Source organism: Microcaecilia unicolor, chromosome 12 (assembly GCF_901765095.1).
Source record: "Microcaecilia unicolor chromosome 12, aMicUni1.1, whole genome shotgun sequence".
Lineage (NCBI taxonomy): Eukaryota > Metazoa > Chordata > Amphibia > Gymnophiona > Siphonopidae > Microcaecilia > Microcaecilia unicolor.
In genome coordinates, this window is record NC_044042.1 from 1,932,385 (window position 1) to 2,049,591 (window position 117,207).

The 117,207-nt window shown below is 43.4% G+C and overlaps 4 protein-coding genes across 6 annotated transcripts; 1 reads left to right on the plus strand and 3 right to left on the minus strand.

Moving 5' to 3' along the window:
* Positions 1-3,447: 3,447 nt before the first annotated feature.
* On the minus strand, positions 3,448-18,546 carry LOC115482013 (gastricsin-like). Its single transcript, XM_030221549.1, has 9 exons — positions 18,433-18,546; positions 18,147-18,303; positions 15,497-15,614; positions 13,004-13,122; positions 9,399-9,598; positions 8,471-8,578; positions 4,910-5,057; positions 4,548-4,646; positions 3,448-3,730 (listed from the first exon to the last, which is right to left on the minus strand). The coding sequence occupies exons 1-9, from the start codon at positions 18,486-18,488 to the stop codon at positions 3,578-3,580; spliced, it is 1,158 nt and encodes a 385-aa protein (XP_030077409.1). The 5' UTR covers positions 18,489-18,546; the 3' UTR covers positions 3,448-3,577.
* On the plus strand, positions 15,642-77,330 carry LOC115482011 (gastricsin-like). 3 transcript variants are annotated; one of them, XM_030221545.1, is made up of 10 exons: positions 15,642-15,700; positions 62,748-62,886; positions 67,059-67,176; positions 67,850-67,968; positions 70,409-70,608; positions 73,815-73,865; positions 73,949-74,071; positions 74,900-75,047; positions 75,232-75,330; positions 76,670-77,330. In XM_030221545.1, the coding sequence occupies exons 1-10, from the start codon at positions 15,645-15,647 to the stop codon at positions 76,820-76,822; spliced, it is 1,206 nt and encodes a 401-aa protein (XP_030077405.1). In that variant the 5' UTR covers positions 15,642-15,644; the 3' UTR covers positions 76,823-77,330. The 3 variants fall into 3 exon arrangements, with proteins under 3 accessions (XP_030077405.1, XP_030077406.1, XP_030077404.1); XM_030221546.1 differs by lacking the exon at positions 15,642-15,700 and adding an exon at positions 18,553-18,618; XM_030221544.1 differs by lacking the exon at positions 15,642-15,700 and adding an exon at positions 60,453-60,872.
* On the minus strand, positions 37,299-45,965 carry LOC115482012 (gastricsin-like). The gene is made up of 9 exons (XM_030221547.1): positions 45,851-45,965; positions 45,619-45,766; positions 45,228-45,345; positions 44,358-44,488; positions 42,242-42,441; positions 40,950-41,057; positions 40,292-40,439; positions 38,927-39,025; positions 37,299-37,597 (listed from the first exon to the last, which is right to left on the minus strand). Exons 1-9 carry the CDS (start codon positions 45,904-45,906, stop codon positions 37,445-37,447), a joined length of 1,161 nt encoding a protein of 386 aa, XP_030077407.1. The 5' UTR covers positions 45,907-45,965; the 3' UTR covers positions 37,299-37,444.
* An 11,497-nt stretch (positions 77,331-88,827) lies between the features above and the next one.
* On the minus strand, positions 88,828-98,538 carry LOC115482014 (gastricsin-like). Its single transcript, XM_030221550.1, has 9 exons — positions 98,395-98,538; positions 97,923-98,061; positions 95,055-95,172; positions 94,731-94,849; positions 92,939-93,138; positions 92,133-92,255; positions 90,896-91,043; positions 90,553-90,651; positions 88,828-89,187 (listed from the first exon to the last, which is right to left on the minus strand). The coding sequence occupies exons 1-9, from the start codon at positions 98,448-98,450 to the stop codon at positions 89,035-89,037; spliced, it is 1,155 nt and encodes a 384-aa protein (XP_030077410.1). The 5' UTR covers positions 98,451-98,538; the 3' UTR covers positions 88,828-89,034.
* Positions 98,539-117,207: the final 18,669 nt, after the last annotated feature.

Here is a 117,207-nt window from a genome sequence, read left to right on the forward strand (position 1 = left end):
CTGTGATTTATTTCCTTTATAACATGCCTGTTTCATATAATCCGCCTGCAAGCGTGGACGTGGTGTAGAGTCTGGGACCTGGGATTTATTTCACTTATTACATGCCTGTTTCATATAATCCATCTGCAAGCATGGACGTGGTGTAGAGTCTGGGACCTGTGATTTATTATTACATGCCTGTTTCATATAATCCGCCTGCAAGCGTGGACGTGGTGTAGAGTCTGGGACCTGGGATTTATTTCATTTATTACATGCCTGTTTCGTATAATCTGCCTGCAAGTGTGGACGTGTTGTACAGTCTGGGACCTGGGATTTATTTCATTTATAACATGCCTGTTTCGTATAATCTGCCTGCAAGTGTGGACGTGGTGTAGAGTCTGGGACCTGGGATTTGTTTAATTTATTACATGCCTGTTTCATATAATCTGCCTGCAAGCGTGGACGTGGTGTAGAGTCTGGGACCTGGGATTTATTTCATTTATTACATGCCTGTTTCATATAATCCACCTGCAAGCATGGACGTGGTGTAGAGTCTGGGACCTGTGATTTATTATTACATGCCTGTTTCGTATAATCTGCCTGCAAACGTGGACGTGGTGTAGAGTCTGGGACCTGGGATTTATTTCATTTATTACATACCTGTTTCATATAATCAGCCTGCAAGCATGGACGTGGTGTAGAGTCTGGGACCTGGGATTTATTTCATTTATTACATGCCTGTTTCATATAATCCGCCTGCAAGCATGGACGTGGTGTAGAGTCTGGGACCTGGGATTTATTTCATTTATTACATACCTGTTTCATATAATCCGCCTGCAAGCATGGACGTGGTGTAGAGTCTGGGACCTGGGATTTATTTCATTTATTACATGCCTGTTTCATATAATCTGCCTGCAAGCGTGGACGTGGTGTAGAGCCTGGGACCTGGGATTTATTTCATTTATAACATGCCTGTTTCGTATAATCTGCCTGCAAACGTGGACGTGGTGTAGAGTCTGGGACCTGGGATTTATTTCATTTATAACATGCCTGTTTCATATAATCCGCCTGCAAACATGGACGTGGTGTAGAGTCTGGGACCTGTGATTTATTATTACATGCCTGTTTCATATAATCCGCCTGCAAGCATGGTGTACAGTCTGAGACCTGTGATTTATTTCATTTATTACATGTCTGTTTCATATGGACGTGGTATAGAGTCTGGGACCTGGGATTTATTTCATTTATTACATGCCTGTTTCATATAACCCACCTGGGGGCTCATTTTCAAAGCACTTAGCCTCCCAAAGTTCCATAGAAACCTATGGAACTTAGCCTCCCAAAGTGCTTTGAAAATATGCCTCCTGGTGTACAGTCTGGGACTTTTGACTCTACCATTTTCTTGGACATTTGTGACACCTTCTTCATCCTCTCACTCATTCTTCTGCCTGCTGTTGGGGTTTCTACTCTTTGCTATTTTAAAATAAGTAAGAGCCAGGGCCAGGAAGGATTAAGATGGGGGCTCTAGGCAAACAAAAAGTGGTGTCTCTCTCCTAATATAAATATGTTTTAAAACCTTAACTCCTACAAACAGGGCTGCACACGAGTGTAGGAGGAGGAAGCCACAAGAAAGAAACTCTGCTGTCTGGTTACGCCTGCCAACTGGATGGGTTGAGGTAGGAGAAGATTTACCTGCTTATTTGGACTGAGCTCACACTTTTCTCAGAAGCAGCTCAAAGTTGGGCAGACTCAAGAAAAATGTCAGAAAGTATTTTTTCACAGAGAGAGTGGTGAATACTTGGAATGCCCTCCCGCTGGAGGTGGTGGAGATGAAAACGGTAACGGCATTCAAAAATGCCTGGGATAAACATAAAGGAATCCTATTCAGAAGGAAGGGATCCTCAGAAGCTTAGCTGAGATTGGGTGGCGGAGCCGGTGGTGGGAGGCGGGGCTAGTGTTTGGGAGGTGGGGCTAATACTGGACAGACGTCTACGGTCTGTAACCTGTAAATGGCAGATACAAATCAAGGTCAGGTATACATATAAAGTAGCACATATGAGTTTATCTTGTTGGGCAGACTGGATGGACCGTACAGGTCTTTCTCTGCCGTCATCTACTATGTTACCACGTTTACTATAAAGCTCATTGTGAACATCAATAATAATCCTATTGTTACTGTTATATTATATGATATTTTTCTTGCTATTTGATTTTCCTTAAATTATAATAGTAGCATGATCATTTTCCCTGTAGAAACAGATTTTCACTAACATTTTTAGCCAATGGGACAAAAGGGGAGGCAAGAGTAGCTACCCTCACTAGCATTCGTCACTCTTTAATTATCCTTAATTGATTTTGACAGGTTGCCATGCCCACTTCTGGTCACATCAGCCAATCGGAATCAAGGATCTGCCCAGGCCAAGCCCATTCTCTACCCACATCTCAACCATTCCCCACCCACATCCTGACTCTTTGGTGACATTGCCGCATATTATGTCATAGCCCTGTCCATGCCCCACCCCTTTTGCATAATCCCACCCTAACCCCCTTATTTACATAAACTCACCTCTTTTTGCATAATTCTGCCCCAAACCCTGGCCCTTTTGGTGACATCACTGGAAGTGAAGTCATAGCCATGCCCCTTTTCCAAGATGGTGGCAACTAGTGGACACATCACATCACTTCCTGTTTCATAGTACTTGCCGTCATCATGAATGTGTCACGTGATAGGAAATGACGTCAATTGCCTCCACCGCCAAGGCCCCCTTTTTACCGCAGCAGCCATTTATTTGCTGCATAGCTAGTTCCTGCAGGAAAGAGAGACTTCCCTTTTACTCGATGCGGTAAAAGGGGGCCTCGGCGAGCATGAAAAACACGCGCCGACGCCAGCGCAGGCCCCCTTTTCCCTCAGCTTAGTAAAAAGGGCCCCTTAGTGTTTCTGAAGTCTAGAACCTTCACTTTTGAATTAACCCTCTACACACCATCTTGTGATCACTGGATGCCAGGAGATGGTCACCTACTTATAACATCCAAAACGCTCTTATTAAGTCCAGTATGACCCCATCACACGATTAGAAGTTTTACTTCTGTTATACTCAGAAGCTCATCCTTCACAGTTTCAGGAATCAAATGAGAGACACAAAACATATTGATGTAACTAGTTTTATTTTCAGAAACAGCTTTAGAGAGAGGGGGGGGGGGGGTCAATGTTGCTAATTAAGTATGACAGTTTCAGAGTGGTGACGTTTGATCATGGCTTGTGGTTTACCTTGGCCAGTAATCATAGGAGGGAACTGTGCTGACTGTGTCAACCTTATCTTAAGGATAATTAGGAATTTGTTAAAAACCATTGGAGCCAAATTAGTACTGTGTGTCTTCCTGGCATCTCATGGAACTTGTAAAAATTGTAAAAATATACTGACTATAGAAACCATTTTCTTCAAAGAAAAGGTAACTCTCCAGGTGGGATCTCTTCATGGTTTTATTTTTATTTTTGGAGAAGACACTGTCGATGTAGAGCTTCACAAGGGTAATCGTTAAGTCTGGATGTCATGGTAAGTAGAAGAATGGTGAGGTAGAGCCAGGGCGATAATTCAGTTTATGCCGACTGAGCAAAACCAACCCTATTGTTGGACATGTCGAAGACAGAGTAATACTGCCTGAGGAAGACGTCTCCCAGGATCCAGAGGGGTTGTCCATTCTGGGAAGGCAGGTACGTTTCCTCCACCCCAACCGAGCAGTAGCCATTGTTCTGGAAAAGATGAAAGGAAAGGCACAGGGTCAAACGTCCCGTTATTAGTGCGATAATTAAGGCCTTTGTACCCCTACTTGCACGTCACGTATCCCCACAACCAGGCAGCTCCAGCTTCCATACACAATCTAGAAGCATCTGATGAGTTCCTGGACAGCATCCAACAAGATCGTTGGTGGTCAGTCATCTATAAATGGGAGGCACTGTGGGGGAAGGGTGAGCTAGTGATTGAAGAAGGACAAGAGCCAATGACTGCATCGATTCCAGAAAGAGCTCTGGAGCGCAATCCCTGGCTGAGGACTGGCCACTAAGGTGGAGAAACCCCTCCTGCCAGCTCCCAGCTTTGCTTCCAGTTCAACAGGAACCCACCCAGTGAAAGATAGGAGTCCTTGGAGAGAAATGGAATCTGAGCTGAAGAGTTAAGGCTGAACTGTGGGGTGCTGACAGCTTTCTTCAATTAAATATATTAAACTTTTGAAATAAATAGTTGTTTTCCTTTTTATCATGTATGTGAATATTCCTTAGAATTTGGATCAGAGCAGATCATACATTTTAAAAAGAAATGCATACGTTTTGGCTTTCAAAATATTGTGTAGCACCTGATTGCAGAAGAATACTTTCCAGAAAGATTTGCAACTGCTTAATTTGTGGAAAGAAGTGTGACAAATTCTTTAATGCTTTGAACATGCTTAGAAGTGAAAGTCCATAAGCAAAGCGAATGGTACATTGAGGAGGGGTGAGAGCCAGAAACCAGCAAGCCACTGTGCGTGAGACCTTTGCAGAAAAGACCAGGCAGGAAGAGTTGGTGATGGTTTACCTGGAGAATGTAAGCGGAAGGAGGGAGTGGGAAAGAGACTCCATTGATGACGAAGCTGATGGTTGGCAGGTTCTGGACGTTGTTGCAGTTCACCAGATACTGTGAGGGATAAGAGAAGAGTCAGTGCACGGCCAGCTCATGCTGTCTTATCAGACTGCTCATTTCATCTGCTTCCTGATCTGTGTGACTGCCATTTTCACCCAGCTTCTTTGCAGCAACTTTAAAAAAGTAATCTAAGAAGCTGCAGCTGATATGTCCCTTCCCAGAATTCTTATGTGGTCTATGACTGACCTCTGTTCCTTTCCCCACTTTGTCCTTTTGTTTTATCCTGCCAAGAACACTTTCTAAAGTTTTGTCCCTACCTCTCCATATTGATTCTGCTCAGCTCCAAGATACTGGAGCAGGTATCCCATGTACTGCTGTGGAACGGTGAGGGGAGAGGTTCCAGTGTCCACAATCGCCTGGCAGCCTTGACTGCACCAGCCGGTAGCCTTTCCGTTGATGGCAAATCTGTGGAGACACAAAGAATTCATTAGATGGTGAGGAATGTTCAAACAAGGAGGTTTCTAAATCAACAGATCTAAGTCTGACTTATATGTTCATGAGACCCCAGACATAGCCTTGATTTTAGTTTGAACAACTTTTGTGCTAAGTAGTAACATCACACTTTTTTTCTGGTGAGAATGCAATTTGAAGATCTTTGTTGAAGGGAGCGTGTCCATAAGAACATACAGTGGGGGAAATAAGTATTTGATCCCTTGCTGATTTTGTAAGTGTGCCCACTGACAAAGACATGAGCAGCCCATAATTGAAGGGTAGGTTATTGGTAACAGTGAGAGATAGCACATCACAAATTAAATCCGGAAAATCACATTGTGGAAAGTATATGAATTTATTTGCATTCTGCAGAGGGAAATAAGTATTTGATCCCCCACCAACCAGTAAGAGATCTGGCCCCTACAGACCAGGTAGATGCTCCAAATCAACTCGTTACCTGCATGACAGACAGCTGTCGGCAATGGTCACCTGTATGAAAGACACCTGTCCACAGACTCAGTGAATCAGTCAGACTCTAACCTCTACAAAATGGCCAAGAGCAAGGAGCTGTCTAAGGATGTCAGGGACAAGATCATACACCTGCACAAGGCTGGAATGGGCTACAAAACCATCAGTAAGACGCTGGGCGAGAAGGAGACAACTGTTGGTGCCATAGTAAGAAAATGGAAGAAGTACAAAATGACTGTCAATCGACAAAGATCTGGGGCTCCACGCAAAATCTCACCTCGTGGGGTATCCTTGATCATGAGGAAGGTTAGAAATCAGCCTACAACTACAAGGGGGGAACTTGTCAATGATCTCAAGGCAGCTGGGACCACTGTCACCACGAAAACCATTGGTAACACATTACGACATAACGGATTGCAATCCTGCAGTGCCCGCAAGGTCCCCCTGCTCCGGAAGGCACATGTGACGGCCCGTCTGAAGTTTGCCAGTGAACACCTGGATGATGCCGAGAGTGATTGGGAGAAGGTGCTGTGGTCAGATGAGACAAAAATTGAGCTCTTTGGCATGAACTCAACTCGCCGTGTTTGGAGGAAGAGAAATGCTGCCTATGACCCAAAGAACACCGTCCCCACTGTCAAGCATGGAGGTGGAAATGTTATGTTTTGGGGGTGTTTCTCTGCTAAGGGCACAGGACTACTTCACCGCATCAATGGGAGAATGGATGGGGCCATGTACCGTACAATTCTGAGTGACAACCTCCTTCCCTCCGCCAGGGCCTTAAAAATGGGTCGTGGCTGGGTCTTCCAGCACGACAATGACCCAAAACATACAGCCAAGGCAACAAAGGAGTGGCTCAGGAAGAAGCACATTAGGGTCATGGAGTGGCCTAGCCAGTCACCAGACCTTAATCCCATTGAAAACTTATGGAGGGAGCTGAAGCTGCGAGTTGCCAAGCGACAGCCCAGAACTCTTAATGATTTAGAGATGATCTGCAAAGAGGAGTGGACCAAAATTCCTCCTGACATGTGTGCAAACCTCATCATCAACTACAGAAGACGTCTGACCGCTGTGCTTGCCAACAAGGGTTTTGCCACCAAGTATTAGGTCTTGTTTGCCAGAGGGATCAAATACTTATTTCCCTCTGCAGAATGCAAATAAATTCATATACTTTCCACAATGTGATTTTCCGGATTTAATTTGTGATGTGCTATCTCTCACTGTTACCAATAACCTACCCTTCAATTATGGGCTGCTCATGTCTTTGTCAGTGGGCACACTTACAAAATCAGCAAGGGATCAAATACTTATTTCCCCCACTGTAAGTGTTGCCACACTGGGTCAGGCCGAAGGTCCATCAAGGCCAGTAGCCTGTTTCCACAAGTATCTGGCAAGATCCCAGAACAGTAAAATTGATTTTATGCATCTTATCCTAGAACATGTAGTGGATTTTCCCCAGTCCATCTTAATAATGGATTATGGGCTTAAGAAATGATCCCAAACCTTTTTTAAACCCTGCTAAGCTAACTGCTTTTACCATATTTTCTGGTAACAAATTCCAGAGTTTAATTACACGTTAGTTATAGAAATGGCCCTCCATACAGTGTTTCCCAACGACCGAGCCTTCAGACCCAATCAGACATGCCACTCCTGATACTCGTGTCTGGACTGGCACATGGAACTCTGCAGCTACAAGAGAGACCAGAAGTGGTGTTTAAACAAGGCCGAACTGGTTTCTGAATATGTCTTTTCTTTGATACAAACTTTCCAAAGAGAAGCTGAGTTAGACTGGTATAACATAATTAGCAGAGGCAAGTGGCAGCTTGTAGACTAAGCAATTTATTCAGCTTTTGAGGCCTAGAGTCCACTTTGTTAAATGCATGAAGTTCGGGACATGGGTACATGTCTATAAGGTGCCACCTGCCTCCGGGTACTCACACGTGCCTCTCTCCTTCCTAGATACAGCATGAGCCGCTGAATGTGGGAATTAACAGGCAGCATGCAAGGTGCAGATAATCGAGTGCATACACACACTGCACTGTTTGTTATGTTCTATATGTGAATAGACCCCTGACGCAGGCCCTAGAGGCGAAACACAGTATGTTTCAAGTCGCTGTGATTTTGAATAAAGGATCTTCTGCCATCCATTGTCCACTTCGCTGTTGCTTGCTTGTGTCTCGGTATATTGCAGAGTGAGTTTTTCTTAGTTTTGTGTTGTGCAAAAATAACCTATTTAGAAATGCCGCACGTAAAACAATCCTGGCACACTGGACGCTTGAAGAGCCCCCGGTTGTCAATCTTTGGCTAGCCAGAATGAAGCAGATGGCTCGCTGGGAGCAGGAGCGTTATAAGTCCTTGGGACAGAGAGGACGGGGATATGGATATGTCTGGAGCTCTTTGAGAAGTCGTATCTTGAGTCTCAGGTTTCTCCAGGAGCAGGGGAGGGAGGGGGGAAGGATGGGGGGGGGGGGGGGGGGAGGGACGGGGGGGGGGGGGGGGAAGAAAAATAAAAATGAGGTGGAAGGTTATACGTACTAATGGCTGATATGATACTTGCTCATGTGTATTGGGAACTGCAGCTCCCATGCATTTATTTACAAGTTGAGTATTTACAAGTTGAGAATTTGTTTGAAGTTTGCAGTTGCTGTTGCTCTGGTGTCACTAGAGAGACTTCACAGACATGTCATGTATGTTGCAACATACGAAAAATTTTGCCTGTTTTTGTTATATGCCTTTCATACTTTTAATAAAAATATATTCCAAAAAAAAAAAAAAGAAATGCTCCCCCCCCCCCCCCCCCACCCCCGGACCCTAGAAATAATTTTAGAATATTACCTCCAAAGATAAGACTAGAAGACAAGGGGAGGAAAGAAGATGGAAAAACAGGCTGCAAGTTCTTTGAGAATGCAGAAGAGACTCACTCATCTATGCCAATCTGCCAGTATACTTCCTGGGTGACTGGAGCCCAGTTGATCTGACCAGAGTAGAGGTTGTTATCGACTCCTCCGAAGATAACTTCACCGGATTGACTGGAAGGAAATGATAAACATGAAATAAGTCAGAGATCAGAAGCAGCTGATATCAACTTCATATTTCTCTTTAGCTAAGCTACCTCTGATTTGACTTCAGCTATGATTCCTCTCTGATCGAGCTCGTCTGCTTCTGTCGATTGTTTTGCCTTCACATTTTGCTGTGTCATTATGTGGGCAATGAGGAGATAAGCAAAACAAAGAAGGGAGGACCAACCCCTACGTAAGTGAACCCCCAAAACAACAGTGGAGTAAGGGTGGACCCTTGGCCTTCTCAACTCTAAGAAATTGCTGCCAGAGGATAAGGCTGGAATGACAGTGTTCATCAATATTATGATACAAAGACATTGTACCATGACTAAGATGATTACTGACCCACTCTAAATCTTTGCTAGAGACCTTCAAGATGTTATGATTCCTGATGCAGGCGTTTCTGCCAAAATATGAACCCACTATCATCATAAGCCTCTTGGTACAATGTTGTACTGTTTTATACTTCAGATATTTATATAATAAAATAATTTTGGCTTATTCTGTTGGGAAGGCCAAGAGTCGACCAGTACTCCAAGGAGGAGATACCCAGGACCAGCAGATCAGATCAAGTGCATACATTTCCTCCTGAATAAACTGGGGTAAACAGTTTACTACAGATAATGGAAAACTAGTGAATGCTTTGTAATAGCATAACCTCACTTACAATGGGCTTAACGCAGTTCTGATTTTCTGATTGTACAGACATTTCATGTTACAGCAATGAAAGCATCTTCTTCAGCCAGAAGCCCCTTAACCGGCACAGAGACCGAATGCTGGGCTGCATTACCTGCTCATATAAACACTGAAGATCGGATAGGTGAGCAGGTTCTGCTGAAGCATGCCCTGCATCACAGTGGTGGCGCCCCCTGCTGACATTGCAGGGTACGCCATTCCAAAAATCCCATCAAACTTGGAGTAGTAGAAGCTGCTGCCAGTTTCGGATGTTGTGAGACCAAATTCCTGATTTGTGATAGCGAGGTTCTGGACCTGGAGGTTTGGAAAGATGGAAAAGGAAGTTGATGCGGAATGTGTGAATGAACTCACTGTGCTTAGAATACAAATGATGTCTGTTTTGTCTTCTCCTAGAAGCTTCTGGTACTGAAGGGTTTTTGTCTTTCTAGATTTTAAACAGCTGTAAATACAGGTTGAATAATACATAGTAACATAGTAAATGACGGCAGAAAAAGACCTGCATGGTCCATCCAGTCTGCCCAACAAGACAAACTCATATGTGCTAATTTTTGTGTATACCCTACTTTGATTTGTACCTGTCCTCTTCAGGGCACAGACCGTATAAGTCTGTCCAGCACTATCCCCGCCTCCCAACCACCAGCCCCGCCTCCCACCACTGGCTCTGGTACAGACCGTTAAGTCTGCCCAGCACTATCCCTGCCTCCCACCACCGGCTCTGGCACAGTCCGTATAAGTCTGCCCAGCACTGTCCCTGCCTCCCACCACCAGCCCCGCCTCCCACCACTAGCTCTGGCACAGACCGTATAAGTCTGCCCAGCACTATCCTCGCCTCCCACCACCGGCTGGCTCTGCCACCCAATCTCGGCTAAGCTTCTGAGGATCCATTCCTTCTGAACAGGATTCCTTTATGTTTATCCCACGCGTGTTTGAATTCTGTTACCGTTTTCATTTCCACCACCTCCCGCGGGAGGGCATTCCAAGCATCCACTACTCTCTCCGTGAAAAAATACTTCCTGACATTTTTCTTGAGTCTGCCCCCCTTCAATCTCATTTCATGTCCTCTCGTTCTACCACCTTCCCATCTCCGGAAAAGGTTCGTTTGCGGATTAATACCTTTCAAATATTTGAACGTCTGTATCATATCACCCCTGTTTCTCCTTTCTTCCAGAGTATACATGTTCAGGTCATCAAGTCTCTCCTCATATGTCTTGTAACGCAAATCCCTTACCATTCTCGTAGCTTTTCTTTGCACCGCTTCAATTCTTTTTACATCCTTCGCAAGGTACGGCCTCCAAAACTGAACATAATACTCTAGGTGGGGCCTCACCAACGACTTATACAGGGGCAATATCACCTCTTTGTGTTAACTGGTCTTTATATAAAGGGTATTTCAATTTCTCAGTGGAACCCCTATGAAACTCGGTGCCGGCTTCTTTGGGAGGGGGGTGGGGACCGAAGGAAAGATTACAGCTGTTTTTTTGGGGCTATTTCTTGAAAGTAATTGAATTATGAATGTTTATGAATGAAAGCCTTGATAACTGGTACTAGTGCTAACAGGTTTCAGACTTCTGCTAATTCAGCCTCTCTGTGTGTAATGGTTCGCTACAGGCCCAATATTCAAAAAAAGCTCAGCTCCTACATTTCTGACCTATTTTCAGCCAGACTTAAACCATAAATTTTAAGTTGAAAATTCATCATAATTTAGGTGCTTATAAATTGAGAGCTATATTAGGCTTCAACGTTCATATTCTCGAAAAAGGGAGCCATTATCAAAGTTCACTGTCCCAAAATGGTTTCTTTTATAAATATCATCTTTTTTTTTTTAGTTTAAACTTTTTATTTTTACAGACAGAGGTGCCAAAAAACCAAATGCAATAGGAGTTTAGGGCCCATTGTCAAAGATTTATGCTGCTAACTGAGCGTTATGTTCATAAATTGGTCTCTTTGGAAATGTATCAGGGCTGTTGTGCAGAAATCTTTGCCCAGAATTTCACTAAGCTCTTAAATTTAGGAGCTTAAAAAGTAGGTGGTTACAGGTGGATTTGGGGCAGTGAAAAGAAGTTAGACGCTTGGCACCGATATTCAGTACCAGATACATACATTAGGCAACCAAAATGGCAGGTTTAAATTTATGTCAGTTCACTAAATGTGTAAAGAAGTTTGTACAATTTAGTTTGCGGGTGTCTCCCAATCATAAAGAATTAAACCAATAGGAACCTCAAATCTCCTGACAGGGCTAAATATCAATGTATTAAAGGTTTAAATTTATGAGCATAACTTTGAAGATCCTAAATTAAGAGGAATTTTCAGATGAAAAGTTGTGCTCCTAAATTTGGCTGAAAATAGAGCACAAATTTAGGTTAGCAAGGGCGTTAATCCCCTATACAACGCGCCTAGCGTTCCGTGCTGAAATCCAAGCATATTCTATAATAATGTGTCTAACTTAATTGGCTTAAGCTAATCAGCGTTAACAGCATGTAAGAAGCAATAATGAGCACTAATTGGCATTAATTAGAATTTACGCAAATAACTCTCTAAGCATATTCTGTAAAGCAGCGTGCCTAAATTCTAATGCGCGCAGGCAAAAAGGGGTGTGGTTATAGGCAGGGAAATGGACATTCTAAAATTTACGCATGTTATAGAATATGGCGCTCTGCGGCTAAATCTATGCGCCGGGATTTACGTCTTGTTTTCATTGGTGTAAAAGCAGATGTCTAGTTTTAGGTGCTGGGATATCAACTAAGCAGATTCTATATACCGTTCCCAAATCTAAACGCCGCTTATAGAATACGCTTAGGCGGAAATGTTTTCTGCGTGGATTTTTGAGACTCTACATATAGAATCTGGCCCTAAGCCTTTAACATGCACTAACAGGGATCCCGCATGATGGTGTTAAGGTGTTCTGCGACGCATGTTAGGGAACTTCTCTGGGAGAAGGCGCGGCATGGGTGTGAAAACTTTATCCTGTTAGCGCATTCTAGGTAATGTGTGTTTCCTGGATAACTGTCGGGTTAACGCTGGATCGCTCAGTGCCTCTTACATAGGACTTGCTGTGCCCTCGTGTTAAATCCTAGCAGTTACCACTCACCAATGATTACATTAGTACACGACCTGCATAACATCCACCCTCAAAAAGATTAACTCCGAATCCTAATGCCTTTTAGGATGGTAATGTAAGGGCATGAATTTGGCACTGAATGTTTAGCATGTTTTCTGAATATTGGGCCCTCTGAGTATTAAGTTATACCTGAGCCCTAGTAAATTTTCGCCGAGGCTAATTTATGAGCAAAGTTAGCAGGCATAAATCATTTGCAGATCAGCCCAGCAGCTAAATAAAATGGGCCATGCAAGAGACTGAAAGGTGGGTTATGCAGCGGTGGGAGGAAGCTGTGTGGCTTTGCACTGATTTTCACAGGACATGAAAGGCTGAGGAAAGAGGCAGAAGAATTAAATGCCTATTGGTTGCTTGTGGGGGGAGGCACCTCCTATTTGGGAATTTCTCGGAATGCCATACATGCATTCTGGAATTAATTGTCCGTGCCATTCGAACTTCATGCTGGTCCTTAGAGATCTGGAACTTACTGGTTTCTCACTGGTCAAACTATGAACAATTAAATAAACAAGGCTTTGAGGTGTGACTTTCTCGTTATTGTACTTGTCTGCTGATTTAGAAATAAAAGGTTTGCTGGAGTTATTTACCGTCACAGTATCGTAGCCGAAGATTCCAGTAACGCTGCCACTGCCGTACGACATGGAGAACTGCACTTGGTTGGACGTGTAGGTGGAAGACTGGCTGGGGTTGAATAACGGGTGGTTGGCTAAGAATAAAAGCACAAGAAATGTTCCACTTCCACATTTGCTGTCTCGGTGCAAACTTAGTTAAGCCTGGCTTTCTGTGATGAGCTAATCATGTTTTAACAGTGCAGTTTCATCCCATCATGAAACAAGCTACCTGAATTTTCAATGGGAGGCTATGTAGGCCTTTTCAAAGTTAGAATACCTATGTGCTCCCTCTGAAAATTTGGTAATGTTACTGTCCCCAGAATAACATGCCCAAAGGAAAGCTCCTTTTCAATACAGCTAAACATACACAACCAGCCAGACTGGATCATAGTACCCCAATGATCAGAGAAATACCCCTAGGATCAGAGCTAGTAGCACACATAAATTTGCATGTTATTAGCTTTGATCATAGGGTCGTTCTAGCCCCGTACTCTTCCGGCGCTGTTTGGAACAGCGTGCGGCTTCTGATCATCGGCCCATGAGCGAGGGAAGAAATGGCTTGTTCGGTACAGGCCTGACCCTACTTTTGGCTCTCCCTTTCAACAACCATGTGGCCCAGTGTGTCTCTGTGCTCCTGAAGGTTCTCCGGACCTGGACAACTGCTTTTCTGCAAATCTGCACATATCATCTTTCAAACTCAGTAATTGCAGTCTGGCTCTGGAGGGTGATGTGTGCACATTGCATTAGATGTTGGCTTGTAGGGGTGGATTTGGTTCTGGAGGATCCCTGGGGAAAGACGACCTGTCTTCATCTACTGCTGGGGCCAGGGAGGAAGGGATTTGAGACAGTGGGAGTGACTGCCAGGGACAAGGGAGATTGAGAGCACTGGGCTTGTGTTTGCCTGGGGGCTGAAGCAGGGACTCTGGTGGGGGCATCAAATGCTGAGGAGAGAGGTGATGGGGTCAGCTGGGGGAGGGGGGAAGTGAGTTACCAGAGACAGTGAATTTAATATGCATCTTTGCAAGAATGAGAGACATACAGTAGATAGAAGATTAGTATGTCTGAGAGGACACCAGAGAGCTCCTGGTATCTGTGGAATCGCTGTTTGCTTGTGAGAGTTCAAGATTTTAAGAGTAGGTATTGTGAGACAGGAAGGGTAAAGGTGCTTTTGCCACAGAAATGGGTTTTTACAAGTTACCCATCCTATTTGCAAGTAAAATTATCTGTGTAAAGGAAGTATGTGAACTAAGTGGAGCAATCATAATTAGGGGCGGGGTTTAGAAATACCCATGCACTTTTGAATATTCAAAAACATGTACATTATTTTAATTAGAAAAAGTGCCCACGGTCAAAGGGGCAAAGATGTCTGTGGATATTCTTTCCTTACACAATTTTCATAGTAAAAATACGTGGATCCTTTCCCTTTGTATCAGGGGCGTAGCCAGACAACAGATTTTGGGTGGGCCTAGTCAAGAATTGGGTGGGCACCAAGTGTTCTACCCATCCCCCCCCCCCCCCCCCCCCAAAAAAAAAAAAAAAAATTATCTCAGCTGGTGGGAAAACCCTTCTTTCTACCTTGGCAGCAGGCATGCACTGAAAACTGAGCATGCGCAGGTGCCGGTGTCATGGAGAGCAGCGTTTTCGTTACCATCAGGGGAAAATCTTCAGCTGGCGGAGCTTGGGATTCCCACCAGTTACCACTAAACATGTGCTACTGTTGGGTGGGCCTGAGCCATAAATGGGTGAGCTCTGGCCCACCCAAGCCCACCTGTGGCTACGCCACTGCTTTGTATTGGTTCAAAGTCTGGGGGTGATTTTGACCAATGGTCTTTGCAGATATGCAGAGAGTTTATTGGATTCCAACCTCATCCACTATCTAAACAGTAATTGTTATGAGAGAGGTTGGATAGAAATATAGAAAACAAGCAAGGAAGAGGCACTGGCTCATGTCCTTTTACGTCTGTGGCTCGTGCAGAGATGCCAAGTTACCCAGTTCCAGCCTGGAGATTTTGGCCAGTCCTGCTTTTGAACTTACATCCCAAAGCATTGTGGGATTTGTAGTGCCTGATCCTATAATCTCACTAAGTCACCTCACCAACCCACTCAATTATGAAAGCTCACCTTATACAACTATCCTAATTACTCCCTTCCTTCTTCCCTCCTCCCTACCTGATCGCTTCACATTACTAATTGTATCTGTTATCTTGTTATGACAATGTCAACAAACCTATGTAAGCCACATTGAGCCTGCAAATGGGTGGGGGAATGTGGGATACAAATGCAATAAATAAATAAATAAATAAATCCTGCCCATTGAAATCAGTGCTGCAAGTCTCATAATGCACTAGGATGGGGTGGTCAGAAGCCCAGGGCTGCCCAAAATCTCTAGCCTGGAACTGGGTAACTTGCCATCTCTGCTTTGGGCATTTCGGGTGGCACACATTGTAACATTTGTCTCACTGTACTCACTGCAGGCCTGGCTCTGGCAGTAGGTGGAGGCCACCCACAGGTTGGAGGAGCCGGTGTCAAAGAGAACCAGGAAGTTCTGGGGAGGAGTCCCAATGCTGATCTCTCCGAAGTAATATGTCTGGAGAAGAAGAAAAGTCCACTGAGCTGCATGTTTCAGTGCTTTTCAGGAGAACAAAAGGAGGGAGACAAAATCCTCACGGAACGGTAAGTATCAAACAAGAAAGTGAAGCGAATACCAGGAGGATATCCAATAAAGGGCCTGCTTCAGGGGTCAGCAAGCCTGGTGATGATAAAATAAAGTAGTATAAACACAAAAATATACATGCATAATCACTTACATAAATATAAATAAAATGCCAAACCGTAAGATTATCATACAAAAATAATATAAATAATAAAAACTTATACATCTACAAAAACATACATTAAAAAGCATAAGAGAGTATTGGCCTATGTTCTCATGGCAGTGGTGTGTAAAAACTAGTAATAGCTTAAAGTGTGATATCTATTTAAATGTATCTTGATTTCATGAAATAACCTTTAATATCTATTAAAATGTATCATGATCTAAAAAGTGTAACAATCTAAAAATATGGATGGATATGAAATTCTTTTAAACAAGGTAGTGTCCGTAGCAACAATGAATCAAAATACCTGTTTGGCTAATGTTGATAAAGAAGAAACGTGAATCCAAAAGTTTTACAGTCCTTTGCTTTGCAAATCACTGTTCCTTCTACATTTTTAGATTGTTACACTTTTTAGATCGTGGTACATACTTTCGATATGACGTCTAAGTCCGACTTTTGGCCGTTTTGCGAAAAACGTCCCAAATCCAAATAGGAAAGAAGGTAATTTTTGAAAGAGCAAAACGTCTATCTTTTGTTTTCAAAAATACGGGTTTTGTGATTTGGACGTTTTGTTTTTTGGTCTATTTTCGAAAACAAAAATGTCCAAGTGCAAAACGCACAAAATCAATCCATGGGGATGTAGGAGGAGCCACCATTTTTAGTAGACTGGTCCCCCTGACGTCCCAGGACAGCAATAGGGCACCCTAGGGGGCACTGCAGTGGACTTTATGAAATGCTCCCAGGTACACATCTGACCATTGCTCCCTTATCTTGTTTGCTGAGCCCCCCAAAACCCACCCAAAACCCACTACCCCCAACTATACACCACTACCATAGCCCTTATGTGTGAAGGGGGCACCTATATGTGGGTACAGTGGGTTTCTGGTGAGTTTTGAAGGGCTCACAGTTTCCTCCACAAGTGTAACAGGTAGGGGGAGGTAGGAACCTGGGTCCATCTGTCTGCAGTGCACTGCACCCACCACTAGACTACTCCAGAGACCTGCATTCTGTTCTAATGGACCCAAATATAACATCTGAGACTGGCAAGTAATGTTTTTCATCACATTTTGAGGGGATGGGAGGAGGTTAGTCACCACTGAGGGAATAAGGGGAGGTCATCCCTGATTCCCTCCAGTGGTCATCTGGTTATTTAGGGCACTTTTTTGTGCCTTAATCGTTATAAAAACAGGTCTAGCTCAAAACGTCTTAGTTTTAGTCCTGGACGGTTTTGTTTTCTTCCATTATGGCTGAAAAACATCGAAGTCTCAGGAAAGCCCAAGTCCTATCCTGAACATGCCCCTGATACACCCCCCTTGAGATTTGGATGTACTTCTGACAGACTTCAAAGAAAAACGTCTAAAAATAGGTTTTGAAAATACTGATTTGGATGTTTTTGTGAGAAAAATGTCCAAATGCTGCTTTATGCCACTTTTTAGACGTTTTTCTGTTTCGAAAATGAGCCCGATTATACGTTATGTCAACAAATCATGGCACATTTGAATGGATATCACATGTTAAGTTATTATTATTTTTTACACACTACTGCCATGAGAACATATGCCAATACTCTTATGCTATTTATATATTGCATTTCATGTATGTTTTAATTATGTATATTATTAATGTATGATATTCTTACAGTTTAGCATTTTATTTATATTATGTAAGCAATTATGCAAGTATATTTTTGTATTTATACTATTTTATTTTATCATCACCAGGCTTGCTGACCCTAAGGCAGGCCCATGTGCCAAAACATGGCCATGTCGTGACCTTTTATTTGATTGCTTCAATAAAGGTCCTTGCATATTGAGTATCTTCCTGGTATTTGCCTCACTTTCTTGTTTGTTATTCAGTGCTTTTCAGAGAAAAAACAGAAAGAATCAACAAAAACCCTTCCTAGAAAAACCAGACTTGGTGATCGGGTATTTCTGAGTGAGAAGAAGGTTCCAATTAGCTCCTATTAATTGATACGGTTGCTACTAACTGGGTTTCTGCCAGGTACTTGTGGCCTGGATTGGCCACTGTTGGAAGTAGAATACTGGGCTAGATGGACCATTGGTCTGACCCATTATGGCTACTCTTATGCTCTTATGATACAGTGCTTAGCACTAGACAGAGCGTTAATTCGTCAAGGGCCACCAGCATGGTCTATAAATGAGAAGAAAGAGATATGGTCAAGGAAAATGGTTTTGCCCTGTGCTGATTGAGGGAATACACCCCGCAGAAAAAGGCAGAAAAAGATAGACAGTGTTAGCTGGAGCGAGAGCGGGAAAAGGGAGAAAGGCAAATCCAACACTCACGTCCATGTACAGAGGTTCTGCTGCAATACTGAACTTGTTGGCATTGTAGAAATTGTACTTTGCAGCTGCATCTCTCTTGACTGTATTTAGATATTGTTCCAGGACCCCGTGTTCTTTCATGTTTTGTCTGATAGACTTATATTTGTTCAGAGGGACTCTGCCCAGGGGAGAAGAAAATATCACATTTGCTATATCAAAAAACAGCCTGTTTCCTTTATAGTGATTTGCGATTCTCTCTTGACAGCTTTACTATTAAAACCAAATGCAGGTTGTGACTGATACCTACCTCACCAGTGCCTCTGAGAGCTGCAGACACAGCAGTGCGAGGATCAACCACTTCATGGTGCTGAGCTGCAGAGAAGGCTTTGGTCAGAACCGGACCAGCTGGGTTCCTGAGGGACATCTCCACGTCCCCTTTTATATTTCAGAACCTGGGTTTTCCCCTCCTCTTCTGGCCTGATACAGTTACTCTGTGAGTATTTACTGTGTCAACAGCTCTTTAATTACTCTTCCATTTACAAGAAGATATTAAATTACGATTTTGATTAGGCTTTTCCCATAAAATCTGAAGCTATGAAGATAAGTGGCAGGTGTAGCACAGGGAGGCGAATCTGATGCTGGAAGTAAAGCCCTGTCATGTAAAAGTCAACAAACCATATGTTTTTTTAAAATTCATTTTGGTAACCTTCAAAGCTCAAAATTAACCACGATTTCACAGACAAAATTCGACGAATTTAATATCTGAAAATTGCTTGAGTTATGTAACCTTGTGTTATTACTTTTTTACATAGATTTTTAAAACGACATATAAAAAGCAGGGAACCCCTTGGAAGATGCAAAATGGGCAAAAGCTCAGTGAAGATTTTCAACCCGTGTTTTTCTTTTAATCGGTTGAGAAACCCTTTTTCACATTTTATTAAGTACAATGCAACAGAGTAAGGGGGTCTTTTACTAAAGATTAGCTCAATTTCTTTGCAGCAGGGCCCAGAGGGATAAAAAGGGACCTGCTGCAGATAACGCGAGCTAACCTTTACTAAAAGACTCCCTAAGACATCTTTGGATGTAATCCATGTTTCACTGTAATGAACTACATCAGGATCAAAATGCAGCTAGTTCAACGATTAAGAGGAAGTATTTTCTTTACCGATGATAAAGGACTCCGTTTCTGCCTGCGTTGTATTTTCTATGATATATGTATTTAATTCACCACTTTTCTACCATCTTTCCCTCAAAATAGAGCTACAAAATGTTTTGCAATAAAACACCAAGGGGCCCCTTTAAATAAGCTGTGCTAGAAAGTGACCTCTGCTATGACTAGTGCTGAGGACAATTTTAGCGCAGCAGTAAAAAGACCGCATTTCCTATTCCCCCTATTAATGGCTAGGCATTCAGGGGTCCTTTTACAAAGGTGCGCTGAAAAATGGCGTGCGGTAGTGTAGGCACGGGTTTTGGGCTTCCACCGATCCATTTTTTAGCACACTTACATTTTGGGTCTGAGTCCTTACCGCCAGTAAAGACTGACGCGGTAACCGGGTGGTAATGACCTACGTGCGACAAATGCCACTTGGCGCACATCCATTACGCATGCCTGAAAATAAAAAATATTTTTCAGACACGTGTATTGGATGCGCGCCATAAATGAAATTATCGCAAGGGCCACGCGGTAACCGGCGGTACATCCATTTTGGGGCGCATTGGGTGCATGTAGACACCTATGCGGCTTAGTAAAAGGGCCCCTCATTTTCCAATTAGCCTGTGGCCATTAGTGCGGAAGCTCTTACTGACACTTATGTGCTCTGCGTTAAGGGCTCCTGTGCTAATCCTGCACTAATTGATTAGTGTGTATTGATGTAGCTACGTTAACTAATTGGCACTGGGCACGCCTACTCTCTGCGCCAAACATGCACCAATCCAAAAACCAGCAGGAAAAACCTGAGCAGACCCCGCAGTATGGTTCATAGTTTATTCAAACTTTCTAGACCACTCAAGCTGCCGTGGCAGGGCTAAGCAGCGTACAGGCTAATAAAATAAGTGGGCGGAAAGATAAACGTTCTTACAAAGAAAAGAGTAGGAGGAAATCAAAGAGAGGTAGGGAAGAAAGGAAAAGTAGAGGATCTCCAGTTGGTCAGATTCCACTTAATCGGACACCATGCTTTTAGCTCGGCTGTGAAAATCTTAAGTGAGGATTCCGTACGGGTCTGGGGGAGGGGGGGCGGGGAACAATTGGGGAATATTGTTCCAAGTGTGGGGAGACAAAAAGGAAAAGATGCAATGCCTAGTAGATTCATAGTGGGTGAGCTTAGGGTCATCAATAGATCGGAGCATTCGAGCAGGGGAGTAAGGAATAGTGAAGCGAGTGAGATAGGGCTTTTTAGCCTGCACCAGCTTAATAAAAGGACTCATAAGTATAAGGAAATCTCATTATAATGAATCAGACACATTAACTAAAACCAGGTGTAAATATTCATAGAATGGTTGAAGTCTGGCAGTGAAATTGTGGTCATTTTTGTCAGGTCTGTTTTTTTTATTACTACTACTTAACATTTCTAGAGCGCTACTAGGGTTACGCAACGCTGTACAATTTAACAAAGAGAGACAGTCCCTGCTCAAAGAGCTTACAGTCTAATAGACAAGTGAACGGTCGGTCCGATAGGGGCAGTCAAATTGGGGCAGTCTGGATTCACTGAACGGTAAGGGTTAGGTGCCGAACGCAGCATTGAAGAGGTGGGCTTTAAGCAAAGACTATTATTAACCTTTAACTATTAACTATTATTAACCTTCAAAGTACCAAGCAATAGAGTCAAAGATCAACAAAATGAGTTGGAAAGATGGAGAAATCTTCCCTATTGTATCAGCTGCCACTGGCTTGATTAAAAGGGATTTTCATCACACCTTGGTAAGTTGCCTATACCTGTTACATCTTAGGAACTTGAGAGGGAAGTTCTTTTTGGCATGATGCACATTTTATGGTGAATTTGAGAGATTGAGATTATCCTGGTTTAGGAGTGAGGTTCGTTACTCTCATGGGATGCGCAAATCGAACCCATCTGGAGACGTTGTTCCTGAATGAAATTTCTTCCCAGAGGCTTTTGCATAAGGTTTGGAAATTCCATTAAGATTCTGAAAGGCAGGAGGGTCTTCTGGTTTTATCTTCATGGACCCAAAAGGTCCTTCTTTTGTCCAGCTTTGTCTGTGTTCTGATCTTCAGGGATGACTTTCTTTGATAAACAACCTAATATACAAATATATATCCATCAAATAATGCTTAAGTGCCTAAAACTGGCTCCAGAAATGGGAGCCAAGGATTAAAGATTGCTTTCATATCACTTTTCCTTGGATTGTGTATGATGTTTAGTCACATTTCATATCACTGCTGCCTTATTGAAGGGGTGGAGATAAGGATTATCTCTTTAGATATTGGGCCAGGGTAGATCAGGAACACTCGGTGCAAGCTTCGAACAAGTGAAATCAAATATTGGTGTTTTGGGGACACACGACAGAGGTTATAGAAGAGATTACATCTTGTAGCAAGGTGACATTATTTTTCCATCGTGGGGAAGAAAGTGTAGTTACAATTCAGTACTGCCCAATTGAAAGACAGACATTTGAGTGAAACTGGACACTGGACATGTGGAGCTGCTGTGTTTTATAGAAACAACCAAAGGTCCTTTGCTCGGGTTTCTAACATTTTATCATCTCTCTGACCTTATGTGCAACTTTCTTTAAATTAGTCACCTCATTTTCTAACTCTCTTACCTATCTATATGCTCCATCTTTACTCATACCCTACACTGTCAATTAAAATGTTCTATTACATATTACGTTGACATTGTAAGTAGTAACTATTCCATACTTTGTATTGTTATTTCAATGTTTTTGCTGCTGTAATTGTCTGTTGCTCATGTTTGATTTACATAAATAACTAACTATGAGGCCAATATACCAACCTGCAGCATTTCCTATATGTTTTAATCATTTGGAGCAAAATTGTATTATTACGCATATTACGCATCAACACACCTAAACTATGTCTACCAGTTTCGGATACCCTAAAAATTCTTGGAGTCACCATGGACCGACACCTAACACTTGAGAATCATGCAAAAAACATAACTAAAAAGATGTTCCATTCAATGTGAAAACTAAAAAGAGTCAAACCATTTTTTCCAAGGAATGTCTTCCGCAACCTGGTGCAATCATTGGTACTCACTACTACTACTACTACTACTATTTAGCATTTCTATAGCACTACAAGGCATACACAGCGCTGCACAAACATAGAAGAAAGACAGTCCCTGCTCAAAGAGCTTACAATCTAATAAGTCATCTGGACTATTGTAACTCACTGTACGCCGGCTGCAAAGAGCAAATACTTAAAAAACTCCAAACAGCCCAGAACACGGCAGCCAGACTAATATTCGGCAAATCAAAATACGAAAGCGCAAAACCCCTACGAGAAAAACTACACTGGCTCCCACTCAAAGAACGCATCACGTTCAAACTTTGTACCCTAGTCCATAAAATCATCCATGGTGACGCCCCAGCCTACATGTCAGACCTAATAGAACTACCACCCAGGAACGCAATAAAATCTTCTCGCACATTCCTCAATCTTCATCCTCCCAATTGTAAAGGTCTGAAATACAAATTAATGCACGCATCTACCTTTTCCTATATGAGCACGCAGCTCTGGAACGCGCTGCCACGCAACCTGAAATCGGCCCATGAATTGACTAATTTCCGCAAACTATTGAAAACCTATCTCTTCGACAAGATATATCACAAAGATCAACATGCGTAACTGTATAATCTTTAACATATCCAGAAATGTTCAATAATGTCTTTTGCTCTAACACTATCATGTATTTCACTACCATGTAACCCAAAACCCTCTGTAAAACCAAATGTATATTCTCTTCTATTTCCAGTATCCATGACGAATTGTAAGCCACATTGAGCCTGCAAAGAGGTGGGATAATGTGGGATACAAATGCAATAAATAATAATAATAAAATAATAATAATAATAAAGATAACTACATTTCTGGAGGTATAATTATCGTATTTGCAGAAAATAGCATGTGGCCATATTTCTTGTGTTGGTTGTTGAAAAGAAGGAGTTAGAGCAATGGGTTGAGAACCAGGGAAGCCAGGATTCAAAGCCCACTGCTGCTTCTTGGGATTTTGGGAAGTCGCTTAACCCTCCATTGCCTCAGGTACAAACTTTTCACCCAGAACTGTTGCTGTGATCACATTTCCCCTTTTCTCATGGTCAGACCTTCTTATGTAAACGATTTGGCTTTAAGGACAGTATATCCATAAATAATAAATGTGCTAGAAATAAACTTGGATTCTTAGTCCTCTAGGGACAGGGAAAGACCTGCAGTACCCGAATGTTAACTACCCTTGAGCTACTACTGAAAAGGTGTAAGGTGAAGACAATGAGTGTGTGTTGGTGGAAGTGGGGAGAGAGTTGTGTTGGAAGAAATGGTAATGTAGTAAGGACCATCCCAATATAAGGAAATGTTGGTGTTTGGGGGGGGATCAAGCATTTACAGAGGAGGCTATGAAGACATTTCATACTATGCATGGTTAAATGGCCATTTTTCTCAATGGAGGAGGGTGAACAGTGGAGAGTCACAGAAATCGGTAGTGGGACCAGTGCTATTTAACATATTTATAAATGATCTGGAAATCAGAACAACTAATGAGCTGATTAAATTTGCAGATGAAACAAACCTGTTCAAAGTTTTTAAGACACATGCAAACTGTGAATAATTGCTGGAAGACCTTAGGAAATTGGAAGACTGGGCATCCAATGGCAAATGCAAAGTGATACACATTGGGAAGAATAATCCAAATCATATTTATGATGCTAGAGTCCACATTGGGAGTCAGCATGCAAGAAAAAGACAATATGCTGAAATCTTCTGCCCAGTATGTGGCGGCCAAAAAAGCAAACAGGATACAGGGGATTATTAGGAAAGGGATGCAAAATAAGACCAAGAATATTATAATGCCTCTGTATCATTCTATACTGTGACCTCACCTTGGGTATTGCATTCAGTTCCGGTCACTGTATCTCAAAGATATAGCGGAATTAGAAAAGGTTCACAGAAGAGCAACCAAAATGATTAAGGGGATCTCATATGAGGAAAGACTAAGGAGGTTAGGGCTCTTCAGCTTGGAAAAGAGTTGGCTGGAGGAAGGGGGGGGGGGGGGATATGATTGAGGTCTACAAAATCCTGAGTTGTGTAGAACGAGTAGAAGTGAATCAATTTTTTACTAGTTCCAAAAGTACAAAGACCAGGGGACACTCAATGACATTACATGGAAATATTTTTTCCCTCAACGAATAGTGAAGCTCTGGAGCTCATTTCCGTAGGATGTGGTAACAGTGGTTAGTGTATATAGGTTTAAAAAAGGTTTGGAGAAGTTACTGGAGGAAAAGTCCATAGTCTGTTATTGAGACGGACATGGGGGAAGCCACTGCTTGTCCTGGGATTGGTAGCATGGAATGGTGCTACTAATTGGGTTTCTGCTAGATACTTGTAACCTGGATTGGCCACTGTTGGAAGCAGGATACTGGTCTGGATGGACCATTGGCCTGACTCAGTAGGGCTATTCTTATGTTTCCAAACAATCAGACTTTTCCACAGAACATAAGAATAATTATTGATCAGTAAAACTGTGGTATACACAAACCAATGCTAAACTTGTGAAAAATAAAATATGGAGGAAAAGGCCTCAAAATTCTGAAGTACTCAATGAAACTTCATGAAATTTAGTACGTCAAAAGACATTCACTTCATCATTGGCCAGAAAAATCTGCAAAAATCCAGACTTATTGATTATATTTTCTTTTCTTTTATGTTTTTGTCTTTCAGTTCATCAGCATGCAATAAAATGATGTCACAAACTGTAAAACATACATTGATGCATTGAAAATGTTTTTCAAGGCAATGGCACTTAACTCCCAATGGGATCCTGTTTCACCCTACAGTTTTATCAAGGGATAACGTACATTAACTTGTCATTTTCCACTTCTTATGCTGCATTAACATAAGATTTTAGAATCTTGCTACTCTTGGGGATTCTAGAAAACAAAAAATAAGGTATTTTTATAAAGCAAACATTTTTGAATACGCAAAAATCGCTGGGTGGTCACGCTTAAAAGTCTGTAACTTTGACGTGTTTAAAGATAGTCTCATTCCACTTGGAACATAAACATAGATGGCAACAACAATTTCAACGTTCAAATTCCAAGCAAAACTCTAGGGGGTTACTTTTTTTTTTTTTGCCTCACCCTGTATATCTGCCAGTGTGCAGTGAACATGCAAACCCCAAACTCCAGCCAACTCTGCCATTGGGAATTGTATATATAGAACATTATACATGGGATCACTCTCTGCATATACTTAGATACACGTATGTGGATGGTAACTTTTACATAACCATCTTTTTACACATGGAATATCTTTCTAAAATGTCTTTTCTAAATGTCTGCAAGGAGCTGATGTAAGTTTATCTTACATCAGCTCCTTGATGTCAGTTTATCTTACAGTATATGGTAAGATAAACTCATGTAAAATGAGTTTATCTTGTTGGGCAGACTGGATGGACCGCACAGGTCTTTATCTGCCGTCATTTACTATGTTACTCTTTGGGGTTCTACATGGAATGTTGCTACTAATTGGGATTCCAGAATCTTGTAATTCTTTAGGATTCCAGAATCTTCAGAACTTTTAGTACGTGAACAAGTAAAATGAGTTTATCTTGTTGGGCAGACTGGATGGACCGTTTAGGTCTTTATCTGCCATCATTTACTATGTTACTATGTTATATGTTATTATGAATCCTCTGAAACTCACACTTTTTGCATCGGGACGAGGCTTTGAACACCAGTGGAATGAGCATAATTCTCCCCCTGAAAACCCCAGGTCTAAAGAAGAAGCTAAGCAGTGGTTATACAGGACTCATGCCAATGGTTACATTTTCCGAGTTCTATATGTACTGTTCTAAATTTCAGAACACATATATGCTGTGAAGGAACATTCAAATCGTGGTTTCCTGAAAATCCCGAATACTATGGTATATACTGGTAAATGCCTTTTCTTTCTATTTGTGACCTGGATTGGTCACTGTTGGAAAAAGGATACCAGGTTAGGTGGATCATTGGTCTGATCCAGTATGGCATGTTCTTATGTTATGTTGACTTATATATGTGCAAACAGCACCTAACATGTCTACAATTTATTGCTAAAGGATTCCACCCACACTGAACCCTGGAGCATGGGGAATATTGACTTCAGGAACCTGCAAAGAGCTGGAGGCATTTAAATGCCCAAACCGAGCCTCAGAAGAGAAAGCGTTTCCGTCACTAAGAGTCTCGACTGATAACGGTACTTCCAGTTTCCACTACTTCATTGTACGTCATTGACCGTCAACCTTTTTCCAATACAGAATGGGCACAGGTTTTCCACTCATGAAATAATAGAGATAAGAACTTGTGTTATAACAGGAAACAAAGTTGGTGTTGGGGGGAGATTTAGTGTATGAACTGCTTATTAAAACACAGCTGTCTCGCAGGATTCGAATGAAGCACTGAAGAAGCTGGTTTGATTTGGTGTGAGCTTAAATTTCCTTTCTTTTCAGCAGTCACTTTACAGGTTTATGAGGTAGCTGGTTGTGTACCTATGTCCCTGTTTTCTAATACAAGGACTCCAAACCAGGGGTCAAACCCAGTGGTGGCTCCCAGAAGACTTGTAGGTGGTTCATACAAAAAGTCTAGGGTATAAGGCTTGTCTGCTGATATTAATAATCTTATAAGCCTTGATTCTCTGAAGGTAGTGCACATGATGTGTCTGTCATTATACAATGATGGAACCTAGTGGACACTGGCTTGAGACAGCAGTGCTCTGCTAGGTCCCTGATCTGTGGCTCCTGGCACAGGACTGTCAATGCAAACCTGCACTTTATCCTTTGTGTAACCTGTATTCACATTTTAAGGCTTGCATGATCTAGGAGAAGCTGAAATGGTGAGAATCCAAAGGCAAGCAGCTCTTTTGAATTGTACAGCAACCTCGCATGATCAAGCAAGTCTCTAAGGAGATGTAAAAGACTGGAGGCAAGAGACTGATAAGCACAGCTCGGGAGAGACCTTGGGGTGATGGTGTCTGAGTTCCCAAGGCAGCGAAACAACGTGACAAGGCGGTGGCCCTAGCCAGAAGGATGCTGAGCTGCATACAGAGAGCTGTAGCCAGCAGAAGAAAGGAAGTATTGATGCCCCTGTACAAGTCAGTGGTGAGGCCCCACTTGGAATATTTTATTCACTTTTGGAGGACGTCTGTCACTAAGAACATAAAAAGACATGAAGCAATTCAGAGAACAGCGACAAAATTGATATGGAGTTTGAGCCTCTCAGAAGAGACTTGAGCACCCGAATACGTGTACCCTAGAGGAAAGGGGGGATGGGGTGATATACAGATGTTTAAAGGTACCACTACTACTACTACTACTACTTATCATTTCTATAGCGCTGTCAAGTCTCTCGAGACTTGTATTGCTGTTTCTTAAGAGTTATTTAGCTATAAGTCTCAATATCTTGAAGTATAAACCCCTAGCACATCAACACACCTAAATCTCTTGTTCTTTTCTGAAGTTCCTTTATTGAATAACATAGATGATTACTCACAGTTAGATGTTCATAAGCACAAAGGAACCCTGTAGTTTTGTGAGCTGTATCAGTGGAGAGAAGGTAGAAGTTTAAGTGGGACCAGCTCATTGCAGAGATAAGAAAGGTAGTTCCACAGATAGAGGCAGCTCGGAGTTAGGTGTTTGGGAGTGCAGTACCCTCCTTCTAGGAAAGTATTTTCGGGGTGAAAAGACTAGTGCTTTTCCAGAGCTACAACAGGATCATTGCTTTGTCCTGGAGCAAAATGGATACTGTCCTCATGGACAGGGGGGGGGGGGGGGGGGGGGGCGGAGCCAGAAGCTCATACAGACTCAGAGAAGAAGGAGTAGAAAGGCCAATAGGGACAAAGCCTGTCCTCGAGTGGCAAGGGTGGCTCTAGGGGGCAGCCCCTGATTGGAGGAAAAGGTCATACCTGGCTGACCTCTCAGGACAGAGGTAGTAAGAATGGCCAGGAAGTGCTGGCACATAAACAGAGAAGCCAAGCTTGGCTGAGACAGAGGAGTGATCTAAGCAGCATCACAACCAGTAGTAACAGATCTTATACAGTCAGGCAAGTGGGGTTGCGTTGTCTGTGAACTACATTAAACACAATGCATTGCTCACACACATATCTTAGCAGTGAAGACTGCAGCAGTCAAGATCTTTAGGAGTAAGAATAGCAGTAAGGGCATTAACACATTTTAGGGTCACACTACAACTAGTGCCAGGCTGTCAGGGGACAGAACACTCCCCGTCTGGTATCGGAGATACCACTATTATTATTATCGCATGTTATCAACTACTAGCATGCAAAGTCCATTGTCTGTATTCAGGATGTCTGTCAGCTGTCACGACCCCAGGCTTTAAACAAACAGTCACGAACTCTGGAACAATGTGAGTCCTTGGCTTATTGTCATCAAACGGCAGCAGGAGGCAGGCCTCCCAAGCAGGACTGGACTAACAAGCTTGGCTTGGCTGGAACCAGATGCTGGGACAGACTTGGCTTAGGAGGAACAGGATTCAGGATGCTGGGATGCTGAAACCAGGTTCAGGATACTCGAACAAGCTGGATGGGAACTGGAGGCGCGGGACAAAGGGTGAGTCAGAGAGGGATCACGATGACAGTTGCGACACTGGCTGTAGGGTCATCTTCTTCATCACACAGGAGCTGAAACGAGAGACAGACAACAACAACTCTAGACAACACAAAAGAGAGAGAGAGAGAGAGTCTTTGAGTCTTTGGTCTTCATGGGAGGATGGCGACTCTCTGTGCTTGTGCCTCTTTGGGTGGTCCAGGAAGTGGAATCTTGGTGGTGGATCATACGGGCCATTCATTGTAGACAGGATGCTTTGTTGGGTGTGCTGTTGCAGCTGGGTGAATTCCCAGCTTAGGCCAAGGCGGCGTTGAAACAAGGGTGTGTCTGCACCCAAGTCTAGATCTTTCAGGTCTCTGGCATGGTCTACTGAAGGGAATGACTCATCTTTACCGAACTCTCTGTTCATCATGCTCAGGAACTCTATCTTTTGTGGAGAAGGCTGGTTCATCTCTATCTTTGGTGTTCTGGAACACTGAGCTTCCCAGGTGTTCTCCTAGGTCTACTTGAGAGACTGTTTTGTAGAGCGTTGGGACAATGCTCTGTTTCTTCTGGGCGGGAGCTTCTTTGGTGGTTAGATGGTTGGTACATGGCTCGAACAAGGAAGAGCACCCGCTGTCTAGGACATTGGTGTGAAGTACCTTGACATTTGACTTTCTCGTTCGCTTGAGGCAGGCATCGCCTACTGTTGTCCAACCTAAGTTGGGTGGGTGTGCATAGGGAGCACTGCGTGGGCTCTTGCACGATTCACAGATGTCCGGGGATTCTGGTACATCTCTGTCTGGCAAGAGCGAGATCTCAACATCTGGATTCAAGTAGGCAATCTGGTCGGTTGTGGGCCTCAGGTAAGGGTGATTCCGGGCAGCTTGTAGCGTGGGAATCTCACCCTTGTCACCTGGTATCTGTTCACGTTCAGCCCTTGTGGGTGACTTTGGCATGGTGTCGCCATTCATATCCTCTATCGCGTCACCGCTTGCTGCTTGCCTTGCCGTCTGTACGGCCTTTGCACAAGTTTTGATGCAGTCTGGGGAGTAGTTTTGGTGGATGTCAAACAGGTCATGGCGCTCTGATCTTGCGAGAGGCCTGTTGCACTGCTCATCTATAACGACATACGTTTTGGCTGCTCTGCCACGTAGTCCTTCAAGGTGCACTTCGGTCAAGCATGTCTTGGTGCGGCATCTCCCTTCGCGGTTTCCTTTACACACCTTCGTGCATCTCGGAGTGGCTTGGAATGTTGGTGCCTTTTCCTCCTCCGTCTCCCCGCCAAGATTCGACTCAGGTTCAGAGTTCGGTTCTGCATCATCTGTGTGTACTGCATGGACGCTCTGGTCGTTGCCATGTTCTGTATCCTTGATAGGTACTTCGCCGTTTTTGGCGGGATGATCTGGATTCAGTTCTTCTACACGTGCGGCTGTTTCCTTTCTCAGCCCGTGCAGCATTATGTACTTCTCTTGCTTCGGAGTAAGCTTCATACTTGTTATGGCCTTCTCGGAATTGGATTTCTCCGTCCTGTAGCGCTCATGGCGATCGCTGGACTGGGTAAGCTCCGTGCTCCCCAGATCTTTGCTGGTCAGATACTCTACTGGCTCATCTCTTGCTGTGGCTTCAAGTTGAGCAGCTGACGTCACTGCCGGTTGGTTGGCTTGCGCCTTTCCGACGCCTGATGCGGAGTGTGGCTGTCCGGCTCCCTCTGATTTAGACCAAGGGAGTTCAACCGATATCCTGCTTGAGAGCAACCGCTCCGGTATCTTTTGCCCACACCCTGTGTGAAGGCTCAGACTTTGCGGTGAATGTTCTTGCATGAAGGTTACGAAATGCTTTCTCATCTCTGGTTTCCTTCTCAAAGTTTTCTGCAGTGAAGCAAGTTGAGAAAGGGCGTAACTTCTGTTGTTCGGGAGCCGAGACCTGGGCTTACGAAATGGGAGGGGTGCCATCCAGCTGTTCACCTCGCCTTTCCTGAATTCTTTTTTCATGACGTTCAGGAACTCTTTATCTTCTATAGAGAAGGCCGGTTTGTCATCATCTTCAGTGGTGTGGAGCACCGAGCTTCCCAAGTGTTCACTCAAATCTGCTGAGGAGGTGGTTCGGTAGAGTGTTGAGTCACTGTTCCATTGCTTGTAAGTGGGGGTCCCTTTGGTCAGGTGCTTGGTGCATGGTTCAAATAAGGAAGCGTGCTCGTCTTCCAGGCCGTTGGTGGTGAGCACCTTGATGTTTGGCTTTGTTCGATCAAGACAGACGTTGCCTACTATTGTCCAACCCAAGTCGAGACGGTGCGCATAAGGAGCATCACGTGGGCCCCTGCGTGATTCATGGATGCACAAGAGTTCTGGTGCGTCCCGGCCCAGCAAGAGTAAGATCTCAGCATCTGGATCCACAGGCCTGAGCTGGTTGGCTATGGGTCTTAGATGGGGGTGGTTCCATGCCGCCTCTGGTGTTGGAATTTCATCCTTGTCATCTGGTATCTGGTCACATTCGATCAGTGTGGGCAACCGTGACTTGGCGCTTCCATCTATTGCCTCTATCACGTAACCGCTTGCCACTCTTCCCGACATTTGCATGGTTCCTGTACACGTCCTAATGCTGTAAGAGGAACAGGCTTGATGGAGCTTGAACAGGTCGAAAAACTCTGATCTTGCAAGAGACCGGTTGCTCTGTTCGTCTATGATAGCGTACATTTTTACTGCTTCCTCGGGTCGCCCTTCGGGATACACCTTGGCTAGGCATATCTTGGTGCAAGACCTCCCTTCGCGGGTCTTCCCATACACCCTCGTCCACTTTGGTGTGGCTTGGAGCGTCGTTGCCTCCCTTTCTTCCGTCTCCCCGCCATGATCTGTTTCGGGGTTGATACACGGCTTTGCTCCGCTGGGGTGTAGAGCACAGATATGTTGGTTACTGCCGCACTCCGCGCACCGGACAGGGGCTCTGCAGTCTCTGGCGAGATGGTCTGAGGAAGAACAGCACCTGTAGCAGAATCTGTACCTCGTAAGCAGCTTCATGCGCTCTTTCAAAGGCACCCTCAAGAACCACCGACACTCTCTGAGCGGATGGGGCGCCTTGTGTATCGGACACTGCTCGTTGGGGACCTCTGTATTCTCCATGTTGGGAAGAGTGTCAGGCGTTGAAGATGATACTTCCGTCTTATGCACAGAAATGGGTTTCCTGTAAGTTCTGGATGGATTCCCTTCCCAGGACGGTCCCGATTCAGATGGTTCTACCATGAACCAGGGGTCGTTTCTCCTTTTGGCTATGTCCCTTATGAAACTTGTGAAGATACTGAAAGGAGGATACGTCCCTTGGTTCTCTGCCTTGTATCGTGTGCCGACTACTGACCACTTCTCCCTTATGTCGTATGGTAACTTCCCTAAGATGCTCTTGGTGCCCCGAGGCGTGTCTAGCTGGCTGAGGTTTGGAAATCCGTCCTCTGCCTTGACTGCTTCCAGCTCGTGAAGGAGGTTTCCCAGTTCTTGCAACTTGTAGTGGTCTCTAACGGATATCGTTGGGAATCTATCCAACTTGTTGAACAACGAATTCTCTATGGCTTCCGGGCTCCCGTAGTACTCCTCAAGTCTTTCCCACATCTCTTCTAACCCTTTAGATGGGTCGCTCAGATAGGAGTGCTTCAATTCCTCTACGCGTACAGCTGTTTCCTTCCCCAGCCAGTGTAGCATCATGTTCATCTCTTGCTTGGGAGTGAGCCTCATGTTCGCGATGGCGTCCTTGAAGTCTGACTTCCATGCCCGGTAACGCTCGGGGCGGCCGTCGAACTGGGTCAGTCCCGAGCCTCCCAGATCCTTGCGCACCAGATATCTCACTAGCTCGTCTCCTATTGAGGTTTCGGGTTGAGCAGTGGTGGCTGCTGCTGGTGGATTGGTATGGCCCTCTGTAGGGATATACGTGGGATGCGACCGCTTTGCTGTTTCTTGATTGCGTACGGAGTGTTGAAATGATGCCCTTGGAGGCGGTGGTGGTGCATCAGAGCGTATATATAAATGCGCGTCGGTGCGCTGAGAGTCAGCTTCCGTGATGTGTCGCACCTCGGGCTTTCTTTCTTGGGTTCGCATTCCCAGTGCTGAGGGTAAGTTTGGTTCTTCAAGATCGGAGGGTTCCTCTGGCTCTGAACGTATCGCTGCTCTGCTGGGTGCTGGGGTGTGTGCTATCACATAAGCTTTAGTTCTTCGAGCAGGGTCTTCAGCGGAAAGGTGGCTGAGTCGCTCCGCCGCGTCACTCAATTCCACCGCTTCTCCGAAGGCATTGGCTTTCGCTTCCAACCTAACGATTTCTCTGTCTTGCTGGAGCACCTCCAGCCTAATGTTCAGCTTGGCCCTTCTTCTTGCGACCTCAGCCCTCCTGTGGGTATCTTCCGCCTCTAGGTCAACCAGTTCTAGCTTCAGGGCGATCTCTTGTTCAAGGTGGTGATGGCGAGACTTGGCCATCGCTGCTGCAACCCGTGCCTGATGAGCCGCTGAGCTAGCTGCCGACAGGTTGGTGCGGTTTGATGCACGTGACCTGGAGGATCTTGAGCTCATGGATGTGTGCTTCGAAGAGTGGGAGCACAGGGAGACGTTATCTCGTATATCTACGCTTGCATTCGCTGTTTCCTCTGTGGCTCTTGTTACTTCCTGTTGGGCCTGAGGAGGAAGGAGGTCTGCTGATTCTGCCTGCCTCTCTGACCGCCCTTGTGTGTCTGGCTCAAGGGCTGCCACCTGTGGGGTAGTCTGTGAAGCATTAAGATCTGCCATTATCTTCTTTGTGTAGAGAGGGGGGGCTAGATATGTGGGAGCTCACTCTGAGTGAAGATGTCCTGCTTGCTCCTTTAAACTTGCCTCCCTCTGTTCACTGACTCAAAAGAGGGAGATCTTTTTCTTGAGCTGTTCACACCAGCACTGTATCCAATTTCAGTTATAAGTTCATGAGCAGAGTTGCTGAGGGTGAGGGGGGGAGAGGAGTGGCTCAAGTCAGGGTATTGCTTTGATCTGTCTCTTAGCAACTAATTGCTTCCCACCCTTCTTGTCCTGAGAAACTTTAGGGCTCCAATTACTGGCTCTGGCTGGAAGCAGAGGGGAAGGGGAGCTTGCTCTTGAGATGGGGAAAGGTGCTTGACAAACAATAGGAGGGTACTTCTCACTTAATTGCTCCTTGCAAACGTGGTTGTACAGGGAAGGCAGACAGTCACTGGTTTTAAACCTCTATTATCTTATGCTTTCTTCCCAGAATCAGTGCTTCTAACAGATTCATTTAACAGATTCAAAGTTGCCTTTTTTTTTTTTTTCTTTTTTCAGCTAGTTTCCTCTGCATCCAGATTAGTGTCCATAGTACTACAGGCAGGTTTCCTTTTTCTGGCTAGCTTAGCTCACACATTTAGCCTCTCCACAAGCTTAACTTTCCTGTTTGATTAGATGCTGCACATTTTCATCCTGCTGGAACTCTGGCTATTATATTAGTCTTTTCACTGTCAAGTCTCTCGAGACTTGTATTGCTGTTTCTTAAGAGTTATTTAGCTATAAGTCTCAATATCTTGAAGTATAAACCCCTAGCACATCAACACACCTAAATCTCTTGTTCTTTTCTGAAGTTCCTTTATTGAATAACATAGATGATTACTCACAGTTAGATGTTCATAAGCACAAAGGAACCCTGTAGTTTTGTGAGCTGTATCAGTGGAGAGAAGGTAGAAGTTTAAGTGGGACCAGCTCATTGCAGAGATAAGAAAGGTAGTTCCACAGATAGAGGCAGCTCGGAGTTAGGTGTTTGGGAGTGCAGTACCTGGTTCCCCGTCGGGGAATCGAACCCCGGTCTCCCGCGTGACAGGCGGGGATACTCACCACTATACTAAGCTGTCAGGGGACAGAACAAGCGCTACTAGACGTATGCAGCGCTGTACACTTGAACATGAAGAGACAGTCCCTGCTCGACAGAGCTTACAATCTAATTAGGACAGACAAACAGGACAAACAAGAGATAAGGGGATATTAAAGTGAGGATGATAAGGGTTCTGAACAAGTGAATAAGGGTTAGGAGTTAAAAGCAGCATCAAAAAGGTAGGCTTTTAGCTTAGATTTGAAGACGGCCAGAGCTGGAGCTTGACGTACGGGCTCAGGAACTCTATTCCAGGCATATGGTGTAGCAAGATAAAAGGAACGGAGTCTGGAATTAGCAGTGGAGGAGAAGAGTGCAGATAAGAGAGATATACCCAGTGAACGGAGTTCCCGGGGAGGAATGTAGGGAGAGATGAGAGTGGAAAGGTACTGAGGAGCTGTAGAGTGAATGCACTTATAGGTCAATAAGAGGAGTGTGAACAAACCTTTTCCAGAGAAGGGTAAGTGGTAGAACTACAGGACATGAATTGAGATTACAGGGGCTCAACTTAGGAGTAATGTCAGGAAGTACTTTTTCATGGAGAGGGTGGTGGATGCCTGAAATGCCCTTCCGTGGGAAGTAGTGGAGACGAAAACTGAAATGGAATTCAAGAATGTGTGGGAAAAACACAAAGTTTTTCTATATGGAAAGATAATGGAATAAAAACAACTTAACTGTGCTTAAGCAGCAAATCCAGTAGTTAGAAAGTAAGACTAATGTCGGGCAGACTTGCTCCCAGGTGCATAGCTCCCTTACCTTAAGTGCTGAGCCCCCCAACCCCCCCCCCAAACCCACTCCCCACAACTGTATAACTCTACCATAGCCCTTAGGGATGATGTGGGTACAGTGGGTTTTGGGTGGGTTTTGGAGGGCTCCTATTTACCACCACAAGTGTAACAGGTGGGGGGGTGGGCCTGGATCCGCCTGCCTCCTGAAATGCACTGCACCCACTAAAAACTGCTCCAGGGACCTGCATACTGCTGTGATGGAGCTGGGTATGACATTTGAGGCTGGCATAGAGGCTGGGAAAAATGTTTTTTAATTTTTTTTTTAGGGTGGGAGGAGGTTGGTGACCACTGGGGGAGTAAAGGGAGGTCATCCCCGATTCCCTCCAGTGGTCATCTGGTCAGTTTAGGCACCTTTTCGAGGCTTGGTCGTGAAAAAAAAGGGACCAAGTAAAGTCGGCCAAATGCTCGTCAGGAATGCCCTTCTTTTTTCCATTATCGGCCGAGGATGCCCATTTCTTAACCACGCCCCCGTCCCACCTTCGGTACGCTGCCGATACGCCCCCAGGAACTTTGGTCGTCCCAGTGACGGAAAGCAGTTGAGGATGCCCAAAATCGGCTTTCGATTATGCCGATTTGGGCGACCCTGAGAGAAGGACGCCCATCTCCCGATTTGTGTCGAAAGATGGGCGCCCTTCTCTTTCGAAAATGCCCCTGCTTGTGTCTCAGACTGTCACCGAATGGGGAGTCATTGTCTTTTATTCGGCATTAGTAATTCTCAAATTCAATCCTTACCTTTTAGTGTCAGTGATTTTTACTTTCTGTGACGTTCATTGATTTGTATGTGCTGTCCACGGTGGATGGCTCTTATAAGAAATTTATATGAAAAGACTGTTATAAAATCCCTGTGTTTGGATTTTGAGCAGAAGTTCACATGCTCCGGAGTTAATGAGCCGCCAGGAAGTGTCGTAACCTTTCTAACAATCAATTAGATATACATGGCGGCAGGCTTGTCTCAGAACAGCATTAATAAGTTAGAAATGGAAAGGTGTTGAACGACATCCATCCGTGAACTTGATCATCTTTGGGCATTTCCCGAGAATTTCACGCCATTTTATAATGGTTGCAATAATATCAGAGATATTGTAGTGATGTAACTAAGCTGCCAGTTACAAGTGTGAATAGTGTCACTTTTTTCTATCCAGTGGAGGAAGTTTGCCTGGCCCTTCTTCTGTAACTTTTTATCATTTTAAAATTAAAAGAATTCCTCTAGTATGAAGGAATAGCTGACTGAGTGTTCCCTGAACATGGTCTTTTGTAATATCTGCTAGACCGTGGCTGAAGTGTATTTACAAAGTCCCTAAACCGTGAAGCAGCCTTAGGCCTTGAGTTTGCCCTCCTGTGAAAATGACCCCAAGCCTTGCATTTGCCCTCCTGTGAAAATGACCCCAAGCCTTGCATTTGCCCTCCTGTGAAAATGACCCCAAGCCTTGCATTTGCCCTCCTGTGAAAATGACCCCGGGTCTTGCATTTGCCCTCCTGTGCAGGAGCCTCAAGACTATTATGAGCCCACTAGGGATGGAGAAAGTACATGTGTGTAATATGTAAACCACCTTGGTTGTACCACGGAAAGGTGTGATATGAAGAATCTAATAAAAATAACCACCGTGAAGAGCAGGGTTTAGGTTTGCTCTCCAGTAAAGGGAAGAGCTTCATTTATCCACAACCCCTTGTTTGAACTTCTACCCCCAACTTCTTCCATCCCCCATGAATGAAGAAATATTATAAGAAAGACAAACCCTGTGTTGCTTGCAACATTTTAATTGCTAGAGTTATATCAGACAAGGATTCTTTTCACTGATTTAATGCAAGAATTGCCAATAGTCAGAAGGGTAGCCACTCTCCTCCGAGTAGACTGATGGTTTTGCACATGTACATGGGTGGGGTCAGTCTATGCCAACTGAGCAAAGCCAACCCTGTTATTGCCCACGTCGAAAACGGCATAGTACTCCTTGAGAAAGACATCACCCAGGATCCAGAGGGGCTGCCCATTCGGAGATTGCAGGTCCATAGAGAGAAATATCGCCGAGCAGTAGCCATTGTCCTGCAGAAAGAAAAGAAAAGTGAAAGTGAGCAGCAGACCAGAAGCAGGCCAAGTCCAGCTACAGAACATCAACTACTACAGACTTACAGGGCAGTTAACCACCACTTGCACGTCTGAACCTCCTGAAGCCCTGACACTTTTGCAAGTAAATGTGTTGATGTATGTAAGTACCCAGGTGCTGCTCTGTAATGTGACTAGGGGACAGTCAAGGAAGTTACATGGAAATACTTTTAAAACAAATAGGAGGAAATATTTTTTTCACTCAACGAATAGTTAAGCTCTGGAACTCGTTGCCGTAGTATGTTGTAACAGTGGTTAGTGTATCCGGGTTTAAAAATGGTTTGGACAAAGTCCTGGAGGAAAAGTCCAAGGTCTGCTATTGAGACAGACATGGGAGAAGCCACTGCTTGCCCTGGGATTGGTAGCAGGGAATCTTGTTAATCTTTGGGTTTCTGCCAGGTACTTGTGACCTGGATTGGCCACTGTTGGAAGCAGGATACTGGGCTTGATGAACCATTGGTCTGACCCAGTGTGGCTATTCTTATGTCCTTATGTAGAAAAAAAAAAACACTCCCCAGCACTTTCTGGTCCTTGGGTACACAATGGTTTTGGACAAGCAAATTAAGAAGTGGCCTAGTTTTGGTTGTTCTTATTAATGTAACTTTTGGATGAAAGTCAATAAAAATGCTGAGACAAAAACAGAGCAGCAGCCTGAGCACCAGGGAAGCCAGGGTTCAAATCTCGCCTCCGTCACTGACACCCTTTCTCATCTACAGTGTTACTTAACCCCCATGATCTGAAGTACAAACTTAGGCCCCTTTTACTACATGTGCCAAGCCATCGATATAAAAGGAGCTTCTTGGCATTTAGTAAAAGGGACCCCTTAGGTTGTAAGTCCTTCGGGGAGGGGACTTCCAACTTACCCATATGGAGGATAATTTTGCAGATAGAACAATGGACATTTAGGTTGCTGCATTCAACAACAACACAATATTTTCAAAAAAGGGTAAGCTTATGAACATCCTGTTCTAAACAATACATATAGCACCGTGAAAAAGCATCTGTATTTAGTGCCACATTCAACAGTAACAACCATTTTACAAAAACAAGTGGCCTCTGAAGGGAGGAGCATTCAGGAACCACCACCCTCTCCATAAAACTTGTCGTGAGCTTGGATTCGGATAGGTGAATTATCAAATGAAAAATCAAATCTGGTCTGATGAAATTATCTGTTACCTTTCTCGGTATACGATGATTAGAAATTACAAGAGGTGGAGAAATGACACGACTTATGTACGAGCTGATAAATATGAAAAGAAAGATATGTACCTGGCTGATGTAGGCGGAAGGCGGGATTGGAAAATTGACTCCATTAATGTTGAAAGTGAGGGTGGGCAGGCTCTGAATATTGTTGCAGTTCACTGGATACTGTGAAAGGAAAAGACAAAAAGAGGTTTGGAATCACAGCCTTCTTATCTCACACAAGGGGATTTGCCTGTTTCCACTTGCAGTGCTTACAGTCCGCTATTACTAACTGTAGAGGAACTAGACTACATGTGCAAAACACGAGCCGATGCCAGCTCCAGCCCCCTTTTGCAGCAGCTTGGTCAAAGGGGCCATAAGTTACTTAAAATGAACATAATTCAGGCCTCCACTGGGAGCCAATGAATCATTACATAGAATGGAGTAAAGTACTCAGAAACGTTCAGCGAGAAAGCCAAGCAGACGCAGTATTTTGTATAGTTTGCAAACATTTTTAAAGACGCTTAGCCATCCCCAAATGTACTATTTACAGTAATCCAATTTACTCAATATTAAAGATTGCACTATCAATCGAAACTACTCTCGATTCAGCTATTTTCTGATTCTCCTCAATTTCTTCATTACCCAAGAACAACTCTTCATCAGATGATTTATCTCTTCCGGCATGGTCAACTTGCAATCAATAAAAACACCCAAGATTTTAACTGATTTTTAAAATTATAAGCGTAGATTTATCATTGATTTCAACATCTTTACCAATCAGCACAAATGGGACCAGTCTCGCCTTTCACTTTCTTTGCACCTGAGCTGTGAGCTGGCAGAAAGGTGCTTATTTAGATCCTGGTTTTCCAACAGGCTGCATATGTGAGGAGTCCAAAAAGGAACAATGTTAAGCGTATTCTACAAGAACCAGCTCGATAGCGTATTAAAGTACGCAGCCCCTTCTCAAATTATCCCCTGAAATGTACATGTGCGTTGCTGCTCTGCTTTGCCCCCACACACGGATCCTGTACAAGGAGGTTCACCCTTTCCCTGCACATGTATGTCAAGCAATGTTAGAAAAACCCCTCTTCATGTGTAAGATGGGCTTTACATGTGGGAAAAGCCTTCTAAAAGAACAACCTACATTGAGCCTATTCACCTCTTACCCAAGATATCAATCTCCGTATCCACCTACAATCTGTAAACGCCTTGCATTTGAGTTTGGAATCTCACTCATCCACTTTTTGAGGAGATTCAGGGTTAAATCTTCACTTAGGAAAGCTCAGAAGATAAATTAAAGATGTCTTTCTTTAGGTAACGTGGAAGAAATTAACTTAGTGATGTCTTCAAGGCTCAGATTCATGCAAAGCTAGCATTTTTGTCCTTCCTCTTAGGTATATCTCCTCTTAGCTTTGGCTACGCTCCATTTCTCATGCTTTGCCAACTTACCCCTCCATTCGCATCCTGTTGGATTCCAAGGTACGGCAGCAGGTATGCCATGTACGTCGCTGGAATGTTCAGCTGGATGGTTCCAGTGTCCACAATCGCCTGGCAGCCTTGGCTACACCAGGTGGTAGCCTGTCCGTTGATGGACAACCTGTGGGTACATGCACAGAAACACAGGGTTACCTGAGATGCAGTGCGCCATCAGCAGGGTGGTTTATATGCTTCACTGCAGGGATGTCCAACCTAGGCCCTTGTCAGGTAGAGTTTCAGGATTTCCTCAGTGATTATGGATGAGATCTATTTGCATACAATGGAGGTAGTGCATGCAAATAGATCTCATGCATATTCATTGGGGAAATCCTGAAAACTCGACTGGATTGTGGCCTTTGAGGACTGAGGTTGTACAACCCTGCTTTACCGTCATCCCCTCCTGCATCAGAGTGGCACAGATTCAAGTCTTGCCCACCTACTGGAGCCTTTTGAGGGCCTCACATTTCAGAAAATGTTTCATGATATTTTGGTGAAATATTTAAGTACAGTTTAAATAACTTCCTGCAAGTTGCCGTGAGGCAAGACAGGATAATGAAACCTAGACAGAGGCACAGACAGGCCTACTCAGGACATTTAGAAAGAGAAAACAGAAGGGATAGAGGAACAGTACCCATCGATGGTGATCTGCCAGTACATCTGCTCAGTGACGGGAGCCCAGTAGATGGGACCAGTGTAGAGACTGCTGTCAACTCCTCCAAAGATAACTTCACCGGATTGGCTGAGAAAATAAGTGACAAAGCAATGTGATTGGCTGTCGATAATATTCCAAATTCTGCATTTACTCCACAGTGAGCTCTAGGCAAACATTGCTTTCCTGGGTCCCTTTCCTCCATTCATAGCTGTTCCTGCTTTCCCCCGGATCAACTCTGGGAAAACTGCAGGGGCTCATTTTGTGACTGCACATCCATGTAATCCTTGAGCCACCCACAAGGTGCTGCCAGACTTAGGACCCCCCCCCCCCTCCCCCCAGCAGCTTTCCTGGGCTGCTTTTTAAAGAACTAGAGAGACTGAGGAGGATGGAAAGGGATTGAAGCAGGCAGGTAATGAGGGAGGATATGAATACAGGGGTCTGGAGAGGGATAGAGAAGAGAAGCACGCCTGTCAGAGGGGGTGGGACAGGATGCAACAGTGCTTGAGCACAGGCCTGCTGTTAAGTACTGTCACATCCTGCCCCCTTCCATCACAGGACTTCCTGTCACAAGGGATGGGCCGGGATGCAACAGTGCTTGAGTGTGGCCTGTGCTTCAAGGTCCTACACCAGAGCTTAAAACTGTTTTCCTTTTCATCTCCAGAAAGGGGAAGGCGGTGGCTCAGAGAAAAGGGGGAGATAAGGTTCAGCGCTCCTGTCCTGCCATTGCTACACTCAACTGCTGCCACCCTAGGTAGACATCTAGTTTGGCTATGGCAGGGCTGCTCCTGATCTGGGTTTTAGAGGAGTGAGTGAGAGTCAATTGCGCTTATCCACCCTCTGGCCTTAAAAACCTCCTCAAAATGCCAAACATTTCAAGTTTAAAACCTGGCTCGTTAATCGATTCCTCTGGAATTTTCCAAAATCCAATATTCATACATATATCAGCAAATACGTTGCATCCCAAGTGAAGCTCTTCACATGCCATTAAATACGTCTGCATGTCCTCACCTATATTTTACATAAGGCTCTGCATTCATTGAACCTTTTGTAAAATACTCATGAAACCTTGAACACTCTGGCGTGGACATCCCTCTCTGACCTTGATGTCCTGTGCAAAATGGAGCTTCACATCCAGATGTGAATGGACTTCTTTCAGTGAACACCTCCTTTCTAAGAGGCTGTTGGGGTGATTTGAATGGGGAAAAGGCTTCTATACCATCTAGAACATTGGTGAGTGGGCAGTCTAGAAGTTTAGTTAATAAATAAATTACCTGCCCATGTAGACGCTAAAGATTGATTGAGTGAGAACGTTCTGTTGCAGCATGGTCTCCATAACTGTGGCAGCGCCTCCTACTGCGAGGCTAGGGTAAGCTAACCCGAAAATGCCATCAAATTTAGAGTAGATGAAGTTGCTGGTGGGCTCAGTGATGGTCAGGCCAAATTCTTGGTTTGTGACGACGATGTTCTGGATCTGAAAGAGATTTTGGAAACAAGTTGTAAGTGCTGTACAGATGCTCCTCTGCTTATAATGTGTGAAGGGCAAGAATATACTGGTAGATGCAAACCTGTTGGTTGTATTATTTCAAAAATAGTGGAGGAGTAGCGTGATGAACAAGACTCTTCCAAAAATCCCAGAGACGTAATGATGGTGTAAGACTCTTACACCATCATAGAAACATAGAAACATGACGGCAGATAAAGGCCAAATGACCCATCCAGTCTGCCCATCCTCTGTAACCCCCAATTCTACCTGTTCCTAAGCAATCCCACATGCTTATCCCATGCCTTTTTAAACTCTGGAACAGTCCTCGACTCCACCACCTCCACTGGGAGGACATTCCACGCCTCCACCACCCTTTCTGTGAAATAATACTTCCTTAGGTTACTCCTAAGCCTGTTCCCTCTTAACTTTGTCATATGCCCCCTAATTCCAGAGCTCTCCTTCATTATACCATCATTACGTCTCCTGGGATTTTTGGAAGAGTCTCATTGATCACGCTGCTCCTCCCCCTTTCCTGACTTTTGTCCTGTTCATAGCAGATCTTGTTTCTCCACCTTGGTGGCTGTTTGTGGTAGTATTATTTCAGCATTTACATTACAAGAGCACTTGTAGAGCTGCGGTAGATCCAGGAGCCTAGATCCAGGCGCGCCACATCCGCCTGCAGACTGTTCACTCGCAACGTAATGCTCAGGATTTGGGGATTTACACAATCCGCCTGATATTTAGAGCTATTTAACCGCTCAAAATGGATGCCAACTGGTTAAAAAGTGCTTAACCGGCTATCCTCCGCTGAATATCCGCAGTTGGCGGCTGGCAGAAAACAAGTTATATCACACAATATAACTGGCTATCCACTGATTTTTAAACAGGGCTTGGCGGCCATATTTGACGGTGTCAAACCCTGGTATATCTTTGCCGGTTTAAACATAACCAGCTATGTTTGCTTATCCAGTGTTCTTCAAAGCAGCTGAACAAACCGCAAATATTCAAAGCCAGTCTCCAGAAACAGGCTGACATTGAATATCCAGGTTCAGCCCAGTTATCTCCCGCGGGGCCAATATGTTCACCTTGACACATAAAGCTCTAGAAGGAGCAGCACTGATGTCTGTACAGTTCATAACCTCCCTTTGGGCAAACTTTCTAGATTTACCTCTCCAGTGCACAGTTCAATGAATAAGCCGAGAATATAACATTTAAAAGCAAAGACTACCTGTACCATAATCACCTACCAGACATTTACCTCAGCTCCGAAACAGCTGCCACTGGCCCTCTAGGATACTTGCGTAGACCTCGCCACTCGACCCCCCCCCCCCCCCCAGCTCCTCCCAGGCCATTTCAAGGCACTGACCACTGCAGGCCAATTCTGACCCAGGCACTGGCATTCAGTATCCGGGTTCTGGTCATTATTCGGAGCAGTGAATAAAGTGAGCAGAGCCTTTTTGCTTTCTTAACTTTATCTGGGCATTTGTCCAGTGAGAATCTCCCTGGACCACTTTGCTACTAGCTGGGATAGTGTATGTGCTCTGGGGCCGCTGCCAGGATTTAACCGGGAAGGAGACATCCTACCTAGTCAAATCCTTTCTGGAATGTATGTGCACTCACTCCTGGGCGATGTTACAAGTCCCTAATTCCTGCACAGAAAACCCCAATTAATGTGCAAGAGATTTACCAAATTACTCCCAAAGAGGAGAGTTGTCGATTACCCACAGGTCCTGCAACCTCTTTAGAGTGATACCCTTTGAACGGGGGGGAGGGGGGTGCTGTAGAAGTGATTTTATACAATTTAGGCAACGTTCATAGGGACGAAATCCTGCATGTGAAGAGACAGTTTCAACAACTTTCTGGCTCTGTTATTCTTCACATTAGTGAAAGGAAAAGTGACTCACTGTGACGGTATCATAACCGAAGAGGCCGGTCACGCTGCTGCTTTCACTACCGCCACCGTAACCCATGCTGAAGCGCTGTCCATTGGAGGTGTAGGTAGAGGACTTGCTGGGATTAAACTGGGGGTGATAAGCTAAACAGAAAAGGAAAGAACATTTCTTTGACCATTGCTTGTCCCAGAATAAACAAAAAAAAAGGCCTCAAATCCTGCTTGTGAAGTCTGAAAGTGTGGACGCTTTTATCCACACCAGAAAGGGAGAAGTGAGAAAAGGACAGATGATGCACAGGGATTTAATCTTGAAATCCCTATGCACGATGTACTAGGTGCTGACTTACCCCTGGAGCCAGTTCCTCCACATTTGAAAATGTGTTTGAAGGCCTGGGGTACAAGTACCCCAACACTGGCAAACTTCCTGCAGGGTTTTAAAGTTACTTTCTAAATTGTCAGTCTTCAGCAGTGGGAATGTAAATGCGGTTCTGACCTTTGACACAGTCCCTATAACAGAGACAATAAACGTGAGTATCCGAGAACATAAGAAATGCCACAAGGGTTCAGAACAGTAGTCCATTGAGCCCAGCACCCTGCCCCTAACAATACCCAATCACAGATCCTGAAAGTGGGGGGGGGGGGGGGTGAGGGGGGTCCATTCCATGTTGCTGACCCTCAGCAGTAGGGGTTAAGGTTTACAGTGTGACTGAGCCCTTGATATGTCACACCAAAGTGTCTTCTGCACTATGACATTGGTCAGGATTAGTCAGTCACTAGGAACAGAGGAAGAAATTGTATCTTGTCATATCAGATCCTTATGGAAGACAACATTTGCTGTAATCAAGACTTCAACTGATTCCAAATTCTGTGCCAGGGTACTCACTGCAGGCCTCGCTCGTGCAGTAGGTGGAGGGGACCCACAGGTTGGAGGAGCCGGTGTCAAAGAGAACCAGGAAGTTCTGGGGAGGAGTCCCAATGCCGATCTCTCCGAAGTAGTAAACCTAGGAAAGATTTGATTTTATTATGGATTTATTGTTAAATTTTTACTGTAAAAAGGTACAGTAGCTTTTCTAGAAAATATCTGAGAAAGTGTGACCTTTAACAACCCCTGACCTTCCTGAGGATGGAGGTCAACAGTGAACCGGTGAAAGTAAACATGAAGGTTGGACAGAAATAATAATTTCAGCGTAAAAGAAGCTAAGCTTCTTGCTGTGTATTTATGTGGCGAATGTAAAGATGGAAGACAGAGGGAGGGTACAGGCCCTGGTGCTCACATCAAAGTACATGGATTCATCAGCAACTGCAAAGTTATTGAAGCGATATTTGTTGGAAGGATTTATGTTGTGGTTTTTTAAATAATTCTCAAGCACACCCTTCTCTTTCATCTCCTCTCGAATGGACTTGTATTTCTTCAGGGGGACCCTACAGAGAAAAACAAGCAAGAAGTGACTCAGTCATGTGAAAAGGCCTTAGCTATGGCTGCTCTGTCTTCACATGGATACCCACCTCACCAGCCCCTCGGAGAGGTGAAGGCACACGAATGCAAGGATAAGCCACCTCATGGTTCTTCTTGTTTTGAGTCGTGACAGAGGAGAACTCACCAACCACCCAAGCAGAAACCTCAGTTCTCTCTTTTATACTAGTAACAATGCGCCCCCTCCCCTTTCTACTCTTCCACCCCTCTACCTTTCTCTCATCTTAATTCTGCTTCTAAAGGTCTTAATAGAGATTTTTTTTTTTTTTAGGATTATCAAGTTGTGTTATCTTTATCAGTCTTTTCCTAGTAAAACCTCTACACACTTGTCAGGATCCATTCAGTAACAAAGATAAGAGACTGGTTCGATAAGCAAAACAAACTCGGTACTGGAAGAGAAATTATGTTATGGAAAATGCATAACCTTCAAATGTTCAAAAGAGTCAAGTTAAAGGAAGATAAGCAGTCAATCATCTTGGATTAAACTGTGCCAGATCCTTAGCTGTGGTGATGGTGGAAGGCGGGGACGGGAGGAGGGGGGGACAGAAGGAAGTACTGTCATAACAGGTTTGTTCACCATGGAAAGAAATGTCTTCATGACCTAAAAAATGGTGTTTTCTTGGATCCACAACTATGACCTAGAGTCTAAGTCCATCTAGACACCAAATGATCTTCGCACTTTTCAGGAGCTCATCCACCAATTTCTTAAATATATCCATAGTGTATGGAGAACATCTTCCCCAGGGGCCATCTTCCATAATTTTATCCCTTCTGAGGGTAAAACCTCCTTCTTCTGGGGCCACTTTCCCCAGCTTGACCCCTCTCAGGGTAAAACCCCTCTTCTTACATAGTAATATAGTAAATGATGGCAAATAAAGCCATGCCCATGTAAGCCGCATTGAGCCTGCCATGAGTGGGAAAGCGCAGGGTACAAATGTAACAAAAAAAAAAAAAAGTATGGTCCATCTAGGCTGCCTAGTAAGGTAATTAGAGTTGTACCTTCTGCTCCATGAAGGTTACGTCCTTCTATTCCTTGTTTAGGTGTGAAGGTCATTTAAGTTTTGCTTTAATTCTCATCCTCTTCCTATGTAAGGATCCTCTGTGTCTATACCACACATTTTTTAATTCTGTCATTGTTTTTGTCTCAATCAACTCCACTGGAAGGGTATTCTGGGTATCCACCACTAGGTAGTAGCATGAGCCTACCTCTAGAACTCACGGCATCCATTTTATGGCCAGAGCCAACTTGGACAAGAGTAACTGGGGTTCACTGGTTAGCAGCCAGATCAGACCACATAAATAGAAGCCTTTAAGTCAGACCCCCCCCCCCCCCCAAAAAAAAAAAAAAAAGATATCAATGCCACTCACTGGAAATGGCCTGACATTGAATATCCAGGCTCAGCACCAATGGGGTATTAGCCAGCCTGCCTCCTGCAGACTGAATATTGGCCAACTTGTGTTGTTAAAAGTTGTTGTCATCCCTTAAATTAATTTCATATATAGGAAGAATGTCAGATAAAATTGATCTTGATCTTCACCTTCCTATGTGAGTAAAAGGAAAGGCAGGATCTGAGCTTTTTTCATCTTAAATTTCAATTGTGGAGCTTGTTGTCAAGCAGTTTGTTCCTTCTGTGCTATTCTCCACTAGTGGAGAAACCGCAGCCCTGATCCCCGAGGTATTAGAGGTGTCACTCAGCTCCTTTGCAGGATTCCCCTCCCTTCACACCCCTGCAATCACTGATGTGACTACACAGCAATCCTTGAGTCAAACTGACAAATTAAAAAGTAGTAAATCAACTGGACCAGATGGCATACATCCAAGGGTACTCAAAGAACTCAGAATGAAATTGCTGATCTGCTGTTAGTAATATGTAACCTGTTGTTAAAATCGTCTGTAGTACCTGAAGATTGGAAAGTGGCCAATGTGATGTCAATTTTTGAAAAGGGATCTAGGGCTGATCCAGGAAATTATTATAAAGAATAAAATTACAGAACACATAGACAAACATGGTTTAATGGGACAGAGTCGTCATGGATTCAGCCAAGGGAAGTCTTGCCTCACCAATTTGCTTCATTTCTTTGAAGGTGTGAATAAACCTGGATAAAGGTGAGCCAGTTGATGTAGTGTATCTAGATTTTCAGAAAGCTTTTGATAAAGTTTCTCATGAGAGACTCCTGAGAAAAATTAAAGAGTAATGGGATAGCAGGCAAGGTTCTGGTGTGAATTAGGAATTGGTTATTGGATGGAAAACAGAGGGTAGGGTTAAATGGTCATTTCTCTCAATGAAGGAGGATGAACAGTGGAGTGCTGCAGGGATCAGTACTGGGACTGGTGCTAGTTAACATATTTATAAATGATATGGAAATCGGAATGACGAGTAAGGTGATTAAATTTGCAGATGATACAAAATTGTTCAAGGTTGTGAAAACACTTGCAGACTGTGAAATATTGCAGGAAGACCTCAGGAAATTGGAAGACTGGGCATCCAAATGACAGATGAAATTTAATGTGGACAAATGCAAGGTGATGCGCATTGGAAAGAATAATCCGAATCATAGTTACCTGATACTAGGGTCCACATTGGGGTCAGCACTCAAGAAGAAGATCTAGGTGTCATTGTAGATAATACGCTGCAATCTTCTGCTCAGTGTGCGGTGGCGGCCAAAAAAGCAAACAGGATGCTAGAAATTATTAGGAAAGGGATAGTGAATAAGTCTGAAAATACTATAATGCCTTTGTATCATTCCATGGTGCGTCCGCACCTCGAGTATTGCATTCATTTCCGGTCGCCGTATTTCAAAAAAGATATAGCAGAATTAGAAAAGGTTCAAAGAAGAGTGACCAAAATGATAAATGAGATGGAACTCCTCTTGTATGAGGAAAGGCTAAAGAGGTTAGGGCTCTTCAGCTTGAAAAAGAGACGGATGAGGGGCGATATGATTGAGGTCTACAAAATCCTGAGTGGTGTAGAACGAGCAGAATAAATCAATTTTTTACTCGCTCCAGAAGTACAAAGACTAGGGGACACTCGAGGAAGTTACATGGAAATACTTTTAAAACAAATAGGAGGAAATATTCTTTCACTCAACAAATGGTTATAAGCTCTGGAACTCTTTGCCGGAGGAGGTGGTAACAGCAGTTAGCATATCTGGGTTTAAAAAAGGTTTGGACAAATTCCTGGAGGAAAAGTCCATAGTCTGCTATTCAGGCAGACATGGGAAGCAACTGCTTGCCATGGGATTTGTAGTATGGAATGTTATCACAATTTGGGTTTCTGCCAGGTACTTGAGACCTGGCTTGGCCACTATGTGGAAACAGGATACGGGGCTAGATGGACCATGGGTCTAACCCAGTATGGCTACTCTTATATTCTTATGCTCTAAGTACTGAGCAGTCCCTAGAGGTGTTAGTAGAGGAATGACAAGTTATCGTGTGGCAGGACTGTAAGGTGACAGAGGAGAACATAGAAACATGATGGCATATAAGAGCCAAATGGCCCATCCAGTCTGCTCTTCCTCAGTAACCACTAAGAGAACCCTGAAACTGGGAAGGTCCAGCATTGTGTGCCTCAGGGTTTGCTGTGGGACAGGTTGGTGTCCTATTCTAGCCAAAGCTTGGGTCCCCCTCCCAATAATACTTCCTGGCCCTGGTGTTGTGCCCTCTAAATTCCTGGGCTCTAAACTAGTGTGACTTCAGATCACTGGGAAACGATTGTGAGGACTGAAACAACTCCATGACTCTCTTATTTCCACTTCTGAATTTTCTGAGATAGGAAATCAGGAGGGAAAGTTGCAAGGGGTTGAGAAGCAGCTGGAGAATTTAACTCCACAGCCCATGAAAATGAAGATACTGGTATGGCATTTATTAGGACAGTTTGATGATCCTAAGTTGGAGAACATGGTTCGTGCTAAGAACTTGTGACTGTTGGATTTCACTCAAACTAGGTGTTTGATACCTAGTGAGTTGTGGATCACGTATTTGAAGGATAACGTAAAAAATTAGTAATCTAGATGGAATAGGAGTCTCTAAGATGTTTTATGTGCCAATGGAGAGATGGAAGAGCACATTGAAGAAAGAATCATATACATTAGATTCCAGACATTAGGGACACCGGTTAATCAGGGCAGATGCTTATTTGGTCCAAATCAGGGAGAACAAAAACAAAGCACATTTATAAAGGGGAAAGGTTTCGCTTATTTGGGACAGCGCACCACTTAATTGGGCTAGTAACATCCGTTAAACGTCATCAAAGCATGCTGCGGGGTGTGTCACGTTCCATCTGTGGTGTGTGCAGTAAAAATGCAAATGAAAGATTTAACACTCGCAAAATCGCCTTGCTTGAAAAATTGAAAAGACAACTGCCAAACACCAGTCAACAACCGACTGGCAGAGATTATCGGAGTGCCAAAATCCAAAATAGCACATGTTGTACAACAACAAGAGACATCGATAAACGAATTGATATTAATTGAGAGACAACAGGGAGTTTCTCAAAAATGGAAACGTGAATGTAAAGATCCTGATGTAGATGAGGGGCCCTGAATCGATGGTTCTCAACTGTAACAGGAAGAGGTGATCGTGTGAGTGGACCAATGTTAAAAAGCAAGTCAGAGTTCGCTAGAAAACTCGGTCACAACGATTTTAAGCAACAGATGGCTGGTTGTCATGGTGGAAATGCAGGTTCAGGATAAAGTTTAAGAGAACACATGGTGAGAAAGACAGTACTGATGCTGTAAGTACTGAACAATGGAAAGCCACAAAACTTCCTCGTTTGCTTTGTAGATTTTGTGCAAATGACATCTACAATGTCGACGAAACAGAGTTTTCTGTGCCACATTGGATGGTTCCCTGACCTATAAACACACAATATTGACGTGCTCAAAGAAAGCAATGGATCGTGTAACAGTGCTATACTGGTCCAACATGTCAGGAACTGATAAACGTAAGCTGCTGGTTATAGGAAAAAGTGCAAAGCCGCGGTGTTTCAAAGGGATCAGTATGGAAAGTTGACCTGTTCTGTATCATGCTAATAAAAAGTCATGGCTGACAAGACAGTTTTTAGGAACTGGTTAATGAGCTGGGACGTTGAATTACACAGGAGGTCTAGAAAGATTGTGCTAGTCCTTGATAATTGTGTAGGTCACCCACACATCGACTCTTTGAAAAACATCCAGGTGGAATTTCTGTCTCCCAACACCACATCTCTGGTGCAACCAATGGAGTGGGAATCATGAACAATTTGAACACCTTATACCATGCTAAACCGATAACTTACAACCTTGAAGCTATAGAAGAAATGTTGCTTACAACATCCTCAACAGCAAAAGAAGCCAGTGCAAAGATTGATCTTGTACAAGCAGCGCAGTTGATTGCTGATGGCTGGCGAAATGTTAGCAGCATAACCGTTCAGCATTGCATTGCTCACTGTGGGTTTAAACACCCAGAAATGGACACACAAGATATGGCTGAAAATGATGTTTTGAAGCCCACCACGTTGAAAGCTATGAAGAGTTTTCATCCATTGACAATAATCCTCAATGCTATGATGAAAAAGAGGGTTGTGAGGATGAACTAGTTGAGCAAATTTCAGCCAGGGCCGCCGAGAGACACAGCCGGGCCCAGGGCAGGACTGGACCCCCGTGCCTCCCAGCCCCCACAGGCCCCCACAGGCCCCCACCCCCGCACCTTTCTGTCTCAGAGTCACTACTGCGCTGCTCCCTCACTCTGTCCTCTCCTGCTCCAGCGCTCCTCTGTCCTGGGAGTCTGGACCCAGATAATTGCATTAATGCAATATCATGTTGATGTAATCATCCAGGTCCTGGGCAGCACATGGGAACAGGAGAGACCCAGAAGCAGGCAGGTAAAGTAGTAAATCTAAAATGAATCGGAGAAAATGATTCTTCACTCAACGTGTAATTGGGCTCTGGAGTTCGTTGCCAGGGAATGTGGTTTTAAAAAGTTTTGGACAGCTTCCTAAAGGAAAAGTCCATAGACCATTATTAAAATGGACGGGGAAAATCCACCGATTATTTCTGGGATATTTTTGGGTTCTTGCCAGGTATTTGTGGCCTGGATTGGCCACTGTTGGAAACAGGATGCTGGGCTTGATGGACCTTTGGTCTGTCCCAGTATGACAATACTTATGTACTTTTAAGAAGCTTGCCGGCGCCAAGGCCAGGCCTGGGGAATTTTGCCCCCTTTCCCCCCTCCCTCTCGGCGGCCCTGATTTCAGTCAGACATCTGAAGACATCATAAAATCAGAAACCGAAGAGGATGAATATGGTAGCTTTAAAACAAATAGGAGAAAGTTTTTCTTTACTCAGCGTGTAGTTGGGCTCTGGAACTCGTTGCCAGAGAATGTAGTGACAGCAGCTGGTCTTACAGAGTTTAAGGGGGGTTTGGACAGATTCCTGAAGGAAAAGTCCATTGAGCATTATTACATTTTTTTTTTTTTTGGGGGGGGGGGGGGGGTTGCCGGGTTCTTGAAACCTGGATTGGCTGCTGTCTGAGACAGGATGCTGGGCTTGATGGACCCTTGGTCTTTTCCCAGTATGGCGGTGCTTATGTGCTTATGATACAACTGAGCGTGAACAAGTGACAAACCAGGAAGCCAGGAGGATTAAACCTCTTTTTCATGCAGGAAGGCAATGAAGGCAGTCCTGTAAGCCCAAAGCGGGTTTACTGCTCGCTCTTCTGGGACTGACGCTGGCCCGACGTGGCTGCCAGTGGTAGTCCCGCCCCAAGTGTGTGCCATTTCCAGGGGAGAAAGAAAACCCCCAGAAATGGCTTGCTTGCTCGGTGATAAGCCGGTGGTAATCAGGCATCACTGCACTCTGCCCGATTACCGCCAGGTTAGCATAGGAGCCCTTATCGCCACCTCAATGGGTTGCGGTAAGGACTCCCTGTCGCATGGCCATGTGTGTCTGAGGGCTTTTCACCCGCTGCAATAAAAAGAGCTCTGGCCATAGGAGCCAACTTTTTTAAATGATCGGGGGACCTAAGCCCAGTGGAAATAACCCCTCCCTGGACACATACATGGAATTTTGTCGATAGTGGGGGTGCTCAAACACCCACAGAATCAGCTCCTATGGCCCTGGCACATGGGAAAACCAGCCCCCATTGCTAGCACATGGCCCTTATCCCGCTGCTTAGTGAACGGACCCCATAGTCAGTTTTACAGTGACATTAAAGTGTACAAAAGACATGTAATGCAGATTACTTTGAGTAGTTTCCTGTACTATATTTGCCTGATTTTATTATGATTACCACAGTTTATTAATGTATTTATATTTTAATATGCAGACCTATATGTGAGGTTTTTTTTTTACATATATTTATTTGACATTTTTACTTGTGTCCAGTATTATTATTCTTTGATGGTAATTCTTTTATAGATAGATATCTTTTAAATATCTTAATAATTATAGAATACTGATGTTTATTATATATGTTTTTATACAGTGTAATCCTTGACCCCTGGGGCAGGCGGGTCTTCCCGCTGAAACACGGCCCCTGTCGGGTCTCTGTTTGGTGCTAATAAAGTTTTTTGTTGAACACTACCTGCGTTGGAGCTCATGTTGCATTCTCTACTCTTCTGCCTATCTAAAGGTTATGGTAGTCATTTTACTGTTGGTGTCACAAAAGGCAGGAGCAACTGGGGATTGTTCCTGCCCCCAACAATCCCCTAGACCGCCAGAGATTTAAAGGTAGGCCCAGGAAACCTACAGAGGTTGGGGATGGCAGGTTCTAGTTCATGGAGCAATGCTGTTGGGGAGCAGGGATTGGCTTGGGGGGGGGGGCCCAAGTGTTTTGGGGTGGGGGGTTGAGAGGGAGGAGGGAACATCATGTGGAGCCCAAATGTTTTGTGGGGGGAGTCAGGAGGAAGGGGGATCGGCATGGAGAGATCCTGTATGTAGATTCTGGTCCTGTATGTCTCATCAGATCGTGTCTGAATATTGGCCAGAACCACATAAATCTCAGTGGCAAACGGCCAATCAAACCTAGATGTTCAATGCAGGTGGCTGGACATAAGCCTGGCGTTGCTTATCAGAGTCTAATTCTGCCCACAACAGTCATTATAACAGTTAGCTGAAAATTCACTGTTAGTTTCTTGATTTCAACTTTTTGCCGTTGCTCATCTTTTCTTGATTCTGGCTTTGAATCTTCATACTTTCAGTTTTAAAACTGTGGAAAGTCCTTAGGAAAATAGGATTTCCTGGGCATCTTATTACTCTAATGAGGAATCCTTTCCTCCAGACAAGGCAGAGCATAACAAAACAGATTGGTTTTCAACTGACAAAGAAGTAAGACAAAGTTGTGTCCTTTTACGATACAGAATGAAGCAGCCGGGATTATTCACGATGTGAAAAACTTGGATAGAATACCATCTATTCTTATCCACCTACATTGGTGCCTTGTAAGTGTTCAAATGCTTTTTAAGGTCAGCTGTCTAATCTTCAAAATTATCCATGGCTTAATTCCACAGTACATGGTACATGTGATCTCTGTTCCAATAGGGAAGGTCTAAGGTCTAGTAATCAAAATGCATTACATTTCCCTGATACAAGAAATGGACAAGTTCAAAAGATCATACATTTTTCTTTTTCATACCGCCAGCCAAGCTGTGGAACAAATTCCCACAATTCCTACTTGATCAGAAACATACTTGTTTGAAAAAAGTTTTCAAACTGTAGAATCTTGATACTGTGAACCTTTATTGTTGGCCTGTTATTACTATATTGGTGACTGTGGGTGCAAATCCCTGTAGTTCCTAATGAAAATTAAAGCTATTTTACACCTGAGGGATTTAGTGGAATATATAAACTGGATTAGGTTAGATTCGTTATCGGTTTAACTTGTGGGCCAAACATCAACAATCTCCGATATTCTTTATTCACATTTACTATACCGCACAGGTCTGGCTTTTTACAGACTAAAAGACTTAGGAAAAAAAAAGAATTACAAATTATGGATAGGAAAGAGGTACAGTCAAACAATCAGCAAACAGATCTAAAAAAAAAAACAATTTAGTGGCCCTCCATAGCTAAAAAAAATAACTGAAAGAATGGGATTGTAACTAAATGTAAAGAAGACAAAAGTTATGACAGAAGATACCGCGACCAGTTTCAGAACTAGTAATGAAGACCAAGGGTAGTGGAATGAAGACCAAGGGTAGTGGAACTCCTTTTGTTTGGATGGTCCAAGCTCTGCTCCCAACCGTAGCATCTCCCCTTCCCTACTATTCCATCATAGTCCAGCAACACTCTCCCTTCCCCATGGTATCCAGCATTTCTCTGCTTCCCTAACTTCCCCCTCCCCATGGTCTCTAGTATCGCTCTCCTTCCTTCCCTCGCCCCCCTCCCCTGCAAGGTGTCCAGCATCTTACCTTCCTCCTGGATCACTGGCTCTACAATCATCATTACAGAAGAGGCATCATGGCCAACTGTTTTGGAGGGACATCTTCTCTAATGCTGATTGTTGCATTGCCACCCCAAGAGAAGGGAGGTAAGAAGCTAAACACTTCACGGTGGAGGAAGGGAAGGAAGGTGTGGGAGGTGTCAAGGTACCTCTGGCTTCCCCCATTCTGACATCTATGACAAAGCCATAGAATTCATAGACGGTTTCTGCCTCCTGGGGTCAATTATCAATGAGAAGGTCTCCAGCAGTCAATAAATACAATAGTGACTGGCATTGAATGAAAGGGTTAGAGAAAATTTATGAATAAGGATGTATCCTTACAAAGATCCAAATTGTACATACCATAGTTTTTTTCTACTATACTCTATGGATGCAAGAGATGAACCACAAGAAACAGGACAGAAAAAGTATTGATGTGTTGAAGATGTCATGTTGGCAGTGATTTTCATGGACATCTAAGAAGAAACAGAAGAAACCAGTCTTCGCAAGGAAATCAACAAGAAACAAAACAGCAAAGATGACCAACAAAAGCAGAAAACAAAAAACAAAAAATATAAAAATAAAAAATATATATATAAAACATCAAAATTTAAAATTAATCATAAGATATGTATTTAAAAGATGAATCCATCAAAATCAAAAAATTACATAAAAAAGACGACACTTTTGGATGTAAAAATGAAGAATCAACTTTATTAGCCAAACTGTAGCAGGGAGAAAGGGGGACTCGACACAGCTGTGTTTCGGCCGTACTGGCCTGCGTCAGGAGTCTTCTCTGCCATCTGTTGATTATTAATTCTATCCAAATATAAAAAGAATATGTCTGTCTTACCAATAAACTGAAGCTATAGTGCTCAATGTACTGGAAACAAAGTTGTTGAGTGGAGAAGATCAGAGCAGCGTCTCTGATCTATGCAAAAAAAAAAAGAAATAGTATTTCTCCCTGCTACCGTTTGGCTAATAAAGTTGATGCTTCATTTTTACATCCAAAGTGTCGTCTTTTTTATGTAATTTTTTGATTTTGATGGATTCATCTTTTAAATACATATCTTATGATTAATTTTAAATTTTGATGTTTTTTATATATATTTTTTTTTTATTTTTATATTTTTGGGGTTTTTTTTATATTTTTTGTTTTTTGTTTTTTGCTTTTGTTGGTCATCTTTGCTGTTTTGTTTCTTCTTCTTCTTCCTCTCACCTAAAACGAAAAACAGCTGGGTCCTGGACTGGAAGAAACCTGAATTCTCACTTGAGGCCCAGTGAGCAGATTGAAACTACCTTATTTTGGATACATTCCCCCGGATTCTATATAGTGTGCATACAGATTGGCACAGATTCTATGCCAATGCGCTGAATTTAACAAGCTAATGAGCGCTGGTATCAGCACTTAACAAGTAATAATGAGCACTAATTGGCACTGATTAGAATTTAGGCGCACAACTCACTAAGTGTAATCTGTAATGATGTGTGTTCTAACGTGCGCGGGTGAAAAGGGGCATAGTTATAGGTGGGGAAATGGGCATTTTATGAGCATTCTGAAATTTACGCACCTAGTTATAGAATATGGCCCAGTGCATCTAAATCTACGCACTGGGATTTACGCCACATTTTCATTGGTGTAAATGGATGTGCGTAGATTTAGGCGCTGAAATATCAACTAAGTGTATTCTATGGAGGAGTAGCCTAGTGGTTAATGCAGTGGACTTTGATCCTGGGGAACTGAGTTTGATTCCCACTGCAGCTCCTTGTGACTCTGGGCAAGTCACTTAACCCTCCGTTGCCCCTGGTACAAAATAAGTACCTGAATATATGTAAACCACTTTGAATGTAGTTGCAAAAAACCTCAGAAAGGCAGTATATCAAGTCCCATTTCCCTTTCCCCCTTTCCCTTATGACATCACAATATCAGAAGTGAGCCAGGTATTGAGCAATCAAGCCATTGTGACATCACTGATGAGGTTGGCTCTTATTGGTGGAATGAGTGGAGGAGTAGCCTAGTGGTTAGTGCAGTGGACTCTGATCCTGGGGAACTGAGTTCAATTCCCACTGCAGCTCCTTGTGACTCTGGGCAAGTCACTTAACCCTCCATTGCCCCAGGTACAAATAAGTACCTGTATATATGTAAACCACTTTGAATGTAGTTGCAAAAACCTCAGAAAGGCAGTATATCAAGTCCCATTTCCCCTATAATCAGTGCCTAAATCTAGGTACTGATTATACAATACGCTTAGTCAGCACTGATTTCAACACCAATTTCTTTTTAGGCGCCATATCTAGAATCTCCCCCATTATGTCATGACCAGATGAGCGTTGAAAGAGCAACAGCAAGATGGATTCATTCAATCATAGTCCGTGTGGAAGGTGGATACCTTTGGAACGTGTTGCCTTTTGAGTTAAGAACTGTTGATTCTGTTTTACGTTTTAGAAAATTGTTGAAGGCTCACCTAATTTGGCTCACTATATTTAGCCATGTTATGGCTTTCGGTGCATTACGTCTTTGAGCAAGTGACCCTGTTTTCTTGCAAGCTGCTATTTTGTGTTTGATGGTGTCAGTCTATTTTATTGTTTATGTTCGTTATAATGGGTCATCGGTTTTTATGATATATTGTGTGTGTTCTTATGTACACCACCTAGAACCATGGATAGTGCAGTTAATAAATATTTCAAATGCATAAATAAATCACATCAACTATGAACATGCAATTTATTTTTATATTTTTGGGTTTTTTTTTATATTTTTTGTTTTTTGTTTTTTGCTTTTGTTGGTCATCTTTGCTGTTTTGTTTCTTCTTCTTCTTCCTCTCACCTAAAACGAAAAACAGCTGGGTCCTGGACTGGAAGAAACCTGAATTCTCACTTGAGGCCCAGTGAGCAGATTGAAACTACCTTATTTTGGATACATTCCCCCGGATTCTATATAGTGTGCATACAGATTGGCACAGATTCTATGCCAATGCGCTGAATTTAACAAGCTAATGAGCGCTGGTATCAGCACTTAACAAGTAATAATGAGCACTAATTGGCACTGATTAGAATTTAGGCGCACAACTCACTAAGTGTAATCTGTAATGATGTGTGTTCTAACGTGCGCGGGTGAAAAGGGGCATAGTTATAGGTGGGGAAATGGGCATTTTATGAGCATTCTGAAATTTACGCACCTAGTTATAGAATATGGCCCAGTGCATCTAAATCTACGCACTGGGATTTACGCCACATTTTCATTGGTGTAAATGGATGTGCGTAGATTTAGGCGCTGAAATATCAACTAAGTGTATTCTATGGAGGAGTAGCCTAGTGGTTAATGCAGTGGACTTTGATCCTGGGGAACTGAGTTTGATTCCCACTGCAGCTCCTTGTGACTCTGGGCAAGTCACTTAACCCTCCGTTGCCCCTGGTACAAAATAAGTACCTGAATATATGTAAACCACTTTGAATGTAGTTGCAAAAAACCTCAGAAAGGCAGTATATCAAGTCCCATTTCCCTTTCCCCCTTTCCCTTATGACATCACAATATCAGAAGTGAGCCAGGTATTGAGCAATCAAGCCATTGTGACATCACTGATGAGGTTGGCTCTTATTGGTGGAATGAGTGGAGGAGTAGCCTAGTGGTTAGTGCAGTGGACTCTGATCCTGGGGAACTGAGTTCAATTCCCACTGCAGCTCCTTGTGACTCTGGGCAAGTCACTTAACCCTCCATTGCCCCAGGTACAAATAAGTACCTGTATATATGTAAACCACTTTGAATGTAGTTGCAAAAACCTCAGAAAGGCAGTATATCAAGTCCCATTTCCCCTATAATCAGTGCCTAAATCTAGGTACTGATTATACAATACGCTTAGTCAGCACTGATTTCAACACCAATTTCTTTTTAGGCGCCATATCTAGAATCTCCCCCATTATGTCATGACCAGATGAGCGTTGAAAGAGCAACAGCAAGATGGATTCATTCAATCATAGTCCGTGTGGAAGGTGGATACCTTTGGAACGTGTTGCCTTTTGAGTTAAGAACTGTTGATTCTGTTTTACGTTTTAGAAAATTGTTGAAGGCTCACCTAATTTGGCTCACTATATTTAGCCATGTTATGGCTTTCGGTGCATTACGTCTTTGAGCAAGTGACCCTGTTTTCTTGCAAGCTGCTATTTTGTGTTTGATGGTGTCAGTCTATTTTATTGTTTATGTTCGTTATAATGGGTCATCGGTTTTTATGATATATTGTGTGTGTTCTTATGTACACCACCTAGAACCATGGATAGTGCAGTTAATAAATATTTCAAATGCATAAATAAATCACATCAACTATGAACATGCAATTGAGGAGCCTCCAAAGACAGTTCACGCTGGGGAAAGCATATCTACATGGTCACCCGGAGTCATCCATGACTTGATGGCACTTGATCTTCATTGATCAGCTTGTTCTTCTGTGCTTTTGCTGGGTTATAGCTGAAAGAATAAATATGCGATCATTCACTTCAATCTGATCTACCAGCAAACATCCCATTCCTGAGGATCTCCAGCTCCTTTCCTAATAGAATTTTATCCTACATGGTATCGACACTTTCACATAGTTTGATGTCTTCAGCTAGAAAACAAATTAGGAGTGGAGGAGTGGCCTAGTGGTTAGGGTGGTGGACTTTGGTCCTGAGGAACTGAGTTTGATTCCCACTTCAGGCACAGGCAGCTCCTTGTGACTCTGAGCAAGTCACTTAACCCTCCATTGCCCCAGGTACAAATAAGTACCTGTATACAATATGTAAGCCACATTGAGCCTGCCATGAGTGGGAAAGCATGGGGTACAAATGTAACAAAACAAAAAAATTAACAGTCAGTCCCTTATTCCTTGCACAACATCAGGAAACGTTTACCTGAGCATGGAATGTCCTAGTCTTAATGGTTATATTTTGAAAATAGAAGGAAAAGGGAAGAAATTGCTTTATACATAGAGGGAATTCCCCTTTTGTGCTAGATGATTGTGTTGTCCTTCGTCTGTAGATTTTGGGTCACATGCCGGTTACAAAAAGATTACAGAGGCAAGGTTAAGCGGTTTGGGATTTTCAGGTTGGTGCATTTAGAACCAGATAAGAAGTCTGTTTCTTGGTTCACCCAAGCACTTAGAAAGCTGGCATGAGATAAAGGTTTGCAGACACACATGAGTGCAGTGTGTCATTGTGTAACATATATACCTTGGCAGTGCATGGCAGCACAATGGTGTGTGGGTGGCAGGCAGAAGGATATATAAGAATGCATAGACCAATAAGTGTCCAGCATTTTTCAGCTTGGCAGTTCAGTTTCTCCTCTCTTTGGAACCCGGTGTTACCCTTCAGCTGACACATATTTTTGGAGAGATAGTGGGGGTCTGAACTAATCAACTTTGAAGGGTAGCAAACTGGAGCAGGTACTGTTTTGTTGGACTAACTTAATCTGTGATTGACCTTTGTCAGGTCCACACAAAGCGAAGCGGAATTTTTCGAAGGTGTTCTCTTTTTGTCTGGAGGTTTTTCCAACACATCGGACAGATAATCACCTGGACTGTTGGTGAAAATTCTGATTAGAAAAATTTGTGGTTATCAAATTTAAAGACCATGAGGTTTCTGCTCCTAGTACTGGCCTTCCTCCAACTTTCCAATGGACTGCAAAGGTGAGTCTCAGTGGCACAACCCAGGATAGAGGCGTCTCAAGAGGGAGATGAGATTTTTTATCTAATGCAATGTTATATGAAAGCAAGTAACCATAACAGCTGCAACGAAAAATTATTAGAGTTTGAAAATGTGTTTATGAATAAGAAAAGCAATTGTAGGGTTTTTACCCAAGTGAAAGCTGCCCCCCCCCCCCCCTCCTCATAACGATGGTCCTATGTTACTGCACAACAGAAAGGTTATGTGATCAGAGTGGGGAAGACTAAAGGCATTCCAGAGGAGGGGGGGCAAAATCCTCTACATAGCTCATCTGGAAAAACAGCAGCCAAACTGCGGGTCTAACTTTCTATGTAATGTAATATAAATACATTCAGCAATGGAACCCAAGCGTTTTCTGCTGAAAAACGTACTTCTATAGAAAGTTATAAGGCCCCCACTGGTGCTGATAACTTACATCTTTCTCTCCGGGTAAAGTACCTGTACTCTTCACAGCCTGGTTGCCTTTAGCCCCTTGCAGAAAAGGGCAGAGTTGGGCAGAAGGAGGCGAGGGGGGGTCACAGGTACACATGGAGGGGCATAATCGAACAGAAACGCCTATCTCCATGGGCGTTTATCTCCGAGAACGGGTCCGTGAAGGGGCGGACCCAACCGTATTTTCGAAACAAATAGACGTCCATGTTTTATTCGCCAAGTTGTGAGCTGGGCGTTTTTGCTGTTCAGCGATAATGGACAATGAAATCGCCCAGCTCAAAAACGAATAAAGCCAAGGCATTTGTTCATGGGAGGGGCCAGGAGTCGTAGTGCACTGGTCCCCCTAACATGCCAGGACACCAACCAGGCACCCTAGGGGGCACTTTTACAAAAACAAAACAAAAGGTAAAAGAGCTCCCAGGTGCATAGCACCCTTCCCTTGTGTGTAGAGCCCCCCAAATCCCCCTCAAAACCCACTGCCCACAAGTCTACACCATTACTATAGCCCTAAGGGGTGAAGGGGGGCACCTACATGTGGGTACAGTGGGTTCGGGGGGGTTGGACGACTAAGCATTAAGCAGCACAATTGTAACAGGTAGGGGGGGGATGGGCCTGGGTCCACCTGCCTGAAGTCCACTGCACCCCCTAACAACTGCTCCAGGGACCTGCATACTGCTGCCAGGGAGGTGGATATGACATTTGAGGGTGAAAATAAAAAGTTGTGAAACATCATTTTTTGTGGTGGGAGGGGGTTTATGACCACTGGGGGAGTCAGGGGAGGTCATCCCTGATTCCCTCCAGTGGTCATCTGGTCATTTAGGGCACTTTTTGGGGCCTTATTCGTGGAAAAACAGGGTCCAGGAAAAGTGCCCTAAATTCTAGCTAAAAACGCATACTTTTGTCCCATTATCTGTGAAATGCGCCCATCTCTGTTCGGCAGATAACCACGCCCCAGTTCCGCCTTCACCACACCTCTGACACGCCCCCATCAACGTTGTCCGCATCCGCGACGGAGTGCAGTTGAAAACATCCAAAATCGGCTTTCGATTATACCGCTTTATTCGTTTTTGTGAGATAAACGTCCATCTCCCGATTTAGGTCGGAACTTGGGCGTTTTTCTCATTCGATTATAAGCTGGATGGCCTTATCATTTGGAAAGTCCTGCGTGAATTTGTACTCCGATGTGCATCTTCCAGTAGCATTTTAAAAGGAAAACCCCCACGCAGGGTATTCGTTTTAAAATGGACTTGCTGACCCATGAGGACAATCCTTCCACTTGCCTTCAAATTGCCCAAAATTGCCCCAGTATGTTGCAGTTTCCATATATTTTAAACAGTTGAGGAAATGGAAAGCAGGGGGAGCTTTTGCCCACACTCAGCCCCCCTTTTTCTTTTCCTCCTACACAGAGTTCCTCTGAAAAGATTCAAGTCCATAAGGAACGCAATGGAAGAACAAGGATTGGAGGTGCCCACAGTCGATCCAGGCACCAAGTATGGCTTCAGTAATTCAAATCTCACTGACGAGCCCTTAGCAACCTACATGGAGGTGGGTACAAAGAGGGGCATTTTCGAACGGGGACGCCCATCTCTAAGGGCGCCCATCTCCGAGGACGGCACCGTGAAGGGGCGGTGCTGACCGTATTCTCGAAACGAGATGGCCGGCCATCTTTCGTTTCAATAATATGGTTGGGGCCGGCCAAATATCAGAGATGGCCGAGTTTGAGATGGCCGGCCTCGGTTTTTGCCGATAATGGAAACCGAGGCCGGCCATCTCAAACCCGGCCAAATCCAAGGCATTTGATCATGGGAGGAGCCAGCATTTGTAGTGCACTGGTCCCCCTGACATGCCAGGACACCAACTGGGCACCCTAGGGGGCACTTCTAAAAAGAAATTAAAATTAAAATAGCTCCCAGGTGCATAGCTCCCTTACCTTGGGTGCTGAGCCCCCCAAATCCCCCCCAAAACCCACTCCCCACAACTCTACACCATTACCATAGCCCTTATGGGTGAAGGGGGGCACCTACATGTGGGTACAGTCTTACACTACCTTCCTTGCGTCTCTTGCCTTCTGCTTTCTGACTCTAAAAATGACTTATGAGGAGGATTATTCTCCTGCAGGTCCATGAGAATTCAACATGAATTGGACTGATCCCAGCTGTTTTGTGTACACCTACTACTACTTATCATTTCTATAGCGCTACTAGACGTACGCAGCGCTGTACACTTGAACATGAAGAGACAGTCCCTGCTCGACAGAGCTTACAATCTAATTAGGACAGACAAACAAGAGATAAGGGAATATTAAAGTGAGGATGATGAAATAAGGGTTTTGAACAAGTGAATAAGGGTTAGGAGTTAAAAGCAGCATCAAAAAGGTGGGCTTTTAGCTTAGATTTGAAGACGGCCAGAGATGGAGCTTGACGTACCGGCTCAGGAAGTCTATTCCAGGCATATGGTGCAGTAAGATAAAAGGAACGGAGTCTGGAGTTAGCAGTGGAGGAGAAGGGTGCAGATAAGAGAGATTTACCCAGTGAACGGAGTTCCCGGGGAGGAATGTAGGGAGAGATGAGAGTGGAGAGGTACTGAGGAGCTGCAGAGTGAATGCACTTATAGGTCAATAAGAGGAGTTTGAACTGTATGTGGAAATGGATAGGAAGCCAGTGAAGTGACCTGAGGAGAGGGCTAATATGAGCATAACGACGCTGGCGGAATATTAGTCGTGCAGCAGAATTTTGAACAGATTGAAGAGGAGAGAGATGGCTAAGTGGGAGACCTGTGAGAAGCAAGTTGCAATAGTCTAAGCGAGAGGTGATAAGAGTGTGGATGAGGGTTCTGGTAGTGTGCTCAGAAAGGAAAGGGAGAATTTTGGTGATATTATAGAGAAAGAAACGACAGGTTTTAGCAGTCTGTTGAATATGTGCAGAGAAGGAGAGGGAGGAGTCGAAGATGACCCCAAGGTTACGAGCTGATGAGACAGGAAGGATGAGAGTGTTATCCACAGAAACAGAGAATGGGGAAGAAGTATAGATGGAGAAGAGAAGAGGTCCCAGGACAGATCCCTGAGGTACACCAACTAACAGTGGGATAGAAGTAGAGGAGGATCCACCTGTCCTATGTTTGTGAGAAACACTGTGCACCTTGGTGTGTTGTCTTTGTTTTAGGATCTTGCCGGGTATTTGTGACCTGGACTGACCACTGTTGGAAACTGGATGCTGGGCTTGATGAACCTTCAGTCTATCCCAGTATGGCAACACTTATGTAATGTACTTGGGATTCTGCATGGAATCTTGTTATTCTTTAGAATTCTAGAATCTTGCTATTCTTTGGGGTTGTACATGGAATGTTGCTACTCTTTGGGTTTCTGCCAGGTACTTGTGACCTGGATTGGCCACTGTTGGAAACAGGATACTGGGCTTGATGGACCTTCAGTCTGTCCCAATATGGGAACACTTATGTACTTATCCTATTCATATCCCTTCAGTGCAGAAATATAGACAGCCTAGAAGAACCTCATTTAATGTAAAATCCAAGCTGAGCAAAGGAGTGGGTCAGGGGAGCAGGACCAGAACTAGCAGTGGACAAGAGGGGCAGGCACCCACAGTGCCAGAAAGACTAAAAAAGGCAGAAAGAGGGTGATGAGAGGAGACAGAAATGAAAAGAGGTGGGCATCAGAGTGTAAGGAGAGGAGAGAGAGAGGAGTAGAGGAAGACGCTGCTTCCCGGCACCCTGCAGACTGGCACACTGCTAGAACCCCTGGCGCATTTTGAAAGGCATTTGCAGGGTAATTAGATAAAGCTTTTCCACATGTTTTACACATGGAAAATGGTTCTTACCAAACTGTGCAGGGGATAGACACAGATACAAGTGGCTTTTATATGAGAGGCCCTCAGGCACTTCAGGGGTGCAGGGTTTGCATTATACACCCAGAGCAAACGCACACGGTGACACCTTCTTTGGAGCAGGGAGAAATTTGTATAGAGACATGTAGATGGCTCTTTGGGCATTTCACAGAGATGCCTTTTACCTGTGGGATAACTCATTTTTTGTTACCATTGTCAAATTTTACATTCCAAGATCTCCGAAGAAAATTGGCTTAAAACAAGATACAAGAAAGAAAGCACCAGGAGCCTTCAAGTCCGGAAAAGGTCCTTTAATCAGTTGATGTGGTGTTTCGGCACTCAATGCCTGCACCAAGGGTCTACATGCAAATTAAAACATGCATAAATATACAAATAAATTATGAACACATTATTAAAACATATTTATATGTAAAATATAATAGAATAAAACATAAAATCAATTAATCAAAAAATAAACAGAAACCACCTAAATAAACAAAAAATGCAGGAATGTGCTGACCAGTGATTTTCTTACGACATAAATACTTAAATGAACTAACAAATATCCAGATGTCAATTAATAATGATAATGAAGTATAGTTGACCATATTGAGTGACAAATAAATAAAGAACATGAGAAAGACGATAGTGATCATGCAAGGACGTGATTGATGCATTGGAGATTTTACAAAGCCGCGGAAGTGTGGGCCCATCTTTTGGGAATGCGCTGGGCCGCTTTTTACCATGGCTGGGAAAAAGGTCATTTTTTAATGGGACGGGAAATGGGCGTGCGCAAAAATTAAAACTAGCCAGCAATTGACTTAGCGGTAAGGGCTCATGTGCTATCCGCGTGGTAACCATGACTACATGCCAACATGGCTGATTACCACCGGGAATGCCTTTGCGGTAGAAAATATAAAAATATATACTATTTTCTACCGTGGGAGTTGGCATGCGCCAAACTCAGAATTACTGCTGGATACACGCGCTGCCCTGGCGGTAGGGCCAATTTTACGCACATTACCCACACGTTAGCCCTCCCCCAGCTTTGTAAAAGGGCCCAAAGTGAATAAAGAGTATTCTGTGCTTCAATGTGGCTTCCCATAGAGTTCCAAAATGAGATACCCTACAGAGGGCTTCTAGGAATGATGAACGACCTTAAATTAACAAACTCGAAATTAACAAGGCTGAATGATACATACTTGACCTCAATAGCATAAGTAAAATTAACAAAGCTAATGTATGATTATCTTTTTTATTATATTATATTATTTTATTTATTATTTTTTAATTGACAGCTGGATATTTGTTAGTTAATTTAAGTATGTATATCATAAGAAAATCACTGGTCAGCACATTCCTGCATTTTTTTTTTTTTAGGTGGTTTCTGTTTATTTATTTTTTGATTAATTGATTTTATGTTTTATTCTATTATATTTTACATATAAATGTGTTTTAATAATGTGTTCATAATTTATTTGTGTATTCATTTATGTTTTAATTTGCATGTAGACCCCTGATGCAGGCATTGAGTGCCGAAACACAGCCCGTGTCGGGTCAATGATAGACAACATCAACTGATTAAAGGACCCGTTCCGGACTTGAAGGCACTTGGTGCTTTTTTTCTTGTGTGTTGTGTGCTTCAAATCCCTCTGAGCTTAAAACAAGATACAAAAGAAAAAGAAAACAACAGTTCAAGAAAGTAAGAAAACTTAGACAGAGCCACCTAAACGTACTCCCAGGGCAATAAATTATTATCCAAGTAAGACAAAGAATTCCAGGAGGAAAACATTAGTCTTCCAACAGAAACTAGTGAACTTTATGTATTTCAAATAAAAAAGAAAGTTAACAACCATAACAATTTTCTCTTCTGTCTAGATGTCCTACTTCGGAGAGATCAGCATTGGAACTCCTCCCCAGAACTTCCTGGTTCTCTTTGACACCGGCTCCTCCAACCTGTGGGTGGCCTCCACCTACTGCCAGAGCCAGGCCTGCAGTGAGTAACCCAGGACAGATCCTTCAGACAGCCTCTAGTTATGGCAATAGATTGATTGGGCCTAGAAAAGCACCAGCAAGGGTAGATGATAATATATTATACTTGAAAAAATCTAAGACTGCCATTTCAAAAGCATCTAAGCTATTTTTAGAAATCCATCAGCAGGTGAAATAAATATCTACAAGATTGCTCAAAACCCAAATCTCCTTGACTTTACAGTTCATGTAGACAATTATTTGCACATGCTTATGTCTTATTTATATGGACAAATCAAATTTGGGTATAAAGTATTACATACCATGTAAAATTTATATTGTTGGTCAGACTGGATGGACCGTACAGGTCTTTATCTGCTGTCATTTACTGTGTTACTATGTTACTCAAGTATTGCCTTGCTGAGAATTTGAGGGCAGTAGTTGTAGAAACCTTGGAGAGAAGTGATCAGCTCCTCGGGTCTCCATGGCCCATTGTAGGACAGGTGGAGGTGAGTACATTGTACATAATTTGGAGTAGTTCAGCTTCATGTTGCCGTCCTAATTAATATTCCACATTTTTCCAGGCATCTCTCTGCCTGTAAGAGGTGCCTCCAATTGCCTTGGAACCAACACGTGGGGGTAATCATACTCCGTATCTGTGAAGCGGATGGAATTACTGTGTTCTGTTTTCCGTCTAGCCAACCACCCCCGGTTCAGTCCCAACCAGTCTTCCACCTACACCTCCAACCAGCAGCAGTTCTCCATTGCGTATGGAACCGGCAGCCTCACTGGGATCCTCGGATACGACACCGTGACAGTAAGTGATCGTTTAAGTAACTAGACAGAAGGACCTGTTTTGTTATGACACCTGAGGGTGGAAAGTAGAGGCGTAACATTTTGGGGTAATCGGACATTTTGATTGATGGAAACAAACTACACTCACCGAAAATAAAATAGATATCAATCAAACGTTGGACAATTTAGATACAAAACAAACAAAAAAAGTAGGAGTCCTTTTACTAAAGGTTAGCCCAGACTAAGGAGGAGATTCTATAATCGGTGCCTAGATTTAGTTGATGTCTCAGTGTCTACAGCTACGCGCATCCATTTACACCAATGAAAATGTGGTGTAAATCCCGGCGTGTAGATTTGTTCAGACTGGGCCATAGTTTATAACTAGATGTGTAAATTTCAAAACGCCCATGAAACACCCATTTCCTCGCCCACAACCATGCCTCTTCTTGCCTGCACTCATTAGAAGGTCAGTGCCCTTCGTTACAGAATACGCTTAGTGAGTTGTGCGTGTCAATTCTAATTATGGTCAATTGGTGCTCATTATTGCTTGTTAAGAGCTGTTATCAATGCTGATTAACTTGTTAAGCCAATTAAGTTACGCGTGTTGTTATAGAATCCGCGCTGATTTTGGCGCAGATCTCTAGGCGCACTATATAGAATCTGGAAGTAAATGCTGTGGGTCCTATTTTATACCTGTGGGTCATGTAACACTTAGTGTAACACTAACGTCCGTTAGCACATGCTACTCTTTAGTTCAAGGGCCCTGTATTTTGCAAACAATGAAGTAACTTCTTCCATTTCTTTATCATTAAATCCTTCCATCCACCGTGTCTTTTAGGAAGAAAACCTACAGCAAGACATTCCCTCACATTCAGACTTACAAATCTGACCTACAGCCCCCCCTCCCCCAGCCGTTAGCATACGGCTTTTCCCTGCTCTTTGAGAATATCATTGTACATAGACTATGTCTGTCCATCAGGGTGTGATCTTGTCAGTCTGTCTACATGTTAGTGACCTGACCCAGATGGACAGACTTACATGCTGAGCCCATCTGTCTGTACCCTGACCGTTTAAGCACAGAGATACAGAGATGGTCCAAGGATGAGTTAGGAGATGACAGAGGCTGAGTCTGGAACTGCAGGGCACTGTATTGTAAAGGGAGTGAACCCTTGCAGGCTGCTCTTCTTATAATTCTCTATTGCAGTGGTTCCCAAACCTGGTCCCGGAGGCACCCCAGTATATCCACAATGCAGTGGAGGCAGTGCATGCAAATCTCTCTGTGGGTATCCTGAAAACCTGACTAGCTGGGGTGTCTCCAGTACCATGGTTTGCCTGGCTTGAAACGTTCCTCAGGAGCCGCACTAATGGATAATAGATCCAACCAGTCTCTGCTACAGCTTCATAATGTTCCAGTTTTTCAGGAATATCCTTAAAGTTAACAAGGTAAAAGTTCTGCTGCAGTAATAAGGAGGCCGTAAGAGTCCAGGAGAACTGCTGGCCTTGTTCCTCGCTCTAAACCTCAAATGCCACATTGTTTTTAGTTGGACGTTAAAATGGCTGAAGATGCCTCTCCTGCTTACCTCAAGTGTTGAAGAGGCAAAGAGAGTGAAAATATGGCAGGAGAATGAGCTGCTTCCTTTGCTGGCATTTACATATTTGTCCATGGCAGCCTTATTTGTAGGGTCCAGACCCAGTCCCTGTAGAGTTACCAAAGCAGGGAGCCTCCCATGAAGTGAGGGTGTCCCTATAAGGGCACCAGCAGGACAGGACAGACAGGGAAGGGGGAGAGAATGAGAAAAGAGAGAGGATGGTGTTAGAGGAGACACACTGACATGCCCCTGAGCACGGGGCAAATGTATCTCCAAGCAGGAAGCTCCCAGAGGGCAAACCCCATTGACGTCTTTCATTTATTTTGTATATACAACGGGACTGATAGTCAGCACTACATAAGCAGGTATCCATCAAGGTATATACTTATGAATACCGCTGAGCCAGAAACCACTCATGCTTCATGACTAGAATTCCGCCATTTATGCATGTTTTTGCCACATTAAACTAGTTGGCTTCTGCATTTCAGTAATTGATTTTGTGACCACTAGATCATGTACCACCATGGCCAGGTATTTAAAAGTAAGATAAGGAACATCTGTGAAGCCATCCAAATCAGCTTTCATCAGAATCGCAATTCTTCTTCAGACTATACACCCAAATATCTGATTCTGGACTGCATCTTAATCTCTTCCCCTTCCAATACCGTTTGAAATTTTGGGTGCCTGATCTAGAGAGAAGCAATCAAAAAAGTATCTTTTCCTGCAGCTCTGCTTTTTGGAAAGTTGAGAGAAGAGTGTACTCTCCTGTCTTCCAAGTATTCAGGACAGCCTGTGGGGCGTTAGTACTGAAGAGCTGCTGTTCACTTTGCTTTCTGTTTTATGTCTCTTTGACCTGGATTATTTCCTCTTCAGATTGAGAACACTTCCATTGCACAACAGGAATTTGGCTTGAGTGTGACTGAGCCTGGCTACAGCTTTGTGTTTGCTTCGTTTGATGGAATTCTAGGGTTGGCCTACCCGTCTATTTCCGTAGACAATGCTACCACGGTTTTGGAGGGAATGATACAAGAGAACCTGCTTAAGGAACCTATCTTCAGTGTCTACCTGAACGGGTAAAGTGTCCTTTCCTCACAAATCATCCTTAGGTCGTAGTGCATACGTTGGTCTCTATTCTGTGAACTTCAGAAGTGGGAGAAAAGTTCCACACAAGAGGGGGTCTCTCTGGGACGTCCCATCTGATGTCCCTCAGAGCCAATCCATGCTTTCCAGCACCCAGAATATTGGAAAGAATTGTGGAAAAGGGGATCAGTATTTGTTCATCCATCTGCCAAGAAGCACAATAATTCTCCAAAACAATAAACGCAAATTCATCAAATCTGACATACAAGAAGAACATGAGATTGAAAAAATAAAACTAGGAACACTATGTCAGTATTTTTAGATAAACAACTTCTAAAATAATCCCCACTGTTTTCTATGGGACACAGTTAAACTCAAACCCGCTCAGAAACCACATGCATCCATCCTCTGACACCCCAACTTACAAACAACCCTGTACCCCAGATAGACACATACCCACACTCCCATCTCACACCTCTTCACAACACCCTGCATTATTACTATTTATCATTTCTGTAGTTCTACTAGATTCTCAGACATATCGTTTCCTATCACCCACTGGACAATTCATTCTGGCAGCCCCAGTACTCAAGAGAGAATCCACAAAAGTGGAGAACTCAATAGATCCCACGAGGCGTGAAGTGAAAAATAAAAAAGGTGGGAATATAAGCCAGGCTATCCAAAGAATGGAACCAAATTGTTTTTAAAATAAGCAAAATTTAATAATTTTCAAACAAATGATAATATAACAATCACACATTAAAAATGACTCGACACAACGTTGTGTTTCGGCTGGATAGGCCTACATCAGGAGTCAGGAAGGCGGCCAAGGTGCTCTGCAGCACGTCCAGCTTCTCGTCCTCGCTCTCTTCCTCCCGCAGCACTCCCTGGATGTAAGTATTATACACGTCCCGGTCAATACCCAGCGCCTTCAACCGCCTTCCTGACTCCTGATGTAGGCCTATCCGGCCGAAACACAACGTTTTGTCGAGTCATTTTTAATGTGTGATTGTTATATTATCATTTGTTTGAAAATTATTAAATTTTGCTTATTTTAAAGACAATTTGGTTCCATTCTTTGGATAGCCTGGCTTATATTTCAGCCCCAGTACTCACTCTTGAACCATTAGAAGTTTCCTATTGGGTCAGACCAAAGGTCCAGTGACTAATCTGGGTCACTCAAACATCCCCAGAACATCCCAAAGAGTAGATCTACTCCTGGCAGATCGTTCCCAGGGATAAGCAGTGGCTCCTTCAAGTCTACCTAGCTAATAACTGCTTATGAACTTTTCACTGCCTTTCTGTGGTACAATCAAGGCAGTTTACATAGTATATACAGGTCCTTATTTTGTACCTGGGGCAATGGAGGGTTAAGTGACTTGCCCAGAGTCACTGTCCAAACTCCTGTCAAACCCAGCGATATCAGAGACCTTGATGCAACATCCTCTGGCATAACATTGCACAGCTTGGTCAACTGTGGGGTAAAAAAATATGCAAAGCAATTTGTTTTCGACCTGCTGCCTGTTATTAGTTTCATGGACTGTCCCCTAGACACTCATTCCCTATTCGCCAATTCCAGCTCAGTTGTTTTTTTGGCAAAACTCTATCCTGACTCACCAGGGCTCTTTAACACATGCTGTTAAGCTGTGCGTCTGCTTTCTGGAGACATGATCTAGTGGTCTGAAACCGGAACTCAAATCCTACTTTCCCCAGTGACATGCTTGTGACCGCTGTTCCCTCTAGGCTGAGTGGGAGTCCTCCAGCTACAGTCCTGCCAGCAGAGGGCGCTGTTTCACTATCATATTTTCAATAGTGAGGGACAGGCAAGGTCTGCAGGACTCCAAGGAATCTGCCTGCCCCTAGCAATTGAAAACACAATATTGGAGCACCGCCCCCACCCCTTGCTGGTAGCAGTGCAGTTGGAGACTTCCTGCTCAGCTTAAACCAAGGGTTCCTAAACCTGGAGGCACACCAGCCAGTCGAGTATATCCACAATGAATATTCATGAGCCGGTAGTAGGAGGCGGGGATAGTGCTGGGCAGACTTATACGGTCTGTGCCAGAGCGGTGGTGGGAGGCGGGGCTGGTGGGTGGGAGGCGGGGATAGTGCTGGGCAGACTTATATTGTCTGTGCCAGAGCCGGTGGCGGGAGGTGGGGCTGGTGGTTGGGAGGCGGGGATAGTGCTGGGCAGACTTATACGGTCTGTGCAAGAGCTGGTGGTGGGAGGCGGGGCTGGTGGTTGGGGGGCGGGTATAGTGCTGGGCAGACTTATACGGTCTGTGCCCTGAAAAGGACAGGTACAAATCAAGGTAAGGTATACACAAAAAGTGGCACATATGAGTCTTGTTGGGCAGACTGGATGGACCGTGCAGGTCTTTTTCTGCCGTCATCTACTATGTTACTATGTTACATTTGTATTCAGTGGAGGCGGTGCATGCAAATCTCTCTCATGAATACTCATTGTGGGTATTCTGAAAACCTGACTGGCTGGGGTGCCTCCAGGACCAGGTTTGGGAAGCACTAGTTTAGAGGGACCAGTGCTTGTGATCTGGGCAAGACACTTTACACTCCATTGCCTTGTGTAGCAGCTTAGGGTCGCTGCTGAGCAGAAGCGACTAGGTAGAGTTGGGGTGGTCCAGGGGGGTAGAACCAAGGCAGAGCTGGAAGTCATTTGGATACAGCTCAATTTCAGTGGCCATCTAATGGCTGGTTATTCAGCACTGGTATCTGAATATAGACCAGAGCTGAATATCTGGGTAAAAATGTAAACACCTGCCATCAGTATTGACTGTGGTGTTCAAATATTGGGTTAGATTTTAAAGTCTCTTAGGTAGGGGCCGATATACGAGCCTTGAGCTCAGGTTTGAAAGGTGAGGAACTAAACCCAGAATCCATTCCACAGCACATGACTGACTTTCACTATGCAACAAGCTGAATGATGAAGGACGTTTGTAGCGAATGATCTTCTGAACTTATCCTAACCCTTCTTAAACTCAGTTACTCTTTCAACTTCCACCATCTACTCTGATTCTGGATGGAAAAACAAAACTACAGAAAGGGCCACCTAAATTATCAGGGTCCTTTCCAAACCTTCTCAGCTGCCCTAGAAAGAGGATCATGGATTTGGCTCTCCTTAAACTGGAATTTTAGGTTTCACAGATTTTCTCAGATCTCATGTGACTTCCTTTTATCTCCTCAGCCCGGACAGCGGCTGCAGTGGCTCGGGAGATGATGCTTCTGGATTCTCCAGGTGACTTCTTATGTAATGATTTTAGGAAATGTCTCGGTGCTTTGCAGATGATTGTTTTAAAAACATCTTTAATCTGTTTCCAGCCAAGAAGAATCTCAGGATGGAGGTGAAATTATTTTTGGAGGAATTGACCCCACTCTGTATACCGGTGACATTTGTTGGACTGAGGTCACGGAAGAAGCTTATTGGCAAATTGGTATTGAGGAGTAAGGGAGCCAGAATTTATTTTTGTCATATTTTCATTGTCTTTGAGGGTGTGAGTGTGTGTGTGTGTGTGTGTGTGTGTGTGTGTGTGTGTGTGTGTGTTCAAACTCTTGATTCTTCTTATCCAAGGAAGTGTAAGTATTCTGTGGAAGTTACGGGAATCTGTATAGCTTTGCAGGGCTAGAACACCTCTACATGAAGGGGTCCTTTTTACAAAGACGTGCTGAAAAATGACTTGCGGTAGTGTAGGCCCGGGTTTTGAATGTGCGACGATCCATTTTTTAGCACGCCTCTATAAAAGGCCTTTTTTTTGCTGAAAATGGACATGCGGCAAAATCAAAATTGTCGCGCATCCATTTTGGGTCTGAGACCTTACCGCCAGCCATTGACCTAGCGGTAAAAAATCCAGGTGGTGATGACCTACGTGTGTCAAATGCCACTTGGCACATGTCTGTTACGCATGCCCAAAAATAAAAAATATTTTTCAGACACGCATATCGGACGCACGCCAAAAATGAAATTGCCACAAGAGTCACGCTGTAGTCGGGTGGGAAATCCATTTTGGCGTGCCTAGACGCTTATGCAGCTTAGTAATAGGGCCCCTTAGATTCTCCAAGGTGCTGGTCACCATGAAACCTTGTCCAAGGTACTTAAACTCAAAACAGCTTGTAGTCCTTTCATTCATCTGCTTATTTGCTTGATTCAATGTAAATAATATATTATGAACCAGTCCTTACTGTCTAAGAACTGAGAGTTTATGACAAGCAGAAGGTAGTGTAGAATGAGCTCAGTGCAAGGCATCAGGTCCTGATTTATGAATGTTTCTGTAGGTTCTCCATCAATGGACAGGCAACCGGCTGGTGCAGCTCAGGCTGCCAGGGGATTGTAGACACTGGGACCTCTCTCCTCACAGTTCCTGAACAATACATACAAAATCTGTTGTCATATATTGGAGCTCAGAACAATGAGAGTGGTGAGGTAAGTTTGGAAGATATTGGTTCAGAATTATAACTTCTGCAGAACTTTAGAGGGAAGAGGGGAAGCCTTCCAGCATTGATTGTCCAAGCTCCGACAAGGGGGCTTTCACCAGTTTCATGAGGTCCATGTCTGAATGTGTTACAGTTTGTACTGCCAGCCTAAAGCCTCTTTTACATTGTTACAGGGTTTGGTGAACTGCAGTGAGATGCAAAGTATGCCCACCATCAGCTTCACCATCAATGGCACCGCCCTCCCTTTAACACCCTCTGCCTACATTCTCCAGGTACAGAGCAAGACGGGATGCTAAGCAGGACTGTACATTGGGGAGAGGAGCAGAAAGGGTTAGATTGATTGTGGAGGGTGGAGGATTATTCCCACCCTACTTGTACATTTGACCAAGATGGAGTGAAGATGTGGGGAGGGGGGGCTGTTAGCTCCCCTGACAAAAATGTTAAAAGGTGCAGGAGGGAATGTGGATCCCGAGGGACAGGTGTTGCCTTCAAGGTACCCTCACCACTTCCAGAAAACTGCTCGTTCACATGCATTTGTGTCCACATAGGGGCAGAAATGACTAGACTACCCCATAGAGGGGAGAGGAGACTTCGACGGAAACCCCCTCATTGTACAAACTTGCTCGCCCCAATTTTCTGCTTAGCACACAAAGTTGCACATGGAAGTTATAGAATCTAACAGATAACATAATATAATAATTAGTTGCTAATTGGCATTAACAGTTATTGGTTATAATTGACGCTAATTAGCAGTCATATGTGCAACTGCTCCTAGTTAGGCTTCAATTGCACGCAGAAAATCCATAGCGCAGACTTGGAAGATTTGCATGGACCTGGGAGGGGCACTGGCGGGTCGGGGGGGGACGTATACTAGCAGTTATACATGAGCAAAACTGGGGGTAATTTAATTATTAAAAGCTTTGCCATGGGTTAAACAGTGCTTGAGCTGTGGAAACAGATCGGTATGACATTGCCCCAGTTGATATTCAGGTAAACTCATGAGTACAATGTTCACATGCAGTAAAGCAAAAGTGACTCTAGGGCTGGAGCATTGATACACCTACCTTTGAAAATTTGTGCAATCCAAAGAGAAGGTGCGATTGTGTTCACATAAAGTCCCTGGAGTCATTTTTAAAATGGAAATTCACAAAGCCGGCGGGTCTTAAGGATATTGTAGTGGAGACGTCCGTTCTGAGCAGGTGTGGAGGAATTGGTTACAGTGCTCGCGCAGCCGTCTCGCACGTCTCCCACCTACCATCTAGGCTTCACTTGTATAGCTTTTTCGGACATGTGTTTGGAACGCACTGCCGCACAACCTGAGAAAGATCTACGAACTAACAAACTTCCGAATATCACTGAAGACCCATCTTTTTAATAAGGCATACCACACAGAACAACAAATATAAATGCATGCGTCTCCTTTACCTTTACACAGACCTATTTTTATAATATCTGTTTGTTTTAAACTTCTACCATGTTCTAATCCATTACCACCAAATACGATACATTGTAAGCCACATTGAGCCTGCAAAAAGATGGGATAATGTGGGATACAAATGCAATAAATAAATAAATAAAATTTATTTAATTTCTTTTAATTTGTCTAAACAGAACAATGGAACCTGCTCTATCGGCATCTCCTCCACTTATGTGCCATCCCAAAATGGACAGCCTCTGTGGATCCTGGGTGACGTTTTCCTTCGGGAATATTACACCATCTTTGACTGTGGGAACAATCAAATCGGTTTTGCCACGGCTGTTTAGAGTTTGTATGTTGGAGGGGTAAAATCATCTTACTCTCCCCCTTCACTCTTAGCTTTTAGATTGTAAGGTCGCTTGACTAGGGACTCAGTCTATTTAAGTGTGATTTCTTGTAAACCACTTTGCTTTAGGGTGCCATGAAAATGCTGAAATCATGGGAACAATGAGCTCCTCTGGATTGTCTGACTTTAAGCTTTTGTAGGATTTTTAGCTCAAGGAAAGAGAACCTGAATGAGAATATGCCCTTATCAGTAGACTGTTAATGGATGTGAGCTGCATATCACTGGGGTCCATTTACTAAAACATATTAAGGATGTGCAGTTATCAGATTACAACACAGGAACTGCACTGGAGAGCATACCCAGGCCGTTAATGCAAAGCAGTTTCATTATTACACATTAACTGCATTGCAGATAACCCAATAACACTAAGCTACACATATTTATAAATGGCCTAGAGATGGGAGTAACTAGTGAGGTAGTTAAATCGTGGGAGGATTGTGAAAAATTACAAGAGGACCTTACGAGACTGGGAGATTGGACGTCCAAATGGCAGATGACGTTTAATGTGAGCAAGTGGAAGGTGATGCATGTGGGAAAGAGGAACCCGAATTATAGCTACATCATGCAAGGTTCCAGGAGTCACAGACCAAGAAAGGGATCTAGGTGTCGTCGTTGATGATATATTGAAATCTTCTGCTCAGTGTGCTGCTGCGGCTAAGAAAGCAAATAGAATGTTAGGTATTATTAGGAAAGGAATGGAAAACAAAAATGAGTATGTTATAATGCCTTTGTATCGCTCCATGGTGCAACCGCACCTCGAATATTGTGTTCAATTCTGGTCGCCGCATCTCAAAAAGATATAGTGGAATTAGAAAAGGTGCAGAGAAGGGCGACGAAAATGATAAAGGGGATGGGACGACTTCCCTATGAGGAAAGGCTAAAGCGACTATGGCTCTTCAGCTTGGAGAAAATGCGGCTGAGGGGAGATATGATAGAGGTCTATAAAATAATGAGTGGAGTTGAACGGGTAGATGTGAAGCGTCTGTTCACGCTTTCCAAAAATCCTAGGACTAGGGGGCATGCGATGAAGCTACAATGTAGTAAATTTAAAACAAATTGGAGAAATCTTTCTTCACTCAACATGTAATTAAACTCTGGAATTCGTTGCCGGAGAATGTGGTAAAGGCGGTTAGCTTAGCAGAGTTTAAAAAAGGTTTGGATGGCTTCCTGAAGGAAAAGTCCATAGACCATTATTAAAATGGACTTGGGGAAAATCCACTGCTTATTTCTAGAGTAACCAGCATAAAATGTATTGAACTTTTTTGGGATCTTGCCAGGTATTTGTGACTTGGATTGGCCACTGTTGGAAACAGGATGCTGGGCTTGATGGATCTTTGATCTGTCCCAGTATGGCAATACTTATGGTAACTGTGCCGTATTATCTGCCATATGAAGTTACCCTGCAGTAACTACAGCACCTCTGCATTCCTGCCTCTGTTCTGCCCCGATCCATGTTAGCATTAACCACCACATGACTAGCTAGTAAATAGGGTCCTATATAGATTAAATTTGTGAGAAATTTGTAGTAAACAATACAGGACTCTGTGACTTCCAGCTGGATGAATCATTTATTAATTGTGTTATTAGTTCCTGTTATTTATATACAATGGTGGCTGATAAAAATAATTCCACCAGGACCACAGAAAAAGGTTTGGATCTGAACATACAAGTTGAATGGGCCAGAAGTATAAATTTTCAGTAGTACCTTCACCTCCAGAATTTCATTTCAAAATTCTTCCTCAACCACTAGCTCAATGGATCTGTGACACAGCTGTGCACTGCTGTGTGGAAAGTTCTAGTTCAATGACTGGACCTTCTGCTTCCAGGTCAGCTGGCAATGGAGATGCTGCAGAGGCAGCAGTCGGCCCTTGGTGCATGTGTGTGTATGGGGGGAGGTGGTTTATGTCATCAAAGAGTGACACCTAGAGGGGCATAATCGAAAGGGGCGCCCAAGTTTTCCTGAGGACGTCCTCGCAGGGCGTCCCAGCGAAGGGGCAGGGAAACCCTTATTATCGAAACAAGATGGGCGTCCATCTTTTGTTTCGATAATACGGTCGGGGTGCCCAAATCTTGACATTTACGTCGTCCCTAGAGATGGTCGTCCTTAGACTTGGTCGTTTCCGATTTTTGGCGATAATGGAAACCGAGGACGCCCATCTGAGAAACGACCAAATGCAAGCCCATTGGTCGTGGGAGGAGCTAGCATTCGTAGTGCACTGGTCCCCCTCACATGCCAGGACACCAACCGGGCACCCTAGTGGGCACTGCAGTGGACTTCATAAATTGCTCCCAGGTACATTGCTCCCTTACCTTGTGTGCTGAGCCCCCCAAAACCCACCACCCAGAACTATACACCACTACCATAGCCCTTATGGGTGAAGGGGGGGCACCTAGATGTGGGTACAGTGGGTTTGTGGTGGGTTTTGGAGGGCTCACATTTACCACCACAAGTGTAACAGGTAGGGGGGGATGGGCCTGGGTCCGCCTGCCTGAACCTGCTTACTGCTGCGATGGACCTGAGTATGTGACATTTGAGGCTGGCATAGAGGGTGGCACAAAATATTTTTAAAGTTCTTTTTGAGGGTTGGAGGGGGTTAGTGGCCACTGGGGGAGTAAGGGGAGGTCATCCCCGATTCCCTCCGGTGGTCATCTAGTCAGTTCGGGCACCTTTTTGTGCCTTGGTCTTAAGAAAAACTGGACCAGGTAAAGTCGTCCAAATGCTCGTCAGGGATGCCCTATTTTTTTTCCATTGAGTATTGAGGACGCCCAAGTGTGAGGCACGCCCAAGTCCCACCTTCGCTACACCTCCAACATGCCCCCGGGAACTTTGGTCGTCCCCGCGACGGAAAGCAGTTGGGGGGATGCCCAAAATCGGCTTTCGATTATGCCGATTTGGGCGACCCTGTGAGAAGGACGCCCATCTTCCGATTTGTGTCGAAAGATGGGTGTCCTTCTCTTTCGAAAATATGCCTGACAGTGTCTGAAATAGAGCCCATGATACAAAATCCTGGAAGGAGCTGTGGGGCTGGCAATGAACTGAGTAGGAGCAGTGGGATGGAAAGCAATCATTGACAGTAGCAGCAGGAGAGGAACCAATTACCATCTGGTTGTGAATAACAATAACCATACTGGGTCAGACCAATGGTCCATCTAGCCCAATATCCTGCTTCCAACAGAGGCCAATTCAGGTGACAAGTACCTGGCAGAAACCCAATTAGTAGCAACATTCCATTCTACCAGTCCTGGGGCAAGCAGTGGCTTCCCCCATATCTATCTCAATAGCAGAGTATGGACTTTTCCTCCAGAAACTTGCCCAAACCTTTTTTAAAACCCAGATACACTAACCCCTATTACCACATCCTCTGGCAAAGAGTTCCAGAGTTTAACTATTCATTGAGTGACAAAATATTTCCTCCTATTTGTTTTAAAAGTATTTCCATGTAACTTCATTGAGTGCCTTCTAGTCTTTGTACTTTTTCGAAAGAGAACGAAATTGATTCACTTTTACCTGTTCTACACCACTCAGGATTTTATACACCTTGATCATATTCCCCCTCAGCCGACTCTTCCAAGCTGAACAGCCCTTAACTTCTTTAGCCTTTCCTCGTATGGGAGGAGTTCCATCCCCTTTATCATTTTGGCTGCCCTTCTTTGAACCTTTTCTAATTCCATCACATCTTTTTTAAGATATGGCGACCAGAATTCAACTTAATACTCAAGGTGAGGTCGCACCATGGAGTGATACAGGGGCATTATAGAATTCTTTGTCTTATTTTCTATCCATTTCCTAATAATTCCTAGTATCCTGTTTATTTTTTTGGCCACCGCACACCAAGAAGAAAATTTCAGCATGTTGTTCATGATACCTAAATCTTTTTCTAGGGTGCTGACTCCTAAGGTGGAACCTAACATCTGGTAACTGTGATTTGGATTATTATTCTCAATGTGCATCACTTTGCATTTGTCTACATTAAATTTCATCTGCCATTTGGATGCCGAGTCTTCCTGCAAATTATTCACAGTCCGCAGGTGTTTTAACAACTTTGAATAGATTTGTGTCGTCTGCAAATGTAATCACCTCACTCTTTCCAATTTCCAGATCATTTATAAATATGTTAAATAGTACTTGTCCCATTGCAGAAACCTGTGGCACTCCAGTATTCACTCACCTCCATTGAGAAAAATGGCCATTTAACCCTACCTTCTGTTTTCTGTCCAATAACCAGTTCATAATCCACAGAAGGGTATTACCTCCTAATCCACGACTCTTAATTTTCTCAAGAGTCTCTCATGAGAAACTTGTTTATTCACGCCTTCAAGGAAATGACGCAAATTGATGAGACGTCCCTGGACTGAACCCATGCTGGCTCTGTCCCACTAAACCCTGTTTATCTAGGTGTTCCATAATTGTATTCTTTATAATAGTTTCCATTATTTTGCCCGGTACTGAAGTCCAGCTTACTGGTCTCTAATTTCCCAAATCACCCCTGGAACCTTTTTAAAAATCATGTTACATTGGCTAAATGAAAGTTCATGATGGTATTTCTATCTCTCTTTTCGTTAACTGCAATGGTCAGTATATACAGGACATAAGATATATTGGTATTGATATTGATATATCAAAATCTCGGCACTGGAACTGAAAGTTTATTTAAAACTTTCTAGCCCTCCCAAAATAGAGCAAGCCTTCTAGGCGGCGTACAATCTAACATGAACGTGAGGAGAAGAAAGGAAAACCAACTTTCATGATTACCATGAAACAAAAGGAATCAGGGTAGAACTACAGTGTAAATAGGATAGAGGGGAAAGGGGAAGGAAAATATGGAGGGGGAAAAAACCCTGTTGACTAGGTAGACATCCAGAAGCTCGTTGCATCACCTGTCAGCCACAATCATGCTTCTGTATACTTTTTCCAGTTCAGCAGCAGGATTTTAGGGCTGTGAGTAATATTCTAAAGCACCTTCTGAATGAGGTTTGTGTGTAATGGCAAAATCAGCTCTCGCCCTTAAATTCAGATAAATTAATATTTCAAAATGTCATTGCTGTATATTGTTGGAATAATAAATCATTTTAATGTGTGATCTGACTGAAGCAAACCATGGGTTTTCCATTGTCTTTGTACACTGGGCCCCATAAGTTGCGGGGGGGGGGGGGGGGGGGCTCATTTTGTTAGAGGATGCCTGTTTCCAAGGTGCATATTTTTTAAAGGCAACATAAAACGCCGAAGAGAAGTGAAAAAAAAATCAATACAATTCTTCAACAAACACTTCCACTACTCATAAATAATTATATATATCTTAAACTATAACAATAACAGTCATATGTGGGAAAATATTTCTTATATTGCTTATTTTTTCTCTTCTTTTCTTTGTTTTTGTGTACACATATTAACATACATCATACACCAGGGATTTTCATAATTCAGGCAATAAATAGAAATAAAACAAAACAAAGAAAAGAAAATAAGGTGATACCTTTTTTTAATTGGAGATATGATAGAAGTCTATGAAATGCGGGTAGACATGAATCGCTTGTTTACTCTTTCCAAAACTACTAGGACTAGGGGGCATGCAATGAATCAACAAAATAGTAAATTTAAAACAAATCAGAGAAAATATTTCTTCACTCAATGTGTAATTAAACTCTGAAATTTGTTACCAATGTAGTAAAAGCAGTTAGCTCAGCGGGATTTTAAAAAGGTTTGGATAACTTCCTAAAAGAAAAGTCCATAAGCCATTATTAAGATGGACTTGGGGAAAATCCACTGCTTATTTCTAGAATAAGCAGCAAAAAATGTATTGTACTGTTTTGGGATCTTGCCAGGTACTTGTAACCTGGATTGGCCATGATGGACCTTCGGGCTGTCCCAGAATGACAACACTTATGTTCTTAATACATTTTTGATTAGTTTTCGAAAGCTAATCTGATCTGAAGAAGAAGGTTATGCCTTCAAAAGGTAATCAAAAAAAGTATTGTTAGTCCAATAAATTGCATTACATTAGGATATCTACCCGCTTGTACCTGACTAGTTGTAAGCGGGTTACAATAATGGCAAACCAGACTTAATCTGGGAGCTACACTGAGTCAATCAATTATATATCAAAATTACAGTTAATACAGTTTCTAAACACATTTATGGAATAATAAAGATTTTAACCAGTATAGTATCAGCCAATTCTATGCATATATATATGAGTGGAGGAGTGGCCTAGTGGTTAGGGTGGTGGACTTTGGTCCTGAGGAACTGAGTTCAATTCCCGGCACAGGCAGCTGCTTGTGACTCTGGGCAAGTCACTTAACCCTCCATTGCCTACCACATTGAGCCTGCCATGAGTGGGAAAGCGCAGGGTACAAATGTAACAAAAAAATAAAATTATATATATATATACACAATGTACTCTTCTTTACCATGTATGTATGCACAACCATTTGAGAATCTGTACCTGGAAATGGCAAGCGCCATTACGGCATAATGTAAGCCACATTGAGCCTGCAAATAGGTGGGAAAATGTGGGATACAAATGCTACAAATAAAATAAATTTAGTATATATCTGCTGGTGCATTCTGGTCTCAACAGGAAGCCAATGTAAGATAGTGTAATACGCTGAAATGCTATCAAACCTTTTGAGTGAAAAACATTAAGTGAACTGCCGTGTTTTGAATTGTTTGAAACCTGTTCAACAAATAGTTATGAGGCAAAATATGCAAGATTGCAATAGTCCAGTTGGAACGAAGCTAAAGCTTGAATTAACAACCAATAAAATCCAATGAGAAAAATCTACGCTCTCTGTGAAGTTTTCTCATTAGATTGAAAGATTTCTTAGTTACATAGTTAATCTGAGCATCAAATGATAATATTTGATCAATAAATACCCCCAGTATCTTTGATAGCTGGTAAAACATTGTAAGTATATTTGCCTATTGAAAGTGTTGTACAATGTGGGTCAGGGTTAAGGAGAAATTTGGTTTTCTCAGTGTTTAGCAAACATCCAAAAAAGTGGCATAAATCTGCATTTGGACATTTTTCTCAGAAAAACATCCAAATTGGCATTTTCAAAACCAATGTTTAGACGTTTTTTCTATGAAGTCCATCAGAAGTGCGTTCAAATCACAAGGGACGTGTCAGGGTGGGATTTGGGCGTTCCTAACACTTAAACGTTTTTCAGCCATAATGGAACAGAACAAAACTGTCCAAAACTAACACTAAGATGTTTTGACCTAGACAAAAAGGAGCCCTAAATGACCAGATGACCACTGGAGGGAACCAGAGATGACCTCTCCTTACTCCCCCAGTGGTCACTAACTCCCTCCCTCCCACCCTCCCTCAATGCCAGCCTCAGATGTTATACTCAGGTCCATTAGAACAGCATGCAGGTCACTGGAATAGTCTAGTGGTGGGTGCAGTGCACTGTAGACAGGTGGACCCAGGCCCATACCACTCCCTACCTGTTACACTTGTGGAGGAGGATGCCCTATTGCTTTCCTGGGATGTCTGGGGGACCAGTCCACTAAAAATGCTGGCTCCTCCTACATCCCAAAGGCTTGATTTGGGGCATTTTGCACTTGGACGTTTTTTGTTTGAAAATGGACCAAAAAAGAAAACGTCCAAATCACAAAATCTTGTTCAAAACAGTATTTTTTAAAACAAAAGATAGACGTTTTTCTTTTTTGAAAATGACCTTTCCTGTTCAGATTTTGGACGTTTTTGCAAAACGTCCAAAATCGGACTTAGACATCATATCAAAAATGCCCTTCTTTGTGTTACAACATCCATGCTTCAATCAGTAGAATACATTTTTGAATAGCAGACAGCACATCTTGTGATAAAAAATAGAAAGTCATCTACATAACTGTAACTCTTATAGCCTGCCTCTTCTAATTCAAAACCTAATGAATGCAAGAAATTAAATAAAATGGGAGGTAATAGAGATCCTTACAGGACTCCCACATGGATTAGACTAGGAATTAAACAATACACCTTTTTTTTTACTCTATAAGATCTACTTTGCAAAAACCTCTTGACCATAATAAGACTCGACCAGAGATTCCCATTGTTTCTAATATATGCAAAAGAATGACATGATCTACCAAGTTGAAGGTGCTGGACAGATCAAATTGAAGGATGAGCATTACTGGTGATTGAGCTGAATCCAGTAAAGAGCCTATCACAGTTTCAGTCCTAAAACCTGAATGGAAAGCGGATTGTGAAGAATGGAGTAAATTATGACCGTCTAAATATTCAGTTAGTTGACATGTAACCAAGTCTTCCATCAGGTCTACAAATAAAAAAATCAATGCGACTGGTCTCTAGTTGGTTTAATCACTGTCTCAACTCTTTATTATTTTTCAATATGGATGTGATAATAATATTGTCCAAGTCAGCTGGAAAAGACCCAGATGCAAGAGAAGACTGCAACCACATTGATAGCTGACCTTTAAATATTGGTTAAGCAGTTTTCATTCTAGTAGGAGAACAGGAATCAAGCGAGCAAAAAACTGAATCCAATTGTTTCCAAGAAGGTGGAATAAAATGTAACCAACATTTATCCACTGAGATATCAATGTAAGACCAAATCAAACCATCAACATCATAATGTGAAGACCTCATCGAAAACTGCTATCTAATAGAGCAGATCTTGTTCTGAAAAAAAGTAGCTAAATCTGAAACAGTCGGAGCGTTATCAGCTGAAGAGGAAAAACTAAGAGTTGAGCTAAGCTCATTCAGAATTTGGAAAAGGTGTTTCGCATTAATATGGTCTGTCCCTATTAGATTATAATCATACTTTCATTTTCTGGCATCCAGAGTGACTTTATAAGCTTTATAGCTGAATACCAAATTTGCCTGACCATCATCAGTCAGAAAAACTCTGAAAAATGATGATGAATAATGCAAAATCTTTGAAAAACACACAACAATTAAATATAAGCTCAGGATAGACTCAGCGAAAAAAGGCTCCTTGTCGGGAATTCCTCACTCAAAAGACTCTTCCAGCCGCTACAGTTTCTTAAAGACTCCTGCACATCACTCTCTGCATTATTAATGATACTTCATTCTGTTTATCATTTTTTGATTTATGAGACACTCAGCGAGTCTATCTTGAGTTTATATGTAATTGTTGTGTGTTTTTCAAAGATTTTGCATTATTCATCATCATTTAGCAGAGTTGTGATTAGAAATGGAGTTTTTCTGACGGATGATGGTCATTATTGCTGTAGAGGCTGAGGACCTCTTTTTTACATAGGTCGCTGAGGTCTTTTCTCCACTTCCTTACAGGAGGACTTTAATTCAGTCATGGTTTACAGATTGGGTTTTCTTATGTAATACTGAGTTTTCCCTTTTGGATTCCTATAGAAGTCTTTTGTTTTATATGTATCGGTACATTTGATATGCATCAGAAATATGTTTTATTGCATTGTGTCTGAGAGATGTTTTAAAGGCAGGTTATCTTCGTGAACTAAAGAGCAGAAGTTTCACTTGTGTTTGGAGTTGGCTCTATTTTTGTTTTGTTTATTTTTAGTTTTGCATTTTGGCTTTTTTATGTGAAGGTTTGTCCTTTGTTTTCTTTGAACATCTTATGTTCTACAGACCAGTGACTCTGTTGGCTATTACCAGCTATACCCCTGATGCAGGCATTTGCCAAAACATGCTGGGTGAAGTTGAGTGTGGCATGATTACCCTTCGTTTATCTTGTATTGTAATAGAAGGTTTTTAGAATCATTAGTCATTCTTTTAAGTCTTGGTGTGGTGCGATGGGTACATTGCTCTGTTTTTGCTGCTGTGAAAAGTTCTAATGCATGTTTAAAACATTTGCAAAGTACTAGCATAGGTAAAACCAATCGAAAATTCCATCCATAGCGGCATCTGACTGGCCTGGATCATTAAATGCCAGAAAACCAAGACATAGCCAGCCATGTACCACTCAATATTGCCAGTTAGCAGCTAGTGGCTAGCCGGTTATATGAGCGATATGACTGGCTATCTATCCACTGATTTTTAAAATAGAACTGACCAAGTTTGGTGGCCATATTTGGCCACATGCAACCTTAGAATATCTTTGGCCGGTCTGAATTTAACCGGCCAGGGCTGAATATCAGCTTGACCAATTAAATTCTGACCGGCCAAAGATAAACCAAATATTCAATGCCGGTCAACAGAAACGGCCCGTCATTGAATATCGGGTCTCAGCGCAGACCTCAGGAGTTAGCCAGTCTAACTCCTGCAGTCTGAAAACTGGCCTCCATATTTGCATGGATATACAATGGAAAAAAAGTCTTTCATATATCGGACCAATGCGTTGGACATAAGAACATAAGAAAAACCTCACTGATCAGACCAAGGCCCATCGAGCTTGGCATCCTGTTAGGCGTATTTTCAAAGCACTTAGACTTACAAAGTTACATAGGAACCTATGGAGCTTTGTAAGTCTAAGTGCTTTGAAAATGAGCATGAATGTCTGCTAGTTGTAAGTACCCGGCAGATCACAAACAGTAATTCTGTGTCTGACAGTTCACTTCCAGGGATGAGCAATGGCTCTTCCAGGTCTACCTGGTTAATAAGGTTTGGTGGATTTTTCCTCCAGGGCTTGACCAAACCTCTTTCAAATCTCACAATGTTGGTCTACTTGACCACATCCTCTGGCAACTGATTCCACAGCTGCATGAAAAACATTTTCCCTGATTTGTTTTAAACCTGCTGGTGATTCGTTTCATTGCATTTCCTCCTGTTTTTGTGTTGTTAGACAGGTTTACCCAATTCCACCCCACGCAGCATTTTATAACCATGTAACCCCGTTCATTCTCAGGATAGAGCCCATTCTGTTGGGGTTCCTCTGATTACACACTCAACTTCCATTGGTCTGTAGGAAGATGAGAAACTTTTCCTTGTAGAATCGTACTGAGGTCAGAGAAAATTACTTTCTTGATCACTGTCAGGCATCCTGCCCCTTTCTGCCCCATTCTCTTCACATCTTAAAGCTGGTGTAACTGTGCTGTCTCTTCACTGACCTGATGGAGGAGCACAGCTGTTAAATGTTCATCACTACTGTATTGAGTTTGTCCAGCAGTAAGATTATGGTGATCCTCACTTCTACATACACAAGTGTAGTAACATCTACAAGACTACTTGATCTCTAAACTCTCTGTATTCATCCTTCATCAGCTTTTTCTTAAATCTCTCCCACTCCCCAAACAGCACATTCCAGTGGCCTCTTTTCATGTCCCAAACAAGTAGGGAAAGACCATTGGACTTCCAAATACACCAAAGACGATCTGTGGAAATGAATGTTGAAGTTTGCAAAGAGGCCATTGAGACTTGGCCCAGTGCTGTGTTACATCAGTCACATGCCTCCATCAGGAGTCTGTGTATGTTATCGTTACTGTTTTTTCACCACTGTCCAAGCCTCTGTTCAATCAACAACTCAATATATGGCTGGTAAGGCCAAATATTTGCTCCTGCGACTGCTCATTCAGAGAAATGTGCGGGAAAGATACACAGACTCCTGATGCAGAGGCATGTGATTGCCAAAACACAGCACTGTGTCGAGTCTCATTGGCCTCTTAATAAACTACAACATTCATTTCCAGAGATCTTATTTGCTGTCTTTGGAAGTCTGATGGTCTTTCCCTACTTGTTTGGGTTCTGTCCGATTTTGCTGCCATAGGGAATTCATCTCCTTTTTCTTCCAATTCTCTTTTCATGCCCCTGCACAGACCTCTTTTTCTTAATGCTGTATTCTTTCAAGAAGATTGATCTGCTACTCCAAGCAGTTAACACAGAAATGTGCAGTATTTTCAGGTTCATCTATACCAGTCAGTTTCTTCTAAAATGGAAACTATCTTATAAGAACGCTAAACTCAGCAAGAAGTGGGCTCCTATTGGAGTGCCCAAGGCTTTACTTTACTAGTCTGCCTAATTCATCTCTCCAATAATACACTAAAAGCAGTCGTTTGATTTCAAGCTGTTTCTTTATTTGCAACGGTGGTCAGGAGCCCAGAATTCACAGCAGGAAGTTCACAGAAGAGAATCTAAACGTTCAGCCTCACCTAGGGTAGAGCTGTAAATCAATACATGATACAGGAGAACAGAAGACAGGACTGAGAGCATGAGAGGAGACAATGAACCGTCTAGCTTATACACAAGATGGTTTCTTAATCTAAGGTAATGCGGCAAAGCCGACCTGGTTGTTGCTGACATCGTAGACAGAATAGTACTCCCTGAGGAAGACGTCACCCAGAATCCAGAGGGGCTGTCCATTCTGGGAGGGCAGATAGGTGGGCATAATGCCAACGGTGCAGGCACCATTGTTCTGGAAATGGAAAAACAAGAACGTGCTTTAAAAGGACAATCAGAGCACAGCAGGTACTTCCTTTCAGTAAAGCCTCAACATCAGGGAAGGATCTACACACACAAATGTAACACACTAAAAAGACAGACCTGCTTGTTTCTTACTCTGGGGCATGGATCAAACTATCCACACTCTTATTACCTCTCGCCTAGATTACTGCAACCTGCTCCTCACTGGCCTCCCACTTGGCCATCTATCCCCCCTTCAATCTGTTCAGAATTCCGTGGCACGTCTTATTTTCCGCCAGAGCCGATATGTTCACATCAGCCCTCTCCTGAAGTCACTTCACTGGCTTCCGATCCGTTACCGCATACAATTCAAGCTTCTCCTACTAACCTACAAATACTCTCACTCTGCTGCCCCTCCTTACCTCTCCACCCTCATCTCCCCCTACATTCCTACCCCGGAACCTCCGCTCACTGGACAAATCCCTCCTTTCTGCTCCCTTCTCCACCTCCGCTAACTCCAGACTCCGCCCTTTCTGCCTCGCTTCACCCTTTGCCTGGAATAGACTTCCTGAACTGATACGTCAGGCCCCATCCCTACCTATCTTCAAAGCCCATCTTTTCGACTCTGCTTTTGACACTTAACCTTACCATTACTCCTCTATTCAATACCACTACCAATCTGTCTGTATTATGCATTTGCATACCTTAATTGTCTTTAGCTGTTTAGATCTATTAGTCTGTCCCTATGAACTATTGTGTAATCAGATGTACTATGCTGTCCTAATTTGATTGTCTCTGTCGTTATGTCCTTTAGATGGTAAGCTCTTTTGAGCAGGGACTGTCTCTCTCTTCATGTTTGACTGTACAGCGCTGCGTAAGTCTGGTAGCGCTTTAGAAATGTTGAGTAGTAGTAGTACTATATGTATGTTTTAGTGTAGCCCACCCAGAACACTGGATGGAGCGGGAAATATATTTGAGAATAAATAAATAGAGTGAGGACATGTACCCAGGGTCCTTCTCATGTCTATGAACTTACACATCTGAAACCAAACATGTTTATTTGAGACCCAGGAACCAAACTTTGTTTTTACATTATATTTTGTGCTTATATCCCGCTAACACCTTTTCAGTTCTAAGCGGTTAACAAGTGTCTTAGGGGAGACTGAGATCAGAACATTCCACTGAAAATTGCAATGGTTATTTGGTGACAAGCAGAAATCTAATTAAAGAACTTATTTCTTGAATGAGAGGGTTTTCGTTTTCCTTCGAAATGAGAGGTATGATTGTCAGGAAAAGAACGTTCCTGCAATGTTTTTCCAATGTTTGCAGACACATGTCCTATTGGGTTGTTTATTACACCTGACTCTAAGTACAATACCTGGAGAACGTAACCAGAAGGAGGCAGAGGGAAGGAGACACCGCTGATGGTGAAGCTGAGGGTCGGCAAGTTCTGGATGTTGCTACAGCTTACTGCGTACTGTTAAAGAGTAAAGAAAATTTCCAATAAGCACAAGAACGTGACACCCCTCTCACACAATGGTATGACTAGGTGAACCCAAGAATGTCACAATCCCAGTAGGACAACTCTCAACAACGGAATGTGATGCTGTTCATCTCTACCAGAAGCAGCTGCTCTTTCTTAGAAGTCAATAAAGCCTTTCTGGCTTGAAAACAAAATCAAAGTTTCATTGCCTGCTCAAAATATTATCTGCTGGACTCACATCACCATTTGAATTCTGCTCAGCTCCAATGTACTCCATCAGAGTGGAAAACACTTGCTGAGGGGCAGTGAGGAGAGAGGTACCAGTGTCCACAATCGCCTGGCAGCCCTGACTGCACCAGCCTGTTGCCCGTCCATTCACAGAGAACCTGTTAAGAAAGTGCAATGAGACCTGTGCTGTACGAGACACTCACAAGTCTAAAAAAAAAAAAACAGTACACAGAGCTCCGATAAAACAACATAATTGTGTCTGCAAGGGAAGTTCAGCACAACAGAGGAGATCACTCTGAGGAAAAAGAGGTTACCAGTGGTGCGGCACAGGGATCAGTTCTTGGTCCACTTTTTTATAACATTTTTGTTAGCAATACTGTAAAGCAGCTGTCTGGTAAGATTTGCCTCTTTGCAGGTGAAAACAAAATCTGAAGTAGGATAGACATCCTGGGTGAAATGGAGAACATGACGAAGGACCTAGCAAAGCTTGAAGAATGGTCTAGAATTGGTAGCTACGATTTGATGCTAAAAAATGCAGAGTCATACATTTGGGCTGCAAAAAAAACAAACAAACAAGGGAACAGTACAATATAGGGGATGAAATATTTCTGTGCCCAAAATATTTGGGGGTGATTGTATCTGATGATCTTAAGGTGGCCAAATAGGTAGAAAAGGTAACAGCAAAAGCCAGAAGGATGCTTGGGTGCAGAGGGAGAGAAATGGCCAACAGGAAAAAGGAGGTGATGATTTCGAATATTGTGTACAATTCTGACTGGAGACACACCTTCAAAAAGGATGGAGTCGGTCCAGAGGGCAGCTACTAAAGTGGTCAGTGGTCTTTGTCATAAAGCGTCTGGGGACAGACTTAAAGATTTCAATATGCATAATTTGGAAGAAAGGACGGAGAGGGGAGATATGATAGAGACGTTTAAATACCTCCATGGCATAAATGAACAGGAGGCGAGTCTCTTTGTGGAATGAAGAGGCATAGGATGAAGGAGAAAGGGGAGAAACTCAGGAGTAACGTCTTCACAGAAAGGGTGGTGGATGTGTAGAACGGTCTCCTGGTGGAGATGAAAACTGTATCTGAATTTAAGAAAGCCTGGGACAAGTACATAGGATCTCTAAGGATGAGGAAGGGATAGTTAGGTGGCATGGATAGGCAAACTGGATAGGTCGTATGGTCTTTATCTGCCTTCCTTTTTGATATTTCTGTGTTTCAATAGAAAAGACAATAAAAACAATACCCTTGAATGCCAATCTGCCAATATTCTTGCTGGGTGACCGGGGTCCAGTAGATCTGACCAGTGTAATAGTTTGAATCAACTCCTCCAAAGACGAGAATGCCCCCACTAGCAGTATTCTCTTGGCTGGAAACAATAAGTACTTTATTATTCAGACTGATCTTCAGCACACGGAAGCTTTCAATACTCTAATACACAGATTTCAGCTGCACAGGGTGGGGGGGGGGGGGAGGGGAGGAGGTAGATCAGGCAGCCAATCAACACAGGTGCATCAATTTCAAAACTGCCCTCCCCAACAATAAAATTCAGGGCTAATTTTCAGCCAGCAGTGGACCAGATACAGACACAGAAAATCTGGGTACAAGCCGGCCTCCGGGAGGTACCCAGGTACCATTGATAGATACCGGTTAACTTACTGCAGCCTTTTTGCAGTCCTATGTTAATGGGATAGTTATCTGGACACAGACACTAAATGTCAGCACTGCCTGGGTAACCTCCAGCTCCCCACTTCATCTTTTCATATGCCCATAGTTTCAGCAGCTCTGTCTGGTTCTGTGCAGCTGATAATCTGGGTTAGACCCACTTAAGTAGTGGAGCTATCATTTTTATGATAAGAATAGCAGGAGTGAAAGTTAATTTCAAGTGTCATCAAATTGCCCCACCCGACTCAAATAACCAGTTGCTTTTCTTGAGTTCAAACAACGGATTTAGATTCTCAAAATTCAAGTTTGTCAGGATTAACAGAAACTGGCGGGAAGTGTGAACATATCTGCGGTGGTTGAAAGAGAAAAGGAAAGGAAGGACCTTACCCGCTCAGGTAGAAGCTGAAGACTGCCTGATTAATCAGATTCTGTTGCATCATACCCTGCATAACGGTAGTGGCGCCCTCTACTGAAAGGGAAGGGTAGGCCAATCCCAGGATGCCATCAAACTGAGCATAGACAAAGTTGGTGCCAGGCTCGTTCGAGCTCAGGCCAAATTCCTGTTGGGTGATTGCGATGTTCTCGATCTGAAGAGGAATAAAGGAACCCAGGCTGTATCACTGGATACAACATGAAAAACGGTTCTTTCACCTCTATTCATTATATCGTCAACATTTAGAAGCACGAGAACTAATCTGCACAGGGTTATGCATTGGGGCTGAGCCTTCCTATCAAAACTTAACCCACCCAGGCTAGTACCAGTCATAACATACCCAGTACTTATCAGTCTGATCATAAATGTAGGCATAAAACCAAAATGTGACTCTATTGTTCTTAGCATTGGAGATTCTCTGAATGTTAAGAAGTCTTTTGTGATTTAGAGTGGAAAAGTGGCGAAATATGGAAGGTGATCCAATTCTTTAGTGGCGGAGGCCCAGATTCTATGTCTAGGACTGACTTCTCAACACCCTCCTAGATCTAGCTAGAGATGGAGTGACTACATTAAGGGGTGGGGGGGGGGGGAGGGGAATCTCCCAGCCACCATACAATGCCAACACCTCATTGTACCTCTAAGCCAGGGGATGCTTTACTGTGTGGTTAGACTGGATAGGAAGAACCTAAGATTCAGGGAAGACTTGTGGTAAACCAAGACAGCCAGTCCTGATTGATCTGGGCGCCCAAAAGATTAGCAGGACAAGACCTGCAAGGACACACATTGAGGCAATGGCATCCCTGAGATGCCAAGTTTCATGTACTAGGAGTGTGTTACACTGATTTTAAGGCTCTCACACTCTCTGAGCCCCTTCTGTCACTCATTAGGAGTGTGACATGTTCATTTGAAGGCTGTCTCACTCACACACTCTCTGAGACCCATTCTCCACTCATTAGAGCCTCTCTGCCACTGCACTGATACTGATCACTGCAGGCCTAGAAAGGAAAAGCCAAGAAGGAAGAAATCTAAGCACCTCTCCCAATACGCTTTGCCTCCCCCATTCCTGGACTTATAACATTCAATGTGATGGTGAAACCCTCCATATAATTTAGCCACTGAGTGGACAGTAGTTTTCAGCTCAGACTACTCACATTGCCTTTCAGAGGCTCCGAAGAAAATCAGATATTTTATGCTGCTTTTTAAATTTGCAAAGCAATATTACACTTAAATATTTCTAGATTTATATTATTATTATTACATTTGTATCCCGCGCTTTCCCACTCAAAGCAGGCTCAATGCGGCTTACATAGTAATGGAAAGAACAATATAACAATATAATATAACAAATATAACAGAGTAATGAAAGAGATAAGTAGGTAAAGATAGGTGATGTGGAAGGGAGGAAGGTGGGAGATTTAGTCTGGAGCAATGTCGTTGTCTTCTGGGTATGTGTTGGGTAGATGGGTTCATAAGATTGAATGCACTATCTGGAAATTCTCACTCTTTCTCCTTCAGTCCCACTCACTGGGGAGATACATCTCAATGTCAGGCATTTGCAGCCCACTTAAGTCCCAAACATTTGGCCCAAAGTGGTTCACAATAAAAATATTAAATGAATATCAACTTTACAAGCAAACAAAAAGATCTCTTCACATTAGAACATAATAATATTACTCTGCTCTCTGAGAAGGTCCCCCCTTGATATCTCTGTGATCAGGAACATTGTCCATCACAACCTTCACTTACTGTCACGGTATCATATCCGAGGATCCCAGTGAGGCTGCCTGTTCCATATGCAATGGAGAACTGCGCCTGGTTGGAGGTGTAGGTGGAAGACTGGCTGGGATTGAACAGTGGGTGGTTTGCTAGAAAGAAAATGGGTTAACTTTAGATTTGTGCTACATAAATTGTGCAGACATCAGAAGAAGCAAATCACTTCACAACTGATACATGCAATGACCTTGACCTGACACCCATTTTACACAAGGAGATGAAGCAGCAGTGGTCCTGTGAGCGCAGTACAGCTGCCTCCCCTCCCCTCCCCCCCTCCAGTCACTATGTGCTACTCACTGCAGGCCTGGCTCTGGCAGTAGGTGGAGGCCACCCACAGGTTGGAGGAGCCAGTGTCAAAGAGAACCAGGAAGTTCTGGGGAGGAGTTCCAATGCTGATCTCTCCATAGTAGGACATCTAGACAGAAGAGGAGAAAAGAAAAGAGTCCATCACCGTCGCCTTTTTCATTTCTCAAGAGCAGATAAGAGGAAGACGGACCTGGGAGCAATATTCAGGCAGTGATGATCAACATTTCTTTAAACACTGGCCACCACCACTGGCTGAATTAGACCTGGATATCTGGTGCCGGCTCCTTTCCAAGTACTAACACTAATACCTGGGTACTCAGCAGCCTGCTGGGAGTTGCTCGGGTGTCATCAATATTCAGCCTTTTTGCAGTCCTAAGTCATCTGGATAGTTATTTGAGTATCGTCACTGAATATCAACAGTGCCCAGGTAGCTCCCTGCTCCACCCTGGTCTCCGCCACCATTGCCTGCCCTGCTTTTCCCCTCATGTCATGTGCATGCTTGTTTTAATGAAACTGAGCATCAGCAAAGTGTTGCACATGCACGGTTTCACTAAAATGAGCATGCACGCAATGTGACGGGAAGAGCAGGGCAGTTAATGCGGTGGAGACCTGTGCTGGAAAAATGCTTCAGCTGGGGGAGGTTGGGGAGATGGGCCAAAATGTCCCCCCCTCCCCACACACACACTTTGGGCTCTGGACCCCCTCCATGGCAAGGTCTGGCTATGCTACTGGTTGAATGATGCTATCATTTATAATGGCAGTTTTACAGGTACCTGAACGTAGCTGGAGGGGGAAGGGTTTTTTCTCCATAGAAGGCCAAGGTGTCTTATATTAATTTAAAATGGGTCAAGTCGCAGGAGGAATGTGAACGATTACAGGAGGACCTTGCGAGACTGGGAGAATGGGCGTGCAAGTGGCAGATGAAGTTCAATGTTGACAAGTGCAAAGTGATGCATGTGGGTAAGAGGAACCCGAATTATAGCTACGTCTTGCAAGGTTCCGCGTTAGGAGTTACGGATCAAGAAAGGGATCTGGGTGTCGTCGTCAATGATACGCTGAAACCTTCTGCTCAGTGTGCTGCTGCGGCTAGGAAAGCGAATAGAATGTTGGGTGTTATTAAGAAGGGTATGGAGTCCAGGTGTGCGGATGTTATAATGCCGTTGTATCGCTCCATGGTGCGACCGCACCTGGAGTATTGTGTTCAGTACTGGTCTCCGTATCTCAAAAAAGATATAGTAGAATTGGAAAAGGTACAGCGAAGGGCGACGAAAATGATAGTGGGGATGGGACGACTTTCCTATGAAGAGAGGCTGAGAAGGCTAGGGCTTTTCAGCTTGGAGAAGAGACGGCTGAGGGGAGATATGATAGAAGTGTATAAAATAATGAGTGGAATGGATCGGGTGGATGTGAAGCGACTGTTCACGCTATCCAAAAATACTAGGACTAGAGGGCATGAGTTGAAGCTACAGTGTGGTAAATTTAAAACGAATCGGAGAAAATTTTCTTCACCCAACGTGTAATTAGACTCTGGAATTCATTGCCGGAGAACGTGGTACGGGCGGTTAGCTTGACGGAGTTTAAAAAGGGGTTAGATAGATTCCTAAAGGACAAGTCCATAGACCGCTATTAAATGGACTGGAAAAATTCCTCATTTTTAGGTATAACTTGTCTGGAATGTTTTTACGTTTGGGGAGCGTGCCAGGTGCCCTTGACCTGGATTGGCCACTGTCGGTGACAGGATGCTGGGCTAGATGGACCTTTGGTCTTTCCCAGTATGGCACTACTTATGTACTTATGTACTTATGTACTAAATGTGTGCGGGGGGGGGGGGATGTGCAGTAATGCCTCTTTGGCCTGCCACCCTCCATAACTAGCATGCATCCTTACTGCCACCCCAAATATTTCTGTCTAGAGACACCATTCCTTTCAATTGAAAGAGACTCTCCTCCTGTGCATTTATGCCACTGAGGTATTTAAACATCTCTATCATATCTCCCCTCTCCTGCCTTTCTTCCAAAGTATACATATTGAGATCTTTAAGTCTGTCCCCATACGCTTTATGACGAAGGCCAATGACCATTTTAGTAGCCGTCCTCTGGACCAACTCCATCCTGTTTCTCTCTTTTTGAAGGTTTGGTCTCCAGAATTGTACACAATATTCTAGATGAGGTCTCACCAGAGTCTTACACAGGGGCATCATCACCTCCATTTTCCTGCTGCCCATTCCTCTCCCTTTGCACCCAGGCATCCTTCTTGCTTTGGCGGTCACCGTTCTCTACCTGTTTGGTCTCCTTAAGATCATCAGAGACAACTATTCCCAAGACCCGCTCCACTTTCGTACACAAAAGTTCTTCACCCCCTAAACTATACCGTTCCCTCAGGTTCTTGTAGCTCAACAGCATCAGCCCGCATGTTTTAGCCCATAGTGTCTTCTTCCTTGCCCTAGGAGTCTTGCAATTCTATCCCTTTAATATTATTTTAACATATAACATCGCTCCTCCTGCCTTTCTTCCTACGCTGTCCTTTCTAAATAGATTATAGCCCGGTATATCTATATCCCAGTCATGGCTCTCCATGAATCACATCTCCGTGACTGCCACTAAATCCAAGTCAGCCTCTTCCATCACAGCCACTAGATACAAAACCCCCTTTCCCATATTACCAGCATTAGTATACACCGCTTTCCAGATGTTGCCCCTTTTCCCATTTCTATAGGAATATTTAATGTTTTACTTAACCAGGGATATTTGTTCACCCATCCCCGATGACTCTAGTTTAAATCCTTCTTCAGGGTGAGTTATTTTTGGAAGAGGAGAAAGTGAACATGAGAGAGAGAGGGAGAACTGTGATGATACTCACATCCATGTAGTTGGCCAGTGGTTCATAAGCAATAGCAAAATTATTAAAATGGTATTTGGTGCCTGGATCGACTCTGGGAGCTTTAATTCCATGTTCACGCATCACTTCTCTCATGGACTTGAACTTCTTCAGGGGAACTCTGCAGAGATTGAAAATAAAACCTTGAGATCCCTCCTTCCTAATGCTCTGCCCACCCCCTCATTCTCTTTCTTACAGATCTGTCATCCCCTCTTCATGATGGCAGATGAAAGCATTTGCCTTAATAGGCACTGAGCGTTCAAACTGGATCATGCCTCCTCCATGGGCAGTACCAAGCATGAGGTTCTACTTCACCCACATTTCCACGGTATGTCAAAGTGACTTACTCTGTGAAGCGTGGCCCATTGGTAGACATGTAAAAAGCTACAACTAAGCCACCATATACAACATTGGCACTTTTCAATTGCACACCCACCTCAGTGAGCCAACGTACCTGACCAGCCCCTCAGAGAGGTGGAGACACACCATTGCAAGAATCAACCACTTCATTGTAGCAGCTTTTCCACCCTGTCCCTGCAGAGAAAAGTTTCAAACACCACTGTGGACTCCTGGAAACTGGGCTGGAGATGGATCTCTTGAGCTACTGGTTTATATAGCCCCCAGAGTTGGCATTTACACTACTGGGCTGTTGATATTCACAATGTGATATCTTTTGTCAACACACATATCAATTCAATCACACATTTATCAATGTTCCAATGACATGCTTGACTGTTTATGCGCTCAAACACCTCTGTCTATCAAACACTGTTTACACTGGCAGAAATCTGCTGATTTTTCTGGTTCTTGAAATAAAGGTCAACAAGTTCTAGGTGAGACCTTTGCCCTGGTCTAACGTACTATGCATGTGGCAACTTTCTGAGAGCAGCTCTTTATTTCTAGGTTTCAAAGTGAACCAATGTTGCAGTCACTGCTCTATTTTCTGAATCTTGAAGAAAGCAATAAATACAGAGGACGGATGGGTCCATATAATCGTCCCTAAGTTTGCTTCCAAATTGAAAGTAGCTTGCATGTGAAAAAACCCCAAATAGAAGAGAAAAGTGAAGGTGAACTGTCACGAACGGAAGTGAGCAGCACCCTGGGTTGTTCTTTATTTGGCCAGACAGTGTCCAACCTAAGCTGACCCTCTTAGTTTAGACACCTGTTATCATTTTACTTTGTAAGAAGTGTAGCTCTCAACAGCTAGTCACGAATATATTAAGAAGATCTAAATGCCATGCTGGGTCAAAGCATCCGTCCAGTAAACCCAGCATCCTGTCTCCTACAGTCACCAAACTTTATTGAGACGGGATGACCTGAACTGTACATAAGACGCAGGATGTGATTGCTCTATAGATTTATGCAAAGGCATTGTGATATTTGCAGTTTTATTCTTTATTTCTTTCCAAATAATTCCTAGTACTCTGTTTCCTTCTTTGGCCACAAAGAAAAAACATGCAGCATAAAGAGTTTGCTTTCCTAGTGTTTCACAAATGCCAGCTTCTTAAGCTTCATTTCATCTCTTTCTTATACACCATAGTCCCAGTGTGCCTTATGGTCATAAAACGTGTTGAACGCTTTTTCTGGGTGACCCATGTTGAAAGCTTTTCCCAAGTGATCTGTGTTGCTCTCTTACAGTCATAAAACATGTTGACAGCTTTTCCCAGGTGATCTGTGTTGCTCTCTTAAGTCACGAAATATGCTGAAAGCTTTTTCCACGTGAGGAAAAGATAGTGAGTTTCCTGGAATCCAGTGGGTTAGAACATCTGAGGCAACACGGTTTCACCAAAGGAAAATTGTGCCAATCGAATCTGATTGATTTCTTTGAAAGGGTGATCAGAAAATTGGGTAGTGAACATGCACTATAGTCTACTTGGGTTTCAGTAAGGCCTTTGACAAAGTACCTCATAGGAGGCTCATAAATAAACTCAGCGGGCAAAGGTTAGGACATAAATTAGTGAACTGGATTTGGAACTCATTGACTGACAGACGGCAGAGGGTGGTGGCAAATGGAGTCTACTTAGAGGATAGAAAGGTAAGTAGTGGAGTGCCTCAAGGATCGATACTGGGGTTGATTCTATTCAACATATTTGTGAGTGACAAGGGTTAGAAAGAAAAGTTTGCCTTTTTGCGGATGACACCAAGATTTGCAACAGAGTGGGCTTCCCAGAGGAAGTGGTCAACATGAGAAGAGATTTATAAAAATTAAAAGAATGGTTGAATGTTTTGGCAGTTAAAATTCATTGCAAAGAAGTGAAAAGTGACGCACTTGGGTTGTAGAAATCCAACAGACTAGTATGTGTTAGAGGGTGAGAGACTGATGTGCACAGATCAGGAAAGAGACCTAGGGGTGATAGTGTCTGAAGATCGCAAGGCGGCAAAACAATGTGATAAGGTGGTGGCTGTTGCCCGAAGAATGCTAAGCTGCATCGAGAGAGGCATAACCAACAGAAGAAAGAAGGGGTTGATGCCCCTGTACAAATCATTGGTGAGGGCCCCACTTGGAGTATTGTTTCCAGTTTTGGCAACCATATCTCTTCAAGGACATAAAAAGACTTGAGGTGGTTCAGAGGAAGGTGACAAAAAAAAACATAGGTCATGGTTTGTGCCATAAGACATATGAAAAGAGACTGGAGGACTTGAATATGTATATGCTAGAGAAAAGTAGAGAGAGAGAGAGATTATATGATATAATGAGGCATATTTTCAAAGCACTTTGGGAGGCTAAGTTCCATAGGTTTCTATGGAACTTTGGGAGGCTAAGTGCTTTGAAAATATGCCTCATAGACATTTAAGTACTTGAAAGGTATTAAATACAAACAAACCTCTTCCGGAGATGTAGGGATTGTAGAACTAGAGGATATGAATTGAGGTTGCAGAGAGGTAGACTTAGGAGTAATGTCGGGAAATACTTTTTTACAGAGTAGTAGTAGTAGTAGGAATCCTGAAATGCCCTTCTAGGAAAGCTGGTAGAGTCAAAAATGGTCAGTGAATTACAAAAATGTGTGGGATAGACACAGGGAATTCCTAGGGATCTAATTGTAAGATACTTTGAACTAAAATTTGTTTTTCGATAATAGTAGGATACAAAAATGCATAAATAAATAAATACATAGAAACAGGATGGAAATACAACACAGATGTTGAGGTGTTATGTTAGGCAAGAATCGTGGGAATTAAAGCCAAAGCCAGTAAGACTTCTACGGTCTGTGTCTCGCAAATGGCAAAAGACTGAAGAAGATTCGGCAACTCCAACATTGGAGGAACCAAAGCCAATGCCTGACAGATTTCTATTGGTCTGTGTCCCACAAATGGCAAAAGACAGATGAAGCTTCGGCTACTCCAGTATTGTAGATCACTTTATTGTCACGTTCTGCGAGTGAGGATGCTGTGCAACACGGGGAAGGGAAGACATCTTGATTGGTAAGTTGAATACTGTCAGCAATACTTGGGGATGATATATTTAATTTAATTAAATATCAACATTTATATCCCGCTAAACCCTCAAGTTCAAAGCGGGTTATATCCAAGATTAATCATAAGATTAATACAATAACTAAAGTTATCAAATACATGAATTAAAAATTGTACCTGAATATATTCTTAACATGATTGAACTCTCCTCAAGAAATGCCAGCCCAGAAAACAGAAACTACCTACTCCTACATCTACCCAACTGCAAAAACACCATCTACAAAACTATCTACACAACAAGATTTAGCTACCTGGGCTCCAAATAGTGGAACTTTAGATTGTAAGCTCCATTGAACAGGGACTGTCCTTCTATGTTAAATTGTACAGCGCTGCGTAACCCTAGTAGCGCTTTAGAAATGTCAAGTAGTAGTAACTCAATACCAAAAACCATAAGAAGCTTCACAAATCTCCTCCAATTCAGAAAAGAAACGAAAACCTACCTCTTCAAAAAATTCTACAGCTAATCACAAAGAAATTGTTGCCTCTAAAAACTATATGAATAATCTACATAACAATTTCAGCTTAAAATAAATCTTTTGAACCAAATTTGCAATATGAGTTAAACCTGTGTCCACCCAACCCATAGTAACTTTATCTCATTTCTTATATTAACATCAGTATCAAACAGTCCCTCTATCCCCAATGACGAATCACTATTGTAGTTTTTACCCAGGACTGATTTTCAGAGGATGATTGGACATCCAAACCAATATCTCCATAATGGCATCATTCGTCAAAACTTTCACAGTTGATAAGTCACAAATAATATGAGAAATATATGAAAACAGAGAGAGTGGTGGATGGTTGGAATGCCCTCCCGCGGGAGGTGGTGGAGATGAAAACGGTAACGGAATTCAAACATGCGTGGGATAAACATAAAGGAATCCTCCTCAGAAGGAAGGGATCCCCAGAAGCTTAGCCGGTGGTGGGAGGCAGAGCCGGTGGTGGGAGGCGGGGATAGTGCTGGGCAGACTTATACGGTCTGTGCCAGAGCCGGTGGTGGGAGGTGGGGATAGTGCTGGGCAGACTTATATGGTCTGTGCCAGAGCCGGTGGTGGGAGGCGGAGCTGGTGGTTGGGAGGTGGGGATAGTGCTGGGCAGACTTGTACGGTCTGTGCCAGAGCCAGTGGTTGGGAGGCGGGGCTGGTGGTTGGGAGGCGGGGATAGTGCTTGGCAGACTTATACGGTCTGTGCCAGAGCTGGTGGTGGGAGGCGGAGCTGGTGGTTGGGAGGTGGGGATAGTGCTGGGCAGACTTGTACGGTCTGTGCCAGAGCCAGTGGTTGGGAGGCGGGGCTGGTGGTTGGGAGGCGGGGATAGTGCTTGGCAGACTTATACGGTCTGTGCCAGAGCTGGTGGTGGGAGGCGGAGCTGGTGGTTGGGAGGTGGGGATAGTGCTGGGCAGACTTGTACGGTCTGTGCCAGAGCCAGTGGTTGGGAGGCGGGGCTGGTGGTTGGGAGGCGGGGATAGTGCTTGGCAGACTTATACGGTCTGTGCCAGAGCTGGTGGTTGGGAGGCGGGGATGGTGCTGGGCAGACTTATACGGTCTGTGCCCTGAAGAGGACAGGTACAAATCAAAGTAGGGTATACACAAAAAGTAGCACATATGAGTTATCTTGTTGGGCAGACTGGATGGACCGTGCAGGTCTTTTTCTGCTGTCATCTACTATGTTACTATGTTAGAAATCAAAACTATATCATCTGCATAAGAAAAACAAACAATACCTCTTCTCTGCAACAAATAACCTAATTCACTCATGTGCAGTTTAAAAAGAGCAGGAGAAAGAGGAGAAGCCTGAGTCATATGTCAAGGGGTAGATAAAGGACCCTTCACTCTTCTTCAAGAAGCTCTCAAACCATCCTCCGATACCCACTTCTTCCAGCCAGCACATGAATGAATCATGGTTCACTAGATCAAAGGTGGCTGATAAGTTTAGCTGCAATATCTTTACGTTCATGCCTAATAAAACTTGATACAATAAATCAAAGCATAAAATCGAAGGAAAATAACTATATTAATAAATAGGACAGAATAAAACATTCATACCAAGAACACAAAATAGTATCTCGGTTATTGTACTCCGACGGACAACTCTCAGCAGATGAAAATGTTAGCTAAAGGCTTAGTGATAGAATTAGATTTTGAAAGAATGTGGGCTGGTAGATTATTCCAAAGCATAGGGACTAGGGAAAAGAAAGCAGAGCAACTGGTTGATTCATAATGTAGTTGTTAAGGGCTGGGCAAAACCAACCAGTTGGCTTCTAGCAATACTTTTACCAAGCTGGGGGGGGGAAAGGGCCCTGCTCTATCGGCAGGGGCCGTTTTACCTGGGTGCCAGGCAGTGGTGTGCTGGTAAATGTTTAACAACAGGCTCTCTCCCCGGTCCAACTCTGCGTCCCCCCCCCCCAAATTGCAGAGCTGGCTATAGCCAGGGCGAGAGCCTGGGGGGGGGCGGTGGCAATGCATTACTCCAGAAAAAAAAATTAAATGATCCCAGGTTCCAATCTAATTCATGCTTAATGTGGGATAAAATGCCATAAATTAGTAAATAAATATAAACTTTTAATGTTGAGCACCTGATTCTCAAAGTGGACAAATTCCAAACACTATAATGAAAATAAAATGATTTTTTTCTACCTTTGTTGTCTGGTGATTTTGTTTTTCTGATCATGCTGGCCCAGTACCCGATTCTGCTGCTATCTGTCCTCTTAACTCCATTTCCAGGGCTTCCTTTCCATTTATTTCTTTACTTTCCGCCTTTTCTTGTCCTACATCCGTAAGTAAAAGCTGGGTCCTCCGCAGACTTGACTTTCCAGTGGATCCAGCTTCTGCCTATTTTCTTCATCCATGTGCAGTTTTTCTCCTCTCTTCCTTTTCCCTTATCTCCTTCCTCACTTCTTCCCTCTTCGCTCCCCTGCCCCCCCTCCAGCCATCCATACCCACCCAGCGATTCTCTTCACTCCCCTGCCCCCCTCCAGCCATCCATACCCACCCAGCAATTCTCTTTGCTCCCCTACCCCCCCCTCCAGCCATCCATATCCACCCAACAATTCTCCTCGCTCCCCTGCCTCCGTCACAGCAGCTGCAGTGAAAGCCCGTCTCTAGCCTTCCCTTTGTTTCCTGTCAGTGTCCTGCCCTTGCGGAAAGAGGAAATGATGTCAGAAGAAGGCAGGACACTGAGGGGAACGAAGGAAAGGCTAGAGACGGGCTTTCACTGCGGCTGCTGCGATGGAGGTAAATCAACAATTTAACCCCCCCCCCAGAGCGGCAGGGGGATGAGGTAAGCATGGTTTGTGGCACCCTCCTGCCATGCTTATCTCACTTACTGCTGGGTTGCGCCACCCCTGGGAGCCAGCTCGCCTGCCATGAGGTAGCCATAAGGGCTCCGGTGGTAACCCAGGGGTAACTGAGCACCATGCAGCGATGCCCGATTACTGTCACTCAAGCCATTTCCAGGGGTTTTCTTTTTCCCCCTGAAATGGTGGATGCTCAGGGTGGAACTACTGATGGTGGTCGCATTGGGCAGGCGGTAGTCCCCATTAACTTTCATGGGCTTACCGACGCTTTGTAAAAGACCCCCGCTAATGAACAAAAGTTATGTGAGGGAGTATAAGGAGTAATTTGAACAGAGAGGTAAGTAGTGTCACTGGTGTAATAAGCCTTATGAGCAAGTATAAGAATTTTAAACGAAATGCAATACTTAATAGGAAGCCAGTGCAAACTAGAGAGCAGTGGAGTTATGTAGTCAGTCCTTTTAGCTTGTCATGGAAAGCGAGCTGCACAGTTTTGTAAAGTCTGAAGTTGCTTGATTTGGGTGAGTGGGAGACCTGCATAAGCTACATTACTATAGTCAAGCTGAAAAGTGAGAAAGGCATGCAATGCGTTATTTAGGGAGTTATGGGCCCAAAATAACGTGAATAGTATGTAGAATACCAGCACTTCAATTTGTTTCAGTACTATACAAAGATCAAAACCTAGATTGAAAAGGGTCCAGCAATTCATACTGATCAAGATACTCTTGGAACTGTGTTGTCACAACTGCTTCCAAAATCTTTTTTACGGACAGTAGTTACCACAATCCATGGGATCCAATTTCTAACCCTCAAGTAAAGGATTGAGCTCCCATATCTTATTTATTGCATTTGTATCCCACATTATCCCACCTCTTTGCAGGCTCAATGTGGCTTACAATACATCATGGATAGTGGAAATGAGAAGAGAATAGACATTTGGTGTTACAGAAGGATTTGGGGTTACACGGTAATGGAATACATGATAGTGATCTTCTGGGAAATTGCCCCCAACAAGAAAAAAAAAAGATCAATTCTGTTAACCAATTACAGACTTGTTTAGGTAAAGCTCTCAACAGATCAGTAGCAGAGGAATCTACATAACACCAACCCTTAGAAAACCGAGTTATTGTTTCTCTTACAAACCCCTCATCCATCAACCTCTACTGGAACATCTTGAATAACATCTTCCATCTCTGGTTTAAATACAGCAATTTGGGAATTCACAGTCGCTGTGGCATTCAGCATCCGAGAAAGAATCTTCAAAATTATGAGCCTAAAGGTTGCTGGAGGTGTGAGATTTAACCATCTTTTTTTTTGTTTGGAAAATATTTTTATTATTACCAGGGAAGAAGTATACATTACATTTTATCTCCTCACATTGATAGGATTTATATACAACATATATAACCTTGTTCTGATCATATTCTTTCTTAAACTCTATACACAGGTAATAGCTATCTCATATTACAAATGGAAAAACTCTCCTCCTCCTGGCTTTTTTTATTTTTTATATAATTACATTTCTCCTCCCTTCCTTCCTTCCTTCCCCCCCCACCCCCCACCCCTTCCTCTCTCCAGGTACTTCCAATTCCCGTTAATTTATTGGCTCTAAAGATGATCAATGTGGTTCTCGCTCCCTCTCTTATGTAATAGTGTATATGAATTCCAAATATCTCTTAAAGCTTTGTGTCTACCGGCAGATGCCAACTTATATTGTAGTTCTACCCATGCTGCCATCTCTTTCATCAGTTTGTGCCACTTCTGGTTTGATGGTGGTGATGGTTCTGCCCAGGATTGTAGAATGCACTTTTTAACCAAAAGGGATACCAATAGAACGAACCTACATTGCGCTTCTGACAATCCTGTTTTCTTTAATTGTTCTGTCTCTCCCAATAACGGTGCTGGAGCGGACCACTCAAACTGTCTTTCTATGGTTGTTTCCATGATTTCCAAAGAGTGAGCCCACAACTCTGCTAGTGCTGAGCATTCCATAAAAGAATGAAGAAATGTGCCTATCTCTTCATGGCATCTTATACACCCATCCTCCTCTCATAGTCCCATCTCTTTGCCCGGTTGTCGGGTAATATATACTGAAATATGCAAGCCTTCCATATTAATCATTTTTGGACCAACACTGCTCTGATGGTCTACATTTACGCTTCAATAAAGCTAATTCTGGGGAGTACCAGGGATTCCTATGTCTACCTTTTTTAACTTTCACAGGGGCATCATGTTTGGCTGCCTATATGGTTGGCATGGTGGAGACTGGGTGACTGGGGCCTGCACAGAGTGGTGGGCACAGCTCTGGGTCACATTATTGGGCAGATTGGATGGACCGTCCAGGTCTTTATCTGCTGTCGTTTACTGTGTTGCTCTCTTGCAGTTATGAAATACTTTGCAAGCTTTCCTAGGTGATCCATGCTGCTGTCTTAAAATGTGTCAAAAGCTTTTCCTGTGTAAGCCCCTTGGTTTAGAGGTGCCTAGGCAAACACCTAGGAACAGCCCAGTTTTGCACCGTTTATAGAATCTGGCTTTCTCAGGGGGGCTCCGTTTCAGTTTCTGTCTGTATGGTCCCCTATTCTGTATCGAGGGCTGGTATATTTATTTATTTATTTAAGAAAGCTTGATATACCACCTTAAACTCATGGGTAGATCTAGGCAGTGTACAATGGTAACACATTTCAGAAATATAGTAAAGGATCTACAATTATTGACAGGAAAGTACAGAAATATCTATTCCAACAAAATAAAGCAAAACCTAACAAAAGGTTACATAAGTGTTAGGGGGAGACAGACGTATACCAAATACTTGAAAGGGAAAGGTATTTGTGAGAGGGGAAGGGAGAGTGGTAAAATAGCAGGGGCAAAGGGAAGAGAAGTTGAGCCTTCAGCAAAGAACATTTGATGGAATATTACAGGCCTTATGAAATAGCCAAGTCTTTATGGCGGATTTGAATTTTTTAAAGGCAGATTCAGCCCTGACTTCTCAAGGAAGGGAATTCCAGTGGAACAGAGTGGCAAAGTAAAGTGCATTGGTGCCTAGCTGATTCAAGAATAGCATTTTGGGGGGGACTAGGGCAGAAACTTGGGAGAGAGCTCCGAAGCCATATTGTCAGGCTGCACGTTCTTCTGTTTTAGGCGAGTTTGGAGGTCTACTGTACCATGACGGCCCGGGCAGTTGTCCTGTTTGCACTGTTTAATGCTGGCTCCGTTTGTATCAGGTGAGGGTCTGCCCGAGTTCTGCGTGTATGACTGAGGTGAAAGATCCTGCTAGCATGTAGAAATCTGTAACAGGCCAGCTTGTTTCAATTTCCCAGTAGTAGGTATATTGGTGCCCTAGGGCTTAGTGTTGAGCATGTAGTCAGGATTGGGGGGGGGGGGGATCCTGCTGCCCTCGTCTTGGGTACGTAGTGAGAATGGGGGGGTGATACCACTGCCCTTGTGTTGGTCTCATATGTTCCAGTGAAACACTGGCTGTCTAAATAACAGCCACCGACCACATAGCAAGGACAGTCTGAGGGTAAATTATTTGACATTGTGGAGGGAGATATCTGATCCAAAACTGTGCTTATTCTACTGTAATCAAACAATTATATCTTTTGGAACACACAGCTGGAAGAACTGAATGGAACTGATAAGACCACATGGAAAGAAAAGCAGGGAGCTGGGCACACGTTGTGACAAGAAAGTGCACTTGTTACTTGTAATCTTTTGCTTTCCTGCCAGTTGATAATTCCCCTTAAACATATTTGATTTCTGTGAAACAGGCACAGTTCCCTGGAAAGGCATTAGTTTTTTTTAATAGTAGTTATTGGGGGCCACCTCTCCGTTCTTTATTACTTTCATGGACATGCAGATGTTAGACAGATAAGGCAGAAGAATTCAGGCTTCTTTCCTGCATCATAATCTGATTTCAGTCCCCTAATTTCATCCCTTCCTTGTACGTATCTTCATCATTTTTCCCCTTCCCTTTCCCCGCCTTTCTTCCTCTGGTGTCCCACCCATATATTCCCCAGGGTCTCTCAACCTCCTTTTCCCCATCTGGACATGGGGGATCACACAAGCTGTAAGTACTAGAACTTCTTTATGCTGGATTAATGAAAGATCTCACTAAACACATTACTACTACTATAAATCATTTCTATAGCGCTACCAGTCGTACGCAGCGCTTCACAATTGAACATGAAGAAAAGACAGTCCCTGCTCAAAAGAGCTTACAATCTAAATCAGGACAGACAGACAGGACAAATAAGGGTAGGACAGACAGAAGGACACATAGGGAAAGGGACTATTGAAGAGAGGAAGACAAGATAAAGGTTACGAGCAAGTGACAAGTTAGGAGTCAAAAGCAGCATCAAACAGGTAGGCCTTTAGCCCGGATTTGAAGGCGGCCAGGGATGGAGCTAAAAGTAACGGCTCAGGAAGCCTATTCCAGGCATAAGGTGCGGCGAGATAAAAGGAACAGAGTCTGGAGTTAGCGATGGAGGAGAAGGGTGCAATTAGGAGAGATTTGCCTAGTGAACGGAGTTCCTGGGAAGGAGTGTAGGAAGAGATGAGGGTGGAGAGGTAGAGTGAGGGGCAGCAGAGTTAATGCACTTATAGGTCAAACACACACTGTAGCTTTCTCTAGGACCAGTAGAGCTCGTAAGGCTGTGCACTAGAAATCTGTGATAAATAGCCTTGCTTCTTATATTAAAAAAATCTTCTATACCTGAATGCACATCGTGTCAGCAGCTTTCAGGCGGTACATAAGAAACGAAATAAAATAAATAGTGAAATGACTTACCCACAGTCTGGGATGTTTGCAGGGAGGCACTGGTTTGCCTTCCATCTGAACATTCACTATGGGGCTCATTTTCAAAGCACTTAGACTTACAAAGTTCCATATGACGCCATGTAACTTTGTAAGTCTAAGTGCTTTGAAAGTATGCTTCTTTAGTCTCATCACGTGGGGATAAAGAAACTTTTAGACCTATTTGCTTCTGAGCATATACAGTGGTGGAAATAAGTATTTGATCCCTTGCTGATTTTGTAAGTTTGCCCACTGACAAAGACATGAGCAGCCCATAATTGAAGGGTAGGTTATTGGTAACAGTGAGAGATAGCACATCACAAATTAAATCCGGAAAATCACATTGTGGAAAGTATATGAATTTATTTGCATTCTGCAGAGGGAAATAAGTATTTAATCCCTCTGGCAAACAAGACCTAATACTTGGTGGCAAAACCCTTGTTGGCAAGCACAGCGGTCAGACATCTTCTGTAGTTGATGATGAGGTTTGCACACATGTCAGGAGGAATTTTGGTCCACTCCTCTTTGCAGATCATCTCTAAATCATTAAGAGTTCTGGGCTGTCGCTTGGCAACTCGCAGCTTCAGCTCCCTCCATAAGTTTTCAATGGGATTAAGGTCTGGTGACTGGCTAGGCCACTCCATGACCCTAATGTGCTTCTTCCTGAGCCACTCCTTTGTTGCCTTGGCTGTATGTTTTGGGTCATTGTCGTGCTGGAAGACCCAGCCACGACCCATTTTTAAGGCCCTGGCGGAGGGAAGGAGGTTGTCACTCAGAATTGTACGGTACATGGCCCCATCCATTCTCCCATTGATGCGGTGAAGTAGTCCTGTGCCCTTAGCAGAGAAACACCCCCAAAACATAACATTTCCACCTCCATGCTTGACAGTGGGGACGGTGTTCTTTGGGTCATAGGCAGCATTTCTCTTCCTCCAAACACGGCGAGTTGAGTTCATGCCAAAGAGCTCAATTTTTGTCTCATCTGACCACAGCACCTTCTCCCAATCACTCTCGGCATCATCCAGGTGTTCACTGGCAAACTTCAGACGGGCCGTCACATGTGCCTTCCGGAGCAGGGGGACCTTGCGGGCACTGCAGGATTGCAATCCGTTATGTCGTAATGTGTTACCAATGGTTTTCGTGGTGACAGTGGTCCCAGCTGCCTTGAGATCATTGACAAGTTCCCCCCTTGTAGTTGTAGGCTGATTTCTAACCTTCCTCATGATCAAGGATACCCCACGAGGTGAGATTTTGCGTGGAGCCCAGATCTTTGTCAATTGACAGTCATTTTGTACTTCTTCCATTTTCTTACTATGGCACCAACAGTTGTCTCCTTCTCGCCCAGCGTCTTACTGATGGTTTTGTAGCCCATTCCAGCCTTGTGCAGGTGTATGATCTTGTCCCTGACATCCTTAGACAGCTCCTTGCTCTTGGCCATTTTGTAGAGGTTAGAGTCTGACTGATTCACTGAGTCTGTGGACAGGTGTCTTTCATACAGGTGACCATTGCCGACAGCTGTCTGTCATGCAGGTAACAAGTTGATTTGGAGCATCTACCTGGTCTGTAGGGGCCAGATCTCTTACTGGTTGGTGGGGGATCAAATACTTATTTCCCTCTGCAGAATGCAAATAAATTCATATACTTTCCACAATGTGATTTTCCGGATTTAATTTGTGATGTGCTATCTCTCACTGTTACCAATAACCTACCCTTCAATTATGGGCTGCTCATGTCTTTGTCAGTGGGCAAACTTACAAAATCAGCAAGGGATCAAATACTTATTTCCACCACCACAGCAAACAGGGTAGAGAAGGCTGACCACAATGCTCCGTGGGATTTGCAATTATTTATTGGCGGTGAAAACTTGTCACTGGTGACTACTGGTAAGCAAGTTGCCTCTACATGTTACATCTTACAAACTCCAGAAAGAAGCTCTCTCTGGCCCAATGCTGGACATACCCTAGCTTAGAAGTGAGGTTCATTACTGTCATGCTATGAGCAAAACTACACGCGATGCACATAGAGAGGGAAAGTCACTGCATCGATGCAAAACGAACAAAGGAGTAGTGACAACTCCCAAAAGTATTCTATTCAAATCCAATGCATGATCACACTGGACTGTACAAAAGTCACAATGACCCAATGTAGCCACGTTTCAGCTATAAAGCCTGCTTCAGCGGCTCAAAACTGAGAAGTAATTCACATCAAGGTAGACTTCTTATAGTCTGTATGATGACAAGTCTCATAAATCAGGGTCTTGCCTCAATGATGCACAAGGATCCATAATATCAACCTCTGGCCACTAATGCTGGCCTCTTGCAGCCTGTAAAAATGGCCATCAGTGGGGCAAGAGGAAACAGCAGAGAACACAGACACGGGCCCTTCATTTCCACAGGTTAAATATTCCTCTCAGGTGAGCCTGACCTGCAGGAAATATTTCCAGCTTGTCTGTCCTTTTAACCTTGAATTCCTGGGCTTCTCAGAAAGGGTCTCCTTGTAGTGGCAGACAAAGAGGTGCTCTGTTTTCAGTTTGGGACACATAGAAATTTCCAGCCCAGCCACGTGCAACATTTCGTCATTTTTTATTAACAGCAAAGCCGTTTCTATGGTTTCATCAGTTTGGAATTTAAAAGAAGTACATGTCATTCTAAGTACTAGTTTTAAAAAACCCCACTTATTATTATGCCCATATTTTCTGGAAGAAAAAAGCACCCTGGAATGAAGGAAACGGAAAACTTAAGCCAGAACTTTGCAATTTGAACGGAACACTCTCCGGACTTAGGGTCCCCTTTACAACCCCCCCCAACACATGTTAATGGCCACTATGTCCACAGGAAGGAAATGGGTCAGAGGCAGCAGCTATCACATGCCAACAGCACAGATTTAGCTTTAGAAAATAGAGGATCTTAATAAGCAAGCCTCAATCCCAACCCTCTTCTTACAAGACTCGGAGTAATTCCTTCACTCTAGGGTTTTTGCTTCCAGAAAATATGTCTATAACATCCGATAAAGAAGTAACTGGCTTTTCATTAAACCCAGGACGTAGAAAGAGATTTGGAGTGAAGGAGTTGCCCTAATGGTTAGAGCAGCAAGTTGACAATCAGGGGAACTTGGTTTAAATCCTGCTCTGGCTCCCTGTGCTTTTGGGCAAGTCATTCTCTGCCCCTGACACACCCTGTGAAAATAATACTGCATGTTCAGGACATGCAAATGTCAAAAGTAATGCTTTAGCATGTGCTGCATTAGTGTGTAACACAGCTTAGGGCCTTGTTTCCTAGCGTTTTTAGCGTGCACTACATGCTAGAGACACCCATATATTCATGCACTAAAACCGCCAGCTTGCCTATAGCGTGGCTTAGTAAACAGGGCCCAAAGGGGTCCTTTTACTCAGGCGTACTGAAAAATGGCCTGCGGTAGTGTAGGTGCATGTTTTGGGTGCACACAGATCCATTTTTCAGCATGCCTGCAAAAAATGCCTTTTTAAAGTTTTTTGCTGAAAATGGGCATGAAGCAAAATAAAAATTGGCGCATGTCCGTTTTGGGTCTGAGACCTTACTGCCAGCCATTGACCTAGCGGTAAAGTCTCACATGGTAACTAGGCGGTAATGACCCTGCGCGTGTCCAATATGCGCTTCAGACAATAAAAATTCTTTTTTGGATGCACATCAGACATGAAAATACCACAACAGCCACACAGTAGCCAAGCAGTAACTCCAATTGGCTTGGGTAGACGCTTGTGCACCTTAGTAAAAAGGCCCCTGTGTTTCTTACAAGCTCTGCCTTGTTGTTTTATTTTCTATAATTTACTTGAGACCTTTATTCTACAAAGTTTATGCTCCTAAATTACAAGCATAATCTATGTTCCTACATACAGTTAGGAGCATAAATTACGCTCCTAAATTTAGGAGTCTAACCTTTATAGAATAAGGTCCTTTTTGCTTTTCCATCTATTAAGGGTGTAAAGAGATTTACAATATTTGATAGACTTTTAGCAGTTCAAACATTTAGGCTTTGGAGTGATTTTTATATTTGCTTTACTGAGTCATCTTACTCTTAATTTAAGAAAAATGTGAAAACCCATCTTTTAAAGAGATTTGTTTAGAATGAATTCAATGTCAGTTATTTGGGTTTGTATAATTCTTCCCAAGATATGGCCTTGGTATCTTTTACTTATTGTAAACCACTAAGAACCTGGTGGTTTTAGCGGTATAGAAATATATTGTAATTGGAAATTGTAAAATGTTGCAGCACAGGACACATTGCAGTGTAAAAATTGCTCCACATAAAACTTTCAGCATTTGTGCTCCTAGAATGGTCAGTGTGAAGATACTCCTGGAGCCTTAGCTCGTGGGATTGTGGATGAGGCTATAAATGACCTTCTGGCAATGTTAGGGAGGAGGACTAGGGGGGGGGGGGGGGGGGGACACAATGATGAACCTTTCTGTAGGTGGAAGGGAAATATGGATCCCTTCGGTGGATGAAGGCGAGATGGTTTCAGACATCTATTTAGTACCGAAACTCATAATTTCTGTAGTTTCTGAGGAGAAATTAAATTGTTCTCTCAGAATGTAATATTTTTGCTGCATGTGACAGTGATCACATGTTGTTTGCCTGAATATAGCATTTCCAGATTGGGTTGGAAAATTTCTGTTTAACTATTCCCTAGAAAGAGGGGTGACATTGTCTTCGTTCTGGCAGGCTCATGTGATGTGCCATGTTCACCATCACTTTTTAATATGCATCTCAGCTCTTTTGCTAAAGGTCTGAAGGAACTGAGCACATCATTTTCTTCAGAAGCAGGTGATTTTTTTTTTATTAGTTCCTGTACTTGAAAATATTTGATGACAGGTGAAGTTTATCTCACTTATTAAAATTGAACTGCAAGAAAACTGGTATTTAGGTTAGGTATTTGTGTTAACTGCATACATTAAAGAGTTTCTTTACAGTTTGGGTTTCCTTAGCTAATACAGCCTACTCCTAAAATTTCAGGTCTTATTTTGGGGATTATTCATTGTCTTTAATTTGTCAGATGAACTCCATCATTAAAAAAGGGTTGTTGTTTTTTTTTTTAATAAAATTCATCACCTATGAGCAATTAGCCTTAACTTTCATGAAGAAGCTTTTTGTATTTCAGAATAGGCTGTTACTACCTCACATAGACTAGTATATTGTTCTCTATTCAGGTATTAGTGGGATACCATGCAAATCACTCCAACTGCTACAAAATACTATGGCCAGATTAAATTATTTTAAACCTACATACGATACAGCATCTTCCTATCCAAGCCCAAGCTTTTTTTTTTTAGTTTATAAGTGTCTAATGGGTTTCATTCCAGAATATTTGGTTGGTTTTTGTTTGTCTGTTTTTCCTATGTCCAAAATAAACACCCATTTTTAAAAATTGATAATATTGTATTTTCTGTCAGCTAATAGTCTTCAGTATAGAAAGATTACGGATAGCTTATTCCTTACCCGTCTACCAGTGTTTGAAATCTTACCAAGGGGGATTAGGCCGGATTCTTTATTCCACCCATCACTTTGATCATGTCACCCTAGTCTTGCAGTCTGAAGACTAGCTCCCAATCTCTCAAAATCTTATGGTCTATAAATCAAGATCCCGCTCTGTCTCAATACTTATCCTCTACTCTCCCCTCCGATGCCACAGGTCTGCTGACAACAATCTTCTTACATTACCACCACTGTCCCTCATCCGCCTGGACCACAACAATGACACCGCCTTCAGTTACCAGGGCCCACATCTCTGAGATGACCTCGCTCTCCATGTCTGTGGCCAAGCCACTATTTCCACCTTTAAACAGGCTTTGAAGACTCATCTCTTCGTTGCCTCCCACTTAGTTGTAGCACAGTTTCCCTGTGTGCCTGTCTCTATCCTGCTTGGTCTCCCCATTTCCCTCCTCCTGAACCCCCAACCCTACTTCCGTTTAGTTACCTCTCCTTTCTGCCAGGGTTTTGTGACCTGGCTTGGCCACTGGAAAACAGGATACTGGGCTAGATGGTATGATCCAGTATGGCTACTCTTATGTTCTTATGTATTAATATTATTTGTAAACCTCTTTGAAGTCTGTGCCAGGTGTAAATAAATACATTTTTTGTTTCAACAGTTTGAAAACATATTTATTTCATAAGTGCATGAGTGTGTGAACTATAGCTGGAGCACAGAGAGAGGGGTGAGGTTGCTGAGTGCCCATTGCTATCACGGATGTTGGTCTGTCAGAGGCACTGGTGAAGTGGAGTGAGTGAGTGGGTGGGGGAGTCCTAATGGTTTGTGCACTGGCCTACGAATCAAGGGAACTAGATTCAATTCCCACTGCAGCTCTTTGTGACTCTAGGCAAGTCACTTAACCCTCTATTGTCCCAGGTATGAAATAAGTAGCTGCATATAATACGTAATCCACTTTGATCGCAATCACAGAAAGGCGCAGTACAGTCTCAGTTATCCAATCTTCACTAATCTGACCATCTGGCATTTCCCACAGACCCCCCCCCCCCCCCCCCCCCCCCCCGTGACATCATCACATTTATTTCTATTTAAAAAAATCTTTGTTTTGAAAACCGGGAACTCTATGCCTTTGTTTATGCAGTGTTTTCCGTATTATCGACTTTTTACTCATCTGACAATGGGTCAGTCCCGTTTACGGCGGATAATCGAGACTGTACTGTATATCAAATCCCATCTCCTTGATGACATTCCCTTATTTAAAGCAAGCAAGGCTGTGTGGCCACAGGGTGGAGCCCCTTCACAGTGGCTACCACTATTGAGCACCTGTGCTGACAATTTGGGGGGGGGGGGGCCTTTGAAGAGCTATAACTTCTCTCAGGCACTTCTTAAAAAATGTATTACATAGTAAGTGACTGCAGATAAAGACCTAAACGGTCCATCTAGTCTGCCCAACAGTCACGCTCATTATCTATTTATGATTACAATCAACAACAAACATGATATTATAGACTTGACTGTGGTCTTTCTGGGGCACAGAGCATAGAAGTCTGCTCGGCTCTGTTCTCATGTTCCAGCTACCAGAGTTGCCATCATAGCCCACTCCAGCCTATCTAAATCAGTCTTGTCGTCAGCGGGACCCAGAGCGTAAAAGTCTGCCTAGCACTGTCCTCGGTTCTGGCTACTGAAGTTGACACTGAAGCCCCTTTGCAGCCCATCCTAAACTGAATTGTCATACACAGAACACAGACCTACAAAGTCTGCCTGGCATCCGCCTTAGTTCTTCACTGCCAGAAGCATGGCCCAAGCGTCACTCGCACATCCACACACCTGCAACCACTTAAGGTTGTTTTTTTTTATACTATCCATTTTCTAAACAGAGATCATCTGTGTTCATCGCATGCCTTTTTGAATTCCTTCACCATTTTTGTCTCTTACCACCTTCCCTCAGGAGGGAATTCTAGGCATCAACCACCCTCTCTGTGAAAAATAATTTCCCGACATGTAACCTCAGCTCATGTCCTCTAGTTTTACTGTTCCCCCTTCTCTGGAAAAGATTTGTTTCTATATTAATACCTTCCAAGTATTTAGGCATCTGTGTCACATCTCTCCTGTCCTTTCTTTTTTTGATTAGGGTTGGTAAGAGAAAGACTAAAAGTGAAACATGGGCACAAGGTGAGGCCCTCAGGGACCTACAGATTCTTTTCTACTTCAAGAGGCCTTAAATAGTATCCTTGTGCCTAAAACCTT

What these genes read in the sequence shown, in the direction of transcription:
- LOC115482011 (XM_030221545.1), top strand. Translation starts at nt 15,645, where the DNA reads ATGTTTCAGTGCTTTTCAGGAGAACAAAAGGAGGGAGACAAAATCCTC. An exon ending in CCTTAGCAACCTACATGGAG is followed by an intron (nt 62,887 to 67,058) that starts GTGGGTACAAAG and finishes TCTTCTGTCTAG; the next exon opens with ATGTCCTACTTCGGAGAGAT. An exon ending in CCTCTGCCTACATTCTCCAG is followed by an intron (nt 75,331 to 76,669) that starts GTACAGAGCAAG and finishes TTGTCTAAACAG; the next exon opens with AACAATGGAACCTGCTCTAT.
- LOC115482013 (XM_030221549.1), bottom strand. Translation starts at nt 18,488, where the DNA reads ATGAAGTGGTTGATCCTCGCACTGCTGTGTCTGCAGCTCTCAGAGGCA. An exon ending in TGGCAGATTGGCATAGATGA is followed by an intron (nt 5,058 to 8,470) that starts GTGAGTCTCTTC and finishes GTGTCTCCACAG; the next exon opens with ATTTGCCATCAACGGAAAGG. An exon ending in AGCAGAATCAATATGGAGAG is followed by an intron (nt 4,647 to 4,909) that starts GTAGGGACAAAA and finishes TATCCCTCACAG; the next exon opens with TATCTGGTGAACTGCAACAA.
- LOC115482012 (XM_030221547.1), bottom strand. Translation starts at nt 45,906, where the DNA reads ATGAGGTGGCTTATCCTTGCATTCGTGTGCCTTCACCTCTCCGAGGGG. An exon ending in ATGAATCCATGTACTTTGAT is followed by an intron (nt 45,346 to 45,618) that starts GTGAGCACCAGG and finishes AATCTTTCCTAG; the next exon opens with GTTTACTACTTCGGAGAGAT. An exon ending in AACAGGATGCGAATGGAGGG is followed by an intron (nt 39,026 to 40,291) that starts GTAAGTTGGCAA and finishes TTCCTTTCACAG; the next exon opens with TATCCAGTGAACTGCAACAA.
- LOC115482014 (XM_030221550.1), bottom strand. Translation starts at nt 98,450, where the DNA reads ATGAAGTGGTTGATTCTTGCAATGGTGTGTCTCCACCTCTCTGAGGGG. An exon ending in TTCAGCTTCTACCTGAGCGG is followed by an intron (nt 92,256 to 92,938) that starts GTAAGGTCCTTC and finishes TATTGTTTCCAG; the next exon opens with CCAAGAGAATACTGCTAGTG. An exon ending in TGGCAGATTGGCATTCAAGG is followed by an intron (nt 91,044 to 92,132) that starts GTATTGTTTTTA and finishes CTTTCTTAACAG; the next exon opens with GTTCTCTGTGAATGGACGGG.